At 39.1% G+C, this 105342-nt stretch overlaps 4 protein-coding genes and 2 long non-coding RNA genes across 9 annotated transcripts; 3 read left to right on the plus strand and 3 right to left on the minus strand.

The window, feature by feature from the left end:
- Positions 1-639: 639 nt before the first annotated feature.
- Positions 640-8012, plus strand: LOC122667968. The gene is made up of 3 exons (XR_006333882.1): positions 640-653; positions 7491-7495; positions 7916-8012. It is a non-coding gene; the product is annotated as an uncharacterized LOC122667968 (long non-coding RNA).
- On the minus strand, positions 7959-13054 carry LOC122667965 (mitochondrial import inner membrane translocase subunit TIM17-2-like). Of its 2 annotated transcripts, none has more exons than XM_043864469.1 (2): positions 12237-13054; positions 7959-8062 (listed from the first exon to the last, which is right to left on the minus strand). In XM_043864469.1, exon 1 carries the CDS (start codon positions 12938-12940, stop codon positions 12263-12265), a length of 678 nt encoding a protein of 225 aa, XP_043720404.1. In that variant the 5' UTR covers positions 12941-13054; the 3' UTR covers positions 7959-8062; positions 12237-12262. The 2 variants fall into 2 exon arrangements, with proteins under 2 accessions (XP_043720404.1, XP_043720405.1); XM_043864470.1 differs by having other exon boundaries at positions 7959-8128.
- LOC122667969 lies at positions 11026-27479 on the minus strand. Its single transcript, XR_006333883.1, has 3 exons — positions 27461-27479; positions 27306-27310; positions 11026-11305 (listed from the first exon to the last, which is right to left on the minus strand). It is a non-coding gene; the product is annotated as an uncharacterized LOC122667969 (long non-coding RNA).
- LOC122667966 (protein CutA, chloroplastic) lies at positions 16346-38095 on the plus strand. 2 transcript variants are annotated; one of them, XM_043864471.1, is made up of 6 exons: positions 16346-16628; positions 16953-17068; positions 19254-19316; positions 22012-22043; positions 22341-22435; positions 37836-38095. In XM_043864471.1, the coding sequence occupies exons 1-6, from the start codon at positions 16432-16434 to the stop codon at positions 37915-37917; spliced, it is 585 nt and encodes a 194-aa protein (XP_043720406.1). In that variant the 5' UTR covers positions 16346-16431; the 3' UTR covers positions 37918-38095. The 2 variants fall into 2 exon arrangements, with proteins under 2 accessions (XP_043720406.1, XP_043720407.1); XM_043864472.1 differs by having other exon boundaries at positions 16346-16592.
- Positions 38096-42958: 4863 nt separating this feature from the next.
- On the plus strand, positions 42959-81500 carry LOC122668152. 2 transcript variants are annotated; one of them, XM_043864739.1, is made up of 15 exons: positions 42959-43207; positions 44728-44783; positions 44916-45090; positions 45536-45637; positions 46505-46576; positions 55713-55829; positions 56007-56084; positions 61599-61661; positions 61746-61842; positions 68069-68147; positions 68561-68772; positions 69008-69153; positions 69357-69479; positions 78796-78798; positions 81486-81500. In XM_043864739.1, exons 1-15 carry the CDS (start codon positions 43121-43123, stop codon positions 81489-81491), a joined length of 1416 nt encoding a protein of 471 aa, XP_043720674.1. In that variant the 5' UTR covers positions 42959-43120; the 3' UTR covers positions 81492-81500. The 2 variants fall into 2 exon arrangements, with proteins under 2 accessions (XP_043720674.1, XP_043720673.1); XM_043864738.1 differs by lacking the exons at positions 78796-78798; positions 81486-81500 and adding an exon at positions 69814-70169.
- LOC122668153 (auxin-responsive protein IAA26-like) lies at positions 73782-76284 on the minus strand. Its single transcript, XM_043864740.1, has 5 exons — positions 75579-76284; positions 74934-75202; positions 74555-74702; positions 74141-74205; positions 73782-74043 (listed from the first exon to the last, which is right to left on the minus strand). Exons 1-5 carry the CDS (start codon positions 76193-76195, stop codon positions 73991-73993), a joined length of 1152 nt encoding a protein of 383 aa, XP_043720675.1. The 5' UTR covers positions 76196-76284; the 3' UTR covers positions 73782-73990.
- Positions 81501-105342: the final 23842 nt, after the last annotated feature.

Genomic DNA, 105342 nt, shown 5'->3' on the forward strand with positions numbered 1-105342 from the left:
TGCTTGAACCGATCACTAATGATAGCCCGGAGAGTACCAAAACGGGAGAAGATGTTCTCCTTCAGAAATTTCACAACCACCTTGTGGTCATTAGTCTTACAAGCAATAGCCTCAATCCATTTGGACACATAGTCCACATCAAGTAATATGTACAAGTTACCAAAAGAGTTAGGGAAAGGCCCCATGAAATCAATACCCCATACATCAAATACCTCAACCACTAGAATTGGGTTGAGGGGCATCATATTCCTCTTAGTGAGACGCCCTAAGGACTGGCATGAAGGACACGCCTTGCAATAAGTAAAAGCGTCTTTAAACAGACTAGGCTAATAAAATTCACACTGTAAAACCTTGGTCGCCATCTTATTGGGCCAAAAATGGCCTCCACAAGCCTAATCATGGCAAAAAGATAAGACAGATTGTTGCTCATAATCAGGAACATATCTCCAGATTACCTGATCCGGACAAGTCTTAAAAAGATAAGGATCATTCCAAAAGAAATATTTAACCTGTGAAAAGAAACGATTCTTATCTTGGGTGGACCAATGTGCAGGTGTCACACCCGTAACCAGATAATTAACAATGTCAGCAAACCAAGGTTCACTAGACACTGCCATCAGATACTCATCAGGAAAGTTCTTGTTGACTGGAGAGTCGACAATCAAAGAATTTGGCAGCCGGGATAGATGATCTGCAACCAAATTTTCACACCCTTTCTTATCCCTAATTTCAAGATCAAATTCTTGCAACAACAGGACCCACCTAATGAAGCCTTGGCATCTTTCTTCTGTACAAGATATTTGATAATTGCATGGTCAGTATAAACAATCACATGTGATCCAACCAAGTAGGGCCTAAACTTCTCTAAAGTAAACACAATAGCTAAAAATTCTTTCTCAGTGGTGGTATAAGTAAGTTGTGCATCATTAAGAGTCCTACTTGCATAATAAATCACATGGGGCAATTTGTTGATTCTTTGCCCAAGAACAGCCCCTATAGCAAAATCAGAGGCATCACACATAAGCTCAAATGAAACTGTCCAAATTGGAGCTTGAATAATGGGGGCTGAAGTCAACGCTCTTTTCAATTGCTCAAAACTATCATGACACTAAGAAGAGAAATCAAATGGGCAGTCCTTTGCCAAAAGAGAGGTGAGAGGTCTAGCTATCTGGCTAAAATCCTGGATGAATCTTCTATAAAAACCTGCATGGCCAAGAAAAGATCTAATATCCTTCACACTCTTGGGTGGTGATAAATTGGCAATAAGGTCCACCTCAGATCTATCAACCTTTATCCCTTCCGGACACAATGTGACCAAGAACTATGCCTTGCTTCACCATGAAGTGGCACTTCTCCCAATTCAGGACCAAGTTCTTTTTTATGCATCTTTTAAGAATCAAAGAGAGATGATGCAAGCAATTAGAAAAAGTAGAGCCGTGAATAGGAAAATCATCCATAAACACCTCTAGGAAGTACTCTACCATATCAGAAAAGATACTCATCATGCACCTTTGGAATGTAGCAGGGGCATTGCAAAGCCCAAAAAACATACGCTAGTAAGGAAAGGTTCCATAAGGGTATGTGAAAGTGGTCTTGTGTTGGTCCTCTAGAGCAATAGGAATTTGGTTATAACCTGCATAACCATCAAGAAAACAATAATATTCATGGCCAGCTAGTCTCTCTAACATCTGATCAATAAAAGGCAAGGGGAAGTGGTCATTCCAAGTTGCCGCATTCAATTTCCTATAGTCAATGCACACTCTCCATCCCGTTTGGATACGGGTTGGAATCAACTCATTATTAGCATTCTCAACTACAGTGACTCCTTCTTTCTTAGGCACAACCTGCATAGGACTCACCCATTGGCTATCAGAAATAGGATAAATGATGCCAAATAGCTTGAGTAGCAGCACCATAGCATGCTACAAACTCTGCCTGCATAGTCGAAGTGGCCACCAATGTCTGCTTTTTACTCTTTTATGATACTGCCCCTCCTGCCATCAAGAAAACATAACCTGATGTGGATTTCCTGTCATCCTCATAGCCAGCAATGTCGGAGTCTGTATACCCCACCAGCTTGAGTTCAGGAACATGTCTGTAAGTAAGCATATAATCTCCTATCCCCTTTAAGTACCTCAATACTTTCTTGGCAGCAACCCAGTGGCTAAAACCAGGATCTGACTAATACCTGCCAAGAAGTCCCATCACAAAAGCAATATCCGGTCTGGTACAGACCTGAGCATATATGATACTACCAAGTGCGCTAGCATAAGGGACCTTCTTCATTTCATCCCTCTCAGCTTCATTTTTTGAGCACTGTGTCGAGCTCAGCTTGTCACCCTTGAGAACAGGAACATTCCTAGGTTTGCAATCCAGCATACTGAACCTCTCCAGAACACAATCAACATAACCCCTCTTAGAAAGACTTAATATATGGCGAGAACGATCCCTATGGATCTCAATGCCAAGGATAAAAGAAGCCTCACCAAGGTCCTTCATGTCAAATTCCCTATATAATAGTTGTTTTGTATTATGCAACATTCCTAGGTCACTGCTTGCAAGCAAGATGTCATCCACATAAAGAATAAGAAAACAAAATTTGCTCCCACTGACCTTGTGATATATATACTGATCCACTGTTTCCCACAAAATCGAATAAAGTCACAACATTGTCGAACTTCAGATACCACTGCCTAGAAGCTTGTTGGATACCATAAATAGACTTCTTAAGTCTACACACAAGATGATTTGAACCATCTATTGCAAAACCCTCAAGTTGAACCATATAGATTTCTTCATCAAGATTGTCATTGAGAAAGGCGGTTTTAACATCCATCTGATGCAACTCCATATCAAAATAAGCTACCAATGCCATGATCACCTTGAAAGAATCCTTCGAAGAGACTGGAGAAAAGGTCCCGTTATAGTCTACTCTCTCTCTCTGAGTGAATCCTTTGGCTACCAGTCTGGCTTTAAACCTCTCAACTTTTCCTTTGGAATCCCTTTTGGTTTTATACACCTATTTGGAACTAATGGGCTTACAACCTTTAGGTAAATCAACAAGCTCCCAAACATCATTATGTTTCATCGATTGCATTTCATCTCTCATCGTATCTAACCACAAATCTGACTAAGGACTAGAAACAGCGCCTGAATAAGTAACTGGATCAACCACACTACCAATGTCATAGTCACGTTCTCCCAGATATGCCTCATAGATAGATGGTATAGCTAGCTTTCTCTCCCTAATGGATCTCTGTAATGGTGCCACCACTGCCTCAACCTGAATCTGAAGAATCTCAGCTAGAACTGCATCAATGATAGGATCCTCAATCGTATCCTAAATAAGAGGAATCTTATCAGGTGTTATATGAATGTCGGGGACCGTATCAATATCAGGCTCCTGAACTCTAGCAGGTGTAACCAATGGTGCAGTATGCCCCACATCCGTCTGAATAGGTAGAAGAACAGGTACTGATGTACCAACCATGTATCTATATTGAACAGTCTGAGAACAGTCATTCTTTTTTGCCACATCAAATTTCAGAAACTTCGCTGTCTGTGACTCCACAATCCTAATACCTCCGCAAGGATTATAAAATTCATATTCCTTCAAATGATCTGGGTAGCTAATAAAGTAACAACGAGTAGTCTTGAGATCCAACTTGTTTAAAGTTAGATTATACAACTGCACTTCTGCAAGGCACCCCCAAACTCTAAGATGGTTTAAACTGAGTTTATGGTCGGTTCACAACTCAAAAGGGGTAAGAGGAACAACTTTAGTAGGTACACGGTTAATGATATAAAGAATAGTTTTTAAGGCTTCACCCTATAAGAACTTAGGTAAATTTGTCCTACTAACCATACTCTTCACCATGTCTATAAGGGTGCGGTTACGCTTTTTGGTGACCCCATTTTGTTCAGGACTTCCTGACATAGTAAACTGACTAACTATTCTAGAATCCTCTAGGTATTTGGCAAACGAGCTCTTAAGCTGTCCAGCATCGCCATCTCTGCCATAATACCCAATCCATTGATCAGATCTAACAATTTTAATAACTTTCCCTAACTGTTTCTCAACTTCAGTTCTAAAAATCTTGAACTTGTCAAGAGATTCAGACTTTTCTTTAATTAAGTACAGGTATCCATATCGGGAATAGTAGTCTATAAAAGTGATGAAATAAAAATTTCTACACAATGTGACTGAATAGGGACCACTAATATCAGTGTGAATAACCTCCAACAGGTCAGAAATACGGACTGCAGTTTTTTTTTTTTTTTAGTCATTTTTCTCTTACAACAGTCTACACAAGTTTCTAGATCACTTTCGAAAGTAGATAGGATGTCAGACTTTATCAGCCTTTCCACTCTTGCCTTAGAAATATGACCTAGCCTCTTATGCCACAATATGAAAGACCGTTCTTTAGGTAAGGGTCTTTTGGAAACAATGCTTTTAACATTATAGGAGAGGTAGATATCATTGGGAGACAAACACAATCTGCACAATCCATTGGGACATAAGGCAAGAACGAACTTTACTTGAATAAAAAACAAATTAACCATACTGTTCTTTATTTCAAGATGGTAACCACTAATGTCCAAAACTAAAATCGAAATTAAATTTTGCCTGAAGGACGGTACATAAAAAGTGTTCTTTAAAGTCATATTAAAACCAGAATCTAATAATAAAATGACATCTTCCACGAACTTTGCGTCAGAATGTCCATTGTTTCCTACGACTAGCCTTGATTCATCCTTGTTTGCCCTCCTGCGGTTTATGAACCCCTGTATGGTAAAAGCAACATGATTAGTTGCACCGCTATCTAGCCACCAAGAATTGGATGAGGCTTCTGATAGATTGAATTCATAAACAAAAGCCAAAGAATCATTACCTGATGACTGTTTTGGCTTGATTAACCAAACCTTGTATTTGTCGCAGTCCTTCTTTATGTGACCCTTCTTCTTACAAAAGAAGCAGTGATCACTCTCTTTCTTCAAAGAGTCTTTTTTGGGTCTCAAATTGTTAGTCTGATCAGACTGTTTATTGGCAAGCTTATGAGTATGATTTTTAGACTTTTTACTCTTACGGGTTTTGGAAGTAAACAGGACAACATGCTTTTTGTCTTTCTTCAGTTTCTCTTCCTCAAACACAACCCTAGAAATTAGGTCATTAATACTCCAGACTCCATCTTGAGAAATGTAATTGGTTTGAATGATGTCAAATTCAGAAGGTAGGGTATTTAGGGCTTGATGGACAATTATGGCATTTGGAAGAGGAATGTTCAAGAACTTGAGTTTAGTTTGGTAATCAATTATCCTAATAATGTAATCCCTAACACCTTCAGAACCATCATATTCCATAATAAACAGCCCTTGCAGAAGTATCCTAATCTCAACATTCGATGAAACTCTGTATCTTTTAGAAATTGCATCTAGCAATTCCCCGGCAGTACATTGATCAGGCATACCACTTTTTAGGTGTTCTGATATCGACCTCTTTATGGACAGTATACTGAGTCAATTACTCTTTTGCCATGCAGCATGCACGGATTTTTCGTCCTCAGTACTATCAGCAATTAGATCCATTGGTTTATCCATAACAAGGTACGTGTACACATCTACCATTTTCATAGCAAACATAATGTCCTCTTTCTACTTGTTAAAGTTTGACCCAGTAAGAATCTCAATAGTGACCATGTAATTGTTGACAGAAAAAGTGATTGAAAATTTAAACAATAAACAATACAATAATCAGCAAGATGCAAGTATAGCTTGAAACCTTATAAGTTAATGAGAATTTTACACACGTTGTGAAAACATCTTTAGACTGAATTCCTAACATGCAATTGTAAAAATCCCTACATACCAGTGACCATGAAAATACAACTCAACTTTCAAAATCCACCACCTTTGGGTGTGCAGAATTCTAGGATCAACTTATTCACATGCATACTGTATATGTATCCCTTCAAGTACCAATACATGACTACCACCTTTGGGTGTATGATCACACATCAAAGTTGAAGGACATCCCACAACTGTATGAGACCGGTGTTTGACAAATCCAACAAAGAAGGTCGATTTGATGGCTGTACCTGTCGAACCAATGGAACCCTCTCTTGAGATTTTTCAAAATTGCTTACATTCTTAAACAATTTGTGTTATTTTATGATTTATGACAAAAAGCTTAAATGTCTTAAAACTAACAAAAAAAACTAATAATTATGTTCATCAAGGTAGGTATTCCAACAAGTCAGAAAATTAACTCGGTTCCCAATGGAACGAACCGATAAATTTTAGAAAAAGGTATGCATCAATAGAATACCAAAAATATTTAAAATATGCATATTTGATCAAAACAGAGGATACCACTGTGTAGAATACAGAAAAACAGAACTAACGCAGAAAACGAAACCCCAAACAGAATCTCATAGCCCACAGAAAAATCGGTCAAAGTTTAGGTCAAAAAATGACTGGCCCTGGTGCTGACCGGTCTGTACGGTCAAACCAATCTAATCAGCCCGAGTCAATCCCAATCTAATCGGTCCTATTCAGCCCCGGTCCAAACGGGTCGGCAGGTCAGGCCGTCAGGTCAAAAAATAGGTCGACCCAACCTGACAACTCACGTTAGCAAAACCCTAAAGCTATTAAGGGGCGCACGATAGCAAAACATCAAAAAGTCCTTTTTTTTTTAAAAAAAAAAAAAAACTTAACCTGAGAGTGAGATCTACTCGCGACTTCCTCCGACGCATGAGGGCGCATCCAACGACCGACGATGGCAATCCGCCCATCAAAACGCTCAGCTCTCCGAGCTCTACCACCTATGTCCTCTGTTTCACTTTTCGCCGAAGAAAAAATCTGACAAAAAGCCAATGTCCGTACAGGTTTTCCAAAAGATTGTAAATACCCTAAAAAACTTGATTCGAAACAAAAAAAATTCGATTCCTTTAGCATGATCTATTATTTTGAATCCATATAGGTTCAAGAACAAGTCTATGAAAGCTTTGATACCACATATTAAATTAATTTGATCTGAATAAAAACAAAATCCCAAAAGCCAGGATCTCTATAGGATATTCAATAACATAATCAAATAAATAATATAACACAGAGATAAACCACCAACCTTGTTTCGCATCCATGGTAACGATGATCGCAGCGAAAAATAAAGACCAAAAATCTAGGTACTTCCCCTCTATTCCCAAAATAACTGGATTGATAAGACTACCTTACAGGAATGATGAACACTAAATATCTTCCTCTCTGTTTAGAATGCTCTCAACAGAAATTGAGAACTAATATAATTAAAGAGCGTTTTCTAGGGGGAGCATTGCCCTACACATGCATAAAGGCCAATGAGAGCACGCACATAAGCATCTTGGGGCAGAAAACTCATCGCCCCCCACCCCTCTCCCGCTCACTGTCTGGGAATAGGGGCAAACCAACCACAACAACAAACCCAACCCCCACCCCCAACCCCAACAGAGGAGAGTTGGTCCAAAAAATAACTATTAAACCTTTTAATTGTAAATTTTTTTTTTTTCTTAAATCCGATGAATTTGATTGCAACTTTTAGTAAAATTTAATAATCAAATTTGATATATTTAGAGATTAATTACACAATCATGTTTGGTAGATTACAAAATGTTATTATTTTAGTTTTGCCTCTAACATCATTTCCATCCTTGTATTTTCGTCCTTGCAACAAGAGGGGAGCCTTCCCTTTTCATATGGATTACTCGAATCATCCACTCCCACACCTTCATAATAAATATCATGATCAATTGCGCAAAAAAATTTCCCCACTAATAACAACCCATATACACAACCTACTACAGTCAAAGAACCATAACCAATCGAAAGTACTGAAGGAAACAGCAAAAAAAGGGAGAGGTAAGACTGTTAATGTAAGTAGCACCATTCCATCTAATTAACCATTGGAATATATTTCCTGCAAATAAACTTTCTTCCATGCTTATTGTTATCCTTTATCTTCTGTAGTTCCCACCATTCAAACAAGCCCATAACCAAATTTCCACGCCTCATCAATGATCAGTCCCACCTGCAAAATCGCAATCAATGGACTCTTTATCGGGCTTAAACCAATTCACCTTTAAAAGCAGACCAACTGCTACCAACCGAAGGACAGCCTACTACAAACTACAGATATTAAAGATGCATGGCAAAAATGTTTGATTCGGGTGACAAGAGGAGTAAGCAACCAAAGTGTGAAAGAGAGGCATGAAGCATCCAAAGGTAGAAACAACTCCTCCCTTCCTTCTAGGTAGTGCAAAGATGGATTAATACACGAAACCAAATAAACAAACAACCATTACCTTATGACTGTTACTCTTGTCAGAAGCCAAGGTGCATCCAACAAACTAAATGAAAGAACCCAATTCCCAGAAGAAAAAAAATGAAAGAACCCAAAATATTCCAGAATCCAGCAAACAAAAGTACCCTTAATTTTTTATTTTTTTTCTTTTTTTGGGGGGGGGGGGGTATACAAGGATAATTCCCACCCAACCTTTAACCCTCTACCAATGAGGCAGGATTCAATCCAGGGTCTCCACTACCAACAGCAGGGGACCTTACACCAGGCCAAGGGCAGTACCTCATTGCAGTACCCCCAGCACATTCACAAAAGTGATATAAATAAATAAATAAATATATATGGAGGAGCAAAATATAGACAAGCATATAATTATTAAAAAAGAAAAACAGAATCACAGTAAGTTGTCCAGCTAGAACCCATCTCTCTTTGCATTAGTTATGGATGAGATGACTAGGCAAGTGGAAGAAAAAGTCCCATGGTGTGTTTGTTTGCCAATATAGTTTTGTTGGCAAGGCAAAAAGAGGTAACAAAAAGTTAGAATCATGGAGGAAAAAGGCTCATAATTAAACAGTTTTGAGAAAATCAACTTAAAGACAATGTCTAGGGAGATGTTTAAAAAAAAATAGCAGCAGCATGAGGCTATAATTGAAATAGAAGAGCAGACCCAAAGCCTTTGTCTTTCTATTTTAATGATTTAATAGTAAATAAGAAGTCAAAGACTGAGAAGTGTCCGGTAGCATTACAACAGGATGGATGAAGAGGACAGGTGCTGCAAGACTTGCTACATGATCAGCACATTCAATTACATTGAAGGGTATTTTTATTATATGGCTTTCAGATAGGCCTGCTTCGTAGAGAAAAATGATCACATTTTCTTTCGGGGGGGGTGGTGATGGAGGGAACACAAAAATAATACAAGTTATTAGTTTTCACACTCCTTTTCTTTTCTTTTTATTTTGGGGAGGGGTGGGGAGTGGAGAAGCCTACGTAATACAAGTTTAACTAAGTTATGAATGTTGGCCTGGCAAGAATATAAAGGACAGAATGAGAAAAGAATGCATTCATAGGAACATAAACACAGAAGCAAATAGGTAGCAATTTTTTTTCAAAGTTCAACCATTATGTTTGGGATTTCTTTATTAGCTGGTTTTGATTAAGAATTTTATATTTTCAACTTTGTACTCAGTAGCCAGTTTTGTTTCGGTACCTTCCATCTCTCTCCCCTGCTTTCTCTACATCTTTACTGCCCTCCCCTGCCTCTCCACTGCCGCCCTCCGCTCCCTCCCACACCCATCCCCGCCCCTCTCTCTCTCTCTTTATTTCTATTCTATTTCTAGCTCTCTCCATCCCTCCTCAATCCATTACCCATTCCTCTAGTTTCTGCACTAATCTCCCTCTCCCAAATATAAAATGGAATCTCTACCTTGCCCTGTCGAAGTTCAAGCAGACATCCTTTTTTAATCCCTTTACAGTATACAAAGTGAAGTGGAGGAGCATTCATCCTATCCAGGATGGGTATACAAAGTGGAGGCAGAGATGTGTTGCAACTGTATAATGTGTGCATAACAGCCGTCGGGGAATTGTTTCCGAGATGGGAGTGGGATCCTTGTTCTGCCACCTTCCCATCGTTGATCACTGCTATGACATGGGCGTTCCTTATTAACGAGAGGCAATGTGCAACAATAACAGTGACCTTACCCGAACAAGCATGCTCCAGTGCCTCCTGTACACACCTCTCAAACTCTGCATCCAGGGCACTGGTGACCTCATCCAGCAGCATCACCTCCGCTTTCCTCACGAAAGCCCGAGCTATGGCAATCCTCTGCCTCTGTTTGCCAGACAATTGGACCGGTCTCTCTCCCACCCAGGTGCATTATCCAAATTCTAGAGCCAATATGAATGTGAGGGCATTTGCCAATGTCACAGCCTCAACATCCTTAGCGACGCTCACAAACATGTGCCATAAGAAATGTTATCATTTATGGTGGCCACAAAGAAGCAGGGCTTATAAGGCACCAATGCCATCTGGTGTCTCAGTGACTTGAGATTGTATTCCCAAATGTCCTTTCCGTCGATCAATACCCATTCAGATGATGGCTCGTAGAACAGCTGTATCAGTGCAATGACCGAGCTCTTACCACACCAACTCCAGTTTTGTTTCGGTATCTCTCTCCCTCCCTCCCTCCTATGCCCGGATTTATTTAAAGGGTTAGACAGAGATAGGCCTGCTTCGTAGAGATATCCTTTTTTAATCCCTTCTACAGTATACAAAGTGAAGGGGAGGAGCATTCATCCTCTCCAGGATGGATATACGAAGTGGAGGCAGAGATGCATTGCAACCGTATTATGTGTGCATAACAGCCATCGGGGAATTGTTACAAGAGACGGGAGCGGGAGAGAGCAGAGAGAGAGAAGTGGGGAGAGAGGGTGCGGGAGGAAGGAGGCAGAAGAGGGGTAGAGAACTAGAGATACACAGGTGGAGGGAGACAGAGGGCCAAAAAACGAGTGATGCAGTTTATCCAAACGGAAATAGCTAAATAGCTAATAAGGGAAAAGGTTGAAATATAAAAGTTTTAAACAAAACCTGCTAATAAGGAACCTCAAACATAATATTTAAAAATGAGCTACCTCAAACATAGTTTTTTTAAACATTGGGTACATCAACTACAATTTACCACTTTTTTTAAAGAATCTATTGCGACTACGCAGTCAAGAGGAATCTCTCAACTGCACACCTAATTGTGCAATATGGAAGGGTGATCTAGCAAATCAGACCTACGAAACGGTCTCTATTGACCATGTGTTAAATTTGACACTCAAATTCCACATATAACCTCCCATGTATTGGCATATTAATTTGTATATTTAATCATGCATTCTTCCATTGGACTTTCAAAGGTTTATTTTTCTACTTGACCAACTCTATTTGGTCTGCAAGTAGACACATGAACAGGGGACCTTGGGATCTATCTGCCCACAAAATTTCAGCCACTCCAAAATCCCACCTGCTATGTTGTAGATATTTGAGCCGCCCATAGATTCCATAATGGGCATGGTGTCAAGAAACTCTTCTTTTTTTCTAAAGAGCATTGGGGGGTGGTTTACTCATGGTACAACTAAGACCAGTGAAGCACTTGGTATGTTCAATTCCTTAAAATTAATATGAGCCTACAGGAATGCTTCGGTTGTTGTTATCACTACCAATTCCAGAGGTCTTCGCCTCTGCCAACATAAATCCAGTCCACCTCAACCATATCAAGCCTGGTAATACTCGCTGCCTGTCCAGGACTCAGCAATCAGATGTCAAAATAGACTTAAGAATCCAACAGCACCAGACAACCCTTCATCAATATCAATATGGTGTGGTTGCTTTTAGCATGCTGATAAAGCTACTTACTTGCACTATAATTTCTTTTTCAGTGGAAGTGCGAAATTTGAATATGGATGTAATCTATTAGGAGACATCATGTAAACGTAAAAATTGATGAAAACAGGGGGAAAAAAGATAGAGAAAAAGGAAATTAAAGGTACTCTGACTAGTATGGTAGAAAAGCTACTGTTGCAAGATATTGCCTAAGTACTGGTTACAAACATGTTCTGGACATGACCATTATTAATCGCAATTAACAGAGCTTCTGATCTTAGCTTCCCTCAGATTTCCAGTGATATAAATAGAATAAAAATAAGAAAGATATCAACGTATACATTTCAAAGCTGGACCATTAAACAACACAACATGAATCCGACCATAGACCTGCTAATCTGACATCAACCCAAGTAAAAACAAAAGGAGCTACCGAAATAAATGTAATAAAAAGGGGGCATTCCTACTGTAAACTAAAGTTTCAGGACAAAGGGCGAAAGCATCAAGCATAAATAAAGAAAACAAATCCTCTCTTACCACTACATTAATCACGGACAATCAGCTCACTTGTACTCAAACGAAGGGATCGGCGTGCTCGGCGTATCAAAGCTCTCCAAAATCTCTGTCTTGCCTCCACCACCGGTCGTCCCCGACTCCTGCTTCTTGCCGCCACCAAATAACCCTCCAAACCAAGAAGAAGAAGATGAATCCTCTGTCTGAGTCTCATGAGACGCTGGAGCCGTATTGGGAAACTGACCCATTGGAAATCCAGGGGCACCGGCCATATTGGGAATGGGTTCCTCCATAGGGGGGAAATTTTGAGGAGCACTAAGAACCCTGTTGAGCATGATCCCAGCTCCTTCAATCAAAGCAAGCAATACCCCACCAAACACAGCGGACCTCGACGCCGCACCTAACCCCTGACGCATCTGGAGGAAGCCACCAGTGGCGGCTCCGGCGATGATGGAGTTCCAGGGATCTTCCTTCTGGCGCATGTAGACCATGGTGCAGTCGAAGGCGGAAAAAAGACCACCCCAGACGGCAAAGCTGCCCCCTACACGTGGAGCATTCATGCGCACCGCCTGGGAGCCACCGATCAATCGCTCGCCCTTGGGGGAGTTATAGACACCTTTTATGAAGTGAAAAGCTGAGCCACCAACAGCGCCCATGCCAAAGGCACCGCCGATATCATCTAGGATTCGATCCGGGCAAGGCTCACGCGAGGTCTCTGGGGTTCCCATGGGGTCAGAAAAGATGTGATTTTGGGTTTCTCTCTTTCAATGTTGATGATATGAGATTTGGAGACTATGAAGATGGTAATGACGCTTCAGAAAACTTCTAATAAACTTCCCAGAGGCAGAAATGAAGCGGTGGAATTTTCCCAGACCCAGTCGAGACTCGAGAGAGAGGAGAGTACTCCTGTTCTGTTGCGGAGTCTGAAACCCTATAAAGTTTAGGCTTTAGGGTTGCTGGCTTGTTGCCGACTATCGATAACTGCTTTCTGCAGGGTTTTAAAACGCGTAATCGGTCAAAGCCGATTCGATTCGAATCAGATCTTAATTGGTTTGAGTCGGTCCGATCCAACCAGTCTTTATCAATACAAGGGTGAAACAGAGATCAGCCCTGAATCGGGAATTAATTAAGGAATTTGATCCAATTCAATTGAAAATACAAAGCTCTGCAATTGATTCTCGACTTGGTGTTGCCTCTTCCTCCTCTCAAGATGAGCTTACTTGCTAGGCTCCTTCGTCACTTGGTAACCAAGTTGGACTTATCCAGCACTTCCAACCCTGCTTCTGCTTCCTCTTCCATGTTGGTACCTGTAGACCCTGAATTTTGTCACCCCCCTCGACAATAATAACAACTGAACGTGGATTGACGAAGTTTCTCTCTCCAGAAGGGTTGGACCACCTAACCTACTCCATTTGTACCCCGATAAGGTTCAGACAAGCATTTTTAAGTGCAAAATACTCAATGATAGTCAAGGGTGTAGAAACAGTTGTTGCATCAAAAAACCTCGGGTCCTCGGATCCACCTACGAGCGGTACCTGCACAAAGTAGCAAACGGGCAAGTAGGGGATTCTCCGATGCCTAAGTCAGGTCTCTCTGTAGCAAACAGATGAAACAATGAGGATTCTCAAAGTCTCCATCCCTTCTATGGGGTATTACCTTCCCTTTTATAGGGTTTTATCTCTTTATGGCGTGGTGCCAATGTAAAGGTCCTGATGTGACCACTGGAGAAGCCTTCCTTAGGAGAGGAGGCGGAATGTTTCTCTGTCTCTGATATGGAGAGTCCTGTATGGAGAGTTTCTTTATTGGAATGAGGTCCCCTATGAGCGTAGGAGCTCCTTTTTTGGTGTGCATCATGAGATGCGCATAAATGTGATGGAGAGTGGCGGCCCTTCTTGAAGAATGGTTTATCCTATTAGATAGTGGTTTCATCCACTAGAGAGTGGTATTGTCCACCTAATCATTGCTTTTGGTGGCTGAAGGTGTGCTTTAGGCCTTCTGTCATACAGCTGCCCCTAGTGAGGGGTAATGTTTTGGGGTGCATAGGGCTGGCGATGATAGGTTAATTGACCTGATGGTAGAGCCAGCTTCTTCATGCTTCTATGGGGGATCTGATGGATCCTCTTAGCCACGGACTTCCAGGCGAATAGTTCTTACCTGGTGGATCCATTATGGGTTTTTTGGGCGGATAATTCTTACCCAATGGATCTGTCGTGGGCCCTTGGGTAGTATATAGTTCTTACCCATAGACCGTCACTCCCGATGCCACGTGTTGGGAGTTTATTGGGTGGCCATTATATGGTATACCAACAGTGATTGGAAACATTGCCAGAAATTTTGTTGGCACCAAATTAAAGTCTATCGTTTAATTCAAAATTAAAATATTTTTTAACATAAATTTGGACTAAAAATTATACCTTTGGATAGTGCTCGGAAAAATGAATCCAATAGTATATTTTGTGTTAAAAAATGACACTTGGGTGCAAAGCAGGGTCCAAACTAGTCCAATATTCTATTTCGGGCCATATGGATCAGCCTGGACTATCCAAGTATCCGAGGAACTTTCCAAGGATCCTTGTAAGCTCCACGGATCCTTGGAACCCAAGGGCGGTTCCTTGGACCCATGGAAGCCTTGGATAAGGTTTAAATAAAATAAAAAAAAATGAGATTTTCATTTTCCATTTCCCACTTTTCTTATCTCGTTTTTTCATTTCTCTTTCTTTCCTTTTCCCTTTGTGTGGATCTCAATTTTTCTTATTTAGTTTTGAAAAGATCCATGTAGCCAACCCCATTTAGTTGGGATAAGGCTGAGTTGTTGTTGTTTGAGAATTTCACCAGTCTTATAAATCTAAAGACAAAAATTTAGTTTTGCTGCATTCAAAATTCAGCTTTATATTCATTAGCAATTCAAACTAAGCACCCCTAGGTCTCTAATGGTTAATCTGGTTTCTACATTTCTTTCAATTTGATTGTCACTTAGCTCCATCCTAGTACTCTAAAAGTATGGCCATCCTTTGTTAGCTTAAATGAATATAGATATCAGCACGAACAGACTTTAAGCCCTCAAAAGAAAACTAACACAAAACAGAGCAAAACCACACAACTTTAAAGAGAGTAGTTAAATGACCTATTAGATTGCTCAAATACACAGAAAATGGAAAGCTTCAATAATACCAACCATTCCAGAGACTGCAAAGCCCTTGGTCCATTTGATTAACGTTGCTAGAATAAATATATGTTTGTTTGGCAAAATTGTAACTAGAGCTGGTGTAGATGCATTTCCTATTTTCTCTATTCATGTGGTTTTAGTCTGTGTTTACTCGATCTCATGCAAATACTACAAGCAAACTATAATTACTCGAAACATGTTCATGTTGTTCCACACTAGAGATTGTCTATCTCTCTCCTTCCTCCTATGAAATGGCATATCCATCTCCTATCGTGGGAGGAGAGAGATAGCCACATGGAGGTGTTACATAGCATATGTAACATAACAACATTCTTTTCACCTAATAAAAAATTAAGTAGCTAATGATCTTGAGAACTTTGAAAATTCGATAGGCTTTTTATAATTAAAAAAAGAAAACAACTAAGAGACATAGATTGAGATAGAATCGTATCCGTCTGAGGGGAGGAAGGTCTGGGTTACACAAGTAAGAATGTAAAAAAATAATTGAAAATCCATACTTGATTCACAAATTTATCCGATTAATCCATATTCGATCCATTTACATCTCTACACTGGCTCTGCAAAGATCCTCCTCCTTTTTTCGTTCTTTCCTTTTAACACCAAATGAGGTTTTTGTTTTTCTTGGATCAGGAGGTATTTGGCCTTTGACTGACTAAATCCCCCAGGACTCGTGTATGACCCCACAACACACACGAACCAGGAGATACTAGGGCCCCCATGTTCACCAGGGAGTTTCCCTCTCAGGCTGGTGGCCCCAACTCCGAAGGAGAGAGGCGGAGTCAAACTCAAGACCTTCAGCTTCCTTAGATCCCGTCCCTTGCCAACTGCTCTGCCCATTGGGTTAAAATGAGGTAAATTCTTTTCCCTGAAAAAAATTCACAATCATGGGATGAAAACACGTGGCTAGAATAACTGCAGAACACGTGTAACCTCTGGAAGCGGAATGAGTGCTCTCTTTTGCTTCGTTACAATTCTAGCGAATCGACCGTGGAAAGCGTACTAGTATAAGAATCGCTTGGAGTGTGCAGGGGCATGGCATCAACATTGTGGTGCAGAGCCTCCTCGTCGATCGTCTCCGGTTCTTCTGCTTCCGCGCCGCTCCGGCGTCGTCTGCCCTTGGTTGGGGCCTTCTGTGTGCTGAGTTTGGGTCTCGCCAATCTCAGCCCAACACTCTCTTCTTCCTTCAAGACGGGGTGCGCAAAGTCTCTCCCTTTCGTTCCGCTCCTCCGGTACCTTCTTTCTTTGCTATCAAGCACCTTACTCCTCTCCTTGCCTTCACTCCACCTTTGAATGATCATTGTTATTTGATTTTTCTACTCTATTTCTCTGTGATATGTCGATGAAGAAGAAAATTTTGCTTGAATTAGAATGATTTGAACCCAGACTTAACCCTACCCCCTGAATTGTTCAACCAGAAACTGGTTTTTTGAGACATCAACTGTAGTATGAATCTTGGTTGTGATTTAATTTGATTGATGCAATTCGAAATGGCGTCTTCAATCTGCTGTTGTCTCGAAATGGATACTGTTCTAATGTAAATTATGATTACTCAGATCAAGGTTTGGTAGCCAATCGTCAGCCAGAGCTCTTCACTCAACTGGAATGGAAGGCAGTTCTAGCACTGTACCAAGTATCGTGGTTTATGTTACTGTCCCAAATAAAGAAGCAGGTCTGCTGCATCTATTTTTTTTTATTTTGTTCCTTCAATGTAACTGTAGGTTCATTTAATTAATTGGTTTCAATGTTATCGTTTTAACGTTGTGTCCTCACCATCATGGGTGAATATTAAGCAATTAGTATCTGTTAATTAGTTTAGGGTCTAATTTTTCCCAGTTTTTGTGCTACCTGATTAAAATGTTCATGTCTTTCCTCACAATACATGGTGTGCCAATGTTTTTTTTTTTTGGGTCGAAAGCAAATTTATTGAAGAGAACGGGAGGACTCCTGGTGTCTGAGACAGTAACCCTCAGCTAACCAGGGATCGGAAATGGGCCAAACCATCCTTCCCGAAACAGATAGGGCCCTCCTGGCAAGGGAATTTGCAATAGAGTTAGCAGCCCTGGAAATAAAGACAAAACTACAAACATCCAAATAAGACATGATGTGCCTAATATCTTCCAGGATCGGTGCCACCTTCAAATCAGCCGGCTTCAACGGGTCCTGGAGATAAGAAATGACCTCGCAAACTATCACTCTCTACCATGACCAGAGAGTACCCCGTAAATCGCCTCCAACGGACCCTCTCGAATAGCCAAGGCCTCTCCAATCACAACATCATCAAAGGAGAGAGGGTTGGAGCGCAAACGGCATTTTCCTTCATGATCACGAATTAAGAAACCCACACCACTCCGCTTCAAGACCGGGTCGAAGGAAGCATCACAATTGATCTTAAAAACACCGATCGGGGGGGACCAAGCCATGAGAGAAGAAACATTACCAAGCACGAAACAGTCCGAGAAGAGGCTTGGTTGTTGCAAGCATCCAAGAACTCACCACAAGCTTTTGGGCTGTTTTTACAACTTCCTCCCCGTCCAAGATCTCGCTTCCAAAGACCATGTCATTCCTAGATATCCACAGGTACCACAAACAAAGCAAACAAAGCGCTATAATTTCCTTGAAGCTAATTTTGCCGCGAGATAACGAGGACCCCACCCATTTATAAATTGATGGAGTTCAAGGCTGTCTGTCACCGATATTAAAGAGCTTAAATTGCAACCAACCCAAATGGAACGGGCGAAAGTGCGGTGGAGCGGGATGTGATCAATTGACTCATCGGGTTCACCACACCTACGACAATGAGTATCAATAGGTATATGACGTTGGTGGAGCGTAGGCAAGAGGCCAAACCACCGCCACGTCGCTAGATAAAGGTTCTAATCTTGGGCATGGTGTGGCTGGACCAAATTCTCTTCCAAACAATAGATGGCATAGCCTCCCAAGAATGCGACTTCCCGGAAGAGGGAGCTGCTGCCTCACGAGCCTCTCTTTGATTCGATAGTAGGTGATAAGCACTCTTCACCAAATAAACACCCTTCTTGTCAGACCACAACAAGGTATCATCTCTGCTGGCGGATTTTCATTATCGCCACGATGGGTGGAAAATTTATCAAGGATCTCTACCTTCCAACATCTTGGGCTCATCGATCAACTCCGCTACCATTTGAGGGGTTTGGTTCAGCAGTGGGTGTTGCACGACAGCGGGAGAGAGGAATCCAATTATCCGACCAGATCTGGACTGAGTCACCCTCCAACCTTCCAAACCAGACCATCTTTCAACACTTTTGCCTTCAAGGAGACTCCTCCAAGCCAAGAGTGTGCAATGTTAGCAACATACTGAAACCTATGAAGATCTAATACAATGACTTTTCAGCCTTTTAAGTCTACAATAATGCAAACAACCTTATTGCTCAAATTCATGTGAAATTAGGTGAAGATTTTTTTATTGTTTATGTGCATTCCTTGCAATGAAATATACCTGCCTTGCTGCTTTCCATGCTGAGCAATTCATGCTACATCTTCCACTGGTACCCCATGTGAGATTTTAACTTGATAATGTATTACGAAATGATAGCATGTCGTATTTAAGTATTAAAATTAATGCAAGCACAATATTGTTTCTCCTGAATGTTGCTGTAAAAGATCTTTGTTTGAAGATTAGATAGGTAAGGCACTAAACAAACATTATGGTTTGGTTTTATTGAGGTGTTCATGACTGCCCCATATTTTACCAGCCAATATATAACCTTTTACATCTGGTATCATGTTTGTATATTTACTTTTTCCTCCTGTTCTTCCCCTTCCTTTCTTTGAGGAGGACTGTTTACAGGTTTATATTAACTCAACCTTTTATGCAGGAAAGAAACTGGCAGAGAGCTTAGTTAAAGAAAAGCTTGCAGCATGTGTCAACATAGTACCAGGCCTGTGCTTCAACTCATTGTTGGTGCCTTAGAGATTGCCTTCTCTTTTGCTTTAGTAAAATGTTGCTCTATTGAGAGTCTTCATATCTGTCAACAATGGACTGATTTCATTTTTTTTTTTTGAAATACTGTTTCACGCGTTAGGATGTCTCTCTTTTTCATTCATTTGTTGTCACTATTAGATACTGATGGCATAAGAAACACCCTAGGGATGACTAGGAAGTAGTGGGCTGATGATGATGCTGTCATTTTGGAGAGGATATTTGATAAAATGATGTAAGTTGGAGGGCATTGCATTGATTTCATGGATCTAAGGATCAGTTAAAAACATTTTCTAGGTGATAGGAATATCTAGGAGGTAAAAAAGGCTAGTGAACTAAGAATTCTTTCTTTTTCTCTTTTTTTTTTTCTGGAGGGGGGGGTTAAAGGGGACTAAGGGCCTATGTGTAAAAGAAGGCAAATGGTAAGTACAAAATCTCCCATCATTTCATCATAGGCAGTGATAGCTATATTCCTGAAGTCAATTAAATATATCAAATTCAAGTGTGCTTGATCATTTCAGAGCTTGTATAACAGTCAACATACTCAAACCAAGTAATTCTCAGTGAATGGTGTTCAGGTGCCAAAGCATATGTGCCATCAGTTTTTTCTGTTCTGTTTTTTTTTTATGTTTTGTGAGGGGGAGGGGGAGGGGGGGGGGGGAAAGGCATCACTTAATAGTGTCAAAATTTTCTTACTAATTTGTACAAGTAATTTAGACTTTAGAGAGGAGATTGGCTTCTTTGGAATGAACTGGTTCTGATCCTCAGGGCTGTGTCTGGATCAAAGGAACCTGGTTGAAAGCCACATGGTTGGCTTTTGAGAGGGAAAAAATTAATTTATGAAATTATTTATGTCATTGAGGGGAGGAATTTAAATCTTAAAATGTTTCAAATCCACGGTTCCAAATCCATGCTAACCACTATCATTTCGACTTCTGCCATTGGATGAACTTTGGCATAATACCTTTTCTTTGCAAAACCTCCCTGCAGGGCCCCACACAAATCACAATTCCAACCATCTGTTTGCCTGTCACTGTAACTATCAATGGTTGCAGCATAGTTCGAGAACTCGCGAGATCTTGCCGAGATCTCACAGAGTTTCTCGGTTTTTGAAAAAACCAAGACGATACTGCCTGTGAGTCTCAAAACTGCAATATCTTGCCGAGATCTCGGATCTCGGTTCGGGTCTCGGTTTTGACCCATTTTTTAACCCACCTACCACTTAAATACCTCACCTAACTCGACAGAACTCAACATATCTCGGCGAGATCTCGGGTCCAGGTCTCGGATTGACCCAAGGAAATGACCCATCTACTATGTATTTATGTAACTCGACGGAAAAAAAAATGCACCAACTCGGCGAGATCTCGACTTGACTCGGTTTTTCCAAGAGCCGAGTTGGTACCGAGACCTGAGGGTCGCAGGTCATCAACAACAGGTCAGTAATTGACTTCAATGGCCTTCCATTGGCATTCCATGCTTGCCAATCTCCAGTCACCACTCACCATTTGTTATTCATAAATCAATTGTCATTGGTCAACAGCTATACCCCCTAAACTAAAGCTCCCACCATCTGGTGGTGACTGGCAGGCAGTTATCGCTAGAGATTGAAGACCATCAAATCTGCATTTCCCTCATATCCAATGTGGGACCAAATTCCAAATTACCAAATTCCAAATTATAGTTTGGTTTAAGAGAAAAAATGGAAGAATTGATCCAAACACAGCCTAGTAAATCCAAAATGAGCAAGTGTTGGATCAAAAACAGCTTCTAGATCGAATAGTGTAACTTGATTAAAATAGTCAGGTGTGAATTGTTCTGATAATTTAAAATTCATTACTTCCAACATAAATTTAAACAAAATCGGCTAAAGTCAGCCAATTTAATGGTCTTAGAATATCAACCCACCAAAAAAAAAAAAAGAGGAAACTTATGTAGAGTTTGTAAACATAATGCAGGTGAAAGATTAGAATTTTTCTAGCATCCTTAATACCTTATGAAAACATAATGGCAGATCCTATAGAAGAAGACAGTTAGTATCATTATTTTTTTTCCCTCCTTTTTGAATGTAAAAACAGTTGAATTGAGTATTGGGAAATTGAATTAATCCAGCCAGTAATGAGAAAAGTCAAGTTAGAAAATATTTTTTTTTTAAAAAAAACCCGCTGATTTTAATTTGTGTAGTTGATTGGTGAGTCTTTTATGAACTGTCAGAATGATGCTACGAAAAATATGTAAGCAACAACCACTGGTTAAATGGCAGGATGGAATATAGTTAAAGACTTAAAGGCGCCCTTAAAAAAATACTATTCATTGTCAATTGTAAAAAGAACTTCAATGCTTGGTGGGGTGCCTTTTATACTTTGCATGAGTTACCAAGTTGAAAATGATGTTTGAGATGATCTGCCTTATGTTTAATGAGGTCATAATTCATGGAAAAGCTTCCTGTTCATCTTAAAACTTGTGTGTCTGTTTAATACTTTAATTCCTTTTGAAAACTGTGTTCCTTTGGTTTGGTGTTCCATTACATGTTTTCCTCATTCGATCATTTAGCCTGTTATGTTTATCTACTAAAAACATAATTTCCTTTCTGCTTTTCTGAATTAACTGGCTGTGTCCAAGTTCTGAGAAATTTCTTTGCTTCGTTGATGCAGGAATAGAGTCAGTTTACCAATGGAAGGGTGAGGTATAGGATTCCATACTCACTAATTTGAATCATCAGTTCATAAATATTATATGTTCCTGTAATGTTGGTAATGCCCATTCGCTGAGTGTAATCATTGTGGTCTGTGTACACGCATAATCCTCATATACCTGTGTTCAGATCCAGATAGAGGACTAGTTATAAATTATAAACAAGACACTGGAATCCATTTTGGAAGCTCTAACAGATGTCAAGAAATAGTTTTCATATTTCTTCAGTTATCTGTTTTTGGTTTTCATTTCTGTTCTCTTTCATCAGTTGTGTCTTGTTGTCTTTCAGATCCAAACAGACAGTGAGGAACTACTTATAATCAAGACCCGGGAATCTCTTTTGGAAGCTCTGACAGAACATGTTAAAGGCAACCATGAATACGAGTAAGATTTATATTCTCCATTCTTCCTCTTAGGGACCCGAAGTTCTTTTTCTTTTGTTCCCCCTTTTTGTTGTTTGTGTTTTTTTTTCTTTCTGGGGTGTGTGTGTGTGTGTGTGTGCAGATTTCAGTGCTGTGTTTGGGCACCATAAATTTCGTGTTTTGACCTTTTCATTTCTGGAAACGTGGGGGGTACAAAGGTCACTAGAGTTTAGGTTACAAAAATTAAGTGTGTAGGGAACTTCAATGGCTTTATTCTTGGTACCCAACCTACAGATGATACCGTCAGTCTCCCTTTCAATTCTTGAGTTTTGAGTTGTACAATGAATGCATTGGAGGGTGTGATGCAGATCGAACCAGCCCAAGTATTGGGTCAGTTTTGGACCAGGAAACATGTTGAACAGTGTCACAACCCATATTTTCCTTGTGTGGAGATACTTTTTAGAAGATTTTGTGGGCCCATCAAGTGGAAAAAGATTCTATCCTAATGCTGTCATAGTTTAGGTTCTATTTTCAGTTTTAGAAAGTATATTAGGTAGTTTCTAATTTCAGTTTGTTTCTAATTTTGTTTCCTTGCTTGTTTAGAAGGCTGGATCTATAAAGCGTTAATAGTTTTTATTTTCATAATTAGAAGTTAGTACTTTCTATTTTGTAATTGATAGTTAGTTTCTATTTTTGAAATTAGAAAGTCTTCACATCAACCTAGTTGTTGATAGTGCTATGTAACCTCATTCAAGGATTACAAATAAAAGCCAGGGGGAGCAAAGAGCTACACTGTTTTAGATTAAAAGATATCGTTTTATGCTTGCTGCTGCATTTGCTCCTGTGAGAGTGCCGCTGCCTTGTGGATCTCAAGGTGAGGGATTGGTGGATCTCCAATCGACTCCTTGCATCTGTTAAGATTGGGAGGTTCTTCTTCTTCACTCCTTGCATCTGTTCAGATCGGGAGATACATTCTTCAATCAATCTTCAAGCTGCTATTGTTTTGAAGGTCAGTTATTTTTTTTATTTTTTTTTTCAATTAAGTAATTTACAGATTTCTGTAATTACCTTCTTCTTCTCATCCACCAACCTAAGCCTACATCCTCATAATTGATTCCCATAACCCTAGCTTCATCTAAACCCTGTCCAGCCCAATTCCTTCCATCTATTATAACCAAACTTCATCCATAGCATCTTCACCCTCCTTACACTCGACAGCAACCCCAGCTCCATCCTCCTATAAAAAAACCTAATTCCCTTCAATCCTACTAAAACCCAAAACCCCTAAATACTCCCTAGACCTATTTAGCCATCCAAACCCATCCATACTACAATCGAACCTCCCTCTCACTGCCCTGAACACTTGACCAGAAGCCCTACCCTAAATTCCCATCCTAAACCCTAATTTCATCCCTTAACCTATTTCTCAAAACCCGAAACCCTAACCCTAATTTTCTGAAATTCAAAATTTCAGTTAAATATCATTCAAATCTACATTGTTAGCTTCCCCTAAACCTGCCTATTAATACCATATAAGATTCATCTCCATATTCATAAACCTAACCCCAAAATTGACCTAATTCCCCAATTCTGTCCAATCGGCCAGCTGATTAGGGAGGTCTTGGTTCACTTGGCTCCTAGTAGACCTTTGTCTATCTAGGACTCCATTAAGTGGTATCAGAGCCATGGATGAGCACGACAGACCTTTACCAGCAGCAACCAATCCTATGTCTGCAATGTTTGAGTTGTTTTAGAAGTTCACTGCTGAGCAAAAGGGTATATTTGAAGAGATCAGAGCTAAACAGAGGGCTAATAGTCTGAAAGGTTGCAACTGATTGAGCAACAACAGGTTACTCCTACTAAGATAGCAATCTGCCCATGGATGAGGACAAATATCAGGTCCAATCCCAAGTTCATCGACCTCATAGAAGGCATAGGGAAGACAGGGATAGGCACAAGGATTACAGAGAAGACATGTATACAGAATACAAATTTACATTGCCAAAGGAAATTGAGAGAGCACAAGTTGAAGATAAAGTTGAACTGACAGTGAATTTTGATGAAAAGAAAGAGACAATCCCTATTGCTTCAAAGATGGAAAGTCAACATGTAGAAGATTTTACTAAAGTGGTCAATGTCAAAGAAATCAAAGTAGACAAAGCGGAAACAACAGAAGATAAAAAGCTGATTGAGAGCATTCCACAGGAAAGTACTGACCTTCAAGATGTTGTTCTTTATAAGGTGGAGCTTGTGTCTCAAGTGTTTGATGAGAAGGTTGCTAACACTGAAGACTCTATGGACAGGACATTCACAGTTGCTGCTGATTCAGAAAACGAACACATAGAGTTTGTTATGCCACCATGGTTCTTCAAAGAGAAAGCTCCACGCCTTGAAGATTTTATCCCCAATGTTCCTGCCTCACCAGAATTCTGTTTGAGGATGGTCAAAGCTGTTAATCACATGCTGTTTTGCCCTCATCACTACAAAATTCGAGGACGAATTTTTTCAAGCAGTGGAGAGCTGATGCAAATCGAACCAGCCCAAATATTGGGTCAATTTTTGACCAGGAAACACTGTTCACGTGAACAGTGTCACAACCCATATTTTCCTTGTGTGGAGATACATTTTAGAAGATTTTGTGGGCCCATCAAGTGGAGAAAGATTCTATCCTAATGCTGCCATAGTTTAGGTTCTATTTTCAGTTTTAGAAAGTATATTAGGTAGTTTCTAATTTCAGTTTGTTTCTATTTTTTGTTTCCTTGCTTGTTTAGAAGGCTGGATCTATAAAGCCTTAGTAGTTTCTATTTTCATAATTAGAAGTTAGTACTTTTATTTTGTAATTGGTAGTTAGTTTCTATTTTTGAAATTAGAAAGTCTTCACATCAACCTAGTCGTTGATAGTGCTATGTAACCTCATTCAAAGATTATAAATAAAAGCCAAGGGAGGGGGGGCTAAGAGTAACACTGTTTTAGATTAAAAAATATCGTTTTATGCTTGCTGCCTTTGCTCCTGTGAGAGTGCCATTGCCTTGTGGATCTCAAGGTGAGGGATTGGTGGATCTCCAATCGACTCATTGCATCTGTTAAGATCGAGAGGTTCTTCTTCTTCACTCCGTGCATCTGTTCAGATCAGGAGATACATTCTTCAATCAATCTTCAAGCTGCTATTGTTTTGAAGGTCAGTTTTTTTTTTTCAAGTAAGTAATTTACAGATTTCTGTAATTACCTTCTTCTTCTCATCGTCAAACCTAAGCCTACATCCCCATAATCGATTCCCATAACCCTAGCTTCATCTAAACCCTGTCCAGCCCAATTCTTTCCATCAATTATAACCAAACTTCATCCACAGCACCTTCACCCTCCTCCTTACACTCGACAGCAACACCAGCTCCATCCTCCTATCAAAAAACCTAATTCCCCTCAATCCTACTAAAACCCAAAAACCCCTAAATACTGCCTAGACCTATTTAGCCATCCAAACCCATCCATACTACATCCGAACCTCCCTCTCACTGCCCTGAACACTCGACCTGAAGCCCTACCCTAAGTTCCCATCCTAAACCCTAATTTCATCCCTTTTCCTATTTCTCAAAACCCGCCCTAATTTTCTGAAACCCCAGCTCCATCCTCCTATGAAAAAACCTAATTCCCCTCAATCCTACTAAAACCCAAAACCCCTAAATACTGCCTAGACCTATTTAGCCATCCAAACCCATCCATACTACAACCGGACCTCCCTCTCACTGCCCTGAATACTCGACCAGAAGCCCTACCCTAAATTCCCATCCTAAACCCTAATTTCATCCCTTTCCCTATTTCTCAAAACCCGAAACCCTAACCCTAATTTTCTAAAATTCAAATTTTCAGTTAAACATCATTCAAACCTATATTGTTAGCTTCCCCTAAACCTGCCTATTAATACCTTATAAGATTCATCTCCATATTCATAAACCTAACCCCAGAATTGACCTAATTCCCCAATTCTGTCCAATCGGCCAATTGATTAGGGAGGTCCTGGTTCACTTGGCTCCTAGTAGACCTTTGGCTATCTGGGACTAAATTAGGGTGGTGCAATCCGGGGTTGAAAAACCCGGTTCGGATTGCTTTGGGCCCACCCAACACTAAACAGCTCAAGTATAATGAATAATGGCAAATCTGTAAATTCTTATTCCTGCCCAGCACTTAATTAATGTAAAACAGCAAGTGGAAACTTAAATAATATGAATAGTGGAAGTGTTGTAATTTAGTAAAAGTCAAAGCCACAAAAAATAAATAAATAAATGGAAAGCATGTATGAATGGGGGAGGGTACTATTTGAAATAGGGGGTTAAAGGGGATTATATCATGGGGAAGAGAGAGAGAGTTGTTATCAACCTCGGGAAGGCAAGGTGGCGGAAGACATAACCTGTTACGATGGAAGAAACTTACTCATCTAATCACCAATCAGGCTGAAACTGTAGGTGTATGATCCTACCCAGAACCCTCTCAAGATAAACTGACGGTGACCTCTTATAATGTACCAGTGTGAAGATCAAAGTTGCTGAAATCTCACTGGGCGGAGCTGATTGGTTCAGTCCATAGAAGAGTTTAAGTTCTCAGTGCAGGGAGACATAACTGGGTTCAAATCTGCAGGTTAAGTCGCCTTAGAGAGGGGGTTTAAAATCCAGAGTTTGAGATGGGAAGAACAAGTTACAAGAGAGATCAAGTTCTCTCTTGCTGAATCAATTCTATTGCCAGAACAGGGTATTCACAGGTAAGAGGAAATAAAGAAAATTAACAAGAAAGAAATACAGTGAGGGAAAAAGAATGAAGATGGGACAAGAAGAAGCAGAAGAAAAAATGTTCACAAGGAGGAAAATCTCCTCACGGCCACTCTCTGCTCAACAGCAAACAAAACCTCACTAGTCATTTATTCAAAAACTGTCTTTAATCGGCAGATTACATCATATAAATAAAGAGGCAATCCCTTCTCTAATTGGTAACTCAGTAAACTAGGAAAGAAAAGAGAAAATTATAAACAATCCCTACATAATGTACTAAATACAACAACAACCATAACCTTATCCCAACTAAATGGGTAGATCCGAAAAGGCCATGGCAGTAATAAAAATAAGAGCAGTAGAAGGAAGTAAAAAGGGGTTAAAAAAATAGATAAATAAATAAATAAGCAAATAAATAAAATAAAATAAAATTACTAAAGAAAGAAGTCTAAGCAGTAGTCAAAGCAGCATCGTAGGAACATCCCCCTACGTGGGGTTGGCTACACGGGTCCTTGTCCTCAAAACAACTCTATCCGCGGTCATACCAGGATCGAGCCCTACCATATGCGTATCCTTTCTTACCACTTCTCCAATAGTCATTTTAGGCCTGCCCCTACCTCCTTTAGTTCCTTCAAATTGAATCTAGTCATTCTTCCTTACCGGTGCATCCATGGGTCTCCTTTGGACATGACCAAATCACCTCAAGCAGCTCTCACGAAGCTTGTCCTGGATTGGTACAACTCCTAATTTGGTTCTAATACAAACATTCATTACTCCATCTCTCCTGATCTTGCCACACATCATCCTCAACATCCTCATCTCCGCTACACTCATCTTATCTATATTACTCTTCTTAACTGCCCAACATTCCGCTCCATATGTCATCGCTGGTCTTATTGCTGTCTTGTAGAATTTTCCCTTAAGCTTAATAGGCATGCGTTTGTCACATAAAACTCCTGATGCTCCTCTCCACTTCATCCATCCTACTTTAATTCTGCGGGAAACATCATCTTCTATATCACCTTCTTTGTTAATGGTTGACCCTAGGTATCTAAAGCATTCACTTTGTGATAGCTCTCGCTCCTCAAGTTTCACCACTTCATCACCTCTCCTGGTTTGACTGAAGTTATACATCATATATTCTGTCTTTGTTCCGCTTAACTTAAAACCTCTTGATTCTAAGTTTGATCTCCATAACTCCAGCTTCGCATTAATCCCTTCCACTATCTCATCTATCAAAACAATACATCAGCGAATAGCATACACCAAGGGTCCTCATCTTGAATATGTTTGGTTAAATCATCCATGATGAGTGCAAACAAATAGGGGCTTAGAGCTGATCCTTGGTGTAACCCAATTGTAATTGGGAAATCACTATTTTGTCCCTTTGTAGTTTTGACACTTGTCACCACTCCCTCATACATGTTCTTAATTATATCCACATAGTTACTTGAGCTCCTTCTCTTCCCTAGGACATGCCAAATGAGCTCCCTAGGAACTCTATTATAGGCCTTTTCTAGGTCGATAAAGACCATATAGAGATTCCTTTTGTAAGCTCTAAAGATTTCCATAAGCCTCCTTAGAAGGTAAATAGCTTCTGTTGTGGATCTCCCTGGCATAAAACCAAATTGGTTCTCCGATATATCAGTTTCTTTTCTTAGGTGGGCTTCAATTATTTTCTCCCAAAGTTTCATAGTATGACTCATTAGTTTAATACCTCTATAGTTATTGCAGTTCTGGGTATCACCTTTGTTCTTATAAATCGGAACTACAGTGCTTCTCCTCCAATCATCTGGCATTTTCTTTGTACTCAGAATCTTGTTAAACAACTTGGTTAGCTAATATACCCCCCGTCCTCCTAAGCTCTTCCACACTTCAATTGGGACCTCATCCGGTCCTAGAGTTTTGCCTACCTTCATCTTTCGTAGGGCTTCTTTAACTTCGGCCTCACCAAATCGTTGTAGCTGTCCATGATGTGTGTTGGCTTCAAGACTATTCCTCTCCACTTCCGAATCCACCCCATCAGTCAAGGTACCTCCATTTAGTAGATTGTAAAAATATGCACCCCATCTCTCCATAATGTCCGCATCCCGTGTTAGTACTCTACCATTCTCGTTCTTAATGCATCTAACATGGTCCAAGTCTCTGCTATTCCTTTCTCTTATTTTAGCTATCCGATAGATATCATTTTCCCCTTCCTTTGTATTAAGTTTTTCATAAAGTTCATCATATTTCTTCGCTCTTGCTTTCCCACTATCTTTCGAGCTTCATTTCTAGCCACATAATAGCTCACTTTATCCTCAACCACATTCGTCCTTTGCCAGGTCTTAAACCGATCTTTTTTAGTTTTAATGGCTGCTTGGACCTCGTCATCCCACCACCAAGTCTCTTTAGGGCCCAGACGCATACCCTTTGAAATTCCAAGGACTTTCTTAGCAACCTTCTTGATACAAGTCGTCATATTAATCCACATCTCGCTGGTATCTCCCTCAAAATCCCACCTTCCTTGTAGGGCCATTTTATCAGTAAATGATTCTATGAGAGCTTCTTGTAGTCGGCCCCATCTTATCTTAGGACAAACCTGTTTCGCCTTCTTACGTTGCCTCGTGCCAAGGTACATATCCAAGACCACCAGTCTATGTTGGGTGGTTAAGCTCTCTCCGGGCATAACCTTACAATCCTTACATAGTAGTCTGTCAGACCTTCTGGTTAGGAAGAAATCTATTTGGCTTGCATGTTGCCCACTCTTGTAGGTAATTAAATGTTCATCTCTCTTTTTAAAAAAGGTATTTACAATGCACAGGTCAAACACTATTGCAAAGTCTAGCACTGATATCTCCTCTTCATTTCTCTCCCCAACTCCATATCCTCCCTGAACCTCTTCATAGCCTCTACGATCTCTACCCACATGTCCGTTAAGGTCACCTCCAATAATAATTTTCTCTCTCTGACCAAAACCTTGCACTAAACCATCCATGTGTTCCCAGAATTGTAATTTAACACTCTCATCTAATGCTACCTGTGGCGCGTACGCGCTAACTATGTTGATAACCTCGTTATCTAGCACCAGCTTGATAGATAGGATCCTATCTCCTAATCTTTTAACGTCCGCTACTTCGTTCTTAAGGTCTTTGTCCACAACTAGGCCCACTCCACCTCTCCCGCTTTCGTCTCCCAAGTACCATAGTTCAAAGTCATCTAATGCCTTGGCTTTGTGACCCTTCCATCTTGTTTCTTGAATACATGCAACATTAATCCTTCTTCTCCGCATAACATCTATCAGCTCCAAGGTCTTACCCGTCAAAGATCCGATGTTCCAGGATGCAAATCTAATCCTATGCTTACAAACAAGATTAGTATTAAAGGACATGATATACTGAAATGTAAGAGATAATATAAAAATCTAAAAATAATCAAAACAAATAATAGAATCCATGCAAAAGAGATTGGCTTGGTAGAATATAGTGTCGGCTGCCTACCTGACGCACCAAAAAATATAGGAATATACAAAGGGTATTTAAAGCATTAATAGAAACTCACACTCCCACAGCTGAAAAAAAGTGCATATTCATACAAAGCAAGATATCGGGATGTTACAATAGTGCCTAGAACTAAACAAATAATGTTGGAAAGCGTAAAAAAGTGGTTCAGATGCAAGAAGAAAAATCTCGGAACCTCCCAAACCAAATGACAAGAGAATGCTACCAATACAGTGGTGCAACGTGATTATGCAAATGACTAAATAGCAAATAAGCATGCAGTTCATACACACAACTATAGGAACACAATACAAATATGTGATTCTACTCAATAAAGAAATGGATAATAAATAAATAACATGAGATTGAAAGATGTTATAAGATATAAACAAATTAGGTAACAGGAAATAGAAATAAGCAGTAGGCAGTAGTATAACTCAGTCAAACATAAGGAAATCAAATAAATTAATCAACAGATATATGGACAATACATGTAAATCGAAAACAACAAAAATAAATAAATAAAAATGTAAAGTTTTAAGATTTATCTCGAAAGGATAGAGATAGAGATGTCCCTCACAGATATACGGTGTCTCCTGCCCTGGTGCCGGTGTGTATCCTACTGCCCAGAAAAACCATGGCCAATCACACTGCCGTTGTTCTGTTCACTGACCCTAGAGAGAGAAACATACTAAATAATGGAATAAAAAGATACCAAATAAAATCCCTGCTAGCTGAATAAGAAACTACCAAACGTTTGCCAGACCAGAAAACTTGTCTGGGACCTGTTCTTGGTTTGGGCCTCCAAAATGGGTCATGTACTCATGTCTGTCCAGCCAGGCCATAACATCAGCTCTCCTCCTCTGAAAAGAACTCGAGTCCATCAAGTTTGGATGAGGTCCAAGAATGTCGTCCGAGTCAACTTGCTGGAGGAGAAATGTTCCAGTTGTCTGCTTGAGTATGATAGATGGAAGATCTTTTGCCAGAAGAAATTTCATCTCAATCCCATCATGCTTAAAGGAATATGTATTCTCATAACCACAGTGCTTGGTCTTCTTATCATACAACCATGGGCATCTCAGAAGAATGTGGTAGACTTTCAGAGGGAGGACATCACACTGCACCTGATCAATCAGTCCATCAATGTAGTACGTGAGCAAACATCTTTCATTAATCTTGAGCATAGTTATCAAGGCGGGAAGGCGACCATGGCGTTTTAGAGGGTTAAAAAACAAGGCGACACCGACATGGCGCCCAAGGTGTCCAAGGCGACCAAGGAGTTTGGACGCCATGGCAAGGCCTTGATAACTATGATCTTGAGATTTGTGTTGTTTACCCACGCAACCTTGTAGGGATTAGGATGAGGCTTTGTCTTCAGACCCAACTTGCGAACAACATCTTCAGAGACGATGTTGGTGCAACTATCGTTGCCTACACAAGCTATCATTGCATCGAACCTTGGTCTGAAAGATATTGTTTTGTCACCAATATTCCTCATCCGGAGCCTTCTATGTTGTCAAGAAATGACGAATAATTTAGCACTGCTGAGTGCTGACATTCACCGTCATTGTCATCAACCTCACTGGGCTCATGCTCACACTCAACCTCTAGAAGTACTGCCCCTGTCGTCCATCGCTCTTCTGGTGCAAACGGTCAAACAGTATGAAAGAGTCTTTATCAAGGGAAAATGTCGGGTAAGGAGTTGGTTGGAGAGTGAGAAGTTAGGTGAGTACCGATGTAGGTGCAGGTGAGAAAAAAATTATACAACATAGAATGTGATTTGCAATCAATCTTCCCCTCCTCTCCTGCAACTTGAGTTGGGGTTGTTACTGTGCATTCTTTTACTGCACCCTCCCCCCTCTCAGGAAGAAAAAAATTGATTGATGTAATTTCAACTATATATTCCTGTTGGAATATGTACTCCAGAATACCGTGGGGGTATTCTGGTCCTTTTGGGGTAGTTTTTATGTTATTAAGTGTAAGTCGATTATGTGGGTTTTAGTCCCACATCGCCTATTTTAGTCTATTATAACTTTCCCCTCTATTTATAATAGAGGGGCTTACCTATCAATTAATACAAGCAATTATTCTCTCATATTCTCTCTTTTCTAGCCCACGATTCTGCCAACATGGTGTCAAATCTAGTCTGATCTAGGTTAGAAAAAGAGAAGGAAACCCTCATCCATCTCTTCAATCGATTTCTCCCTTCTTCTCCCTTTCTTGGCTTCTCCTTCTTATGTTCTTCTTCCTCTCAACCTATAAAGGGGCAGCACTAATGAGGTAAACACAGCATATCAATGATTTAGTTGCTGCCCCCCTCCCTTTCTACCTTTTTTCACTTAAAAAATTCTGTTCGAAATCTGCTGGAGCCATACCTACGATATTGGAGCTATCCAGAATTTTTGGAGATCTGATTTCTACCTAATGAAGACTGATCCTCCATTGTTGGAGCCTCCTATGCAGCCTTTTCCAGCACTCTTCTACCCTATTCCAAAGTCTACCTTCCCTTTCTTTCTTTCTCTCCATCTTTTATTACCTTTTCCAGCCTCCATACCCAAATCGATCTCAACTGGTCAGGGTTTTTTTCAAAACCCTGACTCCAATGGATTTTGGGGTTTCCCTTTTCAGATGCAGCTGATTTTTTGGGGGTAATTCCCTACTACTACAGGCCCTACTTGACCTAAGTTTGGACACTTTCTGATGGCAAGATTTGTTTTTACAGCAAAACCTTCTCAACCTGCTATTTTTGGGTACCTGTTAAAACCCTGACTCAAATCGACATTAGGGTTACAGGTTTCAGTTTTTGCTGATTTTTGGAGGGATGATTACTTCAACTACAAGGACCACTCAACCTCAGTCTTAGCCTCTTTCCAAGTGTTTGAAGACCCCTAACCCCAATCGATCCTCCTTTTCAGGGTTTTACAAAACCCTGACACATATCGATTTTAGGGTTAGGGTTAATTGCTGCTGTTGGAGTTTTTTGGAAGTGTTTCTACTATCAAGAGGGACATTCTACTTCAACTATTCATGGCTTGAAGAAGTTATATTACACAAGATAGCTGCTGCCCTATTTTTTCTGCAATTTTTGGTGTTTCTCCCACTTGAAGATCAAGTCTCAATCACCAAGGAGATTGGTTATTCGAACTGGAGATCCATTCCCGCAGTTGTGGTCAGCATCTATTACCGGAAGACATCACCTTGGACAAGTCATCATCACTTTTGTTGAAGCCCCCTTCCCTACAATCGATCTTCCTTTCAGGGTTTTTGACAAAACCCTGACTATAATCGATCTAAGGGTTAGGGCAGTCCTCTCTTGTTGATTTTTTTAGGAGAGTTTTATAACCATCAGAGGAGTATTCAACCCATATTTCACCATCATTCATCAGTTCTTTTTGGAAAAAATTCAGGTTCATTCTTATGGCTCGGTTTCTCCAATTATCAACCTATTTTTTTTACTTGTTCCTATGTGGCTGGCTGCTTCAACTACCTATGGATCTGTCGGGTTCTTTTTCTTATATTTGCTGGTTCTATTGAGCTTTACTACATATATTGCTGGTTTTATTGATTGGCTTTTGTAAGCATGACTGGTTGACATGTTACTGCGGCCCTTATGTAGACTACTGCTGCCCTATTATTGAGACTGAGTATCCTACTATTGGAGATCGAATTTCTTTCATTATTGAAGACTCGAATCTACTACCCTGGAGATCAGCTTATTTGGGATTACAACAGTGTGTTCCAAGGTTGGTGGTTGCAACTACGAACCTATTCAATTATGTGAAGCTTTTCTGGTTTATATCCAGCTCACTTTGAGAGCTTGATCCTAGCAGTGTTCACGAATTCAGATATGATCCAAGTTTTTTGTTGAAGCTTCTTACATCCATTGCTGTCCAAATATCTTCGTCAGTTCTATTTAGCATGTGGGAGTTTATAGTTTGGAATTTTGCACACTAGTACTTCCTTGTGTGAAGATCGATCAAGTTTTTGCATAATGGTACCTTCTCCTTCTACAAATTAGACCTGTTTTTTTATAATTCAGATCTGATCATTGGAGATTAGTGTTTTGGAATTAGTTTGATCGATTGAAAGAAGGTTGTAAATTATTGTGTTGCTTTGTCCATGATTCATTATCCCACTGCTTCTTTTCACTTCACCACCTCCCAAACCATACCTTTGGCATATATCCATAACCACCTTGGAAGTTTATGGTATTCTCTAAATTGCCATTTCTTCTCTTTCCATTACCCTTGGCACCTTTTAGAAAATTCTGGAATATTATGTTTTTGCCCTATTACTTACATCATCTCTGTTATGTCCACGTGTACTACACGTGAGGGGGGGATTATGTACAGTATACTGCAGCCATTGCAGAAAGCAGAACTTGCAGGAACACTTGGTGCAAACCATAGAAGATCAAAGTTTTCACCATTGCCAATGGGTATCTATTTTGTTATTGGGGTGAGTTTGCTGTAAGGGGGAGATTGGTATTAAAGTATTGAAGATGTTTGGTTATTGCCTGCCTATATGAGGTTCTACAGTTGGGTTGATTTTTTCCGCTGCTTGATTCATCTGCTCGCTACCCTAGTTACTTATCTTCAAGATTATCATTCAGAGATTCATCACTGGACAGCAATAGAAGATTGGTGAAAGCTGCCTTTTTTGGAAGACATTCTAGTCCCGGTTTGCTGATCAAGTCTGCCCAAGTTTTGAAGATCTATTTTTTCAAGTTCTTGAAGGTTTATTTGGGAGCTGCATTTGTCTTGAAGCTGGATTCTGCTACAACTTATTTTTTTCCCATTTTGTTCAAGTTGGGCATTAGTACCTTGTATGCGCCAACTTGAGGGGGAGTGTTAGCATTGCATTATTAGGAGTTCTTTTTTTTCTTTAGTTCAAGCTGGATTTTCTTTCTTTAATTCTTTGTATAATCCAGCTTGAGGGGGAGTGTTGGAATATGTACTCCAGAATACCGTGGGGGTATTCTGGTCCTTTTGGGGTAGTTTTTATGTTATTAAGTGTAAGTCAACTATGTGGGTTTTAGTCCCACATCGCCTATTTTAGTCTATTGTAACTTTCCCCTCTATTTATAATAGAGGGGCTTACCTATAAATTAATACAAGCAATTATTCTCTCATTCTCTCTTTTCTTGCCCACGATTCTACCAACAATTCCAATGCAAGTTAGGGTGCTATCTGTGCATGACTGCATGTTACATGACATCCGAGAAAAGCTAGTGGGCTTTTATCGTGAAACATAGAGTCTCGCTCTATAAAAGCAGTGGGATCCACCATGTATTGCATGCATATACAGGCTTAACAGCCTGTATCACTAGCATTCCCCATGAAAACAAAACAGATTCTAGCCATAATGGGCCTCATATAACAATTCAGGGTTGAGACCGGTGTCAGCTAGAATTTGTGATGCTGTCATATTACAGGAACATTGGGCTGGCATTTAGCATGTGGATTATTGTCAAGGGGAAATTTCTATCTCCTCTATACTTAGCCTATATTTACTCAAAGTCTCAAACCCCCACCCTAAACTTCTTTTTTGATTCCCCCAGAAAAGTGAAATTTCACCTCTGGCACCCCCTCCCGCCCCATCCCCTGCATCTCCCCCCTGCCACACCATTGTTTTTTCCTTCCACAGATTTTCTCAAACACATGTACTACCTCCTTGACCTTGCATGATTTGTAGAGGCCATCGATGAGAATTCCAAAAGTTACACCACTAGGCTGAATGGCCATCTGCTTCATCTCAGACATTAGCAATTTCATCCTCTCAGAATCCCTCTCTCGGTCAAATCCAATCAAGAGGGCGTTACAAGATGGCACCTCTACTGCGCCAACGAGTTGGAGAACATCCCAAGCCTGACCAGTATCTTACTGTTGCTGCAGAGCTTGATAACCAATTGAGTGAGCCGCACTGCATCATGGAAAACCCAACTCTCGCCCAATACAGCAGCAGAACAAGACACTCAGAAGCTACAACCCACAAAGATTCTGAATCCTTTCCAAGTTTAGAAAATAATAATAATAATTTAGAAAAAGGAAATGTGGATTCTTCAATTGAACTCCCATGCTCTATCTTCTCTCACCCTCTTCTGCCAGCTTCACTTTAAAAAAAAAGAGCATCCCAGTGCATGAGGCTCCCGCTACTGTAGAGTCTGGGAGGGCAGATGTATGCAGCCTTACCCCTGCTTCGTAGAGAGGCTGTTTCCATGTTTCGAACCTGCAACCTGATGGCTGCAATAGCGCGACTTAACTGTTTTGCCAAGGCTTGCCCACCCTTCATTAATGACTCTAAATCTCACCGCCCTCATAGCCTGTCAGCATCTAACCTTTGGTAGGGGGGACGATCAGAGTCTTGAAGATGGTGTCCACTGGAGGTGAATCAGAAGCTAGTGTCTCATCAGAAAAATCCTCTTCTGTTGATTCTGTTAGCAAGTTTGAACATGGCATGTTAGGCAGAGGCAAAGGATGCTGATGAGAGAGACGACAAGTGGCGATGACGACGATGATGAAGTATATTGTTTGATCCATTCAAGGAATTTGAGAGCTTTGGAGCTATTGCCCAACTCGCCGGATGACTTGAAGGAGACGAGAATGGGTGAATGGTGAATTAGAGGAGGATAAAAGCTGCTGCATTTCACCATACCAGTTACATCTCGGCTTCGGAGTAACTCTGCAACCTAGGTCATGGGCGATTTGGAGTAGCTCTATGAGCTGGGGGGGTGGGGGATGCAAAGGGTGAGAGGGTGTTACCGGACGGGGGGCTGCGGGAGGGGGTGCTGCTGGAAGGGGTGCCGCCCAAGGGATGCTGTGGGAGGAGGACTAGGGGTCTTTTAGGGATTTTAAATTATCAAGGGGGAAAGAGGTGAAAGTTTATTTTTCTGTGGAAATCAAAAAAGAAGTTTTTGAGTAAGGAAGTTTGAGTAAATATAGGCAGTATAAGAAAGAGAAATTTCCCCTATTGCCAACTGCATAGGGTGTTACATAAATTTTTTTTTTTTTTTTGTTTCCTTATTTCTTTTGGTTGCGAAGATAGAATTTGTTAAAAGATGCTCAAGACTCGAAGGGTCTGGGTATGGACATTACAGAACTTGTTCTGAGTAAACTCTGAATTTTGAAATGCCAAGTTGTGTCATTCTGCCTTAACCTTAATACTTTCCTGGTGTTTGTTTCAGTGTTCCCGAAGTCATTGCATTGCCCATCAAGGGCGGCAGTCTTCAATACCTGGAATGGATCAAAACCAGTACGAGGGAGTAATCCTGTTATGCACAGGAAGGGACCTGCCCTGGCTTTTGAACTCTACAGTGCATGGTAGTGCCGTTGTGGATTGGATCTTTTTTTCTTTTCTGTTTTTAGTGCATCTGTAGTTGTGTATGCAGGATTAACTGGATTAAAAAGAAATCTCTACGAAAGTGCATCTTTTGTTTTGTAAGCAGCATGAAGAAAAACTGGATTAAGAAGAAATCTCTACGAAAGTGCATCTTTTGCTTTGTATGCAGCATGAAACATTCTCAACCCCCCACCCCCCGGGTATGGGTGAAAGAAAGGAGCTGGTACAAGTACTCTGTTTAATTGGCAATCATGATGTAGTCATGGTGCAGCCCCTATAGTATTATCCTTCAGCCATTGCTGTGCTTGCATTGCCGGAATAGGGTGAGACTAATACTCTCTATGTTGAAAGCGCATAGACGTGCTACCTTTGTATGCTTTTTCTAAGGTTTAGCTTCATCTATCGCTTAACAGCGCCTTGCTCCGCCCCATTCACGCAATGTTTTAACGATCGCAATCAGGGTTCTCAGTGACAAAAGATTGTCTGTTCGGTTTAATTAATTGGTTATACAATTGGCATATTTTCCCAGCGTGATCTGTACTCTTTACAAGTCCTTGGAAATTCAGTAGGTTCTCTAAAAAGAGTTCAGCCCAAATTTGATGGTCCTCTAGAAAAAAATTGAATTTAGAAACGTTAAGACATCATTCGAGTAGGGAGATTGTGCAAGAGCCCTTCGTTGTGGAATCTGAGCTCATCAGAATTGGCCGATCATGACTATGATTTTGCCAATACCATAGATTGAACCTATCCAATTTTTACAGTGCGATGGTTGGCTGTCCACGGATTGGTTGTATCTACTGTTTCTTTTTGTATCTGCAATGCAGCTCATCCAACAGCTGATGCATACTGGATTTCTAAGGGTTCAGGTCGATTCCATCTGGATCCGAATCCGGGGACGCCGACCCATGATTCTGCTTACTTGAACCATGTTGGGGAACCAACGTGCTATTTGCTATGTCACGGCTGCCTCCACACTCTTACACAAACACCACTCAACATGCATTCTCGCATGGCTGTGGCCACAGGCGACACTTAGAAGCTGGTTTTTTTTTTTTGGATAGGTAGGTCCCAAGGAGAGTTGAACTTTTAACTTTTTTATCACAAGTAGTTGGTCTGGTCTTTGCCAACTGAGCCATCCTTTTAGGGTAACATTGGTAAGCTGTTGCTTCAATTGTGTCCTGTGGATCTAAACCTCTTATCGAGTAACTAGGATCACAGGTTGCATTGAAATCTCAACAGATATATATAGACTAAATTAGTTTTCATATTAGTCAAAATGGATTTTGCTTGTATATTGTGCAAAAGAATATACTATTGTATCAAATATCAAGTCTATCAAAGTGTATCAAAAGAGACGGCTATTCGGCCATGAATCACTGTTCCCTAGAGGAACACATTTCATAGTAGCATTCCAGTCCATGCTTTTCGAGCTCCGGAATCCACCAATCCTCATAACCAGCATCGGGAGTTTCGTAATCCACACTATTCGGGATCAAAGGTATTTGCGTCATCTAAAATAGTGTTTCCTCGAAAAGTGAGCTCCACTAAGCCCAATGAGTAGCTAAGCCACACAAGCAAGCACAGATAAATATGACTGATGTTGACTGCAAACTATACATGCTAAACGGACACCAAGGGGTCCCATACCACCAAGGTAAATCGCACATCATATACAATTTACAATCATGCTACTTGAATGTATGATGATGTTCAGCTTTACTATTATCCACCTAATAATACAGACTAAGTCAGGTAACATCCCCTGTGTCGGTACCATAAACAGATGGTATCCCGACAATGACAAACCTGAGTTGTGCTAGGAGCCTGCTGTACCGGACTCCACCAAGAGTATATACTCAAATCCCCCTGTCAAACCCCGTCTTGGCGTTCAGCCCGAAAGACGGTCGACGCCCGAACTTCCCAGTAGGTTGTGCCCCGAATAATGGTCAGGACCCATGGGTTTGACCGACACCTAAACCCCTGTCGGTAAGGGTAATAGTACTGGCTGTACAGTTATCCTAACCGGTATCCATCTATAGCATGAATAGAGCACACATATACATAAGCCAGAGGTCGAATCCATAGTACCGAAAGACGATCGGCTGGCTATCCTCTCGCCCCCTCTAGCCTCTTAGGGTAACACTTGTAAGTTGTTGCTTCAATTGTGCACCACAAGGATATATTTATGTTTACTTTGTGCTATGGATCTAAACCTCTTATCGAGTAACCAGGATCACAGGTTGCATTGAAATCTCGACGGATATATATATATGTATATATAGATACTAAATTAGCTTCCATATTAGTCAAAATGGAATTTGCTTGTATATTGTGCAAAAGAATACACTATTGTATCAAATATCAAGTATATCAAAGTGTATCAAAAGAGAAGGCCACCCGGCCATGAATCACTGTTCCTTAGAGGAACATATCTCACAGTAGCACTCCAGTCCATGCTCCTCAAGCTCTAGAGTCCATCAATCCTCATAACCAGCATCGAGAGTCTCGTACTTTGCACCATTCGGATCAAAGTTACCTGCATCATCTAAAAGAGTGTTTCCTCGAGGAGTGAGCTCCACTGAGCCCAATGGGAAGCTAAGCCGCACAAGCAAGCACAGATACATATGAATGATGTTGACTGCAAACTATACATGATAAACGGACACCAAGGCATCCCATACCAACATGGTAAACCGCACATCATATACAGTTTACAATCATGCTACTTAAATGCATGATGATGTTCAGCTTTACTATTATCCACCTGACAATACAGACCAAGTTAGGTAAAGTACTATTGCAACACCTTAGGTAGCATCTCTGGTGTCGGTACCATAAACGGATGGTATCCCGGTGATGACAGACCCGAGTTGTGCTAGGAGCCTGCTGTACTGGATTCCACCAAGAGTATGTACGCTAACCCCCTCTGTCAAACCCCGTCTTGGCGTTTGGCCCGATCCTTTACTTGCTGGGCTCGGTGGAGCTCACCCCTATGGAATATTTTCTTTTAGATGATCTTGCAGGTTGATGTGATGGTGGCGGAGAGGATTACTTGAAGAACAGGGATTGATGACGTGGTGTTATCTTTTTTAAATTCTTTTGCAAAGTCCCTGCCATTAATTTAGAACGTTAGATGTTAGTTTCAGGGTATCTAATGACCAAAAGACCCTTCTGATAAAAATCCATCAAAATTTAAAAATAAAATGACCAAGCTGCCCTCATCTTCTCCAAATGGTTTAGGATTTGAAATTGAAAATCAAACTCTAAACCATTTGGGGAAGATGAACCCTAAAATCAAACCTCCAAAATTGAAGTTGCAATGAAGAAATTTATGGATTAGGGCGTATTGATCGACATGGTCATATTGGAACTCAATGGAACAGATTTCACTTTTAACGAGTGAATGAAAAGCAAGAAAACTCAATCCAACAAAGCTTTGGCAGCCTTTCAAGAGTATTGGTCTGACACCGACTATTTCGAGATAGGGGAAGAGCATGCTCGAGCCCAAGAAAAGCTTAGAACGAGGTGGGTTCTTGAGTTGAAATAAGCCAATTTGCCTCTTTCAATCATGATACTGTAAACCATGTGTTCTCTATTAGTCATGGTAACTTCTTAGTGCTGACCATTCATAAGATGCAAAATCCTCCGGACATATTAAATTTAGTGGCTCATCTAACTTTATTCCCAGCGTGAAGTATCTCTCCTCTCTTTGTAATTTCTTAACTTCTTTACTGGCTTGGCTTCCTTGTTGTGTCTCTTAAGTGAAATTTTGAGCTTCTCTGTGAGCTTAACTCAGTTTCTTCTTCCAATATTGAGTTTGAGCCTGCTTGATAACCTTACGAGAAACAGTTTCTGGTGTTTTTTCGTTCTGAGAAATGGAAAAACACTTAAAAATCGCTTGATAACGAAGTGTTTTTTGTGACTTTTTTTGGAAACATAAATCAAAATTGATGCTCCCTATAAGACTTTTGACAGCCTTGACTAAAAATTGGAAAAGTGTGCCCAATAAAAACTCCTATATTCGTTCACTATGCTCTTTTGTAAAATTGGAAAAGTGTGCCAAACATATCCTTTTGTTAATTTTTTTTTAAAAAAAAAAAAAAAAAAAAAAAAAAAGGTTTTGCTTATTTCCAAGAGCAGGTTTACCAAGCGGGTCAAAAACGGTTTCTCAGCACAGAAAATAAAAAAACTGTTTTGCTGTTTCTCAGTACATAACCAGAACAGAAACACCCGTAAGGTTATCAAGCGGGCACTTTGTTGCTGCATCTGTTTCTTTTACTTCTTTCTAGGTACTAGGTTCACTGGATAGCATTGGGGTGTGGCTGGGGCAGCATGGGGAGGAGAGGAAGAACAGAGGGTGGGATTGCAATCGGAGTGATGCGGGAAGGGAAGATCAATACGCCCTAATCCACAAATTTCTTCACTGCAACTTCAATTTTGGAGGTTTGATTTTAGGGTTCATCTTCCCCAAATGGTTTAGGGTTTGATTTTCAGTTTCAAACCCTAACCATTTGGAGAAGATGAGGGCATTTTGATCATTTTATTTTTAAATTCTGGTGGATTTTTATTAGAAGGGCATTTTGGTCATTAGATACCTTGAAACTAACATTTAATGTTTCAAATTAATGGCAGGGACTAAACTGCTACAAAATTTAAAAAATAGAGAGGAATTTACAATTAGAAAAGTTGTAAGAGAGCATTTGGACAAATGGGCATTTGGTTTATATAACCAACCCATCAACGGTCTCTCCCTCCCGTTCTGTGCTGTCTACTGTAGACCTCCTCACTCCTACCCCCAAAATTCTATCTCTCTTACCTTTTTTTATTTTTTTATTATTTTTTCAGGGGTTCTCACTTCTCCTTCTTCCGTGAAGGGCGGAAGTTGTGGGTGAATGCTTTAATGTGCAGGCACTACCTGCACTCCAGAATACAAAAATCTTGGCCTCTTTCCTTTCTCCACCCTTTTTTACTTCGTCTTCGTACTTTCTGGTGTTCCTTTTTCCTCAATCCTTTTCCATTAATGGCGATTTGACGATATAAAACGGAAAAGGAAAAAGGAAAAAGGTCATCTAACTGATTTATAGGCCGTTTTCCGGCAAGAAATCTGCCCTGACATAGTGGAGCATTACAATGGCGGCATTTGGAGTTCTTGATTCGTTTCTCTTGTCTGCTAGTAGAGCTTGTTGTACTCCTCTTGCCGTGTTCGTCCAGATCCAGGTTCGTGGGCTCTTTTTGTTTTGCTTTTCATTATTTCTTGACGTATAGAGATAAGTTTTCATTTTCGAATGAATGTCGTTGTTGAAGATTTCCTTTCTTCTACTTTTCGTTGTTTTTGGATCTGGGGCGTGGATGTTTTGTGGTACTGTTGTTATCGTCATATAATTTCTGTTTGATTAGTTGGTTGTTCCGTTGTGAACCTCACAGTGAAGCTTCTTTTCCTCTTTTCCCACTTCCCGTTCGAGAAAGAGCGAGAGAGACTTCTGGTTCTCAAATTTATTTGTTATTTTTATTCTGGCATTTGCATGGACAAAACTACGTCTCTTTACCCCTCTAGGATAAGAAACTGAATGCTCAAACAAGTGAGTGCTCCAAATATTCTTGGGTGGTGCCATAATGGTTGTTAAATTTGATGTTAAACTGTTGATATTGCACATTGCCTTGCCTAGCAAGAAAAGTGTACTAATTCTTCTTTATGGAGTTCCATTTTCCTCTCTCTCTCTCTCCTTTTCTTTTTTAAATTAAACTATTTTTCCGGTAAATAATTGAGGGACAGATATAAATGGATTAATTGCAGTGCATATGATTTTCTGTATAAAATTATTCTCCCCAAGTATGATCAGAATGTTCATTTGAGTATCCTTGCAATAGATATTTAATTAGTTGAGTCTGTTTGGTGCTTGGTTAGGGAAATAATGTAATACATGCTTCATTGGTATTCTGAAGTGGGTTCTGAGTTTGAGGATTTAAAAGAGTGAAGTTGAAGTAATCTATTGTGCTTCTTTTGTCTGTTTATCCTCTGATGGTAGCATTATTGGAGCACCTGCCATTTCACAATGAAACCAGGGTGTGAAAATGGTGTATGGATTCTTATCTCGAACTTTTTGGGGGTTCTTTTCTTTTCTTTTATTTTTTCCCCTTCTTTTTTTGGGTGTGGGGGTTGGTTCTCCTCATTATCTATTCTTAAACTCAAAATTTCGACCGTCTACTGTGAAAGGAATTTGTAGGCTGTGATTATGTTGTACCATTAGATAGGATTTGAACCTCAGGTTGATCCCCTGATTCTAAGAGAGCATAATGTGCCAGAATTTTTTTATTAATTTTCTCCAGTCTGTAACTTGTTTGTGGCATATTTTATATTACATTACCTTTCTGTTGTTCTTTATTAAAGCATTTCGACCAAAATCTTCGTCTAATTTATTTTTACCAGAAAACCAAAATTAAGGGGGGGGGGGGGGGTCCAATCATGTATGATACATTCAAGATGTTTCTCCAAACAACTTTTTGAGGTTGGTGGTGGACTTAAGGACTGATCAAAATTTCAAGGTGAAGAGGTCTCTGAGTTGCAGGGTGGACTGTTATCTTCAGTGGTGAGGTCAAGTCAAAGTTATGCCAAGAGAGATAAAATATGAAAGACATTGGCAGTTGTCTGTTGGTTTCATAGCTGTGGATAGTGGATACTATTGTAGTAGCATGTCTTACATGACTAACTCTTTTTCCTCTCCCCTTGCCCTTTTTAGGGGTGTTTAATCTGCTTGACTCTTGCTATTGGATGGGCTTTTGCTTCCTATGTCAGGTATGCTATTTCATTGTTTAATCCTAAATAATATTGCACTGGTAGTATTTAGCTCAGTTATTGTTGTCACTTAGATTGGAAAGCTCATGTTTAACAATGAGTTTTATGCAATGAATCTTATTATTCTCACAGGAACAGAGAGATCAGACGTATTGAAGATAGCATAAAGCGTGGCAATAACTTTGCATTTCTCTGCCAAGATATCAATGAACTCAAGCACTCTAATCAGATCAACTTGCCAAGAGTGTCAGTTGTGATGCCTTTGAAGGGTTTTGGAGAACATAATCTACAGAACTGGAGAAGTCAGGTCAGAATGCAAATTCAATGAATAGAGTTCTCTTTATGTAAAAATGGAAAAGGAAAAATCATGATGATTCGTTGGCAAGAAGAATTTCCAGGGCTACTCTTGTACACTGATGTTTTGGTTAGCTTCCTCTTCTTTCTAATATATATTTTTGTATTATTGACCACTGGAGTAATACCAGACTCCGCAGTGGCAGGAGCCTCGTGCACTTTGTATGCCCTTTTTTTTTGACCTCTGGAATAAAATAATCCATGTGTAAAGAGGATAATTAGATCTCTCGTCACGTGGCTTACTTGTCTTAGTCTTTGATATCTCATTCTTGGCTTTGGACCTGTAAATGATTTTTGTATATTCATTGACTTAAATCCCTGAGGCTTTGTTTCATGAATGTACTAATTAAATCTGTTTCTGGGAATTTATGGAATTGAGATTCATGATTTTGATGCAGATTACATCCCTTTATGGTGGTCCTCTGGAATTCCTTTTTGTGGTTGAAAGTACAGAAGATCCTGCTTATCATGCTGTATCTCTGTTGATCTCTGAGTTTAAGGTAAAGATCTTATTTCCAGTTGACTTGTTCTGATCGTTTGCTACTTTATCTAATATATTTTCAAAGTGTTTCATGAAACTCAGGAATGCCTTAAAAGAATAGGAACATTCAATCATGATAGCTTACAATCTTGTTGTTTAATAGAGGCTGTAGATAAATTTTTTAGTCTCAGGTTCTTTGTATGACAGGATATTTATGGGGTTGGTTCATCAATAGGATACAGAATTAGCTTTAAGCTATTTGATATTAATTTGGAGTCATGACCTTGATATTGGGAGGGTTCTGGTGATAGGTGTTACATACTAACCAAGTTAAACATGAAAGGGTGAGTGTGGAGGAGATTCGTATTTTTACATGATGATGTCATTGGGTCAAGCTGGTTTGAGCCAACAGTTTGACTTGCTTGATATAGCCCAGTTACCTTTCCATTTTATATCTGGTATCTTTTAAAATTGTAGCTATATGACCTACTACCCTGTCGGCCTGTTGCCTTGGCTAGCTACGATTTCTAGGCCTTAAACTGGATAATTTTTTTTCCAGTACAGCCTGGCTAAAAAATCATTGCTTGATTTTCCAAGAGAGTGAGAGGCACAGCAAAGGGCTGCAGCTTGCCGGAAAGAGTTGTCTCTAACCTACTAAGGATACCTCTTAAATTTATGTGGATATTGGCGTGAGAACATGTGTGTGTTATTTTCTTTCATGTTGAAAGCTGACCTAGGTTTTCTAAAAATGAGTCATATTCATCATGCTCTGTTTCATTTGTACTGTAGCACCTTGTGGTAAATTTTCATTTAGCCACATGTTGGATTTGTTTTCTTTTTCCCCTTTTTTTTTGTTCCTGATCTTTTTCTTGTTAAATGGTTACAGGACAGTGTTGATGTAAAGATTGTTGTGGCTGGTTTGTCAACAACATGCAGCCAGAAAATTCATAATCAGTTAGTATGTTAAGTTTTCAACTTTACTGCCAGTATCTTCCTTACATGTGAAAGCTTAGATTGTTTAATACTTTATGAGATGTGCCATGTTTTTTATTCCTTCAATTTTAATGATTTTGCATTTTGGAATTTCACTTCCAGACTGAAAAGAGTTGTCTATTTAAATTTCATGTTACTTAGAATTTTGTATGTGCACGGGCCTCATACTGTTTCAGCAACAGGATGCTCATTTGTCTTAGGGAGGGACTGATGCAGATAAAACACAGAAGTGAGCTTATTTTAGTGGAAACAAGCCTTGGGTTGGGTTCTTTACATGTTGAGCCTTTGGTCCAATGGGTGTTTATTGTAATAAAAAAGGCGTATCCAATGCACGAGGCTCCCGCCACTGCGGGGTCTGGGGAGGGTCATAATGTGTGCAGTCTTACCCCTGCCTTTGCAGAGAGACTGTTTCCAATATGGGTGTTTATTGTAATAGGCTGCTTTAATGGGCCTAAAAAAGGGGTAGGAATAATGATATGGGATTTATTAATTACTTAATTTGTGGGGTGTAGTTAAGAGTCCTATTCCTTATTTTGTATTGTTGGGGAGAGGGTTGGGCATGTCGCCAGCTTTCGGTAGGCTTGCGGCGTACACCAATCACAGGGATGGTAATGTAAGACTAAATTAGGTTAATTTAGTCCCAAATAAATCCACAATAATGCACAGCAGTCAACTAGAATAACCCCAACAGCAGGGTTTAAGTAAGGGCCGAAACTCAGATGTAAGGCCTGGGTTGTGATCCAAAATCCAGCCACTCAATAGGGCTGATAGCGAGGTTGAGTGCAAGATCTAGGGTGTTCAACAAACCCTCCAAACAGGAACATAATAGGGTGACCTGATCACAGGTTATCAACAGGTCATAAAATTAGTATGGATCAGCCTGTAGAAACCAAACCAGTCAATATAATAGAACCAAACTCAGGTGAGTGCTGTTTGTGTGGAGGAGAAACTATGCCGAAAGTTTCATTCAGTTCTGATGGTGAGGTTGAGAGATACAGCAGTTGCACCAAAATAGAAGGTTAAGGCCTACAGGCCAAACCAACCAGCAGCAGGGTCTTAGGTTGGGATCGAGTGTAGGTCTCCTTGACAGGGATCGGTCCTCCAAAACTCAGACAATTCTGAGCAGTGGTTGCGGAGTTATGATCTTTACAAGTTGCAGCAGCAAGACTGAATTGCAGGAGCAGTAGGGGTCTTCAACCGATGGGTACAGCAGCAGCAGCAGCACTTGGATTTGTTTATGATTGATTCAAGTCTTCAAGAGTGTAGGAGCAACAGTAATTGGTGTCTCACAGCAGCAGTGACTATAAGGGATCGAACAAAAGGTGAAGAATAGAGGAGAAGGGAGAAAAGATAGAAGAAAGGGGGGGGGGGGGAGGGGTAGGGGAATGGCTCTCTCAGCCTGGGTCTCTCACCCACAGCTATCTCAGCTGTTGAAACAAGGAATTACTCCCATAACCGATGCCAACATGGCCTGAAAATTCTGTTCTGCAAATCTGCTCCTTCCTTACAATAGGGGGCCTATTAATAGCTTAGGGGGAAGCTACGATAAAAATAGAAACTTTCTAAAATAGAAACTAACTGAAAATAAAAAGTAGGGAAATAGAAACTACTAAAACCTAACTAAAATAGAAGGTAACTAAAATTAGAAACAACTAGGCTTTATAGTTCAGCCACATGCAAGAATAACTAAAATAGAAACTAATAGATTTAGTAACTAAGTGCTACGCACATATGTATCCCATGATACATTTTGTTCCTAGCATTATGTCTATGTACTAATTCTTCCAAAAATTAGATTTGTGGAAAAAACCATTACCTTCAAGCACCAATCATGCAAAAAAAAAACTGCAAGTTTTTAGCAAAAAGTAGGACAAGTCAAGTGTTTTGGCAAAAAACTGCAAATTGTTAGCAAAACCCCTTTGGCAGTGTTGAGACTTGTGAAACCCTAGCTCTTGGTCGAAACCAAGTGCCAAAACTTGCGAAACCTGTTACAAATCAGTTTCGACCCTTGATTTCGTCTGGGACCTTCTTAAAACCGAGATTAAGAACCATGGTTATATGTAGGGTTAATTAGGGATAGTTTTGTAATTTGAAATTTTATTTTATTTTATTATGTTGAAGTTAGATACATTAGTAGAGTTAAAGTTTGTGTTAAATCTGCTTCCAGTTTCAAGTTACAAGCAGGTGTCTTTTCCTCTTTATATAGTTGGATTTTTGAATGAAGTATTTTTATAGTATTGCTGCCAAGAGCTGTGGTGTGCAATTCTGTCTCCTCCCTCCTGATCTCCTCTCTTGTTTCAGGTGCAATCCTTCCTTAATCCCCCCTACTCCTATTCCTTCTTACTTGTTCTCTTTCTTCTTTTCATGTCTTTTATTTTTGATTTCTGTTTCTCTTCCTCTGCTGGCAGTACTGTTGGAATAGAAAGAAGATCTGCATACACATCATAACAGCCCCATTTGGTCTAAGATTTTGGGAATAGACTGCCTTCCCTCGGGCTATTCAAATCCCAGGATATCAGTCCCTAAGAACTCATCTGTGAGCTATCGATTTGACAATAAACCTGGTTTTGAAGCTATCGCCTCCTCTGATTTTAGAATTTTTTTTTATTAATTATCAAGCTGCTGCTTCAAGTGTTTGATTGTTGGATTTCATAGGGCTGTGGATCAGAAACCTAGATCTACATTTTCACTTTCATGAAGCCCATATGGATGAGTTCTTTCATTCGAACGGTACCAGGTTTACCATTGGTTCTGAAATCCATCATGAGGTTTTGAGGTTGAAGAAGAAGACCTCTTCTTTTGATGTTACAGACCCTAATTCCTGGTATTTATGAATATGCCCACCTTTCATTAAAATTGTTTCTGATTCTCTCCTCTTTATTTTGAATACCAAAACCTTCCTTGAACTAAATCACTGTTCTATCCATGCTCTTGTTTACCCTTCACCATAGGGCTCTAAACTTCAAATTATATACAGATTTGCAATAGTTCCTTACCTTTGAATTCTTATTGCTTTGGTGGGCCGTAGCGACCTATAATCAGGGTTATTGAACCCTAGATTGCACCACTTTTCTATTCTGTTCTTAGTTAATTATTGATATGTAGTTGTATTTTTTGTTCTATAACTTCAGATTTCAACTCAGTACATCATTATTAAACTCTCTTTTCAGAATTAGTCATCAATACCCAATCTTTTCATTGTTTTCTAAGAATCCTTCTTCAAGTAGGAATGCTGAATTTCTCAGTCCTAGTCTCCTAGAATATTTGAATTTCTATTTTCAAATCTGGATATTAGCTTTAACTTTAATTTTTTTATGTTTTCAAATTCAGATGTTTCTACTGATTTCAGGGAATCCTAATTCCATTCTATCTCTTAATTCTATCTATTTTGAACCGAACTCTGATTCTCATTTCAGATTGGTATCTATTCTATTATTGCAGTTCTGATCATCTTTGGCTGTTGAACTAATTCCTGTAACATCTGCTATCAATTTACTGTTCTAAGATTTTGTTTTTAGAATCATATTCTTAGTAGGATTAGGTCATAACTTCAGATCTAGCCATCAGATCCAAATCAAATTTGTGTAATCAACAAGTATCTGGCCTTGTTTGCAATTAGGAAGAATCAGTCTTCTTCTTACTCCAACAAAACAGAACACGGTAGAGGAGGCTGTTCTTGGGAATGATACTGCTCCTCACCAAAGATTCCAAATGAGTCAAGGATTTAGGGTTAAGATATCAGCCCCTAACCAATAGCAGATCCAATAATCAACAAAAAAAATTAAGAAAAATCTCTGAAACTGTTCTGGGCGGAATAAATAGTAACAGCCTTGAAGATGGGTTCAAATCTCACACACCCAACTTGGTTCAGGCTGGTTCGCATGGTGATTTACGAACACTCCATAAAATTTCAGGCCAAATGAGTTAATAACTTGGGAGTTTTAACAATGTTTTTCTAATCCAGTTGTAATGCAAATGGCAGGAACAAAGGGGAAGCAGTAGCAAGAATAATAAGAAAGAAAATGGATTAAAGGACAACTCAAGAATCAAATCAGTGATATGGATATTGTGTAGTTCACTCGGACGTAGATAAACTATTTCAAACAACTCTATTCCCCAATTGTTGGTTACTCTTATATATAGAAGAAAAAAACTCCTAAACGAACTCTGAAACAGTGCTAGAGTTTGAAACAAACTCCAACACATCTCTGTTGGCTAAATAGGAAATCAAAATAAAAATAATGTCAAATGACAAAATAACCCCTAAACAATTGAAAACCACTATTTACCCCCCTATGTGACCAGAACCCAGGTTTGGACCTTGTTCTTCTCGACTTGTGTTTCCAGACTCGGTCAAGCTGGTCCAGCCTTGCAACTGCATCACCTGGTGGTGATTCCAAGGTTGGGGTACTGGTGTTGATTCCAACCCTGTAGATCAGGTGGTGATTCCTGATCTTATCCTTTTCTCTATCTTATCTTTTTTTCCCCCAGTCCTCAGGTCAGTTCATATTCTCTATCCTGCACATACTTACCTATTCTGTTCTTAGTTAATTATTGACCGGTTAGTTGCGTTTCTTGTTCTATAACTTCAGATTTTAATTTTGACATCATTATTAAACTCTATTTTCAGAATCAATGATCAAAATCCAATATTTTCATTGTTTTCTAAGAATCCTTCTTCAATTAGGAATTTTGAATATCTCAGTCCTAGAATCTGATTTTTGAATTCTGTTTTAGATCTTGACATCAGTTTTAAATCTTATTATTGCTGTTTTTAAATTGGATCTTTTTATTGATTTCATGGAATCCTAGTTCCACTCGGATTTCTTAATTCTCTCTGTTTGAATCGAATTCTGAATCTTGTTTCAGATTGGTATTTTATTGTTATTGCTGAGTCTTGTTGCAGTTCTGATCATCTTTGGCTGCTGAATTAATTCTTCTAACATCTGCTTTTGATTTATTGTTCTCAGATTCTGTTTCTAGATACCTTTCTCAGCAGGATTAAACCATAACTTCAGATCTAACCATCAGATCCAAATCAAATTTTGAGAAGTTGTTCTGCCCTATTAATTGACCTTTGACCAATTTATTGGCTAAATCAGACTCTTTGATTTCCGATATTTGAATTCTCTCAAATGTTGTTTGCCCCTTTTCCTGTGATCCTGTCGCAAGCTGATCTCCCACTGGATCTCAGTGGTTCAGGGTTAGAAGTGCATTAGGGATTCTGCAATATGGCATGATGTGGATTTGAATATGAATTTTCATTCCGAAACTAAAAAGAGTTGTCTGATTCCGCTTGATGTAAAATAGGATTTTCTACGTACATGATGCCATAATATTTCAGCAGAAAGATGTTCATTTACCTAAGGCTGGGACTCTGCATTGTGACATGATTGATAGAGGAATGGGACAACTTATTAAAATTTAGAGGGTTCTACATTGAAACTGGGTGTTCTGGGTTTGTTGGGTTTAAGGTTTGTTAATATTATGTTTTGTAATGAAGTTTGTAAGGCTGTTTTAGTCCTTTGAAGTTTTGTTATACATTAATATGCATATGACGAGTAAGTGAACCTTATTCACTCATTCTCTTTCCCATGATGCTCGCCTTTCTTTCTTTCCTCTCTGTTCTCATTTTTTGCAGTTCTGGTACTTGCTGACATCGACAATGTCAAGTGTTTTTTTAATTAATGTATTCATCATGTCTAAGAGGTTGTTTTTCCTTAATATTCCTGTTGTAATATGACTGTAATTTGGGTATAAGGGTAAATCTGTCCGTAAGGGCATTAGCTATGAGACCAAAGACTCAATAGAAGTTTACAGGAAGAGGCACCAGTGATCAAATTCTTACTCTCAATTCCGCTCGACATCAGCACTTTGGCTCTTGCTGGCCTGTATTTTAAAGTCTCACTGCTTGATTCGCTGAGCCCGGCTTTGTAGGCAGCTTTAGTTGTACTGTACCTGTATGTCACTTATTATAAATAAAGTAGGTTTGTCACACTGGCAGTCTAATTATTTCTCTCAATCAAACATGGTATCAAAGCAGAGATCCACCTCGGGATCCCAGTCCTAGCCGCCGTCGACTCTATCTCTCTCTTTTCCTCTCTCGGTTTGCACCTTCCGCCTTTCTCCTTCTCTTCTCTGACTTCTCTCAACACTTTTCTCTTTCTCATCTTCCACAGTTGCTCTTGGTAGGTCTATCCTAGGTCACCGAGGGTCATCCTTATTCCTATTGGGTTCTCAGTTCTCTCTTAAATAATATTCAAAGACAACCCAATGTTCCAATCGACTTTTTCATGGTTTTGGAGCTAGATCGACTTTTTCAGGGTTTTGAGGCCTAGATCGACTTTTTTAGGGTTTTGAACCCTCTTATCGATTTTTTGTTAGTCCTTTGTGATGGTCATCGATCCCTTCAAGGCTTCATCTCTCCTTCGATTGTTCTAAGCTCTTTGCATCAACCAGAGTGGTAACTATGTCGTCTGACTCTACTGCATCAATTGGAATTGAAGGGTCGAGTTTTGGGACTCATAATGATTTCCCTTCATTCCCTGTTGCTCTGTTTGATTGGATGGGAGCGATTTTTTGATATGGTCTCGCTCCTGTTATCTCTCCATTTGACAGGTGAAACTACAAAACCTACTACTAATGCGTTACAGTGGAAGTGGAGTTCTAACAACTCCTTGGTAATGGCCTTTCTCATCAACTCTATGCAACCTCAGATTGCTCGAGGTTATCTCCTATTGGGTACTACAACCAAGATTTGGAAAGCAGTTCAAGACACATACTCTCAGGTTGGGAATGATGCCCGTGTTTATGAGCTGTGCAAGAAGCTTCATGAGACCAAGCAGAAAGACTAAACTCTTTTTCAATACTATTCTGAGTTGCGTAGTCTGTGGCATGAGCTTGACTTTTATGACACCTTTCAGGCAACCTGTACTGCCGATGCTACTGCCATCGAGAAACGGGAAGATGAATTTCAGGGATACTTATGTTTAGTGAAGATGTGCCTCCGGCTGTTCCTAGTTTTGCCTCTGACTCTACCTCTCAATTTCCTTCAGTTCAGGGGGAAACACATGTTCATATTCAGCCGCCCATGAAAGTATATGTTTGTCGTCATCGTGAGCAGCGAATAGACACCACCTCAGTGGCACCTTTGACACCTACACCACCATCTAGCCAATCGTCATCTCCTGATCCTAGCCTTAACTTTCTATCAAGTAATACTCACTTTGATTATCCTATTATTTCTGATCCATCTATTGACTTACTCATTGTTGTTCGAAAGGGAACGAGATCTTGTACTCAACACCTTATTGCTAAGGTGGTTTCGTACAACTCTCTTTCTCCTTTATATCATACCTTTGTGTCTTCCTTGTCATCTTTTTCCATTCCCCAGAATTGGTAGGAAGCTATCACAGAACCACAGTGGAAGGCAGCCATGATTGAAGAAAAATGCAAGTCCTGAAAAAGAATGGTACCTGGGATCTGGTCTCTCTTCCACCATAGAAAAGGACAATGAGTTGCAAATGGAATTTCACTATAAAGCAAAGTATGGATGAGACAGTGGACAGGTACAAGGCCAGGCTGGTTGCAAGAGGATTTACTCAGACTTTAGTTTAGATTACTAGGAGATGTTCACACCAATTGCAAAAATGAACACCATCCGTGTGATTCTTTCTTGTGCTATGAATCTAGGATGGGATTTGCAACAACTTGACGCCAAGACTCAAGAATGCATTTCTTCATAGTGAACTGGAAGAAGTGTACATGGAAATGCCTCTTGGTTTCTTATGTCAGAAAACCAAGGGAAAGGTTTGCAAGCTCAACCGAGCCCTGTATGGGTGAAAGCAATCTCCTCATGCCTGGTTTGGGAGATTCCACAAAGTTGGTGTCTATAGGATACACTCAAAGCAACGCTGATCACACTTTGTTCATTAAGCGGACTGGTTCTAAGGTTGCTGTTCTCATTGTGTACGTTGATGACATTGAAGTCATTGGAAGTGACATAGAGGAAATTTCTTGCGTGAAGGTTTACCTTGGTCAAGAGTTTGAGATCAAGGACCTAGGTAAACTATGTTATTTTCTCGGTAATGTCAGTATTGGGGTTTTGCCCGCTCCACCAAGGGTATTTTCCTATCTCAATGAAATATACTCTTGATCTTCTATTTGAAACAGGGATGCTGGGTTTTAAGCTTTCAAATGCTCCTCTTGAAGCAAATGTTCATATTTCTAGCAAGACCGGTGATCTAGTGGATAAGGGTCAGTATCAGCGATTGGTTGGAAAGCCGATTTACCTATCCCACACTCGTCCAGACATTGCCTTTGCTGTTAGTCTGGTAAGTCAGTATCTGCATGATCCTTATTCTTCACACTTAGAAGCTGTGTTTTGGATCTTGTGCTACCTGAAGTTTGCACTAGGAAAGGAAATCCTCCTGTCTTCCCATGGTTATTTACAAGTTGAGGCCTTTACCGATTCTGATTGGGCCAATTCTTTAGATTATCGACGATCTACCACAAGTTATGGTACTTTTGTGGGTGGCAACTTGGTTACTTGGAGGAGTAAGAAGCAGGCAGTTTTTGCTCGGTGTAGTGCTCAAGCTGAATTTCTTGTCATGTCTCATGGCATCTGCGAGTTGATGTGGCTTCAAGGTCTCTTGAAAATTTGGACCTTCTTGTTTCCCTTCCTATAATGCTTTATTGTGACAGAAAGTTTGCAATTAGTATAGCTCACAAGCCAGTCCAACACGATTGCACCAAGCATGTGGAGATATATCGTCATTTCATCAAAGAAAAGTTAGATCAAGGATTGATATGCATTCCTATTGTAAAATTTGGAGATCAGTTAACAGATTTTTTTACCTAGGGTTTAAGTAGTAAGTTGTTTCATTCTATAGTGTGCAAGTAGGGCATGTGTGACATTTATGCACCAACTTGAGGGGGGAGTGTTGTAATATGGGTATAAGGGTAAATCTGTCCATAGGGGCATTATTGTACTTGTACCTGTATGTCACTTATTGTAAATAAAGTAGGGCTGTCACACTGGCAGTCTAATTATTCCTCTCAATCAAACAGTTCCATTAGTCATGTTGCGTCTAACTATGCAGGTTGGGGTGGAGAGGATGCATAAAGACAGCAAGTATGTGTTATTTCTTGACGATGACGTTAGGTTGCATCCTGGGTCCATAGGAGCCCTTACTGCAGAGATGGTGAAAAATCCTGAGGTGGGGGCTTTGTACCTTTTTGTTACTGCATCCAAAGAGCCTATTTCCCTTTTGATGTTATAATCATTTTATAATTCAGAAAAACTTTTAAAGCTTCCTTCCAGGTTTTTATGTTCTGCACATAACATGAAGTAGGAAAAACTTGTACTGCTTTACTCTATTGGTACTTATCTGCAGATATTTATTCAAACTGGATACCCGCTTGATTTGCCTTCTGGAAGTTTAGGGAGCTACTGCATATATGAATATCATATGGTATGAAACCATCTGAATCTTTGACTTTATGCTTTGGTCTTGTTTCTGATATTTCTAATGTTGTGAATTGGCATGTGTTATTGCTTTACTCTGTTGCATTTTTTCATTATCATCAGGAAGAACACACAAAACAAATTCATTTTTCTTACAACTTCAGTTGAGCATCTCAAAGGCAAAGATTATCAAAAATTTGGTTCTGGTTGTTTCTTGCTGGTCTGTTAAACTTATTAAGGATCACTTTTACTGAGAAGAATTTATATTTTTAAGGGAAAATCTATGGATTGATCTTTCGAAATCACACCTAACAGAAAATGGCCCTACTTCCAAGATGATGTTAGCAATTCCCATCGTTGGTTATGCAGGTCAAGGTCTGGATTGGCCATCTGTCAAATTTCAGCATCAAATTGAGTCATATACCCTCCCATGTAATGGAATACCCACCCCCAAAGTATGTCCATGCAGTCCTGATGGATCATCTCCATAAGCTCACACCCAACTTCACAATTGCAAAACTGATGCAGTATTTGGGCACTAGCAGCAGTGCCAAGAGAAGAACAACGTCTGGTTTCAAGAATTTCAGAATTCCTAATTTCTCTAGGAATCCTATTCCTAGTCTTCTATGCAGTATTATATAGGTAGAGTTCTGTTTTCAGTTTCTTTTCCTATTTTGATTATGTTTATGTGTCCGAGTTCAGTCTGGATTAGGAATCTAGAAAAGTTCAGTCATGATATGAGTTGATTTTCTTTCATTATGGGGTTCAAGAACTTGGCGAGATCTCGCTTAAAACTCGTTTTTTTTTTTTTTTTCTTCCAATTAGCGAGTCGAGATGGGAGGCAAAATAAAAAGTTACACGGACTCAGTTGAGATCTCGGTTTGACCGAGATGTGGATCAAACCCATGTTTAAAAGGGGAAAGATCTCGGCCGAGACAGTCGAGATCTCGACAAAAACTCGACTGTCTCGGTGAACTCGACAAGGAAACCAGTGGTGAGCTGATTTTTGAGCTTTAGCCACCTTGTTTCGACGGAAAACTTGTCGGAGACATCAATTAACATCCTACTTGCATCAAACTTGCAAGATTTGTTACAAATCATCTCAAATTTGAAGAAATTTTGAAGGTAAACCATTTATTCAGTAACACTTTGACATGGGAATCCTATGTGGCATAGGCTAGGCTAGGCTGTGTGGTAGACTACACGCATTTGTTCAGCAACACTTTAACATGGGAATCATATGTGGCACAGTTTGAGCCTTACTAGCTTCGGAAACATGGCTTGGAAGGATAGAGGTACATCATATATGTTAAGATTGATGTCGAATACCGTACTTTACATTTCCTATGTGGCACAGTCTAGCTGTGTGGTAGATTACACGCATTTCTTCAGCAGCAATTTGACATGGGAATCATATGTGGCACAGTCGGAGCCTTACTGGCTTCGGAAACATGGCTTGGAAGGATAGAGGTACATCATATATGTTAAGATTGATGTAAAATACCCTACCTTACATTTCTAATGTTTATTTAAGTTGTTTTACATTAATTGAATGCATTCTATTACTAAATTATGTGTAGAATAGGGTATTTTAGTATGTCGTCGCCCACCAACCTAGGGTCCGAAGTGAAACTCCTATTTGGACTTTGTTTTTGCAAAATCTGATAGTGCCATTGTGTTTAAATGACCTAAAATAGGCTGAGTACCAAGTTTTAGGCCTAAACTAGGTCTAAAATCCACTGAAACCAGCCTTCGAGTTCAAAAAAAAGAAAATTCACCAACTCGCCGACATGTCGGCCCAACTCGTTTTTTTGGCTGGGCGAGACCAGTACCGAAACCGAGTTCTTGAACCATGATTATAACAAGTCCTAGTTGGTTTAGGACTCCAAACACAGCTGGAGGTTCTTAAGTCAGTTGTTTAAGTCTTTATTGGTCAATTAAGTAGCCAGTTTGATTACTAGTTGGTTTAGGTTAATTCTAGTCATGTTATGACTTATGAGTCATATTTGGAGATTATATATATACTTTTGTAACCAGCCATTAAGGCATATGAATTTTATTTTATGAATATAAAGCTTGGCTTTGCTCCTATGTTCTGTGTGATTCAGAATAGTGTTGTGAGATGCAATGCAAACATAGGTGAGCAGTAGGTGTCAACCTTAGGCAAGTCGTGTTTGAGGGTCAGTGGTTTGGTTGACCACTGACACCATTTATTGATGATTAAAATGATCCATCGGATACAAGTGGCCTCCGTTGGTTGGTTCGACTAAGAAAGGCATGTAAGCAAAGAATCTACTCCCTCAGCACAGAATAAAGTCATTAGTGCTAGCGTGCCAGAACCAAGCAATAGCTAGTGAGGCCTTTAGAGTAAGTAAAGCGCGGTCTTTCTTCCATTCTTTTATTCATCCATCAGTTCTGGTCAGTATTTTGAAGCTTTCTATTTTTTATTCCTGTGTAGATTGTTGAAGTCTATTGTTTCTTTGAGTATTCGAGTTTGCTGATTCTTGTTCACAAGTCAAAAACTTTGCAACTGTTTTGAACTTAAAGATCCAAATTTACACTGATTTCCAGAAATCCTTCTCTCACTTGGATTTTCTGAATTCTTCAATTTCATGGCTGATTTTCAATTCCTGGTTCATCTTTTTTGCTGTTACAGTTCCTGATCACTGTTTATCCATCAAATCAGTTCATTTTTATTGTTGCCTAAATTTTCTTGATTTATACTGGTTTCGGTTACTGCTCTGAACCTTGTTTCTAGAATCCTACCCCAAGTAGGATTAATCTATACATATTTGAGCCAGATTTTGGGAAACTATTTGTCTGCATATAGTTGACCTTCCACCAACTTTGGACCATATCTGAATTTTTGATTTTCTGTTATTAAATTTAAATCTGGTTTCTAAACCTGTCACTGTAATTCTGGTTTTCAACTGAGTTTCTGAGCTTAATCCCTTAGGCTTAGGCTTCTAGAAACCCATAAAAAATCCTATTACCCTCACTCATCTACAGTTTTAAGTAATAAGTACTCAATCAACACACCTCACATGTGGACTTGATCACAACCCATTTTGTGAATATGTGCAACCTCATCTAGATTTACCTTTGGTAGCATAGTATGTCTTAGAATGTCTTCTCTTTTCTTTCAGACTATGTAAACAACGGCTCTAAGGTGAAATGTAATGGTTTCCATAAGTTGGGTTTCAGGCTTCTTGATTTTTCAATGCTAGATCTCAAAACATGAAAATTATCCAAGGGTATTTGTGAGATTTCAATCATAGCTTTGACATTTGAATTGCTCTCTATTCGGAAGGGTTCTCTTTGTTACCCATTTTCTGTAATTTCTACAAAATCACTTAAAAGTAGAAATCCAATCGATCTAATCAAAATAATTAAACTTCACTACTGGTTTGATCGATTGGATTGATGATCTCTTGTTTAACTTTTAATGTGGCAAATCTCTCTCTCTCTCACAGATAGCAGTGGTCAATTTTTGTTTGTAGCTGGGGTGGCTGTGCTTGAGAGAGATTTAATAGGATAATTTATGAATGGGTAATGATTTAACTGGAATTCTTTTGTAAGGTTCCCTATGATTGAAATTGGTCAGCGTGTAAGCAGCTTTTTGTGTCCTCCAGTCAAGGTTCTAAAATTCGGGTTTCGACTAGGTTTCGACCAGCCAGAAAACAAGTTCGTCTCGGTTTCGACCATATCTCGGTCGAAACTTGGGACTTTCTCCAGGCTAACTCGAACCTTGGTTTCGAGGCCCAAAAATTGTTTTTTTGCCCTGATTCTTGTTGTGCTGCCTATTTTTGACATTTTAAACTCAATCCATGCATTAGTTTCACATAGAGAACACTAAAAATATTACTTGTGGTTTTAATCCAAGTTTGATACTGTATATTGTTCTTGGACATGTTATCAAATAAGGTTTGACCGGAACATAATTCTTCAATATAAATGAGATTTAAGCAATCTTGGATTTGTTAGAAAGCTTTGTTTTGATAGCTTTCCAATATGTCCAAGATTGCTTAAATCTGATTTATATTGAAGGAGTTATGTACCGGTCAAACTTAATTTGGTGTGCGCGAATACTGTCAAAATCGCTCTGAATGAAAAAAAAAATTTGGACATCAAAACAAATGAATATTTTACTGCACTTTTGGTTTTTAGCAATGTTTTATCATATTAAGATTTATGGAATTTTTAGAATTGAGAAAAACCCTAGCATTAGAAAGTTGAAAAGTGCACCTACCGTCGAAAATCCAATTTTTGTTCTTGAACTAGGGGATTGGCTTTTTTTCCTTTTGGAATTTTATTTTTTAACTATTTTTATTGGATTCAAATAGGGGGTATTTGCTTATTTATGAATAATATCTTAAGTAAATGAAATACAAATACAACTTAAATGATATTAGGCATAACTAAGTGTCTATCTTGATTTCTGGCAGTTTTTGGCATAAATACTTAGTGTCTGTCCTGGTTTCTGGCATAAATACCTATCTCTCCTAGTTTCGAGCCAAGTTTCCCTTAGTTTCGATGGGCATGTGTCGAAACCACTGAAATATGGTCGAAACCAGCTGAAACCATCGAAACCCGGTCGAATCCAGGGATTTTATAAAATCCCGCTTCAACTTGTCTCGGAAACCTGGGAAACCGAGTTAACTCGGTGGTTTCGACAGGTTTCGGTCGAGTTTTTGTTCCATGCCTCCAGTTAAGGTGGATATTGATACAGTTAGTGTGACAGTATTGGAACTTGATAAGTTGATATCAGTACCTGTTCATGAAGAAAGAGAGAAAATAAGGTGAAGATTGAACTAGAGAACGACAGGAGAAGAGAAAGTGGAGAGGCAACACCCCATGGTTAGAGAAAAAACAGATTCCTTCTAACTGTGGGTAGTGGGAGATGTTATATTGATTTTTTTTATTTTATTTTTTTTTATCAAAATGCAATATTTGTAAAATTAAAACTAAGGACAGGTCTATAACTTATGTGTAATTTACACATAAGAATAAAATTATAACATAACAGTACAGTACAAAATACCCCTGCCGGCACTAACACCTCTTAACAGTTGGGATACACTTGACAATTTCAAGATATGCTGAGATAAGCCATGATGCAACATACTACTTCTAATGGATCAAAGTCCATAGAATGCTTAAAATAGAGGAATGAAGAAAAGTGAATGGAATGCCAGAAAAAAAAAGGTTAATGAATTTATGACTGCAATTTTCCATTTGGTCATAGATATCAAGCTTTGGTCTTTGGTAAAAAATCATTAGCGTGACATTCTTTGCTTCCCATGCCGCAGAATCTCTGTCTATTTGTTCTGTTCATTCTTCTTTTGAATCATGAGATTTTATTGATTTCTATTTCTCTTCATCTCTGGCAAAGTAGGGGGAGAGTTGGATAAGTTATTCAAAGTTCTAAAATGCATGTGTTTGTGTTACTTGCTAGGTAGCCTTTTTGTTCATTTCCTTGTTGCTCATATGTAATTTCTGTTTTTCCTGCTCTTGAATTTAGCCTTGCTCAATGGGGTTTGCCACTGGTGGAAGAACATTCTTTTTGTGGGGAGGTTGCATGATGGTAATCACTTTTTCTACTCATATTTTTTTTGTGGCCACTTGAATTCAAACTTCATTGCCCTTAACTTTTTAGTTCATATTTCAGATGCATGCAGATGATTTTAGACTTGACCTACATGGTGTGGTTAGTGGACTGCGAGATGGTGGCTACTCTGATGATATGACCCTTGCAGCAATAGCTGGTAATATACTTCACTGTTTACAAAATCAAGTTGGATAGACCTAGAAACCTTCTTATAGTTCTACAATCTACACAACTATTCCATCTATTGATGCCTTGATACGTAGGTAGCTTCTGTGACACAATACAATACTGATACTGTTTCTAGTTGCTTCATGAGTTCAATACTTTTTTATTATTTGTACTATTGACCATAGTTCAAAATCTCGTTGAAATCTCAGAAATTTCAGTCGAGCCGAAACGAAATGGGAGTTCGAAATGAAAAAGACAATGTTTCGGTCAAAATTTTGGTGAGATGTCAAAATTTCGACTGTTTGTAACATCTCCCCGAAATTTCAGAAAGATGTTACATAGCCCAAGTATAAAAAGGCTAAAACTTCTTAGCCTCGGTCGAAATTTCGATCGAGACCTCTATGGTTTGTCCCATTTAGACTTTTGAAGCTGAAACTTGCTATTTTTGAGCTTTCTTCTTCGATTTTTTGCCGCATCAATGCCGTAATCACTTGGGAAACACATCATTGAAGCTTCCTAGAACATCATTGAAGCTTGTTCTACTATTTTAGGTTAACCATATTCTCCAAAAATGTTTTTTTTTTTTTCTGAAAAACATATGATCAATACATGTTGGTTAGTGATAAATTTATTATATGTCAGACATCGGAGGCCGATCTACAACCTCACGGTGTCGAATTTGTTTTTCTGTATATATTATACATTAGTGGACAGAGGGACGTATTGGATTGTCTTTTATGGACGACATTTTCTCCTACCCAACCCACCAACTGTACCTGTACATGCTCCCAGAGGCGTCGTATCACAGTGGATTAGTGGGTAGTTCTTTATATTTTGGTGACCCATATCCTAGGATTGGTTACCTTCAGTATGTCAATGATGCAATTTACATGGCAACTGTGGAGGACTTTACTCGTTTCTTCTCCTAGACTATGACGTGACATTCATATGTCCTACAGTCAGAGGACAATGCACGTTGGGTCCATCGGACTATGAGTGGGATCGATCCTGGACGACACAATAATTATTATTAGGAGACACTTGACTTGTATTAGGAGAGTGTATTGATGTCATCCAAATTATGTACATAATATTCTAAGTCATTGACTCTGATGTTTGTATGATTTACTTGTTTAAAGTGCTTATTATGTCCTCTAGTACTTAAACAATGTGTAATTGTACATTAGGATTCGACCAAATACTTTGGGTGCAAATCCAAAACACCACTTTGGGTGACTATTTTTGCCATATGAACATTTACATGTGTTTATATAGACTAAAATAAGGTTTCCATGAAGTTTCAGGCCTTAATTTGGCCTAAAACCCACCGAAATGACCAACTGAAATCTTGCACAAAAAAGACTAAAATTTCGGCGAAATTTCGGTCAAGGCGAAATGGCCTGCCGAAACGAGATTTAATACTATGCTATTGACATTTTCGTAACTATGGATGATGATCTCTTTCTTTTGTCAACCATGTTAACTAAAACAATGATGAGACAACTGGATTTGTACTTGTGCGTATATAACACTGTAATTATTAATGCACATATTGAGTGAACCACTGGATGCGATCCATCTTCTTTCTGCTTGTTTGATGTTATATGTGGTTGGAGCGCCTATTTGTATTCCTGGCCCGTTGGTGGTGCTAAGAGATTTTGGTAATAAACAATCTTCTGAGCAGTGGTATGTTTATATAGTGGTACTTTGTCACTGTTCCGATCATGGATTTAGGGATTGTTATCGGATCGGTTATTTTGGTCCAGTTAACTTGGGTTCTGCCTTAACTTGGTCATATCGGGTGAGTCACCCGATCCAGTCAAACAGTAATTGGTGAACGACTGGGCATTTCTGCAATTGACTTTTTTACTTATATCTCTCACTCCATTCAAGTTCTAGATCTTTTTTGCTGCTGAACACATTCCAACTTGGAAATCACACAAAAGAGAAAGGTTTGGGGAGATTTGGAGCTTGGGGTTTTCAATTTGAGTTGGTTCTTCCACAATCCAGAAAAAGAAGATAAACCAAACCCTAGATCTACTCCCTTGTGAGGTTTTTTGGATGAAACTCATGTTTGAACTTCAAATCTGTGGATCAAACAACTCCTCCATTTTCACCTTCCAATGATGCCATGAGCCATCACCAATACTGCTTCACAATCGCTTCTCTCTTCATCCTGTACTTTTAAGAAAGCTTAAGTACTCGAATAAGCAACTTTAAAGCTCTAAAATAGTGACAGTTACAGATTCAAAAAAGAAGTTTCTGGGTGATAACCAGAAGGAGCCATGGATCAAGCATGCTTAGCTCTCTGTTTCATGATCTTTATTAATCATGGCTTGGACACTTTGAGCAAGGATCTCAGTCTCGTAGTCCCCACATAGTCCCTCATAATAATTACAACTGGCGTCTGATTTTCTTAATTTTTTTTTTATAAAACTAATGGTTTCCATTTTCCCTTACTTTTTGTGGATTTTTTTTGGACACTTTCTAATGGAAGATCCAACTTTCTGGTTGATTTGGCTAATACAACCAATATATATGCCCAAGTTGACTTGGAATCCAATTTGTAGCGGTGGTGGCCAATCCGCTCCTAAATTATGATACTTAAATCCTTGGTTTAGATGAGTGTTGTACCTAGGGGTTGGGCTTTGTTTTTTAGCCCCTGCCCAACCCTGGGCCCCCTTAGCTCAGCCCAAGCCCGGCCCAGGATATCATAGCCCTACCGGGCCCAACTCAGCCCAACCCGACCCTGATTGATCCTGGTTGCCCCTGTTTTTACCATTTCCTAGCTTGCCCATCGACCGTAAAATAGAACCATCTACTGCTGATTGACTTCTTTTTCTTCTGTACAGTGGCAGTAGCTGGAAAGAGTCTCAGAACAAGAAAAAATTGTCTCTCGATCAATCAAGTCTCTGACTTCTCCCATGAAAACCAGGTTACCCCAACCACAGTTTTTCATATTTTTTTATACTATATGTTCTCCTGCACTCACGAAGTCCCTGCTTCATTTCAAATTCTAAGAACTTCTTCCAACAGTCTGTTCTCCTGCACTCAAGAAGTCCAAATCCGTCAAGAGATCATCCAAAAATAGCCTGCAACCATTTTAATTAAAACAATCAAGAGATCTGCAGTTCAGATCTAGTACCAAATCCACAGCTTCCAAAATTCTAGCTTTTTCAGCCATCTCTACTTCTATGTTTGCATCTCTCTCTCTCTACAAATTGAAGTAGAGAACAAAAATGACAAACTCAAACAGAAACAGTAAGAAACCATAAAACACAAAGAACAAGATCAATTAATGCACCAATTACTGGTAGTCCTATATCAAGTCCAAAGAGGATCGTTTGCCAACCACATCGGAAGAGAAGAAGTAGAAAGGTAACAACAATAACAACATTATTAGTACTAGAGGGTAATGGCGGTATCAGTATTCAAAGACTCACTGAAGCACCTCCCTCTTTTTCTCCCTGTCTGTGTCTCTTGTTAAGTCTGAATTTTTATTTAGGCCTCGGACTTTAGTCATGATCGTTAGTTCACCAGATAAGCAGTGCAAAGTGGACATGGGTGAAGTGGGAAGTAGGGTCAAATTGTGGAAATTTGAGTTGCTGGTGTTGGAGTGATACGAAAGGCTATGCTGCGGTTGCTGGCAGAGAAGAGAATTAGAGAAACACAGAGGCAGAATGCTCTGTGTGAAACCATAATTGTAAGATTGGGAAGAAGTGAGGAATAATCGTAATTACACATACGAGGTCGGAACTCTTCTGCCTCAGGCCAGGCTCCCTAGCCCGGATCGGCCCAAGCTCGGGCTTGAAAATCTAAACCCTAGCCCAGCTCGTGGGCTGAAAAGCCTGGCCCAGGCCTTGATATTTCCAGGCAGGCTAGGTGGGCCAAACTGGCACCCCTATTTGTATCTCTTGCGGTGTTTGAGAGTGAGTTAGACCCCCCCCTTTACTCTGTTCATTTGGAATGTTAGATATTTTAGCCATTGGGATCAATAGATTATAACTTCCACTTTCCAAATGAACACGATTGTCTAAAATTTCCTTTTTGGGTATTATACCATTGGTTGAGTTGGCAAACTCTGCTATAAATAATTCATTGTCATTTGATATTTCATGGACTAGTGGGCGAGCCTTGGTGCAACGGTTAAGTTGTGGTATTGCAACTGTCAGGTTGCGGGTTCAAAACATGGAAACAGCCTCTCTGCGAAGTGGGGGTAAGGCTGCGTACAGTTGCCCCTCCCAGACCCTACAATAGCGGGAACCTCATGCACTGGGATGCTCTTTTGTTTTTTCCCCTTTTTGGATATTTCATGGGCTGCTTGAGACCCTGAATAGTTTACATGTTCATGACATGGAACGAGGTCTCGCCAAAATCTCGAGATCTCGGAAATATCTCGTTTTTTGAAGATCCGAGACGTGACCTTATACGAATTAAAAAATAGAGATCGACTCGACCGAGATTTCGTGTCTCGGTCGAGATCTGAATTCGACTGAAACCAGACCAAACCCATGTATAAAAGGACCTTATCTCGACCAAGACCAGTCGAGATTTTGATAGGTCTCGGTCATCATGGTGGGAAAAGCTGTGGACTTCCAAAAATTGATCTCTCCCCATTTTTTGACGGAAAATTACCGGATTACTCCAAGAAACTCGTGGAAACATCGTTCTACAACAAGATTGCAGTGATTTGAAGAATATTGGAGGATTCCAAGGTAAGCCATTTTTCCCCAAATATAAATTCGTGGAAACAATGATCTGCATTCCTAATGCTTATTTAAGTTGTTTTACATTAATTGTATGCTTTCTACTACCAGATTATGTGTAGAATAGAGCCTATTATAGACCGTGTACGCCGTAGCTTACCAACCTAGGGTCCGGAGTCAAACTCCTATTTGGGCTTTGATTTTTCAAAATCTGATAGTGTCATTGTGTTTAAATGGCTCCAAATAGGCTGTATACCAAGTTTCATGACCTAACTAGGTCAAAAACCCACCAAAACCAAGCAATGAGTTCAACCAAAAAAAAATGCACCAACTCTTGAGATCTCGGCCCAACTCGGTTTCCTGCCTGGCCGAAACCAGGTCCGAAACCTAGGCCTTGAACCATGGTTCATGAACGTAGGAAAGTAAATTCTGCAATGAATGAGCATCAACTCAAGGGAATTCTTCACATTGCCTGATCTCTTAAATAAAATCATCGAGATTTTAACTGTCAAAATTCAATCAATAATTAGAAGGAATGCTGGAAATATTCCAATCAGTTCCAGGAGGGGGAAGAAGAAGATACACTGCAGCCTAATTACATGTCTGTACAGATGTGTCTGCATATCACGTTTTCTGCAATCACCATGACATACACCTAGTTTCTGAGCCAGAAATGCCACACATTGGTGTCCCTATTATGCTCCGATTAAAACTCAATTCTTGCTAAAATTTGGACTGGGCCATCATGTCCTAGGTGGGGAGTATTCAATTGGAGCTACAATCTTCCATATGTCCCATACATGCTGATAGCTTCATATCTATCTTTCCCGGTTGTTTCTCATGAACCCTTAATCCACAAGACCCTGATTTGACGAAGTTTTAAGAACTTGAACACAATGGGAACAAAGGAAGGAGAACAAGTTGGTTGGCTTTTGGTTGCTATGATATGCTAGTACTGCCTCTATTTTTATACTGTTGCTTCTCTTCCTCAGTTCCTCCCTTCCTTCCTGATTCCTATTTTCTTTCTTTCATTCCTTCGGTGCTTTTAAATAGAAACTGCGTCGAACATATCATAAAAGAAGGGGGAAGAGTAACTATGTCAATCTGTCAACATGGCCAGAAAATGAAAATTATCTGTTTTCTTGCTGCAGAGTGGAGACCTTTTAAGCATCTGATCTATTGATTACTTGATTTAGAGTTTCAATAGAACATTCAATCTCCCAAGAATGCAGTAAAGTGCCATGTTGAGATCATCTTGTCGTGCTAATTCTACCTTACGCTCTTCTAAGCTGTCTCTATTTTTATCAGGTTGTATCTAAGGAGCAACCTATAACATTCCATGCAAAGAAGTTAAAACACTGACGTTTGTGGCCTCTCCTTTATTTGGTTGAACTGTTACCAGTGCTTGCTTAATTCTCAAAACTTGGTGATCAAAAGTATTGAATAAATTATTTTCCCTCTGTTTCAAGTCAAAATGATGCAAAGTGGAACCCTTTTGTCTGGTTGTAGGTGCACATAAGCGGCTTATTACATCGCCACCAGTTGCTGTATTTCCTCATCCCCTTGCAAGTGATCTTAGTTTCTCAAGGTTTGTGGTGGCATTTGCTTTCATCTTTCTTTTTAGCATTCAATCTTAGTTCACTCTATGTCTATTGTTTAATTTAAGGTAAAAAAATATGGTACCAATGGTGGTGACACAGATGTTGCCACTACTTGGGACAGTGCAATGTTTCAACTTACAGAACTGAAGAAATGTTAACAGTGTGCAGTGTTGATGCAAGCTGATACAGGGTGGTTTGTGACTTCTGCACTGTTGGAAGTTCTACCTTGCACTGTGTGAAGCTGCCATCACTGTATGGTGCTGAATGCTGATGTCTGTGATTTTGTTTTTGGATATATAAGCCCCAAGGAGATTTTAACCCATGACCTCTTTATTGTGAGGCGCTGAATGCTGATATCTGTGATTGTCAATCCTGTTACTTTGTCCTTGTTCTTATGTAGGTACTGGAATTACCTGAGGAAGCAAACGTTTGTTCTAGAATCATACACAACAAAAGTTAACTGGATAATGAACCGTGCACTATTTTCTTCTCATTGCTATCTATCCTGGGGATTTGTCGCACCATACTTCATGGCAATGTTTCATGTTGCAGCAGCCCTAACAGCATACTTAAAGGAGTACCCACTCAATGAAACATCCTTTACTTACGGTGGTGAGCACACAACTTTCCTTTTTGGGTAGGTTTTCAGTTGAAAATCCTTGTGCAGGATTTATGCTCCCTAAACCTTTTATCAAACACTAAGAGTCCAGTTTCGATGGTTTCTGAAGAGCAGGGGAGAAAAAACAATGAAGTAGGAAAACAATATACTGAAAAGACCATGGTTGCTGACTTTTGTTTTACCTTCATATTTTTCTAGTTAATTTAGTATAAATTGTTTTTGGCCCAGGTTTGACACTTGCAGGATGCTTGGCCGTGTGCACTATTTTAGAATTGCTTTCAATGTGGAACTTGACTAAGGTGGAAATTCAACTCTGTAACATGTTGTCTCCCGAGGGGCCTCCAGTCTCACTTGATTCCTATAACTGGGCCCTTGTAAGTATCTTCAGTACTTAAATTAAAAAAGCATTTTGTGGGAAGTCTCTGCACATTGCTTAAAAAATATCATTCATGTTTAAACCAAAAAGTAAAAAAAATTATCGTCCAGTATTTGTATGCATATTTGCTAGTAATTTATCATAATTACATTTAGATGACAATTTACTAATTTTAACTGAAATCTATATTCAACTGAGCAGGTATTTCTTGCCTTGTTGGTTGACAATTTCTTATATCCTGTTTCTGCAATGCGATCACATTATTCTCAGTCCATCAACTGGTCTGGTGTCCGGTACCACTTGAAGAATGGGAAGATAAGCAAGGTATGCTGATTGCAGAGAGTATTTGTGTTTCATTTCTATTTCAGTCTTGAATTTGCAGACCACCAATTGGTGATGGGTGTTAGTGTCACCGTAACTGAGATATGCTTAAACAACACAACTTGGGACTCAGGACAATTGAAGCCAGTTTTGATGTTCTAAGATTCACTTTATTGGAAAATGCCTGTGCTGTTTTAGCCCTTGTCTTGGGTGTCAAAACTAAGGAGTTTTGTTTTGGTTGCTTATTAATATGGTTATAGTGGCATCTTCTTAGAAGGGGCATATATGATAAGGAATAGAAAATGTAGGACTCATTTACCTACCACCCCTGATGCAGATCGATAGAAGTAAGGATCCTGGTTCAATTTATTCAGATCTTGGGGGAAAGCACCTGTACGGGAAGAAGGGAGCTCCTCCTAGAAGCTCATTCCTTGGTTCTTTCGATAGAAGTTTGGCACAGTGGCGTCAACCCAAGAAATTCGATGTCTAGCAATGCCCATGAATTTGAATCTGTGGTGGCTCAGGTCATTTTTTTTTAGGATTTCTTTTTCCGATGTTGTTTTATTCTTATTCAAGCTGATTCAATTCTTCATCTTCAACCCTTTTTGGCTGGGTTGATTTGCCATTGATTGTAACGTTTTTATACATATAATCAAAATCTTAATTTTGAGACGATAAAGTTGTTTTCAGAAGTCTAAGAACATTTTCAACATGTGGGGGGGATGATGACTGTTTCAGATCACATCGCAGTAGTGCACACCACTGTTTGTTATTCGTCACTGCTGCTGCCGACATCACACCGAGTGATACACATATTTGGTATAGGAATTACTACTACAATTACTATTAAGAGAACGAGAAAGAATCTCTGAAATTTTGTACTCTCTTTGTTTTTTAGCTGGAAGAAAATGTTAAAACCTGTATAGTGTATATGGTGGAGATTGAAGGTATAAGAGTCATGTGGTTGTTTTGATATGGTAACTGAGTTTAGTCCTCCCCTCTTTAAAAGTCACTTTATGGGAATGGGACCATAGAGGCCATGTCTTCCTTCCACAATTCTTGTTTTTGTTGTTTTGTTTGGAAGAGAAGAATGGCGGTAGACCTCAAAAGGTGTTTTAACTGTTGGGCCACATTCCAATGGAGGGAAAAAGATCAGACAAGGAAATGACCTGAAACTCTCCACTCCACACAAAACACAAACAACCAAAGGAAAGAATCTGAGAGAAGTGAGAAAAGGAAAATTCGTTTCGTATTGGACCTGAACTACTTTTGCTGGTCCCTATATAAGTATAAACATATAGGTTGGTGAGTTAGGCAAGTCTCAACGACAACGACCCTTCCTTCCCTTCCCTCCATCGGTCCATTCCGACCTCCCTTCTACTACATTTTTCTATTCATCATCTAAGACCTCTAAAATTATATATTCGAAACCAAGTTTATCGGCAACAAAAAGCAATTAGGAGGAATCAGAATTGGTACAATTATATAACATCAAGTGGAGCGAGGAAGTCATCTCTCTATATATATATATATATATAAGGGAAAAGCTGTTTGTAACCATGGTGGTTACAACATAAGATGTAACCTCTCTTTTATGCCCATCAATAGACATTTATTGATCTTGTCACATTAGGGATTAAATTGTCATTTCTCTTTTGTTAGATGGTAGGAAAAAAATGTTAAAAGTTTCTATTATATGGGCATTAAGGTAATTTTATTGTCATCTACTTTTTTTTTTTTTTTTTTTGGTAAGAATTCTATTGTCATCTACATGGCATAGAAAAGAAGTAACTTGCTGGACTCGCTGGTAATAGCCGGAATATGCAGGTTCGTCATTCGTACTAGTTTCTTGTAACTTCCTCTCCCTCTCCGGCGTTGGCTTCCTCTTCCCATCCCATCCATGTACAACTCCACGCAGCACCTCCTCTGTCTCCCACCCTTTCCTTGACTCCACCAACCCCTGCCTCCATGGTCCCACCCCCTCCTCTGTTTGCTGCCCGCCCCAACCCCATCTGCAACTACCCCCTTCCCTGACAACCGTGGTGTTGAAGAGAGATCGCGTGACAGCGTCTGTTGTAGAAGGAACCGTTGAGAGCACCCAAGGAATGATATTAGTGAGAATTTTTCCTGTTACTCTACATTTCAAACTTAGACAGCTTCCACAACCGATGAATTCGTGGATTTTTCCTATTAGTTTGCAGAAACTTGCAGGGAGGATATGTCATAAAAAGAAGATGGGGAAATCAATAACTGAAATCCCGCTTTCCCATTTATGTATCTGTTTTTCTCTTCATGCTTAAAATCTCTGCACCTCCAGAGAATCAGAAAAAAAAAAAAAAAAAAAAAAAAAGAAATAAATTCCAATAGGTTTCGCATTTAGAAAGATTCAGATTCCTGAGTATGCTAGCACTCAATTTCACCTAGCCTACATAATTAACAGCGAGCAACCTCAAGATTTTAGTATTTTAAATGATTCTTCTACTCATGCTTTCAACATAATTAGCAGTGGTAGTGGTGGTTCACCGGTAGTAACAACGCAACCACTGTGGTAGATTAATGGTCTCTCCCATTCTCGGCCTACTTCGCCGATTTCTTCGAGACCCTCAAACTGGGTATCATCATTTTCTTTCTGTCTTGAGGGCCAATGCTGTTGCTGATTCGGATTTTAGACGTCCATTGGTGGTTCCATTGCATTAGCAACTTAACTTTACGTTTGTTCACTTTAGCAAAATAGGCTACTACTCAGTCTCCTCAATGGTGTACATAAATTTTAAAAAAAAAAAAAAACGTGAGATTTGAAGACCTTTAAAGGTAGAAACTTGACCACAAGCTCTGAAAAAGTAGAACAGAGAATGAAAAGAAATGGCAGTCAGTGATCGAAACAAACGATAATTTGGGTAATGTTTCTTCTAATTCTTCGTTACCTTTTTTTTTTTTTGGTAGAATCCATTCTTCTTACCTGAATCCATGGTGGCCAAGGGGAGGGATCACTCTGGCAAGTTTATTCGATCAAACAATATTGAGTTGGGATTTAGGGCTAGGTATACGGAGTTCCTATTCTACCCTTTAACTAAATGGATTTAACATATTTAAACAACCTGATACTTAAAAAATGTGAAATTACTTTATTTATCCATCAATTGAAATTGGAATCAACTACATTTAAGGGCATATATGTCCGGTTACAAGTCTGTTTGTAACCTGCTTGGTTACAAACAGACTCACCCTTTATATAAATAGGGGAGATTCATTCTCAAGGCTTTTTGGGGTTTCTCCATTCTTAACCTTTCTTTCTTTCTTCTAGATGTTTGGGTAAACCAACGTGCCAAATGCTAACAAGGCAAAAGCAGCACGAATTACAAAGGTTGGGTATATTATCTCTCTCTCTCCCTTGTTCCCATCTTCACACCTAAAGCCAAAAAAGGTGGGATACCCATTTGATTCTGGGAGAGGCTTGTAGTTTAGTACGGTAGTACTGTACCACACCAGGTATGATTGGGTTCAATTGTGTTTGTTTCTTCCCAAACAAAAAACCATCAGAAAAGAGAGAGATGAAAAAGAAAGAAATGTACAAAGCTTTACAGCCCATCATATGCTTCCAAGTTCTGATTAATGAATGAGATGAGTGTGATGGTTCTTTCACCAAGGAATACACAGTACAGAGAGTAGACTTTACCATCTTCCCAAAATCTTATGCTTTGCAAGAGGTTCTGATTGACGAATCAATTCCTTCATTTACCAATTTACCTTCAAAACTAGAAGTAACATATATGATGCAATTGATTTACCAAAAATATATATGATGCAATTGAGCCTCAGAAATCCATTTTAAGTTTTGAGCATGGTTCCAAGAGTTAGGAATCAGATAAGTGAATCATCAGACGACACCAATCTCAAATTCCCGCGACCGATTTCAAGTCATTTTCTTCTTCCCATATGTAGACCAAAATGGTTTGGAATCAGTTGGATAGAATCAATTCGGATTGGAACGGATGCTGACTGATTCAATCCTCAATTCCGCTTTGAAAAACTCTGGTTTTGAGGTTCTTGAGACTTAAAGTATTCATTGCTGCTTCTGTGTTAGCCTTTGAGGGATCACAATAGCGCATGTTGAGTTTACTTCTGGGAAACCATTTTACTGTTAAACACACAACAAATCTACCATAAAAGTCACTAACGTGGTTTTGATTAATCCAAATTCTGGTTAATATGAACCTCCATAGACCTCGGAGAAAATTTGGAACAAATACATTGCTTGTTAATTCTATGGCAGCTATTCTTTCCAAGTCTTAGAAAACATTTTGAAACCGAACTGGTCTATTTGGATTTTCTTTCTACAAGAGATGCTGAAACAGACCACCCAAAAATAAAAAAGGGAACAAAAAGCTGTCCATTCTCTCTCTCTCTCTCTCTGAAAATGAAGTAAGCCAAATCTTAAATTACAAAACCAAATCACAAGACTCTTTGCCATGAAGATTCTCCAATGACAAATTCCTCATGATCCTACTTCGTCCTCATTTCACTTCAAAGTCCACTCTAGTCTTCACTGCCTTACTACTGCTCCCAACTGCAACACAAAATCAAGATAAAACCCAAGTCAAAAACAAAACACTAGTTGCCCATAGATTATGAACACAGGGATTAAGATCAAGGTTATAACTTACTCTGTAATTTGGGAAGTTCCGAACTCTTCAACACACGAAGCCTCTTCACCGTCGATACAAACATTCTGCAACAAATGTAACCAAGGAATCAAAATTATGGACAGAAGACCAGACCAATGTGTGCAATTGTCATTAAAATCTTCACTTGGTATAGAAATTCCTGTTCAATTTACTACATGCAATAATATAAGTTACAAGCCAAGGATGCACACTTTTTTTTTTAAAATATAAATGTTGAGCATTTATCTCATTGTCTTGTGATTTGTGTAAGCATATGGTTTAAAAAACATAATAAACAAAGATTTAATGAAAAGAATAGATATCTGGAGGAGGAATCTCAACAAGCATCTATACATAAACTATACCAAAATCCCAAAAAGCAAAACAATTTTTTTTAAGACTTTGGAAACTTACTGCCATGGGACGTCTCCAACAAGCATTCTGTCTCCCTCGTTATCCTCATACACCAGAGTATATTCCCCTTTTCCATCTAATAAACCTGTAATTGCCTTGGGTTCTGCTGCTTTGCTCTGATCTCCAGCAGGAGAAGAATCTCCTTGAGCTAAACAAAAGAAAGAAAAAGACAAACAAAGCAAAATTATAAAAATCCCATCTTTGTTATTTTGTTTCTTTTTTCTTCACCATGAATTGTGCCTAAAAAGTCTGTAAAAACAACAGCTCAGCAAGCCCAAAACAAACAAATAACAAATAAAATTAAAATTTTTGCCTAAGCCCTCCCCAGTATAGAATTCTACATGAACAAATATGAATTGTTTAATATATTTTATGTAACCTGCAAGAAGGCCTCTGAAGAGCTCATCAACAGCTGAAGAGAGTTTTTCATAGCTGTCATAGGCTTTGAGATCCACTTTCCTTCCAATAGGGACTCCATCCATATTAATCTTCACAAACAAACCCTTCCTGGGAGCTTCAGTTTTTTCACCATTCACATCTGCTGGTGGTGGATCACGTATCTCAGATGCTGGCTTGGAAGAGCTGCTGCTTGCAAGATTCTTCCTGAATGAACGAATTGGAGGCCAACCCACAACTGGAACAGGAGTTCTGTTTATTTTTTTCCCCACAGCAGAAAAGAACAGACAAACCCGTCATAAGATGAACTTAAAATCCCAATGGCAGGTTTACAGTTCTATTTTAATAGACAGTAAAACTTTTAGCAGGAACAACAGCTATTCTGAAAAGGGTAGAAGGAATTAAACGCAATTGCCAGAGCAATTAACAAATATCATAACAATAACAAGAGTTCACAGTAGTAAAAAGCTGAGATTTCAGAAAGAGAAAATAAGAAATACAAAAGAAAACCCAGAATCTGAAAAAAGAGAAGAAACTTTTATCTGGGTTTACGAAAAAATTACATAGTAACAAGAAATGCAACAAGGTAATCAAAGAAAGCGAGGGAAAAAAAGAAAAGACGGAGTACCTTTTCTGGGAGCTGTTGAGCACAGCTGTATTTGCAGGAACTGAAGCAGAAGCAGGGGAACATGGCTTCTTCTCAGGGTTCTGCAAGTCCGCAACTTTTGTGCTACATGTCTGTGGTGATTCTTTTAACATAACAGGTATGCCCTGAGGAACAGAAGGGAACTGGAGAAACTGTAGCTTTGGCTGCTGCTGTTGCTGCAAGTGGGTTTTCAGTTGGAAGGCTGAAGGAGATGGAGGAGGCGTGGAAGACCATGGAGTGAGGTGGTTCATCATCCATGTTTGATCTCCTGTTTTGGTTTCAACTGTATCCAAGAAGCCTCTCTTTGCTCCAGCTGAAACAGTGTTGTTGTTACTGCTGCTGGGGTTGTTACTGGTCTTATAAGGCAGGGGAGAAAGGCACCCAAGAGAGAGAATAGACTCATCTCTATATCTGCTGTCCTTTTTGCTGTTTCCTTTGTCAAACCAATCTTCTCCCGGAGGTCCCAACCTCAGCTCCAACTTTTTATCCTCTGAAACTCCAAATCTGTTTTCGTCTCTTCTCCCATGCCACTCACTTTCTTTAGGAATCATATCACGAAACTGAGGATACAGTTCTCTGTTCCCAGAAGAACCCTCCATTTCTTTTCTTAGGAAAAGAAACAAAATGGAAGAAACCCAGATGGGAAAACCACAAAGTCCACTACTTTCACCCCAAAGAAATTGAGAGACAAAATGGGAAAATGACAAAGAAACCAAAGTCACCTATCACCTATAAACATTCAAACAGGAAATACATCAAACAACCAAATAAATGAAAGTAGAAGCAGAAGATAAAACATGAAACTCCCCAACAGAGCATCACCACATACCTTCTTCTTCTTCTTCACCAAAGCTCCAAAACATCAAACCCCACTTTCTCCTGTCTCTGACCCCAAAAACAAACACCCCAGAAAAGAAAACCCAGACGCCACGTTTACAGAATCACAGCCCCCTCAAGACAAAACTAATCCAGACTACAGACCACACACAGTTGATGAAATATGCATTAATTCAAAAAAGACAAGTGCTTGGACTCTTATTTCGTTCTTGTTATCCAAATCATGCTTCCTTCCTCTGAAAACATGAAGTATAGTCCCCGTTTTTTAAGGCAAGGGAGAGGAATCGAGGGACTCAGGTAGCGATTAAAAAGAGGAAAAGCGAAACTCAGAAAGATTCCTTCACTCCAAACCAAACCAAAAACGGAATTAGAGGATTGAGCAAGTAACCATGTCTGTGACACGCACAGAACCAAAGCTAGCAGCGTTGCTGCCGTTGTTCTATTCAGGACGCAAAGAGGGCTCACTTACCCATGGTACTATCCCCAACAGCCAGCCTTATTAGCACACAAACCCAAACATATTCTCCCTCTCTCTCTCTGTCTTTCTCTATTTTTTTATAGTTTAAACAGGAGACTTTATAGGCTTAAGGGTCTTGATTTCTTGATTAAGAGTCAAGATGGAGAGAAAAACTAACTCAAGTTAAAACGCTAGAACTAATTTAACTGATTTTGGATAAAAGATAATGGAAGATTAGAGAATCCCATATCTTAATCCTTAATTCGATGGTATCATTTTGAAAATAAAGAAAAGATGGGGGGGGGGGGGAGAGAGAGAGAGAGAGATGGGGAGTGGCAGGAGTCAGGAGATGCTGTCTGCCATGCCATGGACCGAAGTCTACTCATGCTCATAATTTTCTATATTAATTTCATATTATATTTCCTGCTTAGAAAAAGATATAGAAAAGTAAGGAGAGAGAAGGTATGCAAAGAATCTGAGATAGTGAGATTCGTTAAAGAGAGAGAAACTGAAAAGGTTGGAGAGGATAGGAACTTAGGAAGGCAAGAAGATTTGGGTAATCCATATGTGCAGGCTTAGTTTTTGCAATTTAAACAACATTCAGGGTCCATGATCTTGTCTGAACAGTGCACTGTGCCACTCTCTCTTTTCTCTGTATTAATGGCATAGTGCCTTCCCGATCCCCATACTGACCTGCTATCATTCATGTCCGTACATTGAATACATTGGTGAATGCATCTGGCAGAAATATCAGCAAATGGGTCCGGATTTACCAGACAGCCCATCGCTCCTTATTCTCCGACACAGCTGTTATTGGTTTTTTCTCTCCTCTCTATTGATCTGACCAAGGCAACCTTGGCCCCTCTTACTAGCAAGTATCAAGTCTTTATGGCTAGCTTTGGCCCTCAGGGCCTTTGGCTACTCTGACTCTAGTCCCTCTTTCAAAAGGTTTTTTGTTTTGGATCTGGCTCCTTTCCAGCGAGCACCTCACCCGATGAGGGTCGAGTGAGGCATTTAACAGCAAGCTACTTTGTGCGTGTTGAGATGTGCATCGAAGTGGGGCCAGGCACACATCCGGCACACATCCCAGTGTACGTAGAGTAGTCTTACCATTGGATGCCTCATTGGGCACTCACCGAACGAGATGATCACAGGAGAGGAGTCGAATCCTTTTGTTTTGGGTGTTAATGCAATCTCTTCTATTGTTAGAAGAGGGTTTCCCTCTTACTCTCTCTTTCAAATCTTCTAATAGGGGTTATTTAAAACATTTTACTACTCGTGCTAAACAATGAAATATTGGCACACCCAAGGAGTTGCATAGTTGGCAAGGACCAACACGTCACAAATAAAAGGTCATGAGTTGAACTCTCATTGGGGCCTAACTATCCTCAAACAAAAAAAATAAAATATTGGCAAATGGGAATCTTTTCCTCTTATTACTATTACCAAAAATGTTACAACTCTTGATTCTTTTGTTTTGTTCGATCATGAAATTTTTTTGGGTAGCGAGCGATTTTCAATGATGTTAATGTAGGACTTCAATCAATAAGTGCACGGTTCATATTTAGGGAACCAACATTTGGAATGAGGAGAGAAAATGTAAGTTGCATCCCCCAGTTAGAATGTGAGAGGACATGGGAAGAATCCCCCACAGTAGCGTTGTGGGGATCTTTTTTCTCTCTTTATTATTTTTATTTTGGGAAGTAGTTTTCTGTACGGGAGTGTGGCCTACGCCAACACTCCCATGTGTCTATCTCTCTCCTCCTTAAAACAAGGGGGCAGAGGTGTCTTTTCACATGGGGAGGAGAGAGATAGACTCATGGGAGTACTGAAATAGGCCACACTCCCGGACAGAGAACTTTTTCCCTTTTATTTTTTTACTGTTTGTGTTATCTTGCCTCCAAGATTGTGGAACTAAAAAGTTTGATATGATCTATCTACACCAACCATTCAATAAAGGTAGCTTCTGATGGTGTATAGTTTTTATGTCATGTATGGCTCTTATATATTGGACTTCGTTTTGTTATATATAGGGTCATGACTTAACCTCTTTCTTGGGTTGTGTTTGTGGGGAAGGGGGAAGTTTTAAATGTCACAAGGATTCGAGAAATTTATGTTAAGACTGTCTTCCATAATAATTTGTCACGAAGTAAAAAAAACAAAGGGCTCATGTTCTCTATGCCGCAACACAGGCTACGCCCAGACACATGGGCCTGCCACTCAGGGGGCAGGGTGGTCATTGCACCCACCCCCATGTGTATGGGCACAGCCTGCGCCCCCGGCATAGAGAACATTCTCCCAAAACCAAAATTTGGAATGGTGGATATTGTTTAGGATTAAGTAAATCATCAACATTATCTCAAATTTTATATCACTCTTATAATTTATCTGTCTATTTTAAAAGTCAGAAATAATTTCTACACGGTTTCTAGTTCTGAAAGCTTTTACAAATTATGCCAGAAAAAAAAAAGAACCATATTATGGATTTTTTTTTTTTTTTTTTTCCACATTTTTTCTTTCCTTTTAGGTTTCCATTATATTTTAGATGAGTGATGAGTATCATTCAACAGTAAGTTTTAGTCATTGAGAAATCCAGAAATTTATTAAGGCCTAGACATCCATTATAGAAATAAAAGCTATCAAATCTTAAACTAAAGCAATTCAAGGGCAATCTATTGAAAATAATTAATGATAATTATTCAATGGGAGAGGAATAGGCATGTCACGGTATACTTAGAGTTAGGTATGCTAACGAATTTCTATCCTTAGGATTTTACCTTCATGAAGTATGAAAATAAAACTTACAAGAAATTGAAGAAAATGAATAGTTACTTAGGCTTCACTGATCACACACTGCACTCAAGACTTCCAATGGGCGTTGTCTTCTTCGAAATAGATCTATGGCTTAAGACTATCGCACGAACATGACTCAAAAATTGAAAAACACTTAAAGCTTCTTTGTTGATGACAAAAATAGCTCTCAGAATTGACTCTGCACTCTCTCCACTCTCTCCACTCTAATGCTTCAAGAGCTCGAATATCGATGCCCCAATACTACTGATCCTCCATCTTTTATAGACCAAGGCAGACTTCAAACCATTATTCAAACAAAATTAAAGACTCTGAACAAAAACTCTCTCTTTTTTGAAAAGCAAAAGAGATAGTAGCAAATTTTTTTTCTGTTTTATCACGTTGGTCGACATCACATTAGCAACTGCATAATAAAGTAATTCCACGCATAGTCTTTTATGCCTCTTACTCAGGTCGAATGGATTTATTAGGAGGTTGGCCGACACGTATGGTCACCTTTATGGAAAGTAAAACTAAGATTGGCTTCTCCAGCTGTACTATATAACCTTAATAACTGCCAAGCTGAGATTCTCCATTGAAAGATGTGAGAGAGCAATTTTCATAGTTGTATGCGTTCACCTCAACTAAATATAGCCCTCCTTTAACCGCAAGTGGGTTTGTGATGTTATCAGACTGCTCGAGCCACTAAGTCTTGGGTGGAATGGTGCTCTGACATGTGATGTGAAGCCTCATTTGGTCCAGAAAGTGTGGTTGAGACCTTTGGAGGGTCGTTTCGGCCCCGAAACAACCTCGGAATGCCAAAAAATGGCGGGGTTCTGTTGGGCTCATCGAGATCTTTGAAATGAGTATTTTTGAGCCATGTGTTAAGTTTTGGTTCAGCTCAGGTTTTTTTGGCAATTTTTGGGCTAGAGGCATTTGTGTACTTTCTGGGGTTAGGGTTTCCTATATATTGTTCTTATATCTTTGAGATAGGGTTATGAGGGTTTGTAACATTTTTCAAAGAAAATAGTGAAACCTGTTCAACTGCTCGGCCGTGGACGTAGCTTCCATCTTGGAGGTGAACCAGGTAAATCTCTGTGTTGTGCGTTGTGTGTGCTCTCTCTATTTTTTGTTTTTCTTCTGCAAATCACCATTCTGGGCGTTGTTTTCTTAACATGTGACTCTCCTTATTTCAATAATGGTATACCACATTGAATAAAATCATGAATGCAAATTAACAGAACGACAAATGGGTCTGGATTTACTAGATAGCCCCTCGTTCCTTATTTTGACTAAGGCAACCTTACTAGCTTCCTACTAACTAATGGCTAGCTTTGGCAACCTTTCTCCCCTCCTACTAACAGATAACAAGTCTTTATGACCCAGACTATGTTAAACTTGTTCAGGGCCTTTGGCTACTTTGACTCTAGTCCCTCTTTCAACAAGTCTTTTGTTTTTTTATGTTAACGCAATCCCTTCTATCATTAGATGAGGGTTCCTTCTTACACCCGTTTTATGTTTATGTCTAAGGGTTCTCTTTTGAATCTTCCAATAGGGGCCATGTTAGACGTTTCATTATTCTGGATGGAAAATGAAATGTGAGAAGATGTACAAAGTGATCCACATACTAGCATTGTGGGAAGTGCATTATCGTACTCTCCACCATCTGATCTGAACCCAAACATATCAGATTGGTTGGATAGTGTGAGGATCCACCACGGGATCGGGGATTCGTCGGGTTTCCCTTTCCCGGAGATGTCTAGATGTGTCATCTTGTTCCTTGCAGAGATGGTCCTTCCTTCAAGGACTAGAAAGAAGAGTTGCGCAATTAACAGGGGATTGGGATCATACAACATATGAGATAGAGTCACCATCTAAGATTAGGGCCTAGGACCCGATTGGTGTAGCCTTATAAAGGGCTACATGATTTCTATATGGTATGATCAAAGGTTTTGGGTAAATGGGAATGTGTTAGGCACACACCTCGCCCAGGTAAACTGGCCTTTTTACTATATGCTTGATTTTGAATATTCTCCCATAATGTCAGGTCCTATACCAACATGCATGGCTAAATCATGATGCATCAATCATTCAAAGAAAAATAAACTTCATTATTCTAAGTATTATGTACACTACATGGGGCCACTTAAGAGTCTACATTGTGCCAAAATTAAGGATTAAAAGTAGGAAGGTATACATGTACGATAAACCAATGAAGTCACAAAGAATGCAAGGTAGAGGACGTCCCTTGGCTCAGGTGGAGACAAATGATCAACTTATCCTCTGTCGGACAGAGTACCAGCTTGCAAAGACTAGTTTTGATGCTTAGACTTTGGTAAAATAATGACATCGCGGAAGATTCATGAGCCAAATGAGTATGGGCTTCAAGGAGAAAATTTATGGGAATAGGCTAGGTAGTCAGATCCAGGAAATCCAGACTACGGACAGGGTAACGGGGCCAAAGGACTCGAAGTTGGGGTTGGGATGGACCCTAGGACAAGTGAAACAGGGCTCTAGACATGAAAACAGGCGAAGCTAGGCTTTGAGGCGTGCTTCCATAGAAAAAATCAGTTCTGTTCAAATGAAGGAGGGGACCCTATTTATAGGGGTCCCTGGGAGCTAGACCGTGGCGCTGCGGTAATGCTTGCACTACGGAGGTGCCGCAGTCCGCAGTACCTCTGTAGTCCAAATTGCTAGACCACGACACCGCAAAGGCCTGGCTATGGGCTCCTACAGCTAGTCTCAAGACTGGAGTGATTTTGACTCTTTGGAGAGATTTTAAGGTCTCGCAGAGTGTCTTCGAAGGACATCGTCGATCATCTATGTCCAGCTGTCGTCATTGCTCAGGGGTGACCAAATTCAATGTTTCAAATAGCTGGAGCTCTTTATTTCGTTAGGATAAGAGGTTAGCGCGGGACTTTCTTTCCAGTGCCTCTTTCATATGTTGGTATATTTGGCGGGCAAGGAACAACCTTGTATTCAATACCAAGTCGTGGACTCCCGATGAAGTTATATCTATAGCAAAGAAAGCATATTTTGAGTATCTTTTGACAACGTCTACCCCTTTAAGGACCAATTCTTTCACCACATCTAATGAAGATCCGAGTAGCAAGAAGTGGAATCCACCTCCTTTGGGTTACACAAAGGTTAATTGTGATGTGACCATGCTGTGTGGAAGTTCAAAAGGCGGTATCGGATATATCTTTCGGGATCATAGGGAGTGGCAACAGAATGCCATTTCAGTTCCCTTTTGCCTTAGCTCAGTTGCTCAAGGAGAGGCCTTAGCTATTTGCCATGCATTATCTCAGGCCCTCGAATCTAGGTACAACCGACTTCAAGTTGAATTGGATAGCAAGGAGGTCGTCTCCTACATTTTTGAACTGCACCGGATCCCACCGCTAAATTTAGCAGCCATTATTGATGATGTGAAGCGTCTCTCTACTTTTTTTGTTTCGATTTCGTTTCAGTGTATTCCACGGGCTCTAAATGTTGTAACAGATGGCCAGGCTCGGAAGGCCTTGTTTATCATGTGTATGACAGATTGGTCGTGTTCCATTCTGTGGCTTCATGACCTTTGTTTGTCTAAAGCTACAGGCTGTTCACATGACTTTTTTATTCAGTAAATTCCATTCTTACCAAAAAAAAAAAAACAAGAACAAAATGATCAATGGAAGCATTTGTTACAAATCAAAATTTCTTTTCATAACCTCATACTCAATTGATTCATAACAATTCCCTTGCAATCAGAAATTTTCTCACTAATATTGAAATCAATGGATAATCAATTCACCTATTCATAACCTTATACTCAATAATATTTTTATCGATTTTATTCGGTTCGGTTTTTGGTTTGCATACTAGTTGGTTCGATGTGGTCCGGTTTTTAGCTGGTCCCATCATACCCCAATTCAAAACCAATCCGATAATGATTGGTTCGGTTCAGTCCGGGTTTTTTCAATCGGTTTCAATCGCTCTTATCGATTCGGTCTAGGTTTTGACATCCTTAGGTTATGCTACAACAAACATCATGACTATACGCAAAGGAGAACGCTAACCATGAAGGAAAGCGTGGATTCTCTTTGCTAATAATTTAAGAAAAGGTCAAATGTTTTCTATGTTGGGGACACAGGCTACACCTAGACACTTGGGGGTGGGTGAAATGACCACCCTGCTCCCCTGAATGATAAGCAGTGGTGTGGCACAGAGAACATTAGCCCTTTAAGAAAATACAATTGAAGAATAATAGAGAGAGAGAGAGAGAGAACGCCTGAAATCTGATTATGCAAATTGGGGTTAGTTGAAAAAGGAGATGAAATAGAAAACATCATCGCCATTGGCATGAAGCCTCTTCTTGTGGTAGTTGTGAGAGAAGAAAACATTGTCAGGAATTTAAACCGTAGTTAAAACAACATATTTTTTTTAAATTAAATAAAAGAAATATTAATGGCGAAAATAAGAAACTATTGATAAAACATTTAAATTTTTTGGGCAAAAGATTTCTATTTGGTCACATGGTCTCTATACAAGCGTCTAGGTCAATGGGTGAGCATGTCTGGGTATCTGCCCTGGGGACAAAGGTATACATCATCTCATGGTGCTCAATAAGAGGGCATCAAAAATACCACCAAGTAGAGATCTTTACCCTTTTTTTTTTATTTTTTTTGATAATATCCCTTTTCTTAATTTACAAATGGATATTAATGTAGGTAGCATATAACCACTTCTGAAAGTCCTACCTGTTATGGCAATAATATTATACCGCTGCTCAATGTCACTATTTAGAAACAATTATTTTAACAAAATATCGCAAATGGCTACATCACATTGATCTCACTAGTTAATTTTCTTCTTTATAAGTCAAAAAAAAAAAAAAAAAAAAAAAAAAAACCAGCCATAAACATAGTTTGCCAAGATAGCAACAAAAGAGTACATCAAATGCTAACACCTACACTGCGGGAAATTATCTCCTCTAGTTTTCTGTCCGGTCCAGTTCCCCAGTTCCTCTAATAAGGGGTGGTGGACCGCACCCGGGCAGAGTGTTTGAGCAGGAGTAGGGTGGTCATTCCAGTCCCCCCTTGTTAGAGGAACTGGGGAACTAGGCCGGACATGGAACTGGAAGGGAATTGGAGGTGATAATGGTCCTAATCTAAACACACTTCAAACAAAATCAACAACCATCTCTCAGGAGTCATGGTTTGGCTCAAAACAAGTTTAAGAAGTACCTTAACAAATGAGAGAAAGACTAGAAAATCCCATTATAATGAAATGGTAGTCTTGTACTTTAAGCATAGTTTTTTTTTAACCATTTATTGTACCTAAAATGGGTATAAGGCATTCTATGACATGGGCCTGCATGCCCACTCTCATGCTTATTCTTGATATCTCTTTTTGTTCTCATCTCTTGTTGATATCTTATTTATTCTGCTTAATTAATCCAATCTTCCAATGAGATTGGGATTTCAAATTAAGAGTCAAAACAACTAGAAAACACATAATTTGGAATGGTGGATATTGTTTAGGATTAAGTCAAAACCATAACCTACAACATGTAATAGAACTAACTCAAGAACTAAATCATCAACATTATCGCCAATTTTATATCGCTCCTATATTTCATCTTTGTCTATCTGAGCAGTGAAAAGTAATTTCTACACGATTTATATGTCTGAAAATATTTACAAATTATGCCAAAAATGGAACTATATTATGGAAATTTTTTTAAATTGTGTTCACACTTTTTCTTTCTTTTTAGGTTTCCATTATATTTCAGATGAGTGATGAGACCCATTAAACAATAAGTCATAATCATTGAGAATAATTAATGATAATTATTCAATATACCTACTTATAAGCTGCTTCTTAATTGATTAGAATAATAATATGAAACCTCAAAAGGTTTTCTGTAAGATCATTGTAAAACCTGCTCGGAAAAGAGGAAACCATCTCATACCCGAATGCGCAATGGAATGAATCGATTCGAGTTCTTTTGCATCCCAAGAATGCCAAACCTAAAACAAATACAAACCATATATGAAAAAAATTAAGATTTGCTAATTTGGAGAGTCTCAAGTGTTGCTTCTCCTCCAGATAATGGTTTTTTCTTCAACGAACACACATGGAAGAAGATCACAAACCTTCTTGGTACAGTGAATGATCTCCAAGTAAAAAACTACCGATCTCAATTTCCACGAGATTCAATAATCTACACATTCACAAAGTCTGGGTTTCACCAAACCCTAATTATCAAGCACAATAGTGGGAGAAAGAGAAAGAGAGAGGAGAGGTAGAGAGAGGAGAGAGAAATTTTGACCAAGGGTGCCAAAAAAGTTCAGCCAGCCCTGTCCCTCTTTGGTGTCTATATATATGAGAACTCCTTTTTTGGGATCCCTTGTGAGAGTCAGACACTCTCTCTCCTCTTTGTTGTCTTAATTTTCAACTTCCTATCCTTTTGTGCATAAAATTAGAGAAGTAAATTCTAAAAGGGAAAATAAAATAACTATTTAATTTTCCTTTAATGGACAATTAAATGTAGCACCAATTCCATTAAATAAAATCAATCAATTATTTTAATTAGCAATTCAATCCCAATGAAAATTACATAATAAGCCTTTATTTTGTACCAACTATTCACTAATCAACATCATCATCATTGAATATAGAGTAGGCATGCATATAAATACTGTCAAACCCCATTCCATAGCACATGTCCTTATTAGAATGTTTGTGTGTGATCAGACCCGCAAAACGCAATTTAACATCTTAATAAAAAACGTACATATAATTAATATTTTATGTGAAAATAATATTTGCAAACCATTTCTAAAATGGTATAGGATCCTAATTCTCATCCGATCTTCCACAGACAATCTCCCTCTCTTGATGTTCCCCAATTGATCGAGCAGGGGAAACATTGTTGAGCAACTCTTTCACTCACAAGATGCTTGCACACATCCAACATATCGGTTTTGGTCTATAGGACCTTAGTCATTGATATACCAAAGTATGCGTTCCTATCTCACAGTGACAAGGTCCTCTCAGGTATAGGGCTTCGGTGACAAGCGTTTATCCTCTACCAACAACTGATAGTAACACATGCGGGTATTGATACAGAAAGATTCTTCGCCAACACACACACGTATGTGTGCTTGTATTCGTACCCTGATATCAACATGTCTAGATGATAAGGGTGTCCAATCCAAACCATAGCCATGACTCCAATTTAAAGTCAAAACTTTACAACACATACAGCTCATCATTTTATGTAACATGTGATAGTAATTAAATCAAATAAAATAATCAAAGTTTGATGGATACATAAATCCAACAAAAAATGGGTCTATATCACCAAACTTGAATCATTATAAAAAAATAAGACCAAGTTTTCCTTAAGCAACTCCTTCACCGATGACCATCATTGCATTTAGATGGGTGCCTAGAATAGTGAAGGGTGTTTTGGACCTCCAACAAATACGATGGATCGTAATGATGATAGATTTGTAGTTGAACCTATCATTATGGGTAAAGGAAAGCTTTCCACTATAATAAGTATGCACAAAATCACTATTTCACTGAGTACATTTATGTACTGAGTCATGCCTCTGGGATTGGACGACCTCGGCCTAGAGGCATGATCAACTTCTTACAATAAGTGATCCAATATTTGTTTAGGAAAAAAGAATTCTGTCCAGGAGTGTGGCCTATGCCAGCACTCCCATGAGTCTATCTCTCCTCTCCATATGAAAAGACATCTCTACTCACTTGTTTTGATGAGGGGAGAGATGGACACATGGGAGTGCTAGCATAGACTACACTACCGGATAGAAAAACTGTCCAACATATATTATCAAACAAAAAGGTTTGTGGTCCTTGTAAGTTGTAACCAAGCTTGGCTGGGTCCAATTGAAAGAAACAACACACCAGATCAGATCAAGTAAAGAATAAGATTTCCATCTCCATTCTAACCAAAAAATATAAAAAAGATTTCCATGTCAATTCGAAGAGACTTATATATAGATGCATCATATAGTTGATTGATGGCTTTGATATTATGGAAACTGATGGTGATGACCACAACTCATGACTCACATGGCTTTATTATTTAAACTGATGCATGCTTTAACACTCTCTTCTTGTTTTCTAATGTATATGGTGGTGTTGATATTGTAAAAGGGAAAGAGAAATCCTTTCTAATATTGTTTTTTTTTTCTTCATATATATATAGCACCCTTCTCTTGAGATCAAAAAGGTTTTGTTTTTTTTTTTTTTGGAAGTGTGTGTTTAGGTTTGACCCTTACATTTTTTTAAGGAGTCTAGCCTATCCATTTCCATCTGGTTGATGTATATGGCCTGATAGAGGTGGATGGACCATTGTTGGAGAGGTTCTTTTCATGACATTGGTTGGAGTCCAATTGTTTATGGCATGCTTGTACAAAAAATTACCAACAAGTGAAGAGTCAAGAACATGGTTTTAAAAAATTGTATCAAGATCAGTGTCGGTCTTGGTTGATACTGATATCGATCAATATAACTCTCTTAAAACTTTTTTTTTTTGGGGGTAGAAAGAAAACTTATTTATTGATTCGTGTCCAAAACAAAGTATTCGAGTTACGAATAATTATTACCTCCAAGTCACAGGCACCTCCAATTCCTTCAATTCCTCTAATAGGGGGGAGTGGGCCCCACCTTGGGTAGTGTTTCGAGTAGGGATAGGATGGTAATTTTTGCCCCCATATGAGGAATTGGAAGGGGCAGTAAATTGGAGGGGATAACGATTCTCCGAGTTACAAGCATCAGATAATCATGGAGTGGAGAGGAGCCAAACTGTCTCACACGAACAAGACAGGGCTTTTCTAACCAAGGAGTCAGCTATGTTGTTAATCTCCTTGGATATAACTCCCTTAAAACTATTCCACCAAAATTGGATTGAAAATATATCAATATCAAGCACGATCATTATCGATGTGGATTGTTATCGATACACCCGATTCCCGATTCCCGATTCCCGATTCCCGATTCCCGATTCGATACCATTTCTAAAACCATTGGGAGTAAAGAGAATGTAAGAACGGGACATAATTGGGTCACAATTCCATATCACATGAGAGAAAATAACTTGGGGTGGGTACTTAGATACTTATGTTAGGGGACACAATCTTTTTTTTTTTTTTTTTTTTTTTTTCAAATCATGAAATCAGAAAACCATTTTTATTAATTAAAGTAATTAGTTGGATAATCATGGACGGTGGGCGGGGGGGTCAGTAGAAGAAGAACACGAAGAGTTTAACTAGATGTTGATTAAGTAAATGGATTATTAGGGGTGGGACCCGCAGCTGTGAAGTACTCTGAAGTACTATATCTGGAACATGAAACATGTGGTCAGCGGCAGCCAAGATTCCTTGGGGAGTAAAATCGTCATTGACTTAGACCCACTAACTACAAACCAAACCTAAGTAACCAAATTAGGAGGATATATATCTAGAGTGGGATTTGTAAAGCTACCTGTGCCATGCTCCTTTTCACACTCTCTGTCTCTTCCTAACGTGTGGACCCATGGTTTAAGTTCACCGTATCGGATACAGTATCATTGACATCGATTTATATCGACACGTATCGCTGAAATCAGATAATCTTATCTTTTTTCTTTTTTTTTTAATCAGATTTTATGTACTGTTTTTACCTTTGTTCCGTACCATTACATTGGTATAAGGATTTAGATCCTCTACTGCCGAGTTGCCCGGTAGGACCCTACTGTCAAGACACAGTAAGATGGGGAATGACCACCTTACTCCTGCCCAAGTGGGAGTAAGGCGGTCATTTACCACCTTGCTGTGTCTTGGCAGTAGGGTCCTACTGGGCAGGGCAGCTCGGCGGTAGAGAATCCAAATTTTTTACATAATATCGATCAAGAATTGAATCAATGGGTGTTGATATTGATTTTTGATCAGCCAATATAGTCGATTCAATACCGATTCCTCAAACCATGTGTGGCCTCTTATTATCCGAGCCGATGCCCCTCCCACATGGTCTTAGGTATCAGTATTTTGAGGGGTAGAAGTGTTCAATCCAGTCTGATGGGCTAATCCTTATTAGTGTCGATATTTGGGTATCGGTGGCAATCGATCAATACCAGTTCTGATTAGGGGTGCAAGTTTGGCCTTGTCGGCCCGAACCTGCCCTGGCCCGCCCTAAGCCCGAACAGGGCCTGGGCTGAGATACCTGACCCTAAGGGCGGCGGGTCAAGGCTGGAAATTGTTGACCCTGAGTCAGGGTCGGGTCGGGTTAGGGTTGAGACCTTGGGCTGAACCCGGCCCGACCCAACCCGACTCTGTTTTAAGTTATACTATAATATATATATTGATACACTATAAATATTATAAACTTTGAATGCCACACATATTTTGTTATATAATATATTATATATGAAGATAATAAGTGATAATATATTTTATTCTAGCGTTATTTTATGTAAAATTGATAATTTTCTCCCAGACCCTACCCAACTCAGTCCAATCCATACATCTCTACCTTTGCCCCACTCCATGATTAGGGCCAATCATGGTCAACCCGGCCCGACCCTGAGGGCAGGTCAGGATTGGGTTTTCCAGGCCCTGAGTTAGGGTCGGGTCGGGTCGGGCCTGGGCCCAGCTAAGGGGAGTCAGGGTTGGGTTGGGATTTTGAAAAGCCCACCCCAACCCGACCTTGTTGCAGCCCTAGTTCTGATACAGTGCACTAAAACCCTGCTCTCTCGTGCTTCTAAACGCTGGACATGGGAGATTCTATTCCACGCGAACAACATGACAATCCCTTATCCATAGAGAAATCTGTCTTCTACCTTTTAAGGGGCAAAAAACTTGTGCTTTGACTCTAACTGTAATCCATTATTCCGCTCTTTAGATTACTCCTGCAAAATATGGTTTCAGAAAATTAGAGGAATTAGTCAATTTTAATTCGAATTGGCCGGCCGGTTATTTCTACATTTGGATTTTTTTTTTAAATAAATTTTTTTCTTCTTTTAGTCGATGAAGAAATAGAAAATCAAAGAAACCTATCTCTTATAAAAAGATGTTTTGATTCAACAACTCTAAAAAACCATAATTCTATAAAATTCTATTTGCTATGTTTGGATGCTAAGAAAAACACACACGCACACAAAAATAATAAAAAGAAAAAAATCATGATGAAACTATGATTGATTTGTGTCTGTCTTTTTCTCAAATTCAATTTTTTTTTGAAAATTTTCTATTTTTGTTTTGTCCTGACATCCAAACTGGTGCAGTAGGAAACTGAGGGGTTAGTCTCGTTCTAACACCGACGAAGCTTGCATCTACAAGTAGAGGAAACTGGAAGCCTTCTTCTATTTAAAATGTAAACTGCTTACAATGGAAAATTCGAAGCCCTTATATAATAGAGAAGCTTGCTTACAAAAGAAGGAAACAAAATCTCGAAATTCAATATTCAAAATTTTGGCGGGCTTTTTCGCCTTCAAAATGCAAGTAGAAGATCAAAAAGTGCATAAATCAACGCCGACATCTCTGACCCCTAAAGAGCTCGACGAGATCTTCAGTTTAACATACAATTCATCTTAGCTATTTTGTTTAATACCTCCGACCAGTCCGGGTGGACTTCTATTAGTCCAACCGGCTCAAGAACTCATTCGATATCTCCTATATATCACAAACATAGCCTTACTTCTACTTGATTCCAATTTTTAAACTTTATGTCAATACCAAGCTATTTCTATATTAAATTCAAGGGTTTTTTACCATTACCACCCCCAAAAACTTTACTATCTACCATTACCCCCCCAAAAACTTTGAAACAACTGTTACCCCCTCGTCTTGCATACTAATAACCAACTGGCCCCCGCCGTTACATGGACCCGTAACGGTGGGGGTTAGTCGTGAGGGCTTGCCGTTGTCACGATTTTATTAGGACCAAAATACCCTTAGTAGTGAAATAAACCATTGTCACAGATTTGTTAGGACTAAAATGCCCTTAGTAGTGAAATAAACCCTAGTTCAAAGGATATCTTCACTTTCTCTTTACCTCATCCGCTTCACTTCATCCTCTTCGATTCAACTGTTGGAGCAAACCGGAGGAAGAAGAACTTGCTCAGCCCTCTTCGATTCAACTGCAAAGAAACCGAGGAAGAAGAAGAACTTCGCTCAGCCCTCTTCGATTCAACTGTTGCAGCAAACCTTGCAGCAAACCAGAGGAAGAAGAAGAACTTCGGCTCAACCCTCTTCGATTCAACTGTTGCAGCAAACCAGAGGAAGAAGAAGAACTTCGGCTCAGCCCTCTTCTCAGGCCACCATTTCTTCCACCGTATAGAGAGGTGCCACCGTTAAAGCTCTCGGAGTAGGACAGAAGGAAAAAATGCACTTGATTGCTCTCTAAGAAGCGCAGAGAGAACCGAGAAAGGGCACAAAGGTATATTTTTCGGCTCAAACTCGCTAAGAACTAAGGTTTTTCGACTCAAATTTCTATTCATTTTGAATTTTTTGAAAAGATTCTGTCAATTTGTTGCTACCATGTCTCTGCATCATAAGCCGCGTCATAGGAAAAAGGGGGAGGGGGAGGAGGAGGGTAATGGGGATTGGGAGATGGGTATGGATAGGGAAACGATTTACTGTCAATTTGTTGTAGATAGAGATCCTGAGTCATAGCTTGTTTGTCAACATCTTAACCTTCGATTCTCAACTAAAACCATTTGCCTAAAATGTAGTGTCTTCAGTGAAAGATTAAAGAGGGTGCAAATACATTAAGAGAAGCTGATGGTATATACAATATGCAAAGAATACAAATTTCTATTTCCTTCCGTCCCCCTCCCCCTCCCCCCCCCCCTCTTGCCCTCCTGCATTTCCAATGAACCGGATATATATCCACCTGACTGAACATTTAGAAAGCCGCATTTTCCTCTTCAGCCAGTTTCCCACAAATACAGTGAACATTTACAAACATTAAATAAATAAAAAAAAAGAAGAATTAGGGCAACAGCGACAAAATTGAAAGCCAACAGACAACTAATACACTTTATACATTGGTTGTGATTAGATTCAATTGTTAAGCTCCATTAAGCTTTGCTTGAAACTGGTTGAGATTGTATTCTCTCGTGTCTGTGATTGATCCCAAAGTTCCTCTAGTCCACCAAGTATAGCTTTCAACCCCTTCCCACCACCACGATTTTGGGTCTCCGTCAAAGCTACTGTCTAAGCTCGTGGAAACATGAGCACCCTAGTTGATCCAATAATGTCCAAAATTTTGGCAAGGTGAGAGTGAGAATTAGCGGAATCTCAACGTGGCTAAAGAATTCAATATCTAGTCTTCCTCACCAAGTGGGAGAGATTTGCATTTGTGCTTTAAATCCATAAAAGAATCATGGGTATATTCAGGTTTTAATTATGCCTCATCCGAAAAAAACCAAAGTAACTTATTTTTCCGGTGTAGATATGTAACAATTTTCTTCATTTATTAAAATGTAATATAAAATGTAGAGAGTGGTCAAGATTACCTTTTACTGTCCTGGGCTGATGTGAATAGATCAAGCAATCTGGATGTATTCATTGTCTCTAGGCTGGTGTTCTCTGCATTAATAATCGCATTAGCAACTGAAACTTTGAACTTTTGGAGGCTCATAACTTTCTCTTCTAGAGTTCCACAGTAGTTCTATCAAAGTGTTGGGGTTTGTCTTGTTTTAGGGATGGTTGTGGGGTATGCAATAGCTATAGTAACCTTCAATTAAAGCATAAGGATGGATGCTTTCCTTTTAATGTGATTCCAAGGGGAACAAACCCAACAGAATCTTATGGGGCAGTCCTTGACTCTTTATAGTGGACCATCTACATCACCTTCTGATTGCCTTCTCCCCTTACCTTACTTGCAAAACCTTTATCTTTTAGTTTCCATGCATATGTGGCCCATAGAGGGCTTGGTTGGTTGGTTGCCTTTGAGATCTCATATTTTCCCTATTAATGTGTCATTCCCAAAGCATGAGCCATTCTTTCATGCATGTTCAATATAACTACTCATGAAAGTACTCCAATTTCTACAAGAAACCTTGCAGCATATCTTTCACTCATAATAGCTCATCAAATGGAAGTCCAACCATGTCACTTCTCGCAATGCTCCTAAGGTATGGCATGATAACATACTCAATGTCATATTTAGTTTTGCATGATAAAACTATGTAGAATGTAATGTTTTTGTTCTTGTCTTTTTTTAGAGAAAGAGAAACAACAGGGATGATGATGCTACCTCTACACAGAGGATAACCAGGTCCTCACAGCAATCTACTACAACTTCAGACATTGTGTGTGCACAAGAGAGGGGAAGCTGCACATATGACCAATACAGACTACAGTTCCTCCTGATAAGGAACCTTCAAAGCAAAAGGTCTTGCTTGTATATGGGTACTGCCCATCTATATATGAATAGATTTGGATTAATTGCAAGAAGAAAAATCTGCCAGAAAATTTCCAAACAGATTTGAGGAACTGCAGACATGAGATTTCACATCTTTGTGAAAGCGATTTCATGCAACAATGCATTTTTCTAGGTTCTTTATTCTTTGCAACAATGCATTTTCTAGGTTGATCCATCTTTGACCGAAAAATGTGTATTTACGAACAGATTTTCTATTTTATTGTTTTGTATTCATTCCACCTTATTTGTTTATACTCTTAAAAACTTGAAATTTACTTCCTACGTTAGTGGTAGTGATTCATCGCACTTTGTTCTTTTGCTTGATCAAAGTTGAGGCATATTCCCTCTTTTGCAGCCCCTCTTTAAATCATTAGCACAATGCACTTCCATTAGGGGCTGATCTTTTGATTCTCATGACATTAAAGTGGGCAAAATGGCTGCAGGAAAAAGTTCACAAGATGCAACTTTACTACACAAGATGCTACTTTACTACATATTCTAATAACAGAGAATAGTTCACAAGATGCTACTTTGCTACAATATTCAACCATAATTAACATCCATCATTACAACCCAAAACTAAAAAACATCCATGATTACAACCCAAGACTAACCAAAATAGACTTCAACAAAATGACTTTGATATTCCCGACTTAAATCACTATGTTCCAAATACAAGACAATACAATCGAACTATTACTACTTGATTTGTGATCTTCATTCTTGCTACAGTCTTCTCCACGATATTCAATCTAATATTCAGATCGCCAATCTCTTCACTTCTTTCTGCTCTATTTCACCCTCATTGTTTGGTGCATCACTAGCATGCACAGATTGGCTTGTTTCACCAATGGGTACGCCCATCTGAAGAATCTACAACCACCATTATCTCTGTTGAAACAAATATAATATAGCCTATCTGGGTTGTTCATTGACTCTGATATCCTCACAAAGAGATCTCCTCCGACAATAACATTCCATGTTTTGGAACCTCACCCACCTTGCACCGATCGCTATTCACACTCCCATATGACATCTTACTGCATAGAACATTTTTGTTTTGGATGTTCGGATGGGAAACACAACAATAAAGTTAGATAAAATTGTGGGAATCATCTCTGAGATGATGCTTTTCATTTTAGTATTTAGCTTGAGAGATGGGTTCTACTATCTTGTATGTATACCATTCCTGCAATAGTGTGGGGGTTACTTCCATCCCTCATTTACTTTTACTTCAGGTGTGATAAAATTGTTGTTTGCTTTCTATTTGTGTAGAATGCAGCTTACCTTGCAGAGTATCAGGGTTTAAGTGTAATTGATGTAGTTTTTGATTCCTTAGACAAGTCTGGTTACAATAACCAGACAATCCAAAAAGTAATGATCCAGTCCACCAACAGCTCTGTTCTGAAGGTATTTAAGGAGAAAACTAGTTATGAGCTTGTATACTAGGTTGATGAAACTATCCGTGATGCCCTTAACTCATCCATCGAAGGCATCAAGGGATTTGCCCATTCTGTGTCCCTCACCAAGGAGACCATCTTTCCAGAAAATCAGGCTTTATTCTTCACTAGTGCTACTGAAATTGTAAAGAAGCTTCAGCTTGTATAACATTTGATCGTGTAAATTTGTTTACTAATGAGTTTGTATCTTAAGCATGGGACTTCTTCTCGGACCCAATGGTGGAGATAAATACATTTGTTAGCTCAACTAATATTGATGGAGTCATCACTTGAATTCCCGGTAAGTATGCATCCTAAAAATGCCTTCAATTTAAAGTGTGCCAGAATGTCTAATACTTTAAAAATCACTATCTTCATGGTAGGGTTCTGGAAGAGAAAAACCATTAAGAAGTGTTTTCAATTTCTCATTAATAAAAACAAGGACAAGGATACCGGGAGTAGAAGACTAATTAGATGGGCTGGGTAATTTCATTTACAGCAAACATCAAAAGGGTACAGCAAGACATTGTGATTTTATGCCCTAATCGAAGAGAGAAAATAAGGAGAAGAAGACATGAATGTATTACCTTAACTTCGCCGGAAATTGCAATGTCACCTGAGACAATGGAGATAGTTAAACCAGAGAGGGCTAAAATCGTGGCCTGAGAAGAGGGCTGAGATAAGTTCTTCTTCTTCCTCCGGTTTCACTTCTCTCTTCCCTTCTCAGAGAGCAATCAACTGCGTTTTTTCCTTTAATGGTGGCACCTCTCTATATGGTGGAAGAAATGGTGGCCTGAGAAGAGGGCTGAGCCGAAGTTCTTCTTCTTCCTCTGGTTTGTTGCAACAGTTGAATCGAAGAGGATGAAATGAAGCAGATGAGATGAAGAGAAAGTGAAGATATCCTTTGAACAAGGGTTTATTTCACTACTAAGGGCATTTTAGTCCTAACAAATCTGTGACAATGGTTTATTTCACTACTAAGGGTATTTTGGTCCTAATAAAATCGTGACAACGGCAAGCCCTCACGACTAACCCCCCACATTGGTCTCGTAGCGGCGGGGGCCGATTGGTTATTAGTATGCAGCACGAGGGGGTAACAGTTGTTTCAAAGTTTTTGGGGGGGTAATGGTAGATAGTAAAGTTTTTGGGGTGGTAATGGTAAAAAACCCTAAATTCAATAGAGGTGGTCTCATGTTTCGAGATTGTTAAACCAACTGAAATGAAAACCCTTAATGCATGATGATTAAAATGAAAAAAAAAAAAATGCCGCTACCTAGATTGCAAGAATGTTCCTACTACCCAAGCTTGCAGTCAAAGAAATGAAATAATTCATTTTTCCTTTGGATTTACAAATACTCTCTTAGGTTTTTGTATTTTCTAAAATACCCTTTTAGATTTCATTTCTTGGGTTGTGAATCAATAGCAAGAACATTCCTACAAGCCAGGTATCAGCAAAATTTCGTTTGATTAAAATGGATTGGTTTCTTTCGGATTGGAACTTCTTTCTCTTGCTTTCTCGCCTGGATCAATAGTGAGTCACTCTTAACTCTTAAGCCTTCTTGAGCATGGCTTTAATGCACAATATCAGAACGGATATCGGTCAACCTAGAAACCAATACGATATTGGCATGAGTCGATTGTATCAAACAAATTTGCCCATGATTCTCCTTTAAGAATGGGGTATTTTTTTTACCGTTTTATACCTTGTTCGTACAATGTCAGCAATAAGGTATCGACACAGTATCAAGATCAATCACTTGTAAAATTAGTTTCGAGTGATACGATACCGATACCTCATACCATGCTCATGAGTTTGAGTATGCAACACAAAACAAGAGCTAGAAACATCCTCCACTGCTTGTTTTTTAATAGGTCTTACTTTATTCTATCGTAAAGAGAATTGGGAAGATGTGAACCAAAAGACTTGAACTAAAGACCTCCACACAAGTAGGCACTTGTTCACTTCTCGAAACCTTTTTATGATTTTTTTCTTTTCCTCTTATCATCCTTATCTAAGAGGGGCAAGTCACTTTCATTATTACGTACAGCCGCCCTCAATTGCTTAGTATTTCTCTTCTTTATTTCTATTTTTCCTTTTTTTTAATCGTACATCCTCCGTAAATGTCGTTTAATTATTATTTTTTCATAGTTTCTGGCAACCAGCTTTCTTATAAATAATATGTCATGAGTTTTATCTTAATTTCTGGCAACCAGCTAGCTTGCTTATATATATAAAATATATGGAACATGAGTCAATTACCTCATGAACCCTTCATATATAGGTTGGACCTCATGACTTCTTATGAGGCCGGCTCCACTCTTGATACACCTCATCAATCGTTTAATTTATAGAAATACTTCCATATCCTATACATTATAGGAAGAAGAACCTCTCTAACTCCAACTCCTTTTCAACCATCAATCCAACGACGAGGAGGAATTGGACATGCATCCTCAGGTGATGTAAACGGATCGAATTTGGATCGGATGTGATCGGAGTTGGATATTTCCTGGTCGAATTTGGATACCTCTAAATGAATTTGGATGCGGATCGGATTCGGATTTTTGACCATCTGTTTATATTTCTATTTTATGTAATCCAGACCTTCCTCCCCTTAGCGGATACAATTCACTCTCAATCCACATCTCTTAGATCATGATTCTCTTTTCATCATATTCTAGAACCTATTGAATCTTAAAAAATCCTCAAAATTATTATTTATTTAATTTTTTATTATTAAGTATTCAGATTTTTTTTTCAGACGGATTTTAATCAGTGTATTTGGATTATTTTCTGAAATCTCTAAACGGATACAGATGCGGATTCGAATTCGGATTTCGATTATCCATTTACATCCGTATTGATAGGTGTTGGGATGAATGTTCAAGTCCTCTCAACCGTTGGATGGGTGGTTGTAAAGGAATTGGACACCCAAGTAATTGGAGAGTATCTAGATCCTACATTATATAGTGATTGTTAGGCAGAGGGTTCTCCAAAAGACAATGTGGCCTTTGCGCCAGCACGTATGCTAATGAGAACGTGCACAAAAGCGTCAATATAGATGAGATTTTTATCTTTCATGGGGGTCGGACGGTTATTCCATACCCTTCTATGTCTAGACGCAAAGGCTACACTACCTTTCTAGAGTTCTTTTTTCATAATTATTATTATATAAATAGATATCATCTTTGAGGATTAAAGTGGAGATATGAATGTATCCTGTCATGCGGAGAGGGTTCCCACATCATACTTCATGCTTTTAGCCTTTTCAACTTAATACCTAAAAGGGTAAATTTCTTGTTTCCTTACTTTGCATTATTTTTTTATTAATTTTCTTTTAAATAAAACACATTCCAATCTACATATTACGTAATCCATTTATTTATGAATCTATGATAAAACCTAAGCTCTAGTTTCTTATACAGCTCACATAAGAATATAAAGTGGTATGTGATTAAAGGAAAAAGATACCCATGATGTTAAAAATGGGGATTTTTTCCTATGACCTCTCACATAATAAGCCATGGAATCTATGCTGACACTTTCTCTTCTCGAACAAAACGTGTGCTCTTACTGAATGATTCTATCTCCTGCCCTCTCATTGGTGCGGTTTCTCAATCCATGATTAAATTTAACTATAAAATTTGACATGTTGAAAGATATCTATCCAATAATCGAAGTTATAACATTATGATAATGTGATTCTTTTTTTATATTTTCTATTGGTTTATACATATTACTTTATGCGAAGGAATCATATATCTATGTGAGAAAATAAAAGACTAAGAAGAGTAGAAGAAAGGGTAGTTGTTGAACTCTTAAGTCTCAATCCTAACCCTTATCATAAAAATGGTAAAGATGTCAACGGAAAGTCGAAAATTCGTATTCGATCTGCATTCATATCTATTTAGGAAAATCTGTATTCAAAAAATACTATTCAGAAACTATCCGAATCCGTCCGAAAACCGATAGGATATTATCCGAATCCGTCCGAATATAAACAGCTATGAATATGAGAATACCACTATCCGACCGAATTCGATCAGTTTACATCTCTACTCTCACATAATAAGCCATGGAACCTATGCTGACACTTTCTCTTCTTGAACAAAATGTGGGCTCATGCTGAATGATTCTGTCTCCTACCCTCTCATTGGTGCGGTTTCCCAATCTAACTTCTTATGTACATCTCAACCTATGATTAAATTTGGTTATGAAATTTGACTTGTTGTAAGCAATCTATCCAATAATCGAAGTTATAACATTACCTTACCACGTGGCAAAAAGTAGGTAGACCATGGGAAGAGGCCTACCTAGGTGGGCCATGTAAACGTTTTTTTTTATTTGCTAATGGAATAGGATCGAGTTTCTCTCCACCCACAGTGAATGAGATCCCATTCACTGCGGGGCAAGAGAAGGCAGGAGGGTGTACCGGAAGGGTATTTTAGGAACATACTAAAACCTATAGGGATTTGTGAACCCTAGGTTGGTGGGTGAACCATCCTCTATGGGTGAAAACTTAGTCCAATGGAATAATGTCTCATGAATCTCATGACTGGAAGAGACCCTTTTCTTAAATAACAAGTGCCTAATGGCGTCACCCCAATACTCTAATATATAAGATTATTATAAGGTGGAAAGCCCATAAATTATATATAGCTTTGAGGCATTTGCACGCGGGTATCATTCTTTCCTTCTCCAAGATTTCCTCCACGAGGCCTTTCTCTTTCCTGATGCGCATATACAATGTTAATAGAGATCTCATTTCTCTATATCTTCCATGTTTATCATTTCTTATTTATTTATTTTTAATGGGAAGGTGGACATGTGGCATCTTATAATGTATCATATCATTCTCATTAACTACTCAAAAGCCAATTGGAAAAGTAATGTGCAATGGGAACCAAGTTAATGTTAATGTCTAACTATATTTATCCCTTTCATCAGAAGGAGAGGGAAAAAAAATATGAAGAAATAAACTATACCCACAATGCCTTTCCTTCTTTAATGGGCCTGGATTTCAAACTAAACCCTAATCAAAGTTTTTGGGCTTGATAGGGCTTTAAGGCCCATTGTAGTGCTGTAGGGTCTAAAGGATTAAATTAGAAGTGTTATTGGTGAAGCCTGTTCTTAGTTCTAATCCAGAAATTACTGTGGTGTTTTCCTTCGGTCAGTTGTTTTGCATTCAAAATGCGTCAGAAGAGCCAAAAAGTGCATACATCAGCATCGTAGGCGTTGTCTCTTGAAGAGCTCATCGAGAACTTCGATTTGATATGTATTTTGCTCTATGTTAGTTCGGTCCAGACTGGGTGGATTATTGGGGGCAGTTTTGAACTTTCTTGGGTTAGGGTTTTCTTATATATTGTGGTTATCTTTTTGAACGATGTGTGAGAGTTTTTGTATTTTCTTCACAGAAATAGTGGATTCGGATTATCGCTCGGTTGTGGTTATAGCCTTCCTTCTTGGGGGTGAACCACGTAAAATCATTGTCTTGTGTGCTTGATTTCTCTGTCTCTTTAGTTTCTTCTGCAAAATCACCATTCTGGTGTGTTGTTTTCCTAACAAGAAGAGCATTCCGAAATCAACAAGGACAACTTTGGCCTAGCATCCAATAAGAACTTTAAACTCCTCAGAGTCTATACTTTTATCATAGGCTTTACCATTAAAGAAACCATGTAATGGGTTTCCCTGGCCCATCCAGTTGAGAGAGAGAGAGAACATGACTTTCTTGCATCTCATGATTGTTATGCATATGATATTTCATGTGGGCTATATTAAAATTAAATTCCTTCATATAGAAAGTGGAAATCCAAACAAATTGAAAGAATCTCTCTTTCTCTCTCATCCCTCATGAGATTCCATCCCTTTAGGATTGTTGGATGGGTGGGTGGGTGGGTGGGTTGGGGAGTGATGAAGTTTGAGTAGGTGGTGAGAGTGAGCTTTGTTGGCCACTTATGTTGAAACTTTTCCCAAGTTTTCAGTTTTCAGTTCAATGAACAAATGAATAACCCAAATAACAACAAAAACAAGTCCTCCTCTCATAAGGAGTAAACAAAGGACCCACTTCTACTTTGGCAATTTCAAACATTGCAGAGCCCTCTTTGTTTTAATTTGGGTTTGGGCTTTTTTGGTAGTGGAGGCAGGAGCCCACCATGTTTCTTCTTCAATTCAAATTATATAATGATCTCATTGTTGATTACACACACACATATCCTTCATTCATGGAATCTATAGAATGAAGCAATGAATGAGAATAAGGGATAACTCCCACCCATCTTGATTCTTTTCTTTTTTATTTTCTATTGAGTTCTAAGCTGCTATTATTACAGCTCTCACTCTCATTGTCCACTGCTCAACTTTTTCCCTTTCTGTTCCCTTAATATCCATCAAGCTCCTCCCCTTCCCTTAATATCTATCAAGCTCCTCCCCCTCCTTTAATATCCATTAAGACACACCTCTACATATGTGTATGAAGAACTTGTAACCTTCTTTTCATTGCTCCTTATCATATTCCTAGAACTTCTTTAAATAAAGGATAAAATAAAATTTTTTTTTACACAATTTAAAAATGTTCTTACGATAATGTCATATCAAACTAAGAATTGTGGTCTCACACATTTTTCTGACTATGCATGTCAAAGAAAAAAGGACCGAGTTTTCCTCCACCAATAATGAATGGGATCTCATTCACCGAGGGGTGGGAGAAGGCGGGAATAGGTATCAACAGGGTATTTTGGAACATATTGAAACCATAGGAGGGGTTTGTGAACCCTCAGATCATGGGTGGACCGTCCTCTATAGGTGGAGGAAAACTTTGTCAAAGAAAAAGTGTGTTAAACTAAGAGGATCGTAAAAATAAGGTTAAAAATTATCTTACACCTTAAGAGGCGTCAATAACAAAGCGACCAGAACAAGTTTAGAGAACATTCTCTTAGAAGGAGCCAGTTTCCTTTACCAACAGAGAAGGAAAACTTTCTTCTAGAAACAAAGGGGTCAAGCATATGAGAGTAACACATTCTTTGCATCTAGACCACCCGATGACTTTATTTTTGCCTTCCTTACCCACTCAAATAATTTTAAAAAAAATGCAGGTGTAGAAAAATGAAAACCTAAAACGATGTAGTAAATAATGGAAATCGTAAACAACAATCACACAATCCATATAAGGATTTATGTGGTTCGACAAGATCTACATCTATGGTGAGATGAGATCTACTTCACTATCAATGGAGAATAGGATTACAACCACTTTTTTTTATACTTCTCGCAGATTGATTACAGAGAAAAGACCACAGCCGCAAATTTATAGTGAAATCCTATACAAATAGTTTACCGAAATACCAATATAACCTAAAATGCAAGTGACAAAATACAAGACATCCTAACCAACACATGTTTCCCTAATAAACCAAACAACCAGTCAAGGGGCCGGGATGGACTTAGGCTGAGCTCTACCACCTTGCTTGTGGATCCTTGAGTCGTGAAAGGGGGTGATTATGATAATGATAATTCATCTAAGCGTGGTCTGCTAGCTGAAAAGTTAAAGCTAAAAATGAGAAGTTGATAACTACATTTTAAGCCACTTTTAAGTTAGTGATTTAGACAGTTTTCAACTTATTATTGAATGAAAAGCCTTTTGATTACACTCTGTTATGTGCTTTATACTAAATAAACATTTTTTTAATTTATTAATCGTTTTATCTTACGGGTGGGGTCAGGTTAATTTGTTCGGATGATGATGCCTTCATGAAAAAGTTGCATTAGATTCCTAGAAAAGGGGATTACATTTGTTGCCTAATTAAGCTTTTTCATATCTTATTTAATTAATTAATTTCATAATGTTCATATATATATATAGAGGTAGGACCAACCTATAGACTAGTTTTTCCTTTGTTTATTGGTAATTCAATGAAGATTGTGAGTTCCTACAAGAAGATAAGAAAGCTTCTTAATAGCTTTTAATCTCTATCTTCCCAAAGCAGGAGATTGGAAATTCTTGTTGTCACCAAAGAGGGGTGACAAATTAATGGTAACCTCTTTTTTATATCTTTCCACTCACACCTCAATCTCTCTATTAAATGGTAAATTTGTCATTTTATACTCATCCCTTAATCTCTTCCTTGCTTGTGCAGCCCTACATTCTCCGACTTTGCAACATATTCCTCTTTGATTCTTTCTTCTAATTTCTCTTTCTACTGATGAATATACCATGGATGATCAATTTGGATCCTCTAAAGCCGAGTTGACTGATAGGACCGCGCTACTGAGACACAACAAGGCGGGAAATGATCGTCTTACCCCTGCCCAAGTGCCTTACCCGAGTTGGGGTAAGGTGATAATTTTCCGCCTTGCTGTGTCTCGGCAACACAGTCTTGCCGGGCAGCTTGATAGTAGAGGATCAAGATCCATGGATGGTGGGGACTGTAATGTTGACGACGGTAGCAACATTGATGACGGCAGCATTGGAAAACGCTGAATTCTATTCACAGGGTTCATTCTCTTTAGAAGGAAATTTATATTAGGATAGTGTGTTAATGACATCTTTATAGGTGTGTTTAGAACTTGACACATTTTTATTGTCTCTTGTCTTATTCTTAAAAGTTCTTTAAGATAGGGGTATAAAATAGTTTTAAAAAATAATTTATAAGTGACATATCAAAATGTGTCATTATCATAAACATTTTTGATACCTTGAAGGGATTGAATAAGAAAATCCCTTCAAATTTTAGGTTCATGTTTAAGGGTTTATGTCAGACCCCAGTCCCTGTACCACAGGGTGGTATGACTAGAGTATACACCTACGCTCCACTTTCCCACTTGGATCACTGATGCAGTATCTAAAGGCTAACTCAACCAAACAGCAGTTGACAAATCAAGAGAGAAAGAGTATAATAATAACATTATTAGAGTCGTAGAATAACTGTAACAATTTTTTCAATCATGACTTATATATTAAATACTATTTAAATAATACATCTATCATGAAAGGAAGCAAAAGAATACATAAATGTATCAAAATATGGTCACCCGGCCAAGCATCATTGTTCCCCAAAGGAACAAACATCGCAATAGCAGTTTGGTCCATGCTCCTCAATCTTAGGAGTCCACCACTCATCACTACCGCCGTAAAAAACCACATAGTCTGAGCCACCCAGCTCCGTCACACCTACATCAACATCTAAAAGAAGGTTTCGTCGAGGAGTGAGCTCCACTGAGCCCACTGAGCAGCTAAGCCATACAAGCATACAATAATAATAATAATAATAATAATAATAATGAATGAATGAATAATACACATGAATGCATGAGATTTATTTTATTTTTTCCACCTAACAATACAACTAAGTCAGGTAAGGTGCTACTAAAACGCCATAGGTAGCATCCTTGGCCCCAGAGCCATAAAACGAATGACTGTCCGACGATGACAAACCCGAGTTACGTTAGGAGCCTGCGGTACCAGACTCCTCATTGAGTATATTCCCAAACCCCCTCAACAACCCAATACTGTTGTTCGGTTCCAACATTCCCATCACACCCCGATTCGGTCCGTCCCGATAAATCACCCGTGCAATGGAAAGGGTACCTCGACGAATCTCATCAAGCTTACCCGATGGGTTATCTGACACCTGATCTGTGTTGACAAGGGTCGTAGTACGAGGGTAGTAATAACCTAACCAACAACATCTACATGTATGGTAGGGTGTACATGTGCATATCCCGAGACCGTGATCATGGTGTCGACATTCCCATCAGCCCTCATCCACTCGTCACCTCGGTATACACACCTACACACTAGAGTAC

This window comes from Telopea speciosissima, chromosome 7 (assembly GCF_018873765.1).
Source record: "Telopea speciosissima isolate NSW1024214 ecotype Mountain lineage chromosome 7, Tspe_v1, whole genome shotgun sequence".
NCBI classification, from domain to species: Eukaryota; Viridiplantae; Streptophyta; class Magnoliopsida; order Proteales; family Proteaceae; genus Telopea; species Telopea speciosissima.

Bases quoted from the DNA above. Each gene is read 5' to 3' on its own strand.
- LOC122667965 (XM_043864469.1), bottom strand. From the start codon at position 12,940: ATGGGAACCCCAGAGACCTCGCGTGAGCCTTGCCCGGATCGAATCCTA.
- LOC122667966 (XM_043864471.1), top strand. From the start codon at position 16,432: ATGGCATCAACATTGTGGTGCAGAGCCTCCTCGTCGATCGTCTCCGGT. The intron at 17,069-19,253 runs GTCTGCTGCATC...CCTTTTATGCAG, and splicing joins TGTCCCAAATAAAGAAGCAG to GAAAGAAACTGGCAGAGAGC. The intron at 22,044-22,340 runs GTATAGGATTCC...GTTGTCTTTCAG, and splicing joins TTTACCAATGGAAGGGTGAG to ATCCAAACAGACAGTGAGGA.
- LOC122668152 (XM_043864738.1), top strand. From the start codon at position 43,121: ATGGCGGCATTTGGAGTTCTTGATTCGTTTCTCTTGTCTGCTAGTAGA. The intron at 44,784-44,915 runs GTATGCTATTTC...TTATTCTCACAG, and splicing joins GCTTTTGCTTCCTATGTCAG to GAACAGAGAGATCAGACGTA. The intron at 55,830-56,006 runs GTGGGGGCTTTG...ACTTATCTGCAG, and splicing joins AGATGGTGAAAAATCCTGAG to ATATTTATTCAAACTGGATA.
- LOC122668153 (XM_043864740.1), bottom strand. From the start codon at position 76,195: ATGGAGGGTTCTTCTGGGAACAGAGAACTGTATCCTCAGTTTCGTGAT. The intron at 74,206-74,554 runs GTAAGTTTCCAA...CATTTGTTGCAG, and splicing joins GTTGGAGACGTCCCATGGCA to AATGTTTGTATCGACGGTGA. The intron at 74,044-74,140 runs GTAAGTTATAAC...TTTGTGTTGCAG, and splicing joins GGAACTTCCCAAATTACAGA to TTGGGAGCAGTAGTAAGGCA.